General features: G+C 37.5%; 4 protein-coding genes across 6 annotated transcripts; 2 read left to right on the top strand and 2 right to left on the bottom strand.

Annotated features, from left to right (window-relative positions):
* Positions 1–5,523: 5,523 nt before the first annotated feature.
* Positions 5,524–5,868, bottom strand: LOC140835693 (uncharacterized). Its single transcript, XM_073201096.1, has one exon. The coding sequence runs from the start codon at positions 5,866–5,868 to the stop codon at positions 5,524–5,526; it is 345 nt and encodes a 114-aa protein (XP_073057197.1).
* A 50,048-nt stretch (positions 5,869–55,916) lies between these two features.
* On the bottom strand, positions 55,917–103,290 carry LOC140836144 (uncharacterized). 2 transcript variants are annotated; one of them, XM_073201555.1, is made up of 3 exons: positions 101,323–103,290; positions 101,127–101,253; positions 55,917–55,975 (listed from the first exon to the last, which is right to left on the bottom strand). In XM_073201555.1, the coding sequence occupies exons 1-3, from the start codon at positions 103,089–103,091 to the stop codon at positions 55,931–55,933; spliced, it is 1,941 nt and encodes a 646-aa protein (XP_073057656.1). In that variant the 5' UTR covers positions 103,092–103,290; the 3' UTR covers positions 55,917–55,930. The 2 variants fall into 2 exon arrangements, with proteins under 2 accessions (XP_073057656.1, XP_073057655.1); XM_073201554.1 differs by lacking the exon at positions 55,917–55,975 and having other exon boundaries at positions 100,882–101,253.
* Positions 103,291–120,987: 17,697 nt separating this feature from the next.
* Positions 120,988–134,881, top strand: LOC140837233 (2-oxoglutarate and iron-dependent oxygenase domain-containing protein CP2-like). 2 transcript variants are annotated; one of them, XR_012119247.1, is made up of 10 exons: positions 120,988–121,544; positions 122,481–122,528; positions 123,356–123,532; positions 123,635–123,785; positions 123,870–123,956; positions 125,284–125,408; positions 125,982–126,100; positions 132,829–132,940; positions 133,622–133,852; positions 134,539–134,881. XR_012119247.1 is itself a non-coding variant. In XM_073203314.1 (9 exons), the coding sequence occupies exons 1-9, from the start codon at positions 121,170–121,172 to the stop codon at positions 133,658–133,660; spliced, it is 1,233 nt and encodes a 410-aa protein (XP_073059415.1). In that variant the 5' UTR covers positions 120,988–121,169; the 3' UTR covers positions 133,661–134,033. The 2 variants fall into 2 exon arrangements, 1 of the variants encoding a protein (XP_073059415.1); XM_073203314.1 differs by lacking the exon at positions 134,539–134,881 and having other exon boundaries at positions 133,622–134,033.
* A 1,301-nt stretch (positions 134,882–136,182) lies between these two features.
* LOC140835692 (putative nucleobase-ascorbate transporter 10) lies at positions 136,183–139,704 on the top strand. Its single transcript, XM_073201095.1, has 14 exons — positions 136,183–136,294; positions 136,565–136,662; positions 136,784–136,963; positions 137,056–137,156; positions 137,294–137,369; positions 137,564–137,623; positions 137,770–137,945; positions 138,051–138,147; positions 138,310–138,396; positions 138,504–138,562; positions 138,672–138,763; positions 138,844–138,921; positions 139,008–139,168; positions 139,398–139,704. The coding sequence occupies exons 1-14, from the start codon at positions 136,183–136,185 to the stop codon at positions 139,614–139,616; spliced, it is 1,596 nt and encodes a 531-aa protein (XP_073057196.1). The 3' UTR covers positions 139,617–139,704.
* Positions 139,705–144,179: the final 4,475 nt, after the last annotated feature.

Raw genomic sequence — 144,179 nt, 5'->3', positions numbered from 1 at the left:
AGACTATTCCTCTTGTCTTAGTGCAGTGGCAGCGCCGAGGTACTGAAGAAGCTACTTGGGAACTAGAGAGTCGCATGCGGTCAGAGCATCCAGAGTTGTTCTAGTTGTAGTATTTTCAGTAATGATTGTAATTTCAGTTGTACTTTCAGTTGTAATTCATTCTTAAGATTGAATGTATTGTTGTTCAGAATTGTCATTCTTCAGACTCGATTTCGCGGACGAAATCCTTTTTAGGGGGGGAGAATGTAGTATCCCGATGCCTAATTTGAGTTAATTATTGGATTAATTATATTTCGGTGGGATCGGAAGGACCGAACAGAGTTCGGATCGTCCGAAGCGGGTTCGGATCGTCCGAAGAGGGTTCGAATCGTCCGAAGACAGGTGGCTGGACACGTGGAAGACATGCAGAGTTCGGATCGTCCGATCAGAGTTCGGATCATCCGAAGACAGGTGTCTGGACACGTGGAAGACATGCAAGGTTCGGATCGTCCGATCAGAGTTCGGATCGTCCGAAGTGTGCCGGATCGGATCTTCCGAAGTGGATCGGATCTTCCGATCGTTGTCTATAAATAGAGGCGCGAGGTTTCATTTTTTACTCGCCAATTCCGAGTGTTCCAGAGCGTTTTAGTCGTTTCTGATGGGTTTCTAGTCTTTTCCCGAGGTTTGGGCACTAGCGGGGAGCTACTAGTCTTGTAGCGGAGCTGTGCTCTAGTTGGGAGCTAGCGGCATCAGTGGGCTGACTACGGACGCAGACTTGATTCTAGGACTGATTGCTAGGATCTTCTGGTTTGAGGTACGAAAGTACTATCCGAGATAGCAGGATTGAGTATGCTTTACTATGTGTTGCATGTTTATATGTTGCATTATTATCTGTCATATGATGCATGGTTTATTATGCGGCATTTGCATAATCATGTTGAGCCTGACTATTTTTGAGATAGCCTGTTGAGAGGGTGCTCAGCCCTCGTTTGTTGTGGATGGTTGGACCCCGTTGGTCGACGGTGGTCAGGTCACCGGTATATCCACAGGTTTATTTTGGTATGGGAGCCACCTCCTGGTGCGACGGCGCAGAGTGCTACATACCTTGACGTCATTTACCTGAGCAGTATTTCGATATACCCAGATCCTGGTATCCAGTACATTTTGCATACATGCATGTCATAGTCTTGTATACTCATGCTTTCGGTGCTGAGCGTTTTATGCTCACGTCCTCGGTTTATCTCTGTTTTGGACACCCTATTCGATGGGGCAGGTCTCAGGTTGGACGGTCCAGGAGGGAGTGGACAGGGAGCTGGCAGAGGTTGACCTGTAGTTGTTGGTATTTGTTCTTTGTATTTAGTTCGATCTGGTTGTTTAAGTATTTTTGTACTTACAGATTCGATTGGGTTGTATTACTGTTTTTCCGCTGTTTACCTGATTCAGTTTAAATGTTAAATTTTGCATGCTTAAGTTCTGATTAGTAGGTGATTCTGGAACGGGTCACTACAAAAATACTATTTTTTTCTTTCATAAATCGCTTAATATATCAATTTTCGTTACTTGAAATAAGATACCACATAAATCAAAAATCGTCTAAATCGTCCCCGGTCTCTTTTTCCGACCCCGTATCAATATTCGCCTGAAACATAAAACTCAAGAAAACATTTTAACGTACATCAAATAAAATAATTTAAAATAATGCAAATCATAAATCATGCATTATAAAAAAAATTATTTTAAAATTAAATAAATAATTTAACAATTTAATAAATGCATATGTTTACATGTTATTGATTTTGGGCTATACACATTAAAATTTTAGAAATGATTATAATGAGATCAGTTAAAATTGTTTGATGATTGAAACTTTAGTTAAATGACACGACCTTGAGTTAGATGTTTGTAAACACATAAATGATAAAGACAGTTATTTGAACTATGTTGGGCCTATTTTCCTTGACACTATTACCATTTGATAGCCCTTTGAGCCTACACAAATATAATGAGATGCGTAAATTCTTACAGTTGTAATTGAAAAACCCGTTCAAGTATTGAATTAAACCTGATCAGTATGTATGATTTGGTTGGTGAATTGAAACTAGTCTAGAACTTGCTTGATCACTCTTCGAGACGAGATACAGATAATGTGTGACTTAGAAATTGTAAAGTCCAGGAATTTAATTCATGTAACTTGAATGCATGCAATTTAGGATTTTTATTTAATTATGTGTTTAATTATTTTTATGCATTTTATGCATAATTTTGCATGATAGGATTTATTTCATGATATTTTAAAGATTCAGACATTAAAGATTTTTAAGTTGCATTTCGCGCTCGAACGAGGAACGGAGACCGGGGAATTATCAGGAAAACTATTTTATTATATGATTAATTTTTATTAATCAATATAAGATATTTTAAATGTATTTTTCAAGAAATGGGCTTTGTTGGGTAATTTACCCGCCAGAGTATATTTTTCAGCGGTACGCAAATTTTGTCAAAACGAAGGATTTTTTGAGGGTTCGGGTAATATTTTCAAAAACTTTCCAGCATGATATATTTTCTGGGAGTGTGTTTGAACTTAATGTGCCTACTTTTAAGCTTATTGGGCTTGAAACTCCTTTTAAACTTTCTAAATGACAATTTATGGCCTATTACCTAGTAAATAACTATTTAATTATTACCTAAACCCCACTAAACCTAAAATCATTTTCCCCATCAGATGACACCCCTCCTCTCAGCAGCACCCTCTAGGTTTCAGCACCTCCACAGCTGAAAAGCTTCGGCCATCCCATTTTCTTGCAAGAAAAATTCACTCGGCGATTTCCTGACACTCGTTCTTCGACGTTCTTGCGTAGAATTCATCAATACATGCTTTGTATCACTTCTTTACTCATCACACACGATTTATATGCTGGTGAATGTATTTATGCATGAAAATTTTCGATCTTGCTTGTGTTCACATTTTTACGAAAAGTTTGACATGAAATTCGTTCTTTTGTTGCATGATACTCACGTGGTGTTGTTTGAGTGCAAGAGGGCTACCGATTTCTTGCTTGTTGAGGGGTGATAATGCTGTGGTAAGTTGACATGATGGTTGGAGCCTAGGGTGCTCGGTTCATGGTGGAGGCCGTAGGGTGTCACATGAGGGGAGGCTAGAGTTTTGGTTGGTTTCGTGTAAGGTTAGGGCGGGCTCGATCGGGCAGGGGTTGAACCATGCTGAGGCGTGATCCAGAAGGGTCTCGGTGTTCTAACCGAGGCTAGGGGGGTCCACAACCTGCTGGTCTTGCCTTTGGAGCCATCGGTGTAGTGGAGTAAGGGTTGGCCGCGGGTGTGTGCCTTTTGGTGGCTAGCGTGTATAGGGAAGTTACAGGCTGTTTGAGGCTGTGGCCGTGGTTCCAGCAGGTTCAGAGGGTCCTAGGGTGGTCTAGGTGAGGTCGGTTAGGGGCTGTCCCATTGGTTGTAGCCTAGGATCGAAAATGAGGAAGATGCGGCGGTTTCGATTCATGACTTGCAGAATTTTTCCAGCAACTTGCAGGGCTAGTTCGAAGGCCTATTTGGTCTGGTTTTGAGAATTTTAGGACCTTTTAGATGTTTATAAGGTATGATAAAAAGTCGGGAAAAATTTGGTTAAGTTTTGAGTCGATTCGGGTTAAAACCGAGACCCCGGTCCAAGTTTTAAAACGAATCGGTTAAGTTTTGAAATGAGATCGAGTTTACGTCTAAGAAATACATTATATATGTTTTGGGATTTTTTAAGCAGTTGGGTAAGCTTCAGGTCGAAATTTAGAGGTCCAAGGGTAAAACGGTCATTTTGGGTTTCCAGGGGTAAAATGGTCATTTTACATCCGGGGTGAGATTTTAGGTCTGGAAGCGCTCTGAGCACACTTTATCATGTTTTAAATGTTTTTGTATCACGATTACCATTCTTATGAAATTATGATAAATATGTTGTATGCTTGGTTTAAAGAAAAAAATTATGTATATGCATGCTTTTATTTAAGTAGTGAAAATGATGATACGTTTTGAAGGAAGTGAGTTAGTTATGACTAACACAATGATACAATGACATGTAAGGCCGGGGCTCAGTAGACAGGTAATGTTGTCGTTGTTGTCCTCGCCGCCGGGTACCACGGTTACACGTAAATGGATCCATCGACTGATATGATGATACAAAAGTCACAGCTAATGAACGAAATTCAAATTTAGAAAATGAATACGTATATGTTGTTATGATGATATGTGCTAGGAATATTATCATGGTTGACAGGTTTTAAGCTATGCATACGTCTTTTCACGATCATGAAAATGTATGTTGATCATGATATTTTTCACTGCTGTGTGCTACGTATATGTACTTGTTATTTCTGGTACAGATATGTTGAGTCTTTAGACTCATTATGCGTGTGTGATGCAGGTGATCATTTTGATCAGGAGACCAGAGGTGCCGAAGGCTGAGTAGGCAGGCGGGATGTGCGTACACGACCCGAGGACCGACCACACTTTTCCGTACATCACGATTTTTGGAGAGATGAGAGGACATGGATATTTTTATATTCGTTTTGATATACTGCTGATTACTAGTGTTTTTAATTGTTCACGCTTTGATTTCATACTTGGTTGAGTCTCAGCATTTTAACTACAGTATTTAATGTCTTACGATTATGTTTAAAGGGTAATTTCTTTAGTAAGGTTGCATGCATGCAAAACATTTAAGTATTTTTCGAACATGTGAGCTTTTAGAAATATATATATATATATATATATATATATATATATATATATATATATATATATGTTTAAAATGATTTACTCTTATCACCTGCATGTTTGCATGATTTACGCTTTATGAGTATCTATAGTACATGATTAATTGTTTTTACGATTTAAGGATTTAATGTTTTAACAACTAGGTTAATTGCATGATGGGTTACGTTTATAAATTAGATTGTATTCAGATATGCCTCCCAAACGTGCTCCCAGTACAGATAGGCAGGATGAAATTCCTGGAGGAGTCAGAGGACCTCTGTCACGCCCCGTGTCCGAAGCGTCGGTGACATCCGGCATTGTTTAACAATTAAATTGAAAACAATAAAGTCTCGTATCAAATCAAACCAGTCTTTTTTCATAAATAGAGTATTGTCTTGCATTAACCTGTTCTTTCAAATAGATGAGGGTATTGTGATTGTATTTTCTCCTCGAGTTCCCAAGTTGCCTCTCTTTCAGCATGATTTGACCACTGTACCTTGACATAAGGTATTGTCCGATGTCTCAACACTTGTTCTTTCGTGTCCACTATTTGGATAGGGACTTCTTCGTATTTAAGTTCTTCGTTGAGTTTTCCTTAATTCATTAGTGGTGTAACCTTGAGTACATGACTCGGGTCTGGGACATACTTCCTCAGCTGTGAGATGTGGAAGACATTATGTATCCTGGACATATCAGGCGGTAAAGCTAGACGGTAAGCTAAGGTTCCTATCTTCTCCAGTATTTTGAACGGTCCCACATATCTCGGATTCAACTTTCCGGATTTACTGAACCGAACTACTCCTTTATGGGAGAGACCTTAACGTAAGCTTTCTCACCAATTTCCAACTGTAAGGGTCTTCTCTTCAGATCGGCCCAGCTCTTCTGCCTATCTTGGGCTGTCTTGAGTCTCTCCTTGATTATGACTACTTTATCAACGGTTAACTGAATAAGTTCTGGTCCCGTAACAGTTTTTTCTCCGACCTTGTTCCAATATAGAGGCGACCTACACTTCCTTCCATACAATGCCTCATACGGAGCCATCTCGATGCTACTGTGATAGCTGTTGTTATAGGCGAATTCGATCAGGGGTAACTGTTCACTCCAATTTCCAGAGAAATCCAGTGCACATGCCCTCAGCATATCTTCGAGGGTTTGAATTGTCCTTTCGGTTTGGCCATCAGTCTAGGGATGATAGGCCGTGCTGAGAGTAACCTTGGTTCCCATAGCCTTTTGGAAACTTTTCCAAAATCTTGATACAAAATCTTGAATCTCTGTCAGACAGAATACTCGCTGGAACTCAATGTAGCCTCACTATGTTGTCCGCATACAAAGTGGCTAATTTATCCAAATTATAATTCATCCGCACTGGCAAGAAATGGGCAGACTTGGTCAATCTGTCAATGATCACCTAGATCCCATCATGAACCTGTCTTGATCGTGGTAGTCCTACTACGAAATCCATGGAGATGTTATCCCACTTCCACTCCGGTATCTCCAATGGCTGTAAAAGTCCTCCAGGCCTTTGATGTTCCGTCTTGACTTGTTGACAGACTAAACACTTAGCAACAAAGACAGCTACATCTTTTTTCATAACCGTTCCACCAGTAATTATTTTTCAAATCCTGGTACATCTTGGTGCTTCCTGGATATACTGAAAATCTCGATTTATGTGCCTCAGCCATTACTTCTTCTCGAATTCCATCGACGTTTGGCACATACAATAGTCCTTTAATCCAGAGTATTCCATTTTCATCAATTTGAAATTCTGGAGCTTTTCCTTCTTGGATTTGTTCTTTAATTTTAATTTTAAGGATGGAGGTGTCCTGACTCTTCTTCAATTTGATGTCCTCTTGGAGACCTGGTTATACCGATAATGAAGATAAGTTCACCTTCCCAGGGTTCCTTCGGCTCAAAGCATCCGCCACCATATTTGCCTTACCCGGATGATAATTGATTGACAGATCATAGTCCTTGAGAAGTTCCATCCACCGTCTTTGCCTCATATTTAATTCCTTTTGAGTGAAAATATACTTGAGGCTTTGGTGGTCAGTAAAAACTTCGCATTTTACTCCATAAAGGCAGTGCCTCCAGATTTTAAGTGCAAATACTACTGCAGCTAACTCCAAGTCATGAGTGGGTTAATTCTGCTCATATGGTTTTAGTTGCCGTGAGGCTTAAGCAATTACCTGACCCTATTGCATAAGCACACACCCTAATCCTCCCTTTGAAGCATCACTGTATACAATGAAATTCTTACCATCCTCGGGAAGAACAAGTACTGGTGTGGATGCGAGTTTTGACTTCAGGGTTTCAAAGCTTCTTTCACATTCTTCATTCCAAATGAATTTTGAATTTTTCTGAGTAAGTTTGGTGAGTGGAATGGCTATCGAAGAAAATCCTTCCACAAATTTTCTATAGTAGCTTGCTAAACCCAGAAAACTCCTGACTTCAGCCACTGTCTTTGGTTGTGGCCAATCCTTGATTGCCTCTATCTTCTTAGGGTCTACTGACACTCCTAATTCAGAAATTATATGTCCTAAGAACGCCACACTTTTAACCAAAATTCACATTTCTTGAATTTGGCGTATAGTTCTTTTTCTCGAAGTGTCTGCAAAGTTAGACGCAGATGCTCTTTGTGTTCTTCTTCACTTCGTGAGTACATAGGGATATCGTCTATGAAGACAACCACAAACTTGTCGAGATATGGTTTAAATACCCAATTCATCAGGTCCATGAATGCTGCAGGAGCATTTGTAAGGCCAAAAGGCATTACCGTGAATTCGTAATGTCCATATCTTGTCCTAAAAGCAGTTTTAAGGATGTCTTCCGCTTTGACCTTCAATTGATCTAACCAGATCTCAGATCTAGTTTTGAGAAGACCTTGGCTCCCTTTAACTGATCGAAAAGATCATCTATTCTTGGGAGTGGGTACTTATTCTTTATGATGATCTTGTTCAACTCATGGTAGTCAATACATAGCCTCATGCTTCCGTCCTTTTTCTTTACAAAAAGCACTGGGGCTCCCCATGGGGATGCACTGGGGCGAATCTGCTTCTTGTCTAGTAATTCATGTTGTTGCTCCTTTAGCTCCTTTAATTCAGCTGGAGCCATTCGGTATGGTGCCTTTGATATTGGTGCAGCACCAGGGACCAAATTGATTTCAAATTCTACTTCCCTATCTGGTATCTCTCCCGGTAGGGCCTCGGGGAAAACGTCTGGAAATTCTTGAACAATTGGAATATCCTCCATCTTTGGGACTTCTTCTTCTTTGATTTCATTGATCACTGCCAGGTAAATTTCTTCTCCTCCCTTTATAGCTTTCCAGGCTTGTGAAGCCGATAGTAGAGATTTTCTTTCTTTGGATTTTCCGTGATATACGACTTCCCCTTTTGTCGGAGTTTGAAGTCGAATATCTTTCTTTTGACAGTCTACTATGGCATGGTTTTTGGCTAATCAGTCCATTCGAAGGATGATGTCAAACTCAACCATATTGAGTTGAATTAATTCCACTTCAAAAGTTTGATTGCTGATAAAAATTTTACAGTTTCGATACACTTTGTGTGCTTCAATTGTTTTGCTGGCAGGTGTCGCTACTCTTAACGGTTTACTAAGAATATCATGCTCAAGTTTAAGCTTTTTAGCAAATCTTCTAGACACAAATGTATGTGTGGCGCCACAATCAAACAAAGCATATGCAGGCATTTTATTGAGTAAGATGGTACCTGCCACCACTTCGTTGCTGTTATCGGCTTCCTCTTGGGTTATTGCATAAACCCGAGCATTAGTCTTATTTTCATGTTGCTTGCTGGGCCCCGTCCCTTTGTCCTTGTTGTCTGGACAATCTTTAATTCTATGACCCACCTTTCTGCACTTAAAACAAGCGTCTGTCTTCCGATAACATTCTCCAACATGTTTCTGTCGACATGTATCACACCACTTTCCTTCGGTGTTACCAGCACTGCCAGAATTTCCTTTGAAAACCCACCTGAATAATTGGGTTTCTTAAACTTGGGACCATTCTGAGTAGATTGACTGCTCATCGGTCTTTTGTTCTTGTTTTCTTCCTCCCGTCACTTGATATCAGTTTCTGCGCTCATTGCAGCGCCCATCAAATCCGCAAAGCTGTTTGTCTTGAATACTGCCAATGCCGACTGACTCCGACTGTTGAGTCCCTTCTTGAATCGATGCATTTTTAACGTTTCATCTGACATGATCGTTGGGACATAGGTTCCTAGATCATTGAACCGCGAAGTGTATTTCATCACTGACATGTCCGAAACCTGTTTGAAGTTTTTGAATTCACCCAACTTCTGTAGTCGAAATTCAGCGGGATAGTATTGTTTCAAAAATTCTCTCTTAAAAATCTGCCATGTGATCTCTTCCACTTCTGCCAAAGATGGCGACACAGTTTCCCACCATTTCCTAGCTCGGTCTTCCAAAAACGGTGTTACAACCTCCACTCTCAGTTCTTCAGGTATCTCCAGTAAATGTAGTTGTGTTTCGACGTTCTTGAGCCAGTTGTGGCTGACTTCTGGGTCTGGGTTCCCATCGAAAGTTGGAACTCGATTCCTTCTGAGAGATTCGTAATGGTACTTAATCCCACGCAGTTGCGGTTCAGGTGGTGGTTGGATGCGTTAGCCAATGGGTTCACGAATCCTTGTAACGTTGCAGCTACGATAGTAGCTATTGCCATCATATCTTCTTGACTGAGATTCACTCTGGGTGGTGGTGGATTTTCATTTTGGTTGGCACCACGGGGGCTACGGTTGTTTCGGGGTGGTCTGTCTACCATTTCATATAAACATGTATTTTATTAATTTGTTTGCCACAATATTTAATCAAAGGAATAATTTCATAAAATTGTAAAAAAATTTCATACAACCAAATATTTTTCAAAACAAATGATTAATCAAATATTTCTAGAGACAATCGAAGCCTATTCTAGAACTCTCTCTCCCTACTCGTCTATTACTTCTCCGTCCCCTACTGCTTCATTAATTTTTTCCTCCACATGGTTCTCTTCCAGTTGTTCTATGAGTTCTTCCATATTGACCATCTCATTTTGTAGGTGCTCGATGTAATTCTGCAGTTATGTTTTGTGGTGATCAAGGTTGTTTACTTGATCCTGAAGGTGTTGTATCGTTGATTGATTTACTTTTTCATCGATTTCTTGCTCTTCAATCTGCTCTTGAAGACGGCGTTGGGTTTTGAGAAGACTATCATCCCGGATTTGAAGCGTAACAACCCTATCTTGCTCTTTCTTCAACTCTTGTTTGGTGATTTCGTGCTGACGCTCCGACTCTAGGTGATAAGCGACGTAACGTCTAACGTCTTCACGTAGTTTCTTCTCTTCCACTCGGGCCTCACGAAGATCCTCCATCATGCATACGTTATTCCCATCCAACTGGTAGTTATCTCTCTCGAGTTTTTCCTTTTTTTTCTTTCAGTGTTTTAATTTCTGACTCTTTTTCCTGAAGTTGTTTTTGAATTTCATTTATAATGCTTTGGAGATCCATACTGGTTTCCTATAAAGATAAAAAAAACATTTTATAGATAAGATACTCGTCAAATTTTAAATATGCAATAATAGAACGATAATAGAAAGTTTCAAAATAATTTGATACACATAATATTTTCTCAGTCACAAATTTACTACAATCCAGATTCTTTATTATAATGCTAATCTAATCGAACATCTCTCCGATGTCACTGTCACTGGCGCTGTCGTCTTCGGCCACCTCCATTGGTGCTACCTCCTCTTCCTCCATGTTCTCTATCACCAAATGTAGGTAGTTATTCTGATCTTGAAGTCTGTCCATGGTGCCGTGGAGCTTCGAAATGTACCGATCATGCCTGGCGTTGTACTCCTCCTGGCGCTGACGGGCCTGAGCAGCACGTCCTCGCTCTATCTCCACTCTCTCCAATAAATCCCTGCTAAGTGCAACTAAGTGCGTGATGCGAACGGAATCGGTCGGTATCTGCAGCCGCTGGCTCTCCACCAAGTCCAGATGATGAGTCAATCGTTGTACATCAGCCTCAAGTATGTGTCTAACCTCACTAAGCTCTTGTTTCTCCAATCTTTCCTTTGCTAGTTGCGCTTTCAAATTCGCGATCTCCCTTGTCTGATTATCAATCGTTAGCTGACGCATGCGAAGGGCAGCCTGAGCGCGAGTACGTGGAGCAGCCATTTCCTAGGATAAAAATTGAAAGTAAAGCATCAGAATCGTATAAATGATAGAAAGGCACAAATAGTAGAAACAAAGTTCTCGTGGAAAATTTTCGATACTCAGAGTTTGTGGAATGATCGAAGGGATAGATTTTTGAAGTCTATTCGAAATTTAGGAAACAGATGAAAGTTAGACTTCAAGAACGGATGAAAGTTGGACGCAAATTGGGATACACTAGGCTTTTGCCAAAATTTGACTTCGCCAAATTTTGTCTATCAAAATCTCAACGGGATTATGAACCTGGTAGCTCTGATACCACTTAAATGTCACGCCCCGTGTCCGAACCGTCGGTGACATCCGGCATTGTTTAACAATTAAATTGAAAACAATAAAGCCTCGTATCAAATCAAACCAGTCTTTTTCATAAATAGAGTATTGTCTTACAATGACAAAAGATGAAGCTTTTTACATCGGAGTTTGCAGAAACTAAACAAAAGAAAAGGGTACAAATTCTAGATTTCCCGATCTCGAAATCTGATCACCATCCCCAAACGCCTCTTGCTCCTCTTCGTTCACTTGTTCTTTATTTTTATCTGAAATTTGTAAGGGGTGAGTGTTTTGGGAAAACACTCAGCAAGTGGGGGTCAATCGATTCCAAAGATACATATAGAACTTAATTCTTTAAAAACTTTCCTTTATCATGCTTTCAAAATTAATATTCTTAACTTGACAAGACGGAGACGAATCGAGTAAGAGACATAACTTATCAAATGATTCAGAACAAAATAGAAACAATTCAGATCATTTCAGAACAGACAAAACACAGTTACTCATCTCATTTCCATGGTCAAATTGTCCCCAATATGTTAGTCCTCTAAGGGGTGAGGCCAGAACATGGTTTTATACCCACCAATGGGGGCCAGAACAGAACATGGTTTTATACCCATCAATGGGGGCCAGAACAGAACTACACTCGTCCCATTTCAAATTCAAATCATAACAGTGCAACCAAATTCAGAAGTCACAGACAACTTTTCAGATATTCAGATTTCAGAGTTTTCATACAGACATAGCGGAACCAAGAATTTCAAAGCATAGAAGAGAGCACATAATCGATCGAATTTTTAAACCAAGCAAACCAATATTTTCGAAAAAGACATACCAACATGCATGTCACATTATCTATATCAAAGATTAAAAATAGAAAGAAGATACGTAAGACAAAAGCCCACTTACAATTTTTAGATTTTTTTGTACAAAGTTCTCTCTTGAATTTTTGGCAGCACTTCGGCGCAACTCTAACAAACTCTATCTTCAGTTGGGCAGCACTTTGTCACGAGTAGCAACTCTGGACTGCACGAAATCTTTCCTTCCTTTTCTTCCTTTACTTCGGCCGTGCCTTGTGAGGGTGAGGGGAAACCGAAATTTTTGGAGAGTGAGGGGAAAGGGAAAAACCGAAATTTCTCAAGGCTTTTTGGTACTTTTTTCTATCATCCTTGAGTTGGTATTTATAGAAAAAAAGGACCTTCCACCTAGCTCCTCTTGGCCGAAATCTTGCCCTCCAAGAATGGATTAAATGTGATCATGATGTAGGTACAAAGTTTCATGCATGAAAATCCAAAATCCCATGCATGCTTCAAGTTATAGATTAGTCATGAATGTGGCTCAAAATCTCCTGCACTCCTTAAATGTCATCTTGATTTTTTAAAGGGTCATTTCCTGCATCATCAATATGTCCTAGCTCTTAGCTCCTCCCGCAGCTCCTTCATGGGTTAATGCGAAGTCATTTCTTGCACATTTAATTTGTCCAAACTTCTTGGCTCAACTTATAGCTCCCTTTTTTTTGTCTTGTTAGGAAAAACTTGGTTGAGCTGCTTTGAGCTTATAGATCGTGTCCTTGAGCTGGGGTTTTACTCCTTCCGTGACAACACTTCGATGGATGCGGTTACTTGTGGCATGGCCTCCTGCTGAGCTCATTTCTGAGCTTTGAAGTTGCTTTTTCGAGTTAAATTTAATGAAAATCTAAGTTAATAGTCAAGTTATTTAGTTGGAACAAACATTTTTGAGCTTAGTTTGAGTAAAATTTCAAGTTCGTATTACTTACTTGATTTGCTTCGGATCGTAAAATCTCGGGTTCTCACAACCTCCACCACCATCGCCAGATGACCCAGCTAGGGGATAGCGAGGCTTATGGAGTAGGCCCAGCTAGGCCAGCAGGCACCCTGCCAGCAGACTGATGTTTATGAGCAGTTCTGTCGGTTTAACCCGAAAGAGTTCGGGGGTACCACCGATCCATTCATGGCAGAAGGATGTATTAGATATCTGGAATTTCATTTCGAGTACCTACAGATGAGGGATGGCGACCGGGCCAGGTGCACCATTTATATGCTGAGGGATGATGCGTCCCTATGGTGGGAGGGAGTTTCACATGCAGTCGATGTGGATACTCTCACTTGGGCCAGATTTAAAGAGATGTTATTTGGGAAGCACTTTCCAGCTGACGTCAGGGGTCGCCTGACGAGGGAGTTTATGAGTCTCCGCCAGGGGGACTCGTTTGTGACGGAGTTTATCCGCAAGTTTGACAAGGGCTGTCACTTCGTGCCCTTTATTGCCATGGAGGCCGATTAGAAGCAGCGGCAAATTATGGATGGACTGAGACCCACCCTTCGCCGGGATATTATGTTGAGGAGACCGGCGAGCTACGATGAGGCCACTTCTTGTGCCTTCCAAGCGGAACAGGTACTCCGAGACATAGATTTTGAGATGCAGCGGAAGCGACACCAGACTCAGTCCAGTTCCCAACCGTAGAAGAAGCAGTTTTCAGGACCGCCGAGGCAGCAGAGGCCCCAAGGTTAGTTCAAGAAGCCGGGAAAGTAGCGGCCACCGCAGGCACCAAGGGCGCCCAAGCCGGAGCGTGGACCCCCGTGCAAACAGTGCAACAAACTCCATTACGACAAGTGCATGTGGGGGACTTTTAAGTGCTTCATATGCAAGGAAGAGGGCCATAAAGCGGCCGACTGCCCGAGGAATCAGGGTCCCACTATAGGCCGAGCCTATGTGATGCACGCCAAGGAGGCAGAAGCCGAGCCTGACTCTACCTTGATCACTGGTAACTTTTACGCCTAATTCTATGTGTTTACTGCAATGATTGCATGTAATTGTATGATTAGTATGTAAATGAATTTTTGGAATTGATAACATAGAAAGAATTAGGATGCATGTTCTATCTGGATGAGATTAAGAATATTTTTGTTTTATGGAAAGATATTAGGGCTTAATTGTAATAACTGATAATTTGGGGACTGATTTGCTAAAAATTGAGGTTTGTGAGGACTATTTTCGAAACTTTAAAGGGCTAAGTTGCAGTTTTTGATTTTTTTGAGGATTAATTTCGAATTTTTGGGAACGATGTTTTTGGGTAATTCAGTGGTTTTTGAGGATTTTGGGTTAATTGCCGGTAAGAAATTACTTAGGTTTCAACACGATTAGATTTGATGTTATGTTTTGTCCCATGGAGGATATATATTGTAAGTGTAGACACACTTGCATTGCTAGATTCAGGAGCTACACATTCGTTTATATCCGAATCTGATATGATCGGTTAAAGGGGGAAAAGTGTTTAGAATGGTGGGTTGAATAAACACTTACAATTTTCACAAACTTTTCTCGATTTATGAGTCTGTTTAGTGATAAACTGATACTCGAGAATCTTGTAAGTCAATATCAATCAGTTAACAGTAATAGTGCGGAAATAAACTGACTGATAGATAGAATAAAAACTGAAATAAGAAGACACAAGATTTTACGGATGTTCGGAGATTTCAATTACTCCTATGTCACCCCTTCTATCTCGAAGATAGAATATTCACTAAAAGACTTTGATCAATACAAACAATTGTACAGACCTACTTCAGTCTTGGACTTAACAATGCCAAACTGAAACTCTTAGTCACAACACAGTTTATAGTACTCAAATGAACTGAAATAAATTAGCACAACTGATCTTTTCAAGATCGAGTATTACAACAGTAACAGTTTGTGCTAATAAGATCGAAGTATAGCCTTGAATGCTATGAGTGTATATGATTAGCGTGAGCTTTTAAACCCTTAGAATGTGAATAGAAAGCTTGCAAAGATTTCAGCAGAGTAACAACTCAGTTAATAGAATAGTGTTCGGTGTATTCTCATTTGCTCTTCTCTGCTTTTTATAGGCTTATTTTCTAACGGTATCAGTGAATGTGATTTGAGACTTTCTATCCGTTGTTTTCCACGTCATTGTTCATCTGACAGTCGTACACTATAGAATTTCTGAAATGCGGTGTTCTTGCTGTTCTTTGTACAATCTGTCGGTGGTTAAGTTACGTCCTTTTCTCTGATGACGTGTACAACTTAAAGATCAGCTGATAGGCTATATCTGATAAGCTCACTACTGTTTGTAGCAATTGATTAGTTTCCAACTGATCAGTCAGCTGGTTCAGTTGTCTTCGATTGTCTTTTCATTAATGTTCAGTTGTAGGCAACTGATAGTTTGCATATATTAGATCAGTTACTGTCAGTCTTCTTGATCAGTTAGTTCAATCTATTAAATGCTCAGTTTTTCAAGCTTCCGAAATTTAGTTTCCAACAATTTCCTCCTTTTTGGTATTTGACAATACTTTAGAAAATATGAACTGATCAACTGAGCTCATTGTAGATGAAATAACTCTTTCAATATAAAGATTTGTACAAAGAATAAAAGAATAAATAATCCTCTAACTGAATAAAATAATATTCAAAAATCAGACAAATAGTCTTCTATTTCTTCTTGATCAACTTTGAATATTGCTCTGACTGATCTTGTCCTTCCTCTTCCCCCTTTTTGTCAAACCCATCAACCTTTTTAGATAGCACACAGACTTTTGAATAAAGGTTTGAAGCTGCATTCAACAGGATTTCTTGCAGCAGATCCATTCATTTAGATACAATGTTTTCCAAGAAATAAAGGCGTCTTGTAACTAAGGCCTAAGTTTGGAAATGGGCTTCAGCTGACGCTCTGTCTTTGCGAAGTTCTTCCATTTGGAAAAATAAAGAAGTTATGTCCATTTGGATTTGCTGAAATCTTCCCAAAGTATTCTACTTATGGAGTCGAACTTCATCGTGTGCAGATACTGGGTTGACTTGATGTTAGAAATGGAGGTCATGACACCAACAAAGTTGGTCTGAATAGCTTGAATTTCTTCAAACATGGACTCAGTTTCTATGGATATACCAGGAGACATGGCCTCAGAAGCTTCTGGTTCCTCCTCCCGGTTTTTTTGATTAAAAATTACCAAAGCCCTGTCAGTTATTTCAGTTACAAGATTGACCATAGCTAAGGAGAAGATGAGAGATTCGGAACAGCAACTGAGCTTGAAGGCTCTGTAGATGGTTGATCAGCAGAAATAGTAAAAGGTTTTTCAGTTGGTTGTTCAACTGAATCACAAATATGTTCTTCAGTTGCTTGAACAACTGAAACTGTAGTTGGTTTTTCAGCTGACACCTCTTCAGTTGTTGTTTGTTCAGTCATGGCAGATGATTGAACTGCCTCTTCAGTTCCTGTAGTAACTTCCTGTTCAGTCATAGCAGTCGGCTGAACTGGCTCTTCAGTGAGTTGAAAAGTAGCATGTTCGACTGGTTCTTCAGTTGCTGTTTGCTCTCCAACTACTTCAGTTGTAGTCTGCTGAATATCAGAGGCAACTGATTTAATAACTTCATCAGTGTTTGCCAATGATAGTTCATCATCAGTGTAAAGTTGAAGTCCTGCAGTTGAGGATGGAAGAGCAGAAGTTGACGGTTGCACATCCTTTGAGGAAGGAGCAGTTGCTTGCTCAGAAAAATCAGCAACTGGTTCCTAGGATGGCTTTTGCATTGGAACTGATTGTTCAGCTTCATCTTCTGATGAGAGATTGTTGGAATCTGTTGGAATTGTCAGTTCTTGATCCAACTCCCAATGCTTAATCTCCATCTGCAGTGAGATAAGATCTGAGTCCAGCTGATCATGAACTGCTTTATCATTGAAGGCAGTTGGACTGGTAAGAGCATAATTCTGGCGTAGCTAAACACCCATTTGTTTCAACTTCCTTGCTCGTACTTGATCAAAAAAATACTTCTTCCTTTGCAACGCTTGAACCACTGAATCTGCTTTAACCAATTTTAGGACTATGTTTTCCAGGGCAATAAACTTTTTCAAAACTGACTTCTTTTGTAGTTTCCTGGCAAATACTTCAGTCCTGAATCTCACCCATTCATCATAAGCTTTAAGCTTAGACTCAGAAAGTTCATTGACCTCTTTTCAGATGAGGTCGATATGGGTTTGGATGGTGTTTGTGGGTCGGGGCTCTTCTGTCGTTTTCTCTTTGCCCTTTGAGTCAGTCAGGATATGAGGAATATTCAGTCCTGATCTGGTTGCATCGACCATTTCCCTAATCACTACCCCTTTGGGTCTGGCAAATGGCAATGGAGTTGGGCCAGAGATAATGATTAGTGGAGCCTTAACTCCAGCAGGCTTCTTCTTATCACCAGATTCGGTGATAGGCTTCTTGAGAGGAGCAGCAGGTTGAGGTAACTGCTCTTCAGTAAAATATTTAATTGATATTGCCCGCAAAGGAGTAGCCTTGATCTGTTGCTCGGCTCCTAATAGAATCAGTCTATCAGTTGGGATGGTGCCCACTACAATTGCTGGTTTGGTCTTCAGAGTTCTAGGCTTCTTGGCAATCTTGGGAGAAAGAGTCTTTTTAGAATCAGTTTCACTGACAATCAGTTTGTGTTTGATTGTCCTCCTCTGATATGTTTTCTTGGTTTTCTTTGCTGGTTTTGGAGCCTCCTGCATCCCAATCTCCTTCTCACCTTGACAAACTGCTCAAGAGAGATGTCTAGCTTGAGCTTCGGCAGCTGACCACTCTTGGAATTGAAGATTTTTAATTTGGATGATCTCTCAGAGGGGTCACCCACCAAGCCCTTGCTCTTCAGCAGATAGCTGAGGTACACAAAAAATCCCTTCGACTGTTTCGAAGACTGAAACATGTTTTTCATAAGGTTGAAGATGATACCTTTCCAATTCAGTCTTTTTCCAGTCATGATAGCAGTCATGACTTGAAATTTCTCCAAAGTAAGGGCAGCAAAAGATCCTGCTTTGGCTAGAAACCCTTTGGCCACTATATCAGCCAATAACTGGATTTTTGGCTTGAGTTCCTTCTTGGGATCGGAAACATTGATTTTCCGACCATCAGCAAAAAGGAGAGTTTGCGTCTCCTCAACATCAAAAGTTTTTGCCTCAGAAACATTGGCCAAACCATCAGTTGGCAGCTGAAAGAGGTTGCTGAAAGAGTCTTCGTCGATCATCAGCAACTGATTGTTGACGGTGGTAGTGATGTTGCCTTCAACAGAGATAAAGCCGTTGGTATAAAGATCCTGAATCTCTTTTGGATAGATTTCTTGGGAAGAAAGTCCCATAAATTTTTTCAGTCCAGCAGATTCTAATTTGAGAAACACACTTTTGATAGCCTCGTCTTGAACAGACATGACTGAATCAAAGTCAAAAACCATAGCGTTCAACATATATGCTGTAATTTGGTTTGTCATTTCTGAAGAATTGATTATCTGTGAGAAAGAAAGCTTTGTGTATTGATTTGCTTTGGAGATTGAAATGCACGTAAAGAAAGAAAAACTGAAATGAGGAGGGATAAGTACGTTTATATGTGACTGTTCAAATCTTTGGACACGTGTCAGTCCAGTAAAAAATTGAGTAAGAACGTGTGTTCGAGTGATGTAAGCGTGTGTAAGAGTTAAATGGACTACAAGGGACCACGTTTCAAATTACTATTCACTGAAAGACATTAATTAAATGCTTAATTATCAGTCACATCACTTAATTTGGAATATATATCGAATAATCAGTTAACTTATTAGATAAGATCAGTTCGATCAGTAGCTGAGTGATTAGTTGAGAACTGAGTCGGTTCAGTCGAAGATCAACTAACTATTGTCTTATCAGTTAATCATTTAAATTTGTCATTCCCCCTAAATAAATACATACTTTAATCTAAAAAATAAAATGACGGTTTTAATAATGAAGCATAAAAATAAAAGAAATATTATTCACAAAAGATGAATTGTCCGGAATAATGATTGCGTCTCTTCAAATGCCTCACATCTCAACTATAAAGAAGAGTGAAAGAGTTAGACATCAAGTATCAGCATGAAAAGTGAATAGCAATGGACAAAGAAGGGAGTTCCACACAGCCAGACCTCGCGGAGGAATTCATGAAGTCTGTTGTTGCTGATAGGAAGGCTGCGATGGAGGATAGTATCTTTGAAAAGATGCTGAATCTATGGATGCAAATCCAGGAGCTTCAAACCTCCTTTGAGGAAGGAGAGGTTGCTACCCCAAAAAAGGTGGAAACATTGAAAAAGTATAGGCGGCGTCTTCGCGTAGCTGATAATGTGGACATCATTATGGATGAAGGTGTCTACCTTCTGCTCCTTCTCAAGGAGCGGAGGACTCTGAGGAAGATCGCTTCCTCATTCCTAAGGACCTCTACTGGAGGATTAACCATGTGGTTGACTTTCTGGAGGTCCGCAGTTATAAAATAAATCACCCATGTACGCTCCTCCTTTAATAAATAAAATTATTAGTATGTTTAATGTTGTCTTACTCTTACTGCCTTTTTATTTTCTGCATACTAACTGGTGACAAATGAATAAAAAACAAGATAATAAAATAAAGTGAATTATATTAAAACAAGTCGATTAAGCCAAGAATGTTACGAAAGTGAGAAAACTAAGTCTCGGGTAATGGCTTTGTGAAGATATTTGCTTCTTGTTGTTCAGTTAGTATGTATTCCAGTTTGATTGCTTTATTTAGAGCATGATCTCTGATGAAGTGATGCCTGAAATCGATATGCTGGGTCCTTGAGTGAAGAACTGGCTTTCTTAAGAACATGATCTCTGATGAAGTGATGCTTGACATCGATATGCTTGGTCCTTTAGTGAAGAACTGAATTGTATGTTATTGCAATTGTGCTTGCATTATCACAGAATATTGGTGATTCTTTGCAATGATTCCATAATCTTTCAGTTGTTGCTGAATCCAGAGCAGTTGGGCACAAGAGCTTCCAGCAGCAAGATATTCTGCTTCAGTTGTGGAAGTTGCTGTGAGCACCCAGAATTTCCGAAGCAAATCATGTAAGAATTTAGAACTCAAAACTAAGCTCAAAACTTTAATCCTACCTATAAAACTCAAATACGAACTTAAATTTTCAGCTAATATAGCTCGAGGAAGTAGTTCCAAAGCTCAGGGATTAATTCAACGGGAAGCTATTCTATAAGAAACCGCATCAATCAAAGAGTCGTCATCGGAGAGGTAAACCCCAACTCAAGGACTCAATCTTTTAGCTTAATGAAGCTCAACCATGCTTGTCCTAAAGGACCAAAAAAAGAGCTAAAGGAGGAGATAAGGGATTGGACAAATTAATTATGTAAGAAATGACCCTTAGAAAATCTAGATGACACTTGGTGCTTGAGATAGGCTTGACCACAATTAATTATTGCTTGGGTAGCAAGGGGATCGGCCAAGGGGATGGGAAAAGCCTCGTTTTTCTTCTATAAATAGCACATAATCCTCACTCAAGATACACTTCAAAAAAATCCTCAAAACACTTCTCAAAATTTCGGTCCCCATCCCTTCAAAAGAAAGCCTCGGCCGCCACTAGCAAGGAAGGATGAAGAAGATTCGTGTCAGAGTTCCGTACGGTAAATCCCTGTCAACACTGTAGGAAGACTCTGTCCAAATTTCGGTCACCACCTGGTCCGAATTCAACAAGCTTTGTACGTCCAAGTTTGAGTAACTCGAACTACACCTTTGCATTTCGGTAAGTGGGTTTTTGTTACGTATTTGTCTGTAATTTTAAACTTGAATATATATCATGACATGCATGAATGTCTGTTTCCTTTTTCAAAAAAATGAAGTCTGTCATTTAAAATTTCGATCGATGATATGTTCTTCTGGTTTGCGATATTCTTTGATTCCGCTGTGTTTGTCCAAAAATTCTGATAAGTTCTATTCGATAAATTTGAATTCTGTGATACATAGTTACAAATCAATTTGTATATGGCACGATAATTGTAATTCTGTTCTGGCCCCTATCGGTGGGTATAAAATCGTGTTCTGGCCTCATCCCTTTGAGGACTAACATATTGGGTACAATTTGACCATAGAAAATGAGAAGAGTAACAGTGTTTTGTTTGTTCTGATCTGCTTCTGATTTATTCTGAAACATCTGACGGTATTTGTCTAACTTGATTTGGTTCTGATAAGTCAAACTAATAAGTTTTGAAATTTGCTAAAAGGATGAGCTAAAATTATCTCTATATGTATTTATTTGTGGAAATTGATCGGCCCTCACTTGCGGTGTGTTTCCACGCTCACCCCTTACATATCTCATCAGATAAGAATGAGGAGCAAATTGACGAGGGAGAACATGAAGCGTTCTGGGGATGGTGATCGAAAGACAAGTTCAAGAATTGAGATTTTTATTCTTTTCTTATGTTTCGTTTCCGCAAACTCTGATGTAATTTTGATTTTGTTGTCAATGAAAAGACAATATTTTATTTATGAAAAATACTGGTTTATTTGTATTTTCGATACGAGGCTTATTGATTTCAAGTAATTGTTAAACAATACCGGATGCACCGACGCTTCGGTTTCAGGGCGTGACGGTTGCTATGGATGTTTGGTTCTTGTTGAACCATGAAATCAGTCTGTCTCCTAGAAACTGACATGATCCAATGGTGCTTTTACAATCTAGCTTACATCCTTCATAATTTGCTTCTGAATATCCAACTAAATTGAAAGAAAAGTCCTTAGCATACCATAGGCCCACATTTTGTGTGCCTTTAAGATATTTTAAAATGTGTTTGACAGCTTAAAAGTGCGATTGCTTACGATCTGCCTGAAATCTAGCACTCATACAGACATCAAATACTATATTAGGATGACTAGCAGTTAGGTACAATAATGAACCTATTAAACCTATGTAAAGTGTCGTCTCAACTGATATTTCCCCTTGATCATTGTCTAGTTTGATTGATGAACTCATGGGAGTACTTGCAGCTAAACATGTTTCCATGCCAAATTTCTTAAGCAATTCCTTCATATATTTGGTCTGACTGATAAAGATACCAGTCTCCAGTTGCTTTACTTGCAGACCGAGGAAAAATGTCAGTTCACCCATCATAATCATCTCGAATTTTTCTTGATTAACTTGGAAAATTTCTCACATAATTTGGGGTTAGTTGACCCAAAAATAATATCATCAACATATATTTGTACAAGTAAAATGTGATCATTCTTTGAAAATTTGAAGAGTCTTATCAATTGATCCAACAATAAAATCATGATCAGTTAGAAATTTTGAAAGAGTTTTGTACCAAGCTCTTGGAGCTTGTTTAAGACCATATAAGACTTTTTACAAATGATGAACATGATCAAGAAGAGAGTGATTGAAAAAAACCTGGTGGTTGTTCAACATATATTTTTTCCTGTAACTGAACATTCAGAAATGTACTCTTCACGTCCATCCGGTAGACTTTAAAGTTCTTGAATGATGCATAGGCAAGGAACATTCTGATTGCTTCCAGTCTTGCAAGTGGTGCATAAGTTTCATCGTAATCTATCCCGTCTTCTTGCCTATATCCTTGCGCTACAAGTCTCACTTTGTTGCGCACAACTGAACCATCTCCGTTCAGTTTGTTTCTGTATACCCACTTTGTACCTATAATAGTTTTAGAAACTGGTCTTGTAACTAAGTTCCAGACATTGTTATGGATAAAATGATTTAGCTCTTCTTGCATTGCAATTATCCAGTTTGGATCATCAAGAGCTTCATCAGTTTTCTTAGGTTCCAGTTGGGAAACGAAAGCATAATGAAAAAATAAATTAAATATTTGATTCTGAGTTCTTACCGGATAAGATGAATTACCAATCACCAATTCTGCTGGATGTGATTTATTCCATATGTATTCAATATTTGTTGCATTCATCTCAGCAACTACTTTGGTTGGCAACTGAATATTTTCTTCAGTTTTATTTGCTGCTATATCAGTTTTCTTAGGTTCCAGTTGGGAAACGAAAGCATAATGAAAAAATAAATTAAATATTTGATTCTGAGTTCTTACCGGATAAGATGAATTACCAATCACCAATTCTGCTGGATGTGATTTATTCCATATGTATTCAATATTTGTTGCATTCATCTCAGCAACTACTTTGGTTGGCAACTGAATATTTTCTTCAGTTTTATTTGCTGCTATATCAGTTTGTAATTGAATATTATCATTTTGCTCCACCAACTGATTATCAGAGAAAATTTCTTGTTCAACTGATTGATCCAGCACTTCTGGTTCTGGTGTTTGAAGGATATTTTGATTAATGTGATTCTCTTCTTCATTATCATCCTCCAAACTAATATCAGTAAAGCAATCTACTAGCTCAACTAATTATCAGTTAGCACAGATTCATCAAATACAACATGAATAGATTCTTCTACATTCAAAGTGCATTTGTTAAAAACTCTGTAAACTTTACTAACTGAAGAATACCCAAGAAATATTTCCTCTGCAAATTTAGCATCAAAGGTTTTTAAATGATTTTTGCCATTGTCAAAAATAAAACATCTGTAGCCGAATATTTTGAAATAAGAAACCACACTTTTGCGTCCATGCCAGATCTCATACAGTGTTTTCAATTGATTCTTATTAATCATTGATATGTTCTGAGTGTAACATGCAATGTTTACTGCTTCTGCCCAAAACCTTTGAGAAATAACAGAATCAGCAAGCATTGTTCTAGCAGCTTCTTTAAGGTTCCGATTTCTTCTCTCAGCTACACCATTTTGGTGAGGAGTTCTTGCTGCTGAGAGCTCGTGCTTCATCCCAGCATTTTCTAAGAATTGTGAAACATTTTGATTGATGAATTCAATCCCTTGATCAGACCTTATTCGATCAAATCCTAACTGGTTTTTCATTTAATAATCTTTTGAAAATCTTAATCAGTTGTGCATTAGTTTGATATTTAGATTTAAGAAAGATAACCCAAGTAAATCTTGAAAAATCATCCACAATTACTAAGGTGTATTTTATTCACCCTAAACTCATGACTGGTATAAGACCAAAAAGATCCATATGTAGCAGTTCTAAGTATCGGGAAGATGATTTACAACCCTTGTTTTTAAATGAAGATCTTACTTGCTTACCAAACTGACATGCTAAACAAATTTTATCTTTTGAAAAATTTATTTTGGGCAAACCAGTTACAAGATCATGGTTACTCAGATAGACAGTAGATTTGAAGTGTAGGTGGTTCAATCTCTTATGCCATAACCAGTTTTTAGAAGATTTGAAAGCTATAAAACAATTTGGTTCAAAAGGTTGATCGGCCCAACTGACTTTGTAGGTATTCCCACAAAGATTGCCAGTTAGGATGGCCTCATCAGTTGAGTCTCTAAATGAACAAGTATGTCTGTCGAACTGAACTGAGAATTTATTGTCGCATAACTCACTGATGATAATCAAGTTATACTTCAGATTCTCAACTAGTAAAACATCTTTAATAGTAAAGTTACCATAGATAAGCTTACCTTTACCCACAGTTTTACCTTTGGAGTTGTCTCTAAAATTGATGTTTGGACCAGTGTATTTGATTAGTTGGGACTAAAAACTTGCATCCCCTTTCATATGACGCCAGCATCCACTGTCTAGATACCAGGTTGATTCTTTGATTGTACCCATCACCTGCAATCATACACAATATATAATCTTGGTCCCACATCTATTTAGATCCTAACTTGATTAGTCTTTTAGGAACCCAGATTTGGACTAGTCTAACTGATTTCCAGTTGCTGTGTTCCAGATAGTTTTTCTCGGCTTTTGTGTGCTTGGTGTGCAGATGAAACAATTTGAGTTTTAGCCTTTTTCAACTGGTTTTTCAGCTGATATCTTTTCTGAGCTGGATTATTGTTATAGTAATTGGAGTAGTCATAAGAATAGTTCAGGTTTTTATTTCTGAACCTTTTTGGTGACTGACTTTGTGGGTCAGCTGAAATTTTTGCGCTATAACTAATATCATACCTTCTAGCCTTGTTCTTATTTTCAGTAGGTTGTAAATCTGGTTTACTTGGCTCAAGTTGTTCTTGTACCACAACTGATTTTACAAAGTGAATATATTTCCCTTTGCTTATGTTCAGTTTTGGTTGAGCATCACTGGGGGAAGTTTCATCTTAGTTGTTGAACCCTAAACCAGTTTTATCAGTAATTGATTTTTGCTTATCTTGTATTTCAGCTAATGCAACAAATGATTTATTTCATGCTTTAATAAGCTCAGTTTGCTTTAAATTCTCAAGCAACAACTGTTGAATCATTGATTGATTCTTTCTTCTTTCAGCATTGAGTTCAACAATATCCCGTTTAAGACTCTTGAGTTCATCTTGTTATTTTCGAATTTTTAAACCGCAAGAGATAGCTTATTCTCTTTTGTTTGCTCATTGCCTTCGTAGAGCTGAATCAGTTTCTCCCAGATTTCCTTGGTAGTTTTGCACATTTTTATTTTGCTAAAAGTGACTTTATCCAGCGTCTTGTATAAGATGTCTTTAGCCACATTGTCCAAGTTGGTTTTCTCTTGTCTTCAGCTGTCCACTCAACTATGGGATTTTCAATACGGTTTGGTGCATTGTCAGTTATAGCAATAGCGGTATAAGCTTTCAATATTTTCATGGGTCCGTTTGTAATAACGTACCACATGTCATCGTCTTCTGCAGCCAGAGGAGCCTGCATTCTGATTTTCCAATCATCGAAATCCTCTCTGGAGAATATTGGAATGTTGTTGAATGAAGACATGATAATCAGTTTGTATAGAAATATTCAGAAATAAGATTCAACTGCTCTGATACCACTTGACCTTATTGGTTAAAGGTGGAAAAATGTTTAGAAGGGGGGTTTGAATAAACACTTACAATTTTCACGAACTTTTCTCGATTTATGAGTCAGTTTAGTGATAAACCGATATTCAGGAATCTTGTAAGTCAATATCAATCAGTTAATAGTAATAGTGCGGAAATAAACTGACTGATAGATAGAATAAAAACTGAAATAAGAAGACATGAGATTTTACGATGTTTGGAGATTTCAATCACTCCTACGTCACCCCTTCTATCTCAAAGATAAGATATTCACTAAAAGACTCTGATCAATACAAAAAATAGTACAGACCCACTTCTGTCTTGGACTTAACAATGTCAAACTGAAACTCTTAGTCACAACACAGTTTATAGTACTCAAATGAACTGAAATAAATTAGCACAACTGATCTTTTAAAGATCGAGTATTACAACAATAACAGTTTGTGCTAATAAGATCGAAGTATAGCCTTGAATGCTATGAGTGTATATGATAAGCATGACCTTTGAAACCCTTAGAATGTGAATAGAAAGCTTGCAAAGATTTCAGCAGAGTAACAACTCAGTTATTAGAATAGTGTTCGGTGTATTCTCATCTGCTCTTTATGCCTTTTATAGGCTTCGTTTCTATTGGTAATAGTGAATGTGATTTGAGTCTTTCTATCCATTTTTTGCCACGTCATCGTTCATCTGACAGTCGTACACTGTAGCATTTCTGAATGCTGTGTTCCTGCTATTCTTTGTACAATCTGTCGGTGGTTATACTACTTTCTTTTCACTGATGACGTGTACAGCTAAAAGATCAGCTGATAGGCTATAGCTGATAAGCTCACAACTTTTTTTAGCAACTGATTAGTTTCCATAAGGGGATTAGATGTTCACCTCCCACATAATGAAGAGATTGGAGCTTTGGTTACATAAGTGTGCAGTATAGGCAGATTTGATAGTACTACCATTACCGGAGTTGGACATCATTTTGGGTATGGACTGGATATCTTTTCATGGTGCAGTCATAAATTTTCGACAAAGGTCAGTGTCTGTCAGACCTCCCAGTGGGAAGCCGTTTGTTTTCGAGGCAGCTACACATCTGCAAAAGCCGCATGTCATTTCCTGCTTGTGTACGAGGAAGCTTATGAGGAGAGGCTGACAGGCGTTTTTGGCCAGCATTGTGTCAGTGTCTGAGCTAGTCGAGCAAAGGCTAGAGGACGTTGATGTGGTCAGGGAATTCTCCAGTGTTTTCCCTGACGATGTTTCAGGCATTCCACCAGACAGAGAGGTGGATTTCTCTATTGAGCTCATGCCAGGTACAGTGCCGATATCTAAGGTACCCTATCGTCTAGCACCTACCAAGATGAAATAACTTAAAGATCAGATACATGATTTGCTAGATAAGGGATTCATTCACCCTAGCTTCTCTCCATGGGGAGCGCTAGTATTTTGTCAACAAAAAGGATGGAAGCATGCGACTGTGTATTGACTACAGAGAGCTGAACACAGTCACAGTCAAGAACAAGTATCTTCTGCCCAGGATCAAAGACTTGTTTGATCAGCTTCAGGGAGAATCTGTGTTTTCAAAGATAGACCTTCGATCCAGATACAACCAGCTGAAAGTGAGGGAGTCTGATGTGCATAAGACAACCTTCCGAACGCGATACAGACACTATGAGTTTATGGTGATGCCCTTCGGCCTCACGAACGCGCCAGCGATCTTCATGGATATGATGAATCATGTGTTTCAGCCATACTTGGATCAGTTTGTCATAGTTTTCATTGACGATATCCTGATCTATTCGAGGAGCAGAGAGGAGCACAGTCAGCACCTGAGAACAGTACTGCAGACTCTACAGAACAGACGACTGTATGCCAAGTTCAGTAAGTATGAGTTCTTGCTTGACAGGGTGACATTCTTGGGCCACATTGTATCTCAGGATGGCACAGAGGTAGACCCCAGCAAAGTAGAGGCAGTCAGAGATTGGCCAGTTCCTAAGAGCGTGACAGAGATCAGTAGTTTCTTGGGATTGGCAGGTTACTATAGGAAGTTCATTCAGGGCTTCTCTTCTATTGCGGTGCCTATGACCACCCTGACAAAGAAGAACGCCAAGTTTATCTCGGGACCTGAGTGTCAGGAGAGCTTTGATAGACTGAAGCTAGCGTTGACCACTGCACCTGTACTAGCTATGCCATCAGGGTAGAGAAAGTTTGTGGTTTATACAGATGCATTGAAGATTGGTTTGGGCGTAGTTCTGATTCAACAGGACAGAGTGATAGCCTACGCGTCCAGACAGCTAAAGGTCCTGTTGGGACATCGTATTCTCGCACCCAAGACACAGCGGAAGTTTAAAAATTTTTTTGTTGGGCGTCGTGTGTTTAGAACCATTCATAGGGTGTTTAGAATTATATATCTTTGCGTTCTTAGCGCTTGGAATCCAAACTATTCCGATTTTTACACGGTTAGTCCTTCTTGTAAATCCCTACGAACGGCTCTCTTCTTTGATCATCTAATAAGGTCCATGATCATCTAATCAGGTCCACGATCGAAGACTTTGTTCCTCGCTTGGATTGCACTAGAAATCGCAAGCGATTTGTGCGTTGAGACTACAATCTCCGAATTCTCAAAAACCGGAGACGGAGCGACGCGACATTGGAAGACACAAAAGTGGCCAAAAATTTTCCTTCAATTTTCAAGAGATGGCCAAGAGTTCCCTTGATTCAAAATCGTGGTTTTTGGCTAATTAATTCTTAATCAATCATTAAGAAATATTATAGATTCTTAATCCATAATTAAGCAAATCTAATTTTCTTTTATTGCCAAAACTTCTTCCAATTTTCCTCTTGTGGTGGCCGTGTGTTTCAATAAACTAAAGGAAGGAATATTGGTGATATTATGTGTGCAAAATTAGGTTTTTTAATTATGAGTCCTTGTTGTGTATTTATAGAGTGAGACTCCTAATCTAATAAGAGTCCCTCTCTCACAAGAACTCTAATAATTTCATTATATTTAAACTCCCATATATTTAATATATAATTTATTTATTAACTTTTAATAATATATGATATAATAATATTATATACACATTTTTTATATCACCATATAAAATATCTATATGTATATGTATATTCAATTAAATAACAATTATTTAATTTATAAAATAACTCCTTGGTTAATTTAATTATTGACTCCTCTAAAATATTTATGGGAATTTGTGCATATTAGTAGTCACCATTATTAGTACAATCATGTAATTAGTAAATTCCAAATTCACTAAAAAAAATGATTCCGAACTTATATAACCCCGATTGACGATCCGAGAGCGCCAATGTACTAAGGATAAAAATCTTGTTCATATAATGAAAATAAAAAATTTCGAAGATCAAAATTTTCACTTACCGTATTGGGCAGCTTCTAGTTTTAGTGAACTCCTTCACAAAACAGGCAGTTCCACTCTCCTTTCTTATTTAGCAATCATGCTAACTTTCATTTCTTTCATCTTTTGGAACCAGCTCATAAACTCCTTTATAAGCTTCCTGTTTGATCTCTATCAAACTATAGTCGCGAAATTCCAACTCCTTGAAATTTGAATATCTCAATGGGAACACAGAATCCGATACTTGTGTGACCTTCAATGGTTCAAGGATACAGCAAGCCGTGGGTTCACATTTGGATGTGATTCATAATAACATTTATTCTCATTCTGGCTTACACTAGTTAGCCCCATTATTTTCATCAACACATTGATCAAGAATGTCAGAACTCATTTCTGATTACACCCATCAGATCATGGTAATAGCGTCTAGTAGCATCGCCTCATGATTCCTTAGGTATCACTGATAGTGCCTGCAAGAACCTTTAGTCATGGTTAGCGTACAGTACAGTCCCTTCAACATATATATCCCGATCGAATCTGCAACCATTGGTATATCGAGAGTTGCATATGAATTCGATAACGATGCGATTTATCTTTGAGTACTAATAGTGGCATTGTATGTGCAACAAGGAAAAACACCTTTCCCTAAAGCACATTTCTTGCTCTGGCCAGAGACTCCTTGCACTATTAACTCATCATATCAGATATGATATCTTCACCCGTAGGCGAATGATGAATCTCCGACTACAATGCATTTGCTCCTACGTATTTCGAAACTACACCCAACCTCTCCACCTGATGACCCTTGATGAAGTCGATAAACAGACCAAAGTGCATGCTAGTACATATAGCCCCTACATTGTCCCGGGTCAAAGGACTAATGGTTTACAACCATAACTGCGGACTATTCCACTCGATAAGTGGGAACCACTTGTATAGTCTAAGGGATGATTGTTCTGTGCATCATCATATGATCACCCATCTGTGTGAATGGACATCTCCATGCCCTTTTCAATGAAACATGATGTTTACATCACAGATGCTAGTCTTGAGCTCGAGCGACCTTTATCCTCGTTTTAGGTGGCTGAATCGACTAGGAACTTGTTTAGAATATACGGTACACTTCTTAATGAGTTTCATGATCTTACGTTGTGATGCAGACCACATGGTACCTATTGTATATTCAAGGACTTTATCTATGTAGTTTGCATGGGTATAAAGATAAATTATAATGTCATAATCGAATAAAATCGTAAAACATTATTAAAATAAAGATTGTTTTACATTAGAGTCAATAAATTCCCTAGCCACATGTTGGCTTTCAGGGCGCCTACTCTAAAAGGTCCATGAGAAGAACTATCCGACTCATGACCTCGAGCTAGCAGCAGTGGTATTTGCCCTGAAGATCTGGATACACTGTCTGTATGGGGAGAAGTACATGATTTTTACTGATCACAAGAGCTTGAAGTACTTCTTCACAAAGAACGAGCTGAATATGCGACAGAGGAGATGGCTTAAGCTGGTGAAGGCCTATAATTGTGACATTAGCTACCATCGGGTAAGGCTAATGTGGTTGCGGACGCTTTGAGCAGGAAGCACGCAATGATTGCTCATTTCTCAATGCAGAGACCGCTACAGGCTGAGATTCAGAGATTTGAGCTTTCAGTTTATGCCAGGGGAAAGGCCCCGAATCTTGCTACTCTGACAGTACAGCCGAATCTGAGAGACAGAATTTGAGCAGGACAGACTTCTGACGAGCAGCTACATAAGTGGAGACAGAGGGACGAGGCTAAGGGCCAGAGACTGTATACAGTTGTGGACGGCATAGTAAGATATAGGGACCGTCTATGTGTTCCTGACAGTGATTCCCTTCGAGCAGACATCTTGAGCGAGTCCCACAGCACCCCGTACTCTATCCATCTAGGAATTACGAAGATGTATAAGGATCTACAGACTCTTTATTGGTGGTCGGGAATGAAGCGAGATATTCTGCAATTCGTCTTTGAGTGTTTGACTTGTCAGCCGGTCAAGGTAGAGAATCAGAGACCTGCAGAGAAGCAGAGACCACTCCCTATTCCCGAGTGGAAATGGGAGAATACCACTATGGATTTTGTGACAGGGCTACCGAGGGCTACTAGAGGATTTAATATCATCTAGGTGATTGTTGATCAGCTCACTAAATCAGCTCATTTCTTATTGATCAGTAAAACATTCACCATGACTCAATACGCAGAGTTGTACGTCAGAGAGATAGTCAGACTGCATGGGATTCAAGTGTCCATCATGTCAAACAGGGATCCGAGATTCACGTATGCATTCTGGAAGAGTCTCCATCAGGCGTTGGGTACAAAGCTACTGTTCAATACTGCTTTTCATCCTCACACAGACGAACCATCAGAGAGGGTAATTCAGGTTCTGAAGGACCTACTCCGAGCTTGTATGATCCACTTCCAGGGCAGCTGGGAGCCGAAGTTACCTCTCGTGGAGTTCACATACAACAAAATTTATCAGGCATCGATCGGTATGTCTCCATACGAGGTACTTTACGGGAGGACGTGTAGGTCGCCAGTTTTTTGGGATGAGGTAGAAGAGCGAGCAGAATTGGGTCCGGACACTGTCAGACAGACGTCAAAGTTAGTGTGCAGGATTCGAGACAGGATGAAGACTACACAGAGCCGTCAGAAGAGTGATGCAGATCAGAGGTGGCGAGATCTTGAGTTCGGAGTAGGGGATCATGTTTTTGTGAAGATCGCACCAATGAAGGGTGTGATGAGGTTCGGGAAGAAGGGCAAGCTCAGCCCTAGATTCATCGTACCCTTTGAGATCCTAGAGAGAGTGGGGACACTTGCTTAATGTGTTCCACGTCTCCATGCTGCGGAAGTACATGTCAAATACTTCGCATGTGCTGAACTATGAGCCACTTCAGCTGACACCGCACCTGTCTTTTGAGGAGAGACCCACTCAAATGTTGGACAGACAGGAGAAGAGGCTCCAGAATAAGGTGATCCAAATAGTCAAGGTCAAGTGGGTGAATCATTCCAAGGAAGAGGCTACTTGGGAGACCGAGACCGAAATGAGGAGTCGCTATCCGGAGTTATTCGGTATGTTCTAAATTTCGAGGACGAAATTTTATTTAAGGGAGGAGAGAGTTGTAATGTAACGTACCGTACTTTTAAAATATTTAAAATTTGGGGAAAATAAAAATTTCCTTATTTCGATCATCTATAAACTGTTCATCCAAAATATTTGCAATAAAAAAGATCACAAATAAAGTTTGCCTACGAAAAAAACTTGTTTAAACATCGAAAACTATAACGTGAAATCAGATTATTAAAATTGTAATGCATAAAATCTTAAAACATGGGCGGTCCTCGGGTTTATCCTCCTGCACAGTCCAAGCCGGCTCATTGGTGAAAGGATCGGTTAATAAGATGATAAGTGCTTAGAAAGGGGTTGAATAAACACTTATGATTTTTTAAATTCTTTCCAAATAATGGGTGCAATTTCGTTACAAACTTAAACTCGGTATCTCATCAGTCGATAACAATCAGTTCAACTGAAATACAGTTGCGGAAGTGAACTGATTGAAAAATAGAATAACTCAAAGTAACTGAATATGAAAAACAAGCGATATGTTTTTGGATGTTCGGAGAATAGAATAACTCCTAGGTCACCCCTTCTATCACAAGGATAGGATTTTTATTAAAAGACTTTGATCAAATACAAACGTTGTACTGACCCACTTCAGTTTGGACTTAACACTGCCAAACTGAAACTCTTATTTAACAACACTTTTACAGTATAACACAACTGAATGACTCTTAACGAAGATCTCAAAATGCTAACAAGCTCGTAAGGTAGCCTTAATTGCTACTGATAAATCTGATAAGAGTGAGCTTTGAAATCTGAATGTGAGTTGTGATTTTAGCAGAGTAATAGCAAGCTTGAATAGAATAGTAGTTCGGGTGATTGTTAAGAGTTGTTTCTCAGCTGCTCTCATTACTTATTTATAGGCTTCCCTCTCAACGGTAATATTAAATATCATTTGAATCTTTACATCTGTTGATTGCCACGTCTATATCTTCTGACATTCGTACACTGCAATCTCTGAAATGCGGCGTCCCACTACTATTTGCAGTCTGTTGTAATATTTGTCGGTCTTCGTTGTCAACTGATGATATGTACATTTGAGGGATCAACTGAAAGATACATTGCTGGAAATTTCATAACTGATTTGTTTCAACTGATCAGTTCCCAAACTGATCAGTCAGTTATAATGTTGCTTCAGCTGATGGCGTGTATAATTTATAGCTGGTAGCTATTAATCTTCATCTAGTGGCAAATAGATCAGTTAGCTCGTTGCTTCATTTCCTTTGATCAGTTATACAAATAAGTTTCAAAGCTTATTTTGTCAAATCACTGAAATTTAGTTTCCAAAAATTTCCGCTTTTTTGGTGATTGACAAAACATAGATAGTAATAAGCCGATTTGTAGATAAAATAATTTCTAATGTACAGATTCGTACAAAGAAAACAAATAATCCTCAAGTAATAAGTGATGAAAGAATGTCTCTTCTCTTCAGGTAATAACTGATAAAAGAATGTCTCTTCTCTTCAGTTGTATCCTCTCTTATTCTTTCATTGACCTAGCTGCTTCCCCCTTTTTGTCAAGCACATCGACCTTGAGAGAAAGAATCCTAACATCAGCTGCAATGTCTTTGACAGCAGTCAATACTGTAGTCTGCAGCAAATTGATCTTCTTAGACACAGATAGTTACATGGAATCAACTCTCTTGCTGATTGAGTCTTGAGTAATAGAAAGACTTTCAGCTATGCCTCTGTTCTTTTTGAATTCGTCCATGGCGAAGGTGATGGAAGTCACAGCTGTTTGAATGGATTTCAGTTTGTCTGAATTAAATTCACCGGAGGAGTTCAACTGCAGGGAATGGGAAAACTGAGTGTGTTGAATCAGCTTTATTTCTTGTATTATTTTGGACATGTTGAGTTGAATGCCCTGAATTTATTCAAGAACCAAATCCATGTCTGAAGGTGGAGGAGGTGATACGGGTCCAGATGGCCCTGATTCCTGTGTTAGCTCTGGCACATCTTCCATATTTACTTCTTGTTGGACTGGAGGGGAAGAAGACATAATAGGATCAGTAGATGGGTTGCCCGGCTGATTCAGTTGTGTATCTGCTGTAGTTTCAGTTGGCGGGTCAGGGACTGATGGTTCTGACTGTTGGTCAACTGAGTCTTTCTGCGGTTCTTCAACATGCAACTGAGCTTCCTCAGTGACAACATTGATTTCAGTTGGCTCGACGTTTGATTGAATGGGTACATCAGTTTGAGCCTCTTGTTCAGCAGAGACTGGGAGAGGAGATTCAGTAACTACTTGATCAGTTGGGATGTCAACTGATTCTGTTGAAGGCGCATTTGCTTGAAATTCTTCTACCACTGACTGAATGATTTCATCAATATTAGCAAGTGTCAAGTCAGCTTCTGAGTATATTTGATGATCAGCAGCAGTAGATTGAGGCACATCCTGAGATGGCTCTTCAGTCGTAGCAACAACTTGTTTAGGGGATGGCTCTCTGGGTTGAGAAGGTGAATCATCTTTTTCGTCTTCTGAAATGCCTTCATAATTGACCAGTTCCTGATCCATCTCCCAAAATTTTATTTGAGATTGCAGCAACATAAGATCAGTTTCTAGCTGCGTGAGCACAGCTCGATCATTGTAGAAAGTTGGACTTGTGGGAATATAGTTAGCTTTCAATTTCCCGATCAGTTGGCCCAATTTCTTGGCTCTGATTTGATCAAAGAAATAATTCTTCCGCCCTAATGCCTCAACTATCGTAGCAGCCTTGACCATTCTTAGAACGGTTGCCTCCATTTTGATATGTGTGTTCAGCTTTGACTTCTTCTTCAGCTGCTTGGCAAAAATGTGTTCTAAACCTCGTCCAAGTTTCAAAAATTTTCATCTTTGAGACAGCAAAGGCATTGACCTGTTCCCATATGAGGTCAATATAAGTTTGAATGGCATTTAAGGGCCTTGGTTCTTGGATCATCTTGCCCTTTCCTTTCTCATCAGTGAGAATATGTGGAATACTCAGTGCAGAGTGAGTAACGTCCACTTTTTCCTGAATGACAATTCCCTTAGGTCGAGCAGGAGCGAGGATCGAAGGTCGATCGATTTGGATTAAAGGGGCTGCAGCTTTTGCTGATTTGTTCTTCTCATCAGCTGGAATTGCTTTCAAAGGAACAGCCTGAATGGGCTGTTGAGCATCCGAGGGCTTTAGTCTTTCAGCGGGGATAGAAATCAACGAAGCCACGGGCTTTGTTTTCTGAGTTCTTGTTTCTTGGTGATCAACTGAAGCGGTGTTGCCTCAGAATCTGTTCCACTGACGATCAGTTTCCTCTTGGTAGATTTCAAATGAGCTAGAGACTTAGCCTTTTTTACTGATTTGGGAGCAGCCTGCTGAATTCCAATCTCCTTTTTGATCTTCTAAAACTGCTCGGGAGAGATGTCCAGTTTGGTCTTCGGTGGCTGAACATTTTTAGCATTGAAAACCTTGAACTTAGATGTTCTTTCAGAATAATCAGCCACCATCCCTTTGAATTTCAGCAAGTAGCTCAGTGGAACAACAAATCCCTTGGATTGCTTGGTGGATTGGATCATATTCTTTAAAATATTGAAAATATGACGCTTTCAGTTGAGTCTTCGTTCAGCCATGATGACAGAGATGGCTTGAAATTTTTCCAACGTAATGGCAGCAAAGGATCCTGCCTTCGCCAAAACCCTTTGGCCACAATATCGGCCAGCAACTGAACTTCATGCTTTAGTTCTTTCTTTGGATCGGAAACCTTGATTTTCCGTCCATCAGCGGAGAGAAGGGTTTGCATCTCTTCAATGTCAGATGCTTTCACCTCAGCAAAATGTGCCATACCATCAGAAGCCAACAAGAATAACTCCCAAAGGAATCTTCAGAAATGGTCAACAACTGCCATTGATAGTAGAAACGATGTTTCCATTAGAGGTGATTTTTCCAGTGGAGTAAAATTCTTGAAGTTACTTTAGGTATATCTCTTGAGACGATTGCCCCAAAAATGTCCTTAGTCCAGCTGATTCGAGCTTTAAAAAAACGTTTTTGATATCGGCTTCTCCAACTGTTAGGACTAATCCAAAATTGATTTCCATAGCATTCAACATATGTGCGGGAGTTTGATTTGCCATTTGTAGTGAATGAATTCCTGCGAGAAAAAGGGCTTGATTTTGCTTTTGCTCTGAAAATTTGTTGTAAGCGTAAGAAAGAACTGAAATGGAGCGGGTAAAGTACTAATGTACGTGACTGGTTGAATTATTGGACACGTGTCAGTCCACGAAATTTTGAATTCAAAAATGTGTATACGTGTGCTGCAAGCGTGTTAAGAATACGTGGATTAAAGGGGTCTACGTTTCAACCTGTCATTTGATGAAAGATAGCATTTAATGCTTGATAATCAATCACGTCTCTTGATTTGGAATATAGCAATGGTTAACTTGTTAACTTACGTGAGAAGATTAGTGAAATCATCAGCTGAACGATCAGTTGTAAAACTTTCTCATTTCAGTTTGAAGATTTACTAACTGCTGTCTTCTCAGTTAACTTGTTAAACCAATATTTCCCCTTAATAAATGCATAAAACAAAATTTACGAGAACTTTAAATGAGACGAATTAAATAAAATCTTATGCTTAGAAGATTAATTGTCTTCCATAATGACTTGTCCTTTCATCTTCCTTGACTCTGGACTATAAATAAGAGTAGCTTAGTTATGCTTAAACATATCAGCAAGTAATATTCAGTAGATAAAGAAAATGGCATACGCAAGTAGTTCAAAGGCTCCGAATATGGCAGACGATTTCATGCGCACAGCTCTGGAGAAGGGTAAGGTAGAGATGGAAGATTAAGTCTTTCATCAAATCCTTTGCTACTGGGAGGAGCTGCAGGGACTCCATTTTCTTTGAGAGAATGAGATGGCTACCACCCCCATCCAGCTGGAAAAACTGGATAAGTACCGGGAGCGTTTGCACGTTGCTTATATGGAGAGTATTTTCGAACCAGACCATATCTACGAGCTGATGCTTTATAAGGAAAGGAGAATCCTAGAGCTTATAGCTGAGTCTGACAGCTTTCTCAAGACTTCCACTGGTGATATAAGATAATGGATGGCTAAGTGGAGAGCTTTTGTTCAGGAAGAATTGTACGATGTAATTCGCAACAATTTCTCTAAGTAAATAAAAAAATATTTTTCAGTTTATCTTTGTCTTTCTTTTCCCGCATTTGCTAATTCTCATTGATTAAATCACTAACTGAACAAAATAACTGAAGAGAAATTAACCGACGTGTGATTAACTGACATTAGTTGAGATTCAAATAGATGAAAGACTCGCTGAATGGTCAGTTCATGAAAATAGAATTGACACATTAACAGTTAATATAACAGAAGCAAAGCTGATTAGGATAAATCAATTAATCCAAGTATATTGCGAAAATGAGAAAACTTAGTCTCGGGCAGTGGTTTGGTGAAGATATCAGCTGCTTGTTGTTCAATTGTGATGAATTCCAGTCTGATGTCCTTCTTCAAGGCATGATCTCTAAGGAAGTGATCCCTGATATCTATATGCTTGGTCCTGGAGTGAAGAACTGGATTGTAGGTAATAGCAATAATACTTGTATTATCACAAAATATGGGTGATTCTTTAGCATCAACTCCATAATCTCTCAATTGTTGCTGAACCCAGAGCAGTTGAGCACAGCAGCTTCCAGCAGCAAGGTATTCTGCTTCATTTGTGGAAGTTGCTATGGATGTTTGCTTCTTGATGAACCAAGAGATCAGTCTGTTTCCTAGAAACTGACATGATTCACTTGTACTTTTACGATCAAGCCTACATCCTGCATAATATGCATCTGAATATCCAACTAAATTGAAGTATGAGTCTTTAGAATACCATAACCCAACATTTTGTGTGCCCTTAAGATATTTCAAAATACGCTTGGCAGCTGAAAAATGTGATTGCATAGGATTGGCCTGAAATCTAGCACACATACAGACATCAAATACAATATCAGGACGACTAGCTATAGGTACAGTAATGAATCTATTAAACCTATGTAAAGTGTCGTCTCAACTGATATTCCCCCTTGATCAGTGTCTAATTTTACTGACGAGCTCATGGGAGTACTTGCAGCTGAACACGATTCCATGCCAAATTTCTTCAGCAATTCCTTTGTGTATTTAGTTTGACTGATGGAAGTGCCTGTCTCCAATTGCTTCACTTGTAATCCAAGAAAGAATGTCAGTTCACCCATCATGCTCATTTCAAATTTCTCCTACATCATCTTAGCAAATTTCTCGCATAATTTGGGGTTAGTTGACCCAAATATGATGTCATCAACATAAATTTGAACAAGTAAGATGTGATCATTCTTTGAAAATTTGAACAATGTCTTATCAACTGATCCAACAAAAAAATCGTGATCAGTTAAGAATTTTGAACGAGTCTCATACCAAGCTCTTGGAGCTTGTTTTAAGACCATACAAGGCTTTGTTCAAATAGTAGACATGATCAGGGAAGTGATGACTGACAAAACCTGGAGGTTTTTCAACGCAAACTTCCTCTTGCAATTGGCCATTTAAGAATGCGCTTTTTACATCCATCTGGTAGACTTTGAAATTTTTGAATGAGGCGTAGGCAAGGAATATTCTGATAGCTTCCAATCTTGAGACTGGTTCATATGTCTCATCGTAATCAATTCCTTCTTCTTGCCTATATTTTTGTGCTACCAGTCTCGCCTTGTTCCGCACAAGTGAACCATCTTCGTTCAGTTTGTTCCTGTACACCCATTTTGTACCTATAAAAATTTTTGAAACTTGTCTTGGAGCTAGGTTCCAGAAATTGTTATGGGTAAACTGATTTAGCTTTTCTTGCCATTGCATTTGTCAAGTTTGGATCAGCAAGTGCTTTATCAGTTTTCTTCTATTCCAATTGCGATACAAAAGCTGAATGAATGAATAGATTAAGCATTTGGTTTCTTGTTCTTACCGGATCAGATGGGTTACCTATCACCAGTTCTGGAGGATGTGATTTCTTCCATCTGAGTTCGGCATTTGTTGCTTCTCTATCAGCAATTTCTTCAGTAGGTGGCTGAATATTTTCAGTTTCAGTTGGAGCTATTTCGGTTGGTAACTGAATATCATTTCTTTGCTCTTCCAACTGATTTTCAGGAACTACTTCATGTTCAATTGATTGATCTACAATTTCAGGTTCTGGTGTTTGAAGGATGTTGCGATTGATATGATTTTTTTTTTTTCATGATCATCCTCCAAACTGATATCTGCAAATCTATCAACTAGCTCAACTGGATCAGTTGGCTTATCAGTTAGAACAGTTTAATAAAAAACAACATGTATAGACTCTTCGACATTTAGAGTGCTCCTGTTAAAGACTCTATATGCTTTGCTAACTGAAGAATATCCTAAAAATATCCCCTCTGCAGATTTAGCATCAAAGGCTTTTAAATACTTTTTGCCATTGTCAAGAGTAAAACATCTGCAGCCGAATATTTTGAAGTAAGAAACCATACTTTTTCATCCATGCCAGATCTCATACTATATTTTCAAATGATTCTTATTAATCATTGATATGTTCTGAGTATAGCACGCAGTGTTTACTGCCTCTGCCCAAAACCTTTGAGAAATACCAGAATCAGCAATCATTGTTCTAGCAGTCTCTTTAAGTGTTCGATTTCTCCTCTCAGCTACAACATTTTGCAGAGGAGTTCTAGCTGCTGAGAGCTCATGCTTAATTCCAGCATTTTCTAAAAAATTTGAAAGAATTTGATTGATAAATTCAGTTCCTCGATCGGATCTGATTCTATCAATTCCAACTGATTTCTCATTTAATATTCTTTTGAAAAGCTTGATCAGTTGAGCAGCAGTTTGGTCTTTTGATTTGAAAAAAATAACCCAAGTAAACTTGAAAAATTATCTACAACCACCAAGGTGTATTTCATTCCTCCTAAGCTCATGACTGGTATTGGACCAAATAGATCCATATGCAACAGTTAGAAGCATCGGGAAGAAGATTTACTGCCCTTGTTTTTAAAAGAAGATTTAACTTGTTTACCAAACTGACATGCTGGGTAAATTTTATCTTTGGTAAAATCCATTTTGGGCAAACCAGTGAAAAGATCGTGATTACTCAGATATGCAATAGATTTGAAGTTCATGTGGTTTAATCTCTTATGCCATAACCAGTTTTTAGAAGATTTTGAAGCTATAAAACATACTGGTGCATAAGGTTGATCATTCCAACTGACTTTGTAAGTGTTTCCACACCGTTTTCCAGTTAGTATGACCTCATCAGTTGCATCTTTGACTGAACAAGAATGTTTGTCAAACTGAACTGAAAATCCATTATCGCATAACTGACTAATGCTAATCAAATTATACTTGAGATTCTCAAATAATAGAACATCATTGATGATAAAGTTACCATGAATAAGCTTACCCTTACCCACAGTTTTACTTCTGGAATTATCTCCAAAATTGATGTTTGGACCATTGAATTTGATCAGTTGAGATAGCAAGTTTGTATCTCCTGTCAAGTGTCGTGAGCATCCACTATCCAAGTACCAGATAGATTCTTTGCCTTTACCTGTTACCTGCAATCACACAAAATATAACATTGGTACCCTTTTCTATTTGGGTCCAAAATTGATTAGTCCTTTAGGAATCCTGACTTGGATCAGTCTAACTGACTGTCCAGTTGCCATATTCCAGATGGTCTTTCTCGATCTGTGTGTGCTCGGCGTGTGATGCGCAGGTGAGACAACATGTTATTTGGCTCTGTTCAACTTATTGTTCAGCCGATATCTTTTCTGAACCGGCTTGTTGTTATAGTAATTGGAATAGCCATTTGAATGATTACTGATGAATCTTTTTGACTTCTGACTGTGTAAGTCAATTGAAACTTTTGGAGTATAACCAATACCATGTCTTTTAGCCTTATTAGTTCTTTCAGTAGGCTGTTCAATCAGTTTACTTGGCTCAATTTGTTCTTGTACCGCAACTGATTTGACAAAGTGAATGTATTTCCCTTTATCCGTATTCAGTTTCGATCGAGTATCATTTCAAGATATTTCATCTTGGTTACTGAACCCTAAACCAGTTTTATCAGTAACTGATTTTTGTGAGTTCTGTATATAAGTTAATGCAACAGATGATTTGTTCCAAGCCTGAATAAGCTCAGTTTGCTTTGAATTGTCAAGCATCAACTTTTGAATCATTGATTGATTCCTGCTTCTTTCAGCGTTGAGCTCAGCAATTTCCCTTTTAAGACTCAACACATCAACTGATACATCAGTTGTAGTTTTATTGTCCATAGGATCATTTTGCTTTGCTACAGCTTTTTCAAATGATAAGGCAAGCTTATGATACTCACTAACCATGTCATGCAAGTTAAAATAAGTTCTTCTTTGGTGAAATCAGTTGAACTAAAGTCAAATACCTGTTGACTGCTTGAATTCAGTTCTTTATCACCAGCCATTAAACATTTCACTTCTTCTTCACTATCACTGGAACTGCACGAGGTCTCTGGCTCTGACTCTTCACTGTCAGTTTCAGCCCATTTTGATTTTCTCTCTTCAGCTAAGAGCACCTCATGCTTCTTCCGGAAGGACTTCTTATCATCTCTGGGTCTCCTCTTGTGCTCATAAGACTTCTTCTTTCTTTCAGTTGAGCCTTGAATGTCCTTCTTGGGTTTGGTACAGTCAGCAATGAAGTGACCGAAATTTCCACAGTTGTAGCAAGCGTTTGATTCCTCCTTGAAGTTGCTTCTCTGATAGTGATTCTGGAAGTTTCCCTGATTTTTCCTCATAAATCTTCCGAACGTTTTGATGAACAATGAAATGCCATCATTGCTCAATTGATCAACAACTTAATCTACTGAACCAGATGGTTCTGTTCTAACAGCAGCTAAGGCAGTTGTCACTGCTGGAGTAGAGGGTTCTTCTTCTCCAGTTTGTAACTCGAACTCATATGCCTTTAGATCAGCAAATAGATTATGAAGCTCAACTTTGTTCAGATCTTTAGATTCCCTCATTTCCATGGTCTTTACGTCCCACTCCTTGGGAAGACCTCTGATTATCTTTGAGGCAACTTCTTTGTTTGTATACACTTTTCCAAGGCGTTTAATTCATTGTTGATGCAGCTGGTTCTTTCATCATATTCATGCATCGTTTCACCAGCTCTCATTTTGATATCGTCAAACTTCTGAACAACAACAGAAAGTTTGTTTTCTTTGGTCTGTTCATTCCCTTCGCAAAGCTGGATTAGCTTCTCCCAAATCTCTTTGGCTGTCTTGCACATTTTGATTTTACTGAGCGTTACTTTGCCTAGTGTTTTGTATAGTATGTCTTTTGCTATGTTGTCCAGATTTTCTTTTCGTTTGTCCTCAGTAGTCCACTCATCTCTGGGCTTTTCAATTCTGTGAGGTGCCCCATATGTGATTGCGAATGCTGTTTTGGCTTTCAGAATCTTCATTGGTTCGTCAGTGATGACGTACCACATATCATCGTCTTGTGCAGCTAAGTTAGCCTGCATCCTGATTTTCCAATCATCAAAGTCCTCTCTGGAGAACATAGGGATCTTGTTGAAAGAAGAAATGATTGATAATTTGAGTAAAGATATTCTTAGACAAGATACAACCGCTCTGATACCACTTGAAAGGATCGGTTAGTAAGATGATAAGTGTTTAGAAGGGGGGTTGAATAAACACTTACTGATTTTTTAAATTCTTTCCGAATAATGGGTGCAGTTTCATTACAAACTGACACTCGGTATCTCGTCATTCGATAACAATCAGTTCAACTGAAATACAGTTGCGGAAGTGAACTGACTGAAAGAGAGAATAACTCAAAGTAACTAAATATGAAAAACACGCGATATGTTTCTGGATATTCGGAGAATAGAATAACTCCTACGTCACCCCTTCTATCACAAGGATAGGATTTTTACTAAAATACTTTGATCAAATACAAACGTTGTACTGACCCACTTCAGTTTGGACTTAACACTGCCAAACTGAAACTCTTAGTTAACAACACTTTTACAGTATAACACAACTGAATGAATCTTAACGAAGATCTCAAAATGCTAACAAGCTCGTAAGGTAGCCTTAATTGCTACTGATAAATCTGATAAGAGTGAGCTTTGAAATCTGAATGTGAGTTGTGATTTTAGCAGAGTAACAGCAAGCTTAAATAAAATAGTAGTTCGCGTGATTGTTAAGAGTTGTTTCTCAGCTGCTCTCTTTACTTATTTATAGGCTTCCCTCTCAAAGGTAATATTAAATATCATTTGAATATTTATATCCGTTGATTGCCACGTCTATATTTTCTGACATTCGTACACTGCAATCTCTGAAATGCGGCGTCCCACTACTAGTTGCAGTCTATTGTACTATTTGTCGATTGTCGTTGTCAACTGATGACATGTACAGTTGAGGGATCAGCTGAAAGATACATTGCTGGAAAGTTCATAACTGATTTTTTTCAGCTGGTCAGTTCCTGTTGGAAACAAAATTATGGCGTTTTACAAATTGCCAACGGATTATGCGAACCAACTGTATCTAGTAAACTGAACTCAGCAACTGAATATAGCAAACTGATCTACGCAACTGAAACGCACCTCAGTTATTCTCCTCACTAGCTAATTACCCAGCAGCTGATTAATTCAGCTGAACACGTCATTATCAACCGACAGATAGTACCACTACAGTCTGCAACTATTAGTGGGACGCCGCATTTCAGAGGTAACAGAGTACGGTTGTCAGAAGAATAACGACGTGGCATATCAACGGATATAATATTCAAACAACAGTTAATGTTACTGTTGAAATGGATGCTTATAAATAGTTGAAGAGAGCAGCTGAGAATCAACTCAACCAACATCATAATTCGAATCTCTTTGAAGCTTGCTGTTACACTGCAATATTCTTTACTTGCATTCAAATATCGAAAGCTCTCGCTTACTTGTTATATCAGTAGCATTTAGGCTATACATTTGAGCTTCCTAGCACTTTGTAATATCTGTTAATTCTTTAAGTTGTGCTAAGATCAGTCAAGGACTGTAAAAGCGTTTTGTAACTAAGAGTTTCAGCTTTGGCCGTGATAAGTCCGAACTGAAGTGGGTCAGTACAAGTCTTGTATTTGATCAAAGTCTTTTAGTGGATATCCTATCTTCGTGATAGAAGGGGTGACGTAGGAGTTATTCAAGTCTCCGAACATCCAGAAACAATTGTGTTCTTTTACTTCAGTCATTATATTTCAGTTAGATATTCTATCTTTCAGTCAGTTCATATTCTGCAACTGTTTTCTTCAATTTAACTAATTGTCATTGACTGATTTGATACCTAGAGTCAGTTTGTAACAGAACTGAATCCAAATCTTCGAAGAGAATATAAGATTCGTGAAGTGTTTATTCAACCCCCCCTTCTAAACACTTTTTATCCGTATAACCGATCCTTTCAAGTGGTATCAGAGCGGTTGTATCTCGTCTCCGAATATCTTACTCAAACTATTCAGTATGTCTTCTTTTAACAAGATCCCGATGTTTTCCAGAGAGGACTTTGCTAACTGGAAAATAAGAATGCATGCTCACTTAGCTGCACAAGATGATGATATGTGGTACGTCATAACTGACGGACCCATGAAGATTTTGAAAGCCAACACAGCTGTTGCCATTACTGATGGGGCACCTCATCGTATAGAAAAGCCCAGAAAAGAAATGACGACAGAGGATAAAAGAAAAGCAAATTTGGATAATATGGCAAAGCACATACTATATAAGACGCTGGATAAAGTAACCTTCAGCAAAATCAAAATGTGCAAGACAGCCAAAGAGATTTGGGAGAAGCTGATCCAGCTTTGCGAAGGGAACGAACAAATCAAAGAAAACAAACTTTCTGTTACTGTTCAGAAGTTTGACAATATCAAAATGAGAGTTGGTGAAACGAGGTATGAATATGATGAAAGATCCAGCTGCATCATAAATGAATTAAATGCACTTGGAAAAGTGTATACAAACAAAGAAGTTGCATTGAAAACAATATCTGAACAAAGTTGAGCTTCATGATCTATTTGCTGATTTGAAAGCTTACGAGTTTGAGCTGCAAACTCGAGAAGGAGAATCTTCTACTCCAGCTGCCACGACTGCCTTAGCTGCTGTTAAACAGAACAAACTGGTTCAGTTGAAAAGCTGCTGATCAACTAAGCAATGATGCCATGTCATTGTTCATCAAAAAGTTCGGAAGATTTATGAGGAAAAATCAGGGAAATTTTTAGAATAAATATCAAAGAAGAAATTCCAAGGAAGAATCAAATGCTTGCTACAACTGTGGCAAACCATGTCACTACATTGCTGACTGTACCAAACCAAAGAAAGACAGTCAAGGCTCGACTGAAAGAAGAAAGAAACCATATGAGCACAAAAAAAGATCCAAGGATGATAAGAAGTTCTCTAGGAAGAAGCATGAAGTGCTCTTGGCTGAAGAGAGCAAATCAAAATGGGGAGAAACTGACAGCAAGGGGTCAGAACCAGAAACTTCATGCAGTTCCAGTGACAGTGAAGATGAAGTGAAATGTTTGATGGCTGGTGATACAGAACTGGAGTCCAGCAGTCAACAGGTATTTGACTTTAGCTCAACTAATTTTACCAGAGAAGAACTTATTTCAACTCTGCATGATATGGTTAGTGAGTATCATAAGCTTGCCTTATCATTTGAAAAGGCTAGAGCAAAGCAAACTGATCCTATAGAAAATAAGACTAAAATTGATGAATCAGTTGATATGTTGAGTCTGAAAAAGGAGATTGTTGAACTCAATACTGAAAGAATCAAGGATCAATTAATGATTCAAAAGTTAATGCTTGAAAATTCAAAGCAAACTGAGCTTATTCAGGCTTGGAACAAGTCATCTGTTGCATTGACTGATATACAGAACTCACAGAAATCAGTTACTGATAAATATGGTTTAGGGTTCAGTAACCAAGATGAAATGTCTCCCAAAGATACTCGACCAAAACTGAATATGGATAATGGGAAATACATTCACTTTGTCAAATCAGTTATGGTACAAGAACAACTGGAACCAAGTAAAATGGTTGAACAGCCAACTGAAAGTATGAACAAGGGCAAAAGATGTGGTATTGGTTATAGCCCAAAAGTGGTAACTGATTCACGTAGTCAGCCACCAAAAATTTTAGCAAAAATTACAAATGGCTACTCCAATTACTATAACAGGAAGCCAGTTCAGAAAAGATACTGGCTGAACAATCAGCTGAAAAAGGACAAATCACTTGTTGTATCTTCTGCACACTATACGCCAAGCACACATAGATCGGGAAAGACTATCTGGAATACAACAACTGGATAGTCAGTTAGACTGATCCAAGTCTGGATTCCTAAATGACTAATCAATTTTGGACCCAAATAGAAAAGGGTACCAGAATCTTATCTTGTGTGTGATTGCAGGTAACCGGTACAAGCATTGAATCAATATGGTACTTGGATAGTGGATGCTCACGACACATGACAGGAGAGTCAAACTTGTTATATCAACTGGTTAAGTACACTGGACCAAACATCAGTTTTGGAGATAATTCCAAAGATAAACTATGGGTAAGGGTAAGCTTATCCATGGTAACTTTATCATTAATGATGTTTTATTAGTTGAGAATCTGAAGTATAATCTGATTAGCATCAGTCAATTATGCGATAATGGATTCTCAGTTCAGTTTGACAAACATTCTTGTTCAGTCAGATGCTCAACTATTGAGGTCATCCTAACTGGCAAACGGTGTGGAAATACTTACAAAGTCAGTTGGAATGATCAACCTTATGCACCAGTATGTTTAGTTGCTTCAAAATTTTCTCAAAATTGGTTGTGGCATAAGAGATTAAACCTCCTGAATTTCAAATCTATAGCATATCTGAGTAACCACGATCTTGTCACTGGTTTGCCCAAAATTGGTTTTATCAAAGACAAAATTTGTCCAGCATATCAGTTTGGTAAACAAGTAAAATCCTCTTTTAAAAACAAGGGCCGTAAATCCTCTTCCCGATGCTTAGAGCTGTTGCACATGGATCTATTTGGTCCAATACCGGTCATGAGCTTAGGGGAAATGAAATACACCTTGGTTGTTGTAGACGATTTTTCAAGATTTACTTGGGTTATTTTTCTCAAAACAAAAGACCAAACTGCTGCACAACTGATCAATCTTTTCAAAAGATTATTAAATGAAAAATCAGTTGGTATTGATAGAATCAGATCCGATCGAGGAACTGAATTCATCAATCAAATTCTTTCAAATTTTTTAGAAAATACTGAAATTAAGCATGAGCTCTCAGCAGCTAGAACTCCTCAGCAAAATGGTGTAGCTGAGAGGAGAAATCGAACTCTTAAAGAAGCTGCTAGAACAATGCTTGCTGATTCTGGTATCTCTCAAAGATTTTGGGCAGAGGCAGTAAACACTGCGTGTTATATTCAGAACAGATCAATGATTAATAAGAATCATATGATTTCATTCTTGACAATGGCAAAAATTATTTAAAAACTTTTGATGCAAAATCTGCCGAGGGAATATTTCTGGGATATTCTTCGGTGAGCAAAGCTTATAGAGTTTTTAATAAAAACTCTTTGAATGTTGAAGAATCTATTCATGTTGTTTTTGAAGAAACTGTACTAACTGATAAGCCAACTGATCCAGTTGAGCTAGTGGATAGATTTACAAATATCAGTTTGGAGGATGATGATGAAGAAGACAATCATATCGATCAAAACAACCTCCAAACACCTGAACCAGAAGTATTAGATCAACCAGCTGAACCAGAAGCTGTTTCTAATGATCAGTTGATAGAGCAAACAAATGATATTCAATCACCAACTGAAACCGCTCCAACTAACACTGAAAACATTCAGTTGCCCAGAGAAGCAGTTGCTGACTTAGAAGCAATAAACGCTGAACTCAGATGGAAGAAATCACATCCTCCAGAATTGGTGATAGGTAATCCATCTGATCCGGTGAGAACGAGAAATCAGATGCTCAATCTATTTATTCGCTCAGCTTTTGTATCACAAATGGAACCAAAGAAAGCTGATGAAGCTCTTGTTGATCCAAACTGGATAAATGCAATGCAAGAAGAGCTAAATCAGTTTATCCATAACAATGTCTGAAACCTAGTTCCAAGACCTGTTTCAAAAACTGTTATAGGTACAATATGGGTTTTCAGGAACAAACTAAACGAAGATGGTTCAGTTGTGCGCAACAAAGCAAGGGTAGTAGCACAAGGTTATAGGTAAGAAGAAGGAATTGACTACGATGAGACATATGCACCAGTTGCAAGACTGGAGGCAATCAGAATATTCCTTGCCTATGCTTCATTCAAAAACTTCAAAGTCTACCAGATGGATGTAAAGAGTGCATTTCCAAATGGCAAGTTGCAGGAAGAAGTCTATGTTGAACAACCTCCAGGTTTTATCAATCATCACCTTCCTGATCATGTCTACCATTTGAACAAAGCCTTATATGGTCTTAAACAAGCTCCAAGAGCTTGGTATGACACTCTTTCAAAATTTCTAACTGATCACGATTTTTCTGTTGGATCAGTTGACAAGACTTTGTTCAAATTCTCCAAGAATGATCATATTCTACTCGTTCAAATTTATGTTGATGACATCATTTTTGGGTCAACTAACCCCAAAATATGCGAGAAATTTGCTAAGTTGATGCAGGAGAAATTTGAAATGAGCATGATGGGTGAACTGACATTCTTTCTTGGATTACAAGTGAAGCAACTGGATTCGGGTACTTTCATTAGTCAAACTAAATACACAAAGGAATTACTGAAGAAGTTTGGCATGGAATCATGTTCAGCTGCAAATACTCCCATGAGTTCATCAGTAAAACTGGACACAGATCAAGGGGGAATATCAGTTGAGACGACGCTTTACAGAGGTTTAATAGGTTCATTATTGTACTTAACTGCTATTCGTCCAGATATTGTATTTGCTGTTTGCATGTGTGCTAGATTTCAGGCAAATCCTATGCAATCACATTTTACAGCTGCCAAGCGTATTCTAAAATATCTAAAAGGCACACAAAATGTTGGGTTATGGTATTCTAAATATTCATCTTTCAATTTAGTTGGATATTCAGATGCATATTATGCAGGATGTAAGCTTGATCGTAAAAGTACAAGTGGATCATGTCAGTTTCTAGGAGACAGACTGATCTCTTGGTTCAGCAAGAAGCAAACATCCATAGCAACTTCCACAACTGAGGCAGAATACCTTGCTGCTGAAAGCTGCTGTGCTCAACTGCTCTGGGTTCAGCAACAACTAAGAGATTATGGAATTGACGCAAAAGAATCACCCATATTTTGTGATAATACAAGCACGATTGCTATTACCTACAATCCAGTTCTTCACTCCAGGACCAAGCACCTAGATGTCAGGCATCACTTCATCAGAGATCATGCTTTGAAGAAGGACATCAGACTGGAATATGTTTCAACTAATCAGCAAGCAGCTGATATCTTCACCAAACCATTGGCTGAGACTAAGTTTTCTCATTTTCATAATATACTTGGATTTATTGATTTATCATAATTTTTATCAGTTAATTTTTATCGATTAATCCTTATCAATAATCTTGCTTATGAATCATTTGTCAGTTGATGAAATTGAAAACAAATACAGGAAAATAAAAGACAGAGATAAATTGAAATGACATTTTATTCATCTGAAGAAATCATCATGGATTACAGTGTACAATTCTTCCTGAACAAAAGCTCTCCACTTGCTCATCCATTGAGTTATATCTCCAGTGGAAGTCTTATGGAAGCTGTCAGACTCAGCCATAAGCTCTAGGATTCTCTTCTCCTTATAGAGCATCAGCTGATAATCTCTGTCATACTCGAATATATTCACCGTGTGTGCCACGTGCAAGCGCTCCCGGTATTTCTCTAGTTTCTCCACCAAGACGGGAGTGGTAGCCATCTCATTCTCCCAAAGTAACTGTAGTTCTTGTAAATCCTCCCAATATACAAGGATTTGATGAAAAACTTCATTTTCTATTGTCTCTTTCCTTTTCTCCAGTGCAGTTCGCATTAATTCTTCAGCCAAATCCGGAGGCTTTGAACTGCTTGCATCTGCCATTTTAGCTGTTGAATTTCTTTTTGCTGATATATTTGCAACTAACTGTTCTACTCTTATTTATAGACCAGGACAAGGAAGATGAAAGGACAATGTCATCAGCAAACGAGTTGAAAATCTGGAGAATCTTGTAACAAGAAAAATAGACTCGTTGCTAACCACTATGCTCTCTGTCGTTTATAACATATCCACTTCTGTCAATATCTTATCAACCAATGTTCGGCAATTATCTATTAAGATGGCTTTATTTGAAAAAAAGGGGAAGTGATTAAAGAGCTGCTAGATCAACAAAAGAAGAGCAGTCTTTAAGTCATTGTTTGTTACTCAATTCTATATCAAAACTTTTATGTTATCTACGATGAGTTCAGTTGTTCAATTATTTTGTGCTTAGTTTTGTCAAACACCTTAAAAGGGGAAATTTTTGGAAAAAAAATTACGGCGTTTGACAAATTGCCAACTGATTATGCGAACCAACTGTATCTAGTAAACTGAACTCAGCAACTGAATATAGCAAACTGATCTACGCAACTGAAACACACATCAGTTATTCTCCTCACCAGTTAATTACCCAGCAGCTGATTAATTCAGCTGAACACGTCATTATCAACCGACAGATAGTACCACTACGTCTGCAACTATTAGTGGGACGTCGCATTTCAGAGGTCACAGTGTATGGTTGTCAAAAGAATAACGACGTGGCATATCAACGGATATAATATTCAAACAGGAGTTAATGTTACCTTGAAATGGATGCTTATAAATAGTTGAAGAGAGCAGCTGAGAATCAATTCAACCAACAACATAATTCGAATCTCTTTGAAGCTTGTTGTTACGCTGCAACATTCTTTACTTGCATTTAAATATCGAAAGCTCTCGCTTACTTGTTATATCAGTAGCATTCAGGCTATGCATTTGAGCTTACTAGCACTTTGTAATATCTGCTAATTCTTTAAGTTGTGCTAAGATCAGTCAAGGACTGTAAAAGCGTTTTGTAACTAAGAGTTTCAGCTTTGGCAGTGATAAGTCCAACCTGAAGTGGGTCAGTACAAGTCTTGTATTTTATCAAAGTCTTTTAGTGGATATCCTATCTTCGTGATAGAAGGGATGACGTAAGAGTTATTCAAGTCTCCGAACATCCAGAAACAATTGTGTTCTTTTACTTCAGTTATTATAATTCAGTTAGATATTCTATCTTTCAGTTAGTTCATATTCCGCAACTGTTTTCTTAAGTTTAACTGATTGTCATTGACTGACGTGATACCTAGAGTCAGTTTGTAACAGAACTGAATCCAAATCTTCGAAGAGAATATAAGATTCGTGAAGTGTTTATTCAACCTCCCTTCTAAACACTTTTTATCCGTATAACCGATCCTTTCAGTTCCCAAACAGATCAGTCAGTTATAATGTTGCTTCAGCTGATGAAGTGTATAATTTATAGTTGGTACGCATTAATCTTCAGCTAGTGGCAAATAGATCAGTTAGCTCGTTGCTTCGTTTCATTTGATCAGTTATACAAATATGTTTCGAAGCTTATTTTGTCAAATCACTGAAATTTAGTTTCCAACAATTGGTCTCCAACCCTCGTCTCCTCAAAGTCATCATCATCTGCATCGATCAAGTCTAGTGAGTCTAAATACTCAACATGTACAAACTGGAGATAGAAAGTACTACATAAAAAACCACATGTATCTTGAAAGTAGGGCTTACATACTTGAAACTTGAACGTAGTAGCATAAATGTAGACGTGTCATCATCATAAAACTTTTCTTAAACATACTTGGATCATACATATTTGAGCATACATAACATCATTTTGCGTAGAAATATGTTTCAAAGCAATTGACCCATAAATAAATGTGCCCAAACGACAACGCAACATAACCGGTAAAGACGACATTTTCACACCAAAACGCATCCTACTCTTTCTAACGCAATCAAGTGCCTATCGACGAGAACCGACACACCAAAAACCATCCCATCATCATAATCAACATACTTAAACGCAGAATCTTATTGTCAAATCGAAGGTATCAAAAATTTCTACGATTTATATGTTGAAAATATATCCAGACAATCGACCAAAAAATCGCAGTATTTAAAATGACAGCAAATTTCGAGTTTTGAGATCCAAAAATCATTTCAAAAGCGATCCAACAATTTTCGCTCAAACTTTTGCATAACATACATATGTTTTTCATACAATAAACAACATAATTATTACTATGACAAGATCGAGGTGAAAACGAAAGAATATACATGCATTTTAATATTTAAAATACCAAAAAGACGATATCGAAGCGGGAATTATGCGAGGGTTGATCCGCGACGAACATGGCACGATTTTCTTGTTACAAAATGGACGAGAATTGCTGGAAGAATTGGAGAGGGAGGGGCGGCTGCTCTTGCTTTCAAGAACCCTAAGTTTTATTTTTTTAAAAAAATGAAATGAAGGGTAGTGAAATGTGTGTATGTTAAACGTAAATGTGTGTGTGTGTGTAAATGTGGGTGTGTGCGTCAGTTTTGAAGTAAATAGGGAATAAAGATTTCTTAATTAGAATAATTACAAGCTAATTAAGATATCAACTCAATTAACAAGTTAATCAAAATGGAAAACTAACACCCACTTTACTAAAATCTTCTAATTAAAATAAAATGCACAATTGTTAATCTTTAAAAGTTTTCAAATCATAAAATCACTAAATAAATAAATTAGGCTTTAAAATGATAAAAACTTAATAAATCATTTAAAATGTCTCAATCCTAACGTAAAATAAAATACCACATTTTAAAATTGTCAAAATCGTCGTCGTCTCTTTTCCTCGATCCCGCATCAAATAATCGCCTGAAACATAAAACTCGAAAAATATTTTAACGTACATCACATAAACATAAATAATTCAAAATAATGCAAAGAAATAAATCATGCATTACTAAAAATCATTTTAAACTTAAATAAATAATTTAGCAATTTAAATGAATTCATGGGTTTTACGTGTAATGATTTTGGGCTCTACAGTTCCTTCCCCACTTAAATAAATTTCGTCCTCGAAATCAAGTCTTAAAACCGACACCAAGACTAGGAATTTTTGACTAGTCCATAACGATCAAAGTCGAATTGTTTCAGCAGTAACATATTGTTATCTATCGAGCCATGAAAAAAATTCGCCTTCTACTTCTAATAGGCCATGAACTAGATCACAAATTTTCTATATTATAGATTCAAAATATCGAGAATGTGAAATATTCTAAATAAAAATGCAATGTACTCTACGGAAAATTAGCTCCGGGTAGCGGTTCCTCATACCTGCTTCGGTCTCCTAAGTGGCCTCTTCCACTACTTGGTTCAGCCACCAGACTTTGACCAACTTGGTCACTTTGTTCTGAAGTCTCCTTTCATGTCGGTCTAGGATTTGGACAGTTCTTTCCTCATTCGATAGCTCTGGAGACAACTGCAATGGCTCAAAGCTCAAAACATGCGAAGGATTGGCTAGGTACTTCCTCAGCATCGAGACGTGGAACACATTGTGTACACCGGCCAAATTCGACGTTAGGGCTACACGATAAGATAGTGTCCTAAATCTGTCAAGAGTCTCGAACGGTCCAATAAATCTTGGACTGAGCTTGCCTCTCTTCCCAAACCTCATAACAACCTTCATGGGAGCTATCTTTACAAAGACGTGATCACCTACAATAATCTCGAGATCTCTGCTCCTCTTGTCATCATAACTCTTCTGGTAACTCTGGGCGGTCTCCATCCTGTCTCGGATCTTGACCACCACATCTGCACTCTGCTGGAAAATCTCTGGACCGAGTTTTGATCTGTCACCAACTTTACCCAATTAATCGGCGATATGCACTTCCTTCCATACAGTGCCTCGTAGGGAGCCATACCTATAGATGACTGAAAGCTGTTGTTGTAGGTAAACTCCACTAGAGGTAGCTTCGATTCCCAATTTCCATGGAAATTGATCACACAGGCTCTCAAAAAATCCTCCAAAATCTGAATCACTCGCTCATACTGGCCATCTGTCTGAGGATGAAATGTTGTACTGAATAGCAACTTCGTCCCCATGACTGCATGTAAACTCTTCCAAAAGGACGTTGTGAACCTTGGGTCCCTATCGGACACAATTGAAACTGGGATCCCGTGCAATCGAACTACCTCCCTGATATAGAGCTCTGCATACTGCGTCATGGAGAAAGTCATCTTCACCGGTAAGAAATGTGCCGACTTAGTAAGTCCATCCACTATAACCCAAATGACATTGGATCCTTTGACTGACCTCGGCAAACCAACAACGAAGTCCACGGTGATATTCTCTCACTTCCACTCGGGGATAGAGAGTGGCTTAAGCATCCCTGCTGGCCTCTGATGCTCTGCCTTCACCTGCTGAAAATTGAGACATTCAGACAAAAATCGCAGATGTATCTCTTCATACTGGCCACCAATACAGAATCAGTAAATCCTTGTTCATCTTCGTACCTCCTGGATGAATGGAATACGGAGATTCATGTGCTTCTTTCAGAATATCCTCTCTGATCGAATCAAAAATAGGTACCCACATCCTTCCTTTGTACCTCACAATACCATCCGACACTGTGTAGAGTATACTGCCCTTGGCTTCATCTTTCAGTCTCCATTTCTGCAACTGCTCATCTGAAGGCTGGCCTCTACGGATTTGGTCAGACAAAGAAGATTGGACTGTCAGATTAGACATCTTAGGAGCTCTGCCCTTAGGATAAACTTCTAACCCAAATCTCTGAATCTATGACTGAAGAGATCTCTGTACTGACAGTTGTGCTATGACTGCAACTTTTCTGCTCAAAGCATCTGCCACAACATTAGCTTTCCCTGGATGGTAGTTAATTTCAAAATTGTAGTCTTTCAATAACTCTAACCACCTTCTTTGTCTCATTTTCAGTTCTTTCTGCGTGAAGAAATACTTGAGACTCTTGTGATCAGTAAATATCTGATATTTCTCACCGTACAAATAATGTCTCCATATCTTCAACGCAACAGCTAACTCAAGATCATGAGTCGGATAATTCTTCTCATTAACTTTAAACTGTCTGGAGGCATAAGCTATAACCCGACCATGTTGCATCAACACTGCGCCAAGACCGAGCTTAGATGCATCGGTGTATCATAACGTCTACTCGTTTTAAAATTCTACTCGACATTTTTTTTATAAAGATTACATTTTCGAAATAAAATTTAAACATTTCGCATGCATGAGCTGTACAGAAAGATATAACATTTAAAAATGATCTTAAATATTTGACAGTAAAAATAGTGCAGTTTAAAATAACCAACTCATCCCAAAATCATACGTAAACATGAATCAATCAAAATCTTAAAAATCGTCAACGTATGAATCATCTCCACTCAATCCCATAAATTATAATGCGTAAAATATGCGGTCTTCGGGTCGTGTCACCCCACCAGGTCTGCCTACTCAGAGTTCGGCACCTCCAATCTCCTCATCATGAAACTCACCTGCATCACACATGCCTAGTGAGTCTAAAGACTCAACACACCTGCACCGTTAATAGCAAACACATATACATAGCACACAGCAGTGAAAAATACCATGCTCAACTTACCTTTCATGAACTTTAAAAATGTAACGTAAACGTGTCGTGTAAAATCATGACGTGTAAAAACAGCTCATCGTTAATCATCATTCATCATTAATTATTCGTGATTCATCGTTTATCTTTCATCATTTATCATTGGTGAATTCAGTTCATTAGAGGTGACTATCTTACATCATTTACGATGGATCCATCATACATAGAACCGCAGTACCCGGCGACAGTCGGATATCAGTGACAGGATTACCCATCCACTGTGCCTAGGCCTCATCATCAGCATTTACATATACGTCTTAAACATTTACATATACTTAAATAGCCACAACTAATTCTCATCATTCAAAACATACCATTTTCATCACTTATAAAAATCATGAATAAATACAATTTTTCTTAAATCCAAGCATGTGACGTATATCTTCATAAAATCTTAAAATCGTGATCATGATGCATAAATATTTAAAATATAGTAAATTTGTTCTCAGGACGCTGCCAAGACCAACATCTCACCCCAGGTGCAAAATGACCAATTTGCCCGTGAAAACCCTAAAATTTCTATTTTGCCCCTAGACGTAAAATTTTACGTTTTTGACATTTTCTTAATTCCATTGACTCTAACATGTCCCAAATAATTATTTAAACCTACATGAATTTTTCCATATATTTTTATTTGGCTTAAATCGATGACTTTTAAATTAATTTTTAACTATAACATATTAATGCGTTTTAATCCCGAATTACACCAAACATTAGCATAAAATTCCCAAATTAAAAACTTATACTTCTAATAATTATTTGAGCTTTAATATACTCTCATAATTTTATTAAGCTTAAATCTAGGCGTTTCAAATAATTCTTTAATTAACGTTTCGTGCGACGATTAAATCACGAATAAATCCAAAACTCATTATTTTGACCCGAAGCTTACCAAACTCCTTAAAATGTCCCAAAACATACTTAAAAGTATTCTTAGACGTAAACTCGAGCCCAATATAGAACTTAACCAATTTATTTTAAAACTTACACCGGAGTCCCGGTTTTAATCCTAATCGAACCGAAACTTAACCAAAACTTTCCCAACTTTTTACCACACTTAATGAACATCTAAAAGGTCCTAAATATCTCAAAAATAGGCCTTTAAGTTATCTGTCAGACCCTGAACAGCTGCTGAAAAAATCTGCTACTTCCTTTCTCCAACCTGCAAAGAACCACTCGCATCCTAGCGCTCCTTGGCTCGCACCAGCCACGAACCCACATACTAGGGACAAAGAATAGACCCTAAGGATGTACTGAACCCACGCAACCAGCGCCATGCATGAAGCACAGCTCGCCCGATCGCTACTCTCACCAAAACACACAATTCAAACCCAACTCGCCCAACTCTCTCTTGCGGCTTCTAGGACAGGACCAGCAGCATTCGTGCCTTTCCAGACCATGGTTCAGACCCACCAGATTCTATCCAAGGTCTAGAGTCGCTTGCACCACCAGCCCTCGCCTACACCCCGATCTAACCAAAGAAAACGAGGAACCCCTAGCCCTCTACCCTCTCGGCCTTCACTCTAACCCCACCAAACCTTAAACCAGCTTCACAACCTCACTCTGCTCTCCTGAACGTTCCCTTAACATCAACAAAACAGCAGTCCCTTTCCACAATTCCAGAAAACGTGAGTGGATGCAAAGCAAATATACATTTCATGCTCAACCGAAGCATACCCTTAAAAACGATGCATGAACTGAAAACAACATGAATGGCACACATATCAGCTTGTATTATGGCATATAAGATGCATAAATAATGTACATGGCATGCCTGATGAGTTTGAAGATCAAGAACGATGTGAGGGAACACGAGAGAAGTTTTTCTTTGCAAGCTTAAGTGAAACCGAGGCCACAGCTGGAGAAATAATGTCGAAAATGAGAGAGAAATGTGGTGGGTAGGGGAGTATCGGTATATGGGAGGAATGGTATTAATTTCAGTGGAGCCTAGGAAATATTAGTTAATTAATTTATAATATAATGGGTCCTAAATGATATTTTAAAATTTTAAAAAGATTTTTAAGCCCAATAAACTTAAAACTAGGCCCATTAAATCCAAGCATACCCCTGAAAAATATTTCGTGTTCGAAAGTTTTTGAAAATATTAGCCGAATTCTCAAAACGTTCGTCGATAAAATTTGCGTATCGGTTAAAATAAAATCATGCGGCTCAAAATACCCAATAAAATCCCATTTCTTGCAAAATACCTTTAAAACACCTTATATTAATTAATAAAAATTAATCATGTAATAAAATAATTTTTCCTGAAAATTCTTCGGTCTCCGTTCCTCGTTCGAGCGCAAAGTGAAACTTATATATCTTTAATGAATGAATTAAATTCTACCATGCATGAATTATGCATAAAAAGCATAAAAATATTTAAACACAAATTAGCGAAATAAAAATGCATTTAAAACTTTAAAACAATTTAATAAAATACCAAAGAAATTTAATAACTTGCATACATGTGGTTTACGTGACCCTTTAAATTTTCGGGATGTTACATGTATAGCACAAAATTTCCTTGTCCTGTTGGCATGGCTAACACTGGTGCTAAAATAAGAGTTTGCTTCAAAGTATCAAAGCTCTTCTGACATTCATCACTCCATACGAATTTAGCATTCTTTTTAGTCAATGAAGTGAGTGGCATTGCTATCGAAGAAAATCCCTGGATAAATTTCATGTTGTAGCCTGCTAAGCCTAGGAAACTGCGGATCTCTGACTCATTCTTCAGCTCAACCCATTCCTTAACTGCTCCTACCTTAGCTTGATCCACCTCAAAACCACTGCTAGATATTATATGACCCAAAAACGCTATCTTCTCCAACCAGAATTCACACTTACTGAATTTTGCAAACAACTTGCGACTCTGCAAGACCTGCAAAATTGTACCCAAGTGTTGACTATGTTTGTCATGGCTCTTCGAGTAGATGATAATGTCGTCAATGAAAACTATGACGAACTGGTCTAAGTAGGGCTGAAATACTCGATTCATGAGGTGCATAAATATCGTTGGAGCAGTCGTCAGTCCAAATGGCATTACTAAGAACTCGTAGTGCCTATACCTAGTTCTAAAGGTTGTCTTATGAACATCTGCATCTTTTACCTTCATCTGATGATATCTAGATCGTAGATCTATCTTAGAGCACATTGTAGCTCCCTGTAACTGATCGAACAAGTCCTCGATCCTTGGAAGTGGGTATTTATTCTTGATCGTTACCTTGTTTAGTTCTCGGTAATCGATACACAATCTCATGATCCCATCTTTCTTCTTTACAAAGAGCACTGGTGCGTCCTATGGTGAAAAACTAGGGCGGATAAATTCTATATTTAGGAGCTCCTGAATCTGTTGTTTGAGCTCTAACATCTCAGCTGGAGCTAAAAGGTATGGTTCCTTTGAGATCGGCACAGTGCCTGGCACAAGGTCAATGGAAAACTCCACCTCTCTCTCTGGTGGAAGGTCTGAGACGTCATCTGGAAAGACGTCAGGAAAATCTCTGACTACTGGTACACCCGATATAGATGGAGTGGGCACATTAGGTGCGGAAATAATGCTGACCAAGAAAGCCTGCCATCCCTTATGAATAAGTCTATATTCCTGCATACAAGAGATGATGTGTCCCACATCGGTTAGCAAGAGTTGTCTTGGGAAAAATATATATGAATTCACAATCCTCCTCTCATGAGCTAACTTTTGAGATGGAGTTAGGTGGATTCATATCATATGGTATCAGAGCCATACTCTTGACTGGTCGTGTGGGTGCATGTTCCTGGAAGTGCCCCGGAGTGCGGGTTAACGAAGGAGTTGGCACGAGGGACGTACAGTCTAAAGGGGTCGGGAATGCCTGGAAGTGCCCTGGAGTGCGGGTTAACGAAAGAGTTGGCACGAGGACGTACAGTCTAAAGGGGTCGAGAATTCCTGGAAGTGCCCTGGAGTGCGGGTTAACGAAGGAGTTGGCACGAGGACGTGCAGTCTAAAGGGGTCGGGAATGATGTGTCACACATCGGTTAGCAAGAGTTGTCTTGGGCAAAATATATATGAATTCACAATCCTCCTCTCATGAGCTAGCTTTTGAGATGGATTTAGGTGGATTCATATCAAGAGATCATGCGAGGGAAACTATTCCATCTATCTGACTCAAAGAGAAACTGCTCCATGCCCAAAGGTCTTACCAACACTGACCTTCTATGAAATTCAACGAGAACTCTGTTCTTCGTCAACCAGTCCATTCCCAAGATAATATCAAATTATGGCATTGGCAACACGATTAGATTGGCATACACTAGGTGTACTTGAAGTTCGAGATCCATGTCTCTGACCACGCTAGTAGCTGATAACTCTTCCCCTGATGTGACTGTCACTGAATAGAGACTTGACGTCCAGGTGATTGGCGAATGTCTCTGAAATAAAAGAGTGAGTGGCCCCTGAATCTATCAAGGCCTTCGTGGCTACTCTCTTTATGAAAATATTTTCAGTAAACAGGGTCATGTCTGGGTTCGTCTCCTCTGCCTGCATGACGAACACTCTCCCCTGGGTCGGTTGCCTCCACTGTGGGCAGTCCTTCAGCATATGATCGCTGGCTCCGCATTTGAAGCATTTGCCTGATCCCATTAAACACTGTCCCGGATGCTGACGGTGGCACTTAGGTCACACTGGGTACTCACTGGGCTTCTGTGGAGCCTTCAGTTGAGGAATAGGACCCTTGACTTTTGGTGGTCCTTGAAATGGCTTCTTTCCCTGCTGAAATAATTTGCGAGGTTCAGTAAGTGCGAGTTTTGTTTGGAGAAGGTAGCGTTTTTGGGTCATATTATATCTAGCAATGGGATTGAGGTGGATCCAGCCAAGGTGGCAGCATTTAAAGATTGGGTTGAACCGGCAAACACATATACATAGCACACAGCAGTGAAAAATACCATACTCAACATACCTTTCATGAACTTTAAAAATGTAACGTAAACGTGTCGTGTAAAATCATGACGTATAAAAACAGCTCATCGTTAATCATCATTCATCATTAATTATTCGTGATTCATCGTTTATCATTCATCATTTATCATTGGTGAATTCAGTTCATTAGAGGTGACTATCTTACATCATTTACGATGGATCCATCATACATAGAACCGCAGTACCCGGCGGCAGTCGGATATCAGTGACAGGATTACCCATCCACTATGCCTAGGCCTCATCATCAGCATTTACATATACGTCTTAAACATTTACATATACTTAAATAGCCACAACTAATTCTCATCATTCAAAACATATAATTTTCATCACTTATAAAAATCATGAATAAATACAATTTTTCTTAAATCCAAGCATGTGACGTATATCTTCATAAAATCTTAAAATCGTGATCATGATGCATAAATATTTAAAATATAGTAAATTTGTTCTCGGCACGCTGCCAGGACCAACATCTCACCCTAGGTGCAAAATGACCAATTTGCCCTTGAAAACCCTTAAATTTCTATTTTGCCCCTAGACGTAAAATTTTACGTTTTTGACATTTTCTTAATTCCATTGACTCTAACATGTCCCAAATAATTATTTAAACCTACATGAATTTTTCCATATATTTTTATTTGGCTTAAATCGATGACTTTTAAATTAATTTTTAACTATAACATATTAATGCGTTTTAATCCCGAATTACACCAAACATTAGCATAAAATTCCCAAATTAAAACTTATACTTCTAATAATTATTTGAGCTTTAATATACTCTCATAATTTTATTAAGCTTAAAAATAGGCGTTTCAAATAATTCTTTAATTAACGTTTCGTGCGACGATTAAATCACGAATAAATCAAAACTCATTATTTTGACCCGAAGCTTACCAAACTCCTTAAAATGTCCCAAAACATACTTAAAAGTATTCTTAGACGTAAACTCGAGCCCAATATAGAACTTAACCAATTCATTTTAAAACTTAGACCGGAGTCCCGGTTTTAATCCTAATCGAACCGAAACTTAACCAAAACTTTCCCAACTTTTTACCACACTTAATGAACATCTAAAAGGTCCTAAATATCTCAAAAATAGGCCTTTAAGATATCTGTCAGACCCCTGAACAGCTGCCGAAAAAATATGCTACTTCCTTTCTCCAACCTGCAAAGAACAACTCGCATCCTAGCGCTCCTTGGCTCGCACCAGCTTGCACCAACCACGAACCCACATACTAGGGACAAAGAATAGACCCTAAGGATGTACTGAACCCACGCAACCAGCGCCATGCATGAAGCACAGCTCGCCCGATCGCTACTCTCACCAAAACACACAATTCAAACCCAACTCGCCCAAATCTCTCTTGCGGCTTCTAGGACAGGACCAGCAGCATTCGTGCCTTTCCAGACCATGGTTCAGACCCACCAGAGTCTGTCCAAGGTCTAGAGTCGCTTGCACCACCAGCCCTCGCCTACACCCCGATCTAACCAAAGAAAACGAGGAACCCCTAGCCCTCTACCCTCTCGGCCTTCACTCTAACCCCACCAAACCTTAAACCAGCTTCACAACCTCACTCTGCTCTCCTGAACGTTCCCTTAACATCAACAAAACAGCAGTCCCTTTCCACAATTCCAGAAAACGTGAGTGGATGCAAAGCAAATATACATTTCATGCTCAACCGAAGCATACCCTTAAAAACGATGCATGAACTGAAAACAACATGAATGTCACACATATCAGCATGTATTATGGCATATAAGATGCATAAATAATGTACATGGCGTGCCTGATGAGTTTGAAGATCAAGAACGATGTGAGGGAACCCGGGAGAAGTTTTTTTTTTTGCAAGCTTAAGTGAAACCGAGGCCACAGCTGGAGAAATAATGTCGAAAATGAGAGAGAAATGTGGTGGGTAGAGGAGTATCGGTAGATGGGAGGAATGGTATTAATTTCAGTGGAGCCTAGGAAATATTAGTTAATTAATTTATAATATAATGGGTCCTAAATGATATTTTAAAATTTTAAAAAGATTTTTAAGCCCAATAAACTTAAAACTAGGCCCATTAAATCCAAACATACTCCTGAAAAATATTTCGTGTTCGAAAGTTTTTGAAAATATTAGCCGAATTCTCAAAACGTTCGTCGATAAAATTTGCGTACCGGTTAAAATAAAATCATGCGGATCAAAATACCCAATAAAATCCCATTTCTTGCAAAATACCTTTAAAACACCTTATATTAATTAATAAAAATTAATCATGTAATAAAATAATTTTTCCTGAAAATTCTTCGGTCTCCGTTCCTCGTTCGAGCTCGAAGTGAAACTTATATATCTTTAATGAATGAATTATATTCTACCATGCATGAATTATGCATAAAAAGCATAAAAATATTTAAACACAAATTAACGAAATAAAAATGCATTTAAAACTTTAAAACAATTTAATAAAATACCAAAGAAATTTAATAACTTGCATACATGTGGTTTACGTGACCCTTTAAATTTTCGGGATGTTACACGTATAGCACAAAATTTCCTTGTCCTGTTGGCATGGCTAACACTGGCGCTGAAATAAGAGTTTGCTTCAAAGTATCAAAGCTCTTCTGACATTCATCACTCCATACGAATTTAGCATTCTTTTTAGTCAATGAAGTGAGTGGCATTGCTATCGAAGAAAATACCTGGATAAATTTCATGTAGTAGCCTGCTAAGCCTAGGAAACTGCGGATCTCTGACTCATTCTTCAGCTCAACCCATTCCTTAACTGCTCCTACCTTAGCTTGATCCACCTCAAAACCACTGCTAGATATTATATGACCCAAAAACGCTATCTTCTCCAACGAGAATTCACACTTACTGAAGTTTGCAAACAACTTGCGACTCTGCAAGACCTGCAAAATTGTACCCAAGTGTTGACTATGTTTGTCATGGCTCTTCGAGTAGATGATAATGTCGTCAATGAAAACTATGACGAACTGGTCTAGGTAGGGCTGAAATACTCGATTCATGAGGTGCATAAATATCGTTGGAGCAGTCGTCAGTCCAAATGGCATTACTAAGAACTCGTAGTGCCTATACCTGGTTCTAAAGGCTGTCTTATGAACATCTGCATCTTTTACCTTCATCTGATGATACCTAGATCGTAGATCTATCTTAGAGCACATTGTAGCTCCCTGTAACTGATCGAACAAGTCTTCGATCCTTGGAAGTGGGTATTTATTCTTGATCGTTACCTTGTTTAGTTCTCGGTAATCGATACAAAATCTCATGATCCCATCTTTCTTCTTTACAAAGAGCACTGGTGCGTCCCATGGTGAGAAACTAGGGCGGATAAATTCTTTATTTAGGAGCTCCTGAATCTGTTGTTTGAGCTCTAACATCTCAGCTGGAGCTAAAAGGTATGGTGCCTTTGAGATCGGCACAGTGCCTGGCACAAGGTCAATGGAAAACTCCACCTCTCTCTCTGGTGGAAGGTCTGAGACGTCATCTGGAAAGACGTCAGGAAAATCTCTGACTACTGGTACACCCGATATAGATGGAGTGGGCACATTAGGTGCGGAAATAATGCTGACCAAGAAAGCCTGCCATCCCTTATGAATAAGTCTATATGCCTGCATACAAGAGATGATGTGTCCCACATCGGTTAGCAAGAGTTGTCTTGGGAAAAATATATATGAATTCACAATCCTCCTCTCATGAGCTAGCTTTTGAGATGGAGTTAGGTGGATTCATATCATATGGTATCAGAGCCATACTCTTGACTGGTCGTGTGGGTGCATGTTCCTGGAAGTGCCCCGGAGTGCGGGTTAACGAAGGAGTTGGCACGAGGGCGTACAGTCTAAAGGGGTCGGGAATGCATGGAAGTGCCCTGGAGTGCGGGTTAACGAAAGAGTTGGCACGAGGACGTACAGTCTAAAGGGGTCGAGAATTCCTGGAAGTGCCCTGGAGTGCGGGTTAACGAAGGAGTTGGCACGAGGACGTGCAGTCTAAAGGGGTCGGGAATGATGTGTCACACATCGGTTAGCAAGAGTTGTCTTGGGCAAAATATATATGAATTCACAATCCTCCTCTCATGAGCTAGCTTTTGAGATGGAGTTAGGTGGATTCATATCAAGAGATCATGCGAGGGAAACTCTTCCTTCTATCTGACTCAAAGAGAAACTGCTCCATGCCCAAAGGTCTTACCAACACTGACCTTCTATGAAATTCAACGAGAACTCTGTTCTTCGTCAACCAGTCCATTCCCAAGATAATATCAAATTATGGCATTGGCAACACGATTAGATTGGCAACACTAGGTGTACTTGCAGTTCGAGATCCATGTCTCTGACCACGCTAGTAGCTGATAACTCTTCCCCTGATGTGACTGTCACTGAATAGAGACTTGACGTCCAGGTGATTGGCGAACGTCTCTGAAATAAAACAGTGAGTGGCCCCTGAATCTATCAAGGCCTTCGTGGCTACTCTCTTTATGAAAATATTTTCAGTCAACAGGGTCATGTCTGGGTTTGTCTCCTCTGCCTGCATGACGAACACTCTCCCCTGGGTCGGTTGCCTCCACTGTGGGCAGTCCTTCAGCATATGATCGCTGGCTCCGCATTTGAAGCATTTTCCTGATCCCATTAAACACTGTCCCGGATGCTGACGGTGGCACTTCGGTCACACTGGGTACTCACCGGGCTTCTGTGGAGCCTTCAGTTGAGGAATAGGACCCTTGACTTTTGGTGGTCCTTGAAATGGCTTCTTTCCTTGCTGAAATAATTTGCGAGGTTCAGTAAGTGCGAGTTTTGTTTGGAGAAGGTAGCGTTTTTGGGTCATATTATATCTAGCAATGGGATTGAGGTGGATCCAGCCAAGGTGGCAGCATTTAAAGATTGGGTTGAACCGATGAATGCATTAGAGATCCGCAGTTTTCTGGGTTTAGCCGGTTACTACCGTAAGTTTATTCAGGGGTTTTCGTCCATAGCAGTGCCACTCACTTCACTAACCAAGAAGAATGCTAAGTTCGTGTGGAGTGGTGAGTGCCAGAAGAGCTTCGATACTTTGAAGCAAGCTCTTATTTCAGCGCCTGTGTTAGCCATGCCGACAGGGCAAGGTGATTTTGTGCTATACACTGATGCATCTAAGCTCGGGTTAGGTGCAGTGTTGATGCAGTAGGGTCGGGTTATAGCTTATGCTTCCAGGCAGTTGAAGGTGCACGAGAAGAATTACCCGACGCATGACTTAGAATTAGCCGCCATTTTCTTTGCATTGAAGATTTGGAGACATTTCTTGTACGGCGAGAAATGTCAGATATTTACCGATCACAAGAGTCTCAAGTATTTCTTCACGCAGAAGGAACTGAACATGAGATAGAGACGGTGGTTAGAGTTGGTGAAAGACTACGACTTAGAGATTAGCTACCATCCGGGAAAGGCTAATGTTGTCGCAGATGCCTTGAGCAGGAAGTGGCAGTTGTAGCACAGTTGTCAGTACAGAGACCTCTTCAGTCTGAGATTCAGAGGTTTGATTTATAAGTTTATCGCAAGGGTAGAGCACCAAGTCTGTCTAATCTGACAGTCTAATCTTCCTTGCTAGACCGTATTCGAGCAGGCCAGCCTTCGGATGAGCAGTTACAGAAATGGAGACTGAAGGATGAAGCCGAAGGTAGTGTACTCTACACAGTGTCAGATGCTTTGGTGAGATACAGAGGTAGAATGTGGGTGCCTAGTGTTGATTCGATCAGAGATGATATTCTGACAGAGGCACATGCATCTCCGTATTCCATTCACCCAGGAGGTACCAAGATGTACAAAGACCTGCAGATTTTGTATTGGTGGCCACGCATGAAGCTAGACATCCGCAAATTTGTGTCTGAATGCCTCACTTGTCAGCAGGTGAAGGCAGAGCATCAGAGGGCCATCAGGAATACTTAAGCCACTCCCCATCCTAGAATAGAAATGAGAGAATATCGCCATGGACTTTGTAGTTGAGTTACCGAGGTCAGTCGGAGGATTTAATTCTATTTGGGTTATAGTGGATCGACTAACTAAGTCGGCACACTTCTTGCCAGTGAAGACGACTTTCTCCGTGACGCAGTATGCGGAGCTCTATATCAAGGAGATAGTACGGTTGCATGTAATCCCAGTTTCTATTGTGTCCCACAGGGACCCAAGGTTTACATCGTCCTTTTGGAAGAGCTTACATGCAGCCATGGGGACGAAGTTTCTTTTCTGTACAGCTTTTCACCCGCAGACAGATGGCTAGTCTGAGCGAGTGATTCAGGTTTTGGAGGATTTATTACGAGCCTGTATGATCGATTTCCAAGGGACTTGGGAATCGAAGATACCACTAGTGGAGTTTACCTACAACAACAGTTTCCAAGCATCTATAGGTATGGCTCCCTACGAGGCATTATATGGAAGGAAGTGCAGATTGCCGATTCATTGGGATGAAGTCGGTGAAAGAGCAGAACTTGGTCCGGAGATAGTTCAGCAGACTGCAAATGTGGTGGTCAAGATTCGAGACAGAATAAAGACCGCCCAGAGTCTCCAAAAGAGCTATGCTGATAAGAGGACAAGAGATCTCGAGTTTGCCGTAAGTGATCACGTTTTTATAAAGATAGCGCCCATGAATGGTGTTATGAGATTTGGGAAAAGAGGCAAGCTGAGTCTGAGGTTTATTAGACCTTTCGAGATTCTTGACAGAGTTGAGACACTAACTTATCGTGTTGCCCTTCCGTCGAATCTGGCCGGGGTACACAATGTGTTCCACGTCTCGATGCTGAGGATGTATCTAGCTAACCCTTCGCATGCTCTGAGTTATGATCCGTTGAAACTTGCTCCAGATCTGTCATATGAGGAAAGAGCCGTCCAAATCCTAGACAGACAGGAGCAGAGACTTCGGAACAAGGTGACTAAGCTAGTCAAAGTCCGGTGGCTAAACCAATCAGTGGAAGAGGCCACTTGGGAGTCAAAGGCAGATATGAGACTTCGCTACCCAGAGTTGTTTGGTAAGATTTAATTTCGATGACGAAATTTTTTTAAGTGGGGGAGAAACTGTAGTGCCCAAATTCAGTACACGTATAACCTGTGCATTTATTTAATTATTAAGTCATTTATTTAAGTTTAAATGAACATTAGCCATGCACGACTTATTTAAATGCATTATTTTAAAATTATTAATGTTTATGTAATGCACGTTAAAATGCTTTTCGAGTTCCATGTTTCAGGCGATTATTCGAGGCGAGATCGAGAAAAGGAGACCGGTGATGATTTTGGCACTTTTAAATGTGGTATTTTATTTTAAGTTGGGGTTGGGACATAATAATTATTTAGGTTATCATTTTAAAAGCCTTATTTATGTATTTAGTGATTCAAGACTTTAAAACTCTTAAATTTAACATTTTTGGTATTTTATTGTGCTAATTAGAAAATTTTATAAAATTGGTGTGGATGCTTTTTAATAGGAATTTTGTTAAAACTAACGGAAGGTTGACATTTTAATTAGTGGCTAATTATCATTAAGCAAAATTTTTGCTTTAATTATTATCAAACACACGCACACACACATTTTACACACACTATAAAACGTGAAACACACACAACACACACTACACCACTCATCTTCCGATTTTTATTTGAAAGAAAACTAGGGTTCTTACTCCTAGAAGCAGCCGCCCCACTTCCCCATTAAATTCCCAACAATTTCGTGTGTTTTCGTCAAATATTTTAGCGCCACGTTCGTCCCGGATCAATCGTCACGCCATCTCCGCTTCGGTATCGTCGTTACGGTATTTTTTAATTATCAAAGGCACACTAGTAGAAAAATCGGATTTTACTTCGCCAGGCGTTACTTCGGCAATAATAAATTACGAAGTAATACATTACCAATAACTTCAGTAATAACACAAGCGAAGTAAAATAATATTTTACTTCGTATGTTTAAAAACACGGGCTTCACTAGTAAAAAAATCGGAAATTTTACTTCGGCATCTCAATTTTGATGAAGTAAAAAATAATGAAAACATTTGATACTGAAGTAAAAAATGAATCGATAAGTTTAATTAATTTAATATCGAATTTTAGCGACGGTTGACGACAAAACCGTCGCTATATTACAAATCGGCGACGGTTTAATTCAACCCGTCGCTATATTTAGCGACAATTAAAGAAAAATTGTCGCATGTTTTAAACTAGCGGCTGTTTTCATAAAACCGTCGCTATATTTAGCGACGGTTTAAATTACACTGTCGCTAAAATTAGCGAAATGGAAGAGTAAACCGTCGTCGATTTGAAATTTTGCAACGGTTTAAATCAAACTGTCGCAATTTTCAAAATATTTTCACCCGCCCATATTTCCCTCCATTTGCTTCCACCACTCTCTATAAATACATGCAATTTCTCTCCAATTTCTTCAACTTCACTTCACAACAATTAAATTTTTTCTCACTTACATGATTTTACAACTTCACAACACTTAAAATTTTTATTTCTTACACGATTTTACCACTTCACAATGCTTAAAATTTTTATGTCTTACACGATTGAAACAATTCATAACACAGATTTATTAAATTATTAATTTTTTATTATTTTACCTAACATATTAGCGACGGAATTCATGTTAAATACCGTCGCTAATTAGCGACTGTTTATTTATGATTTCCGTCGCTAAGTAGCGACGGTTTGTAACATGAATTCTGTCGCGAAATTTAGCGACGGCTATCTATAAACCGTCGCTATATTTAATAGTCGGTTATTATACGAAGTAAAAAGTACATCTATTACTTCACGTCCATATACTTCGGCAATTAACTACCTTATTACTTCATATAATACGCGAAGTAAAAAGCGATTTTTCACATAGTGGCACGTATAATCTGTTATTTCTGCATCGATCTTGTCATATTGTGTTGGGTTATTTTTATGCATAAAAATCCATGTATGACGTTCTTTGTTTGAGCGGAAAATGGTTTGGATTAGTTTTGAAATAATTTTTAGATCTGAAAACTCTTTTTTACTGTCTTTTTAAATACTGCGACTTTTCAGTCGTGATTTTGAGAAAACTTGCAACACCAACATTGTAGAGCGTTTCGATACCTTCTATTTGACAGTAAATTCGAAATATTTGGATAAACATTGAGTGAGTTATGGTGTTTTTCGTGGGACTGCTCAAACTGCGTTTTTCAGAAAATTATGTATTGATGTGTTCTTGAAGTTTTATTGTTGCAGGCTTCGTTGAGGATCGACAGGTGATCGTTGCTGCATCTAGGTATGCTTAGTATGATGTTGGGATGTTATTTGATATGTCATTTAGTGTCGGTAGGCACTCGAACGCATTAGAAGTCGTGAGAAACGAGTTGGGGTCAATTGCCACGTTTTTTAATTGTATATGTTGTAGGGTGGACGTCGTTGCTTTGGGTGTTTGTACGCATTTGTTTCGACGTTATGGCATGCTAAGATGTGTCTCATGGTGTCGGTTCATGGTCCGTACAATCGAGTCTAGGATGATAAGCATTGCATGTACTGAAATTCGTGAGTTTTCGTCCAACGATGGTACACGGACCCTTACACGGGATCAGTGCCTTCATTTTCTTCTTCGTGTCATCCCTGCGAGCCCACACGGACCCTCACACGGACTAGGGCCTGGGGTCCGTGCCTTTTCTTTTTCTCGGTGTCAAATTTGCGCACAAACACGGACCCCCACACGGACTAGGGCATGGGGTCCGTGCCTCCCCTTTTCTTCACGACACATTTCACCGCACGGACACGGACCCGGAGCCGAACCTGGACATGGGGTCCGTGTGTTTGTATTTTGGGAAAAACTTAATGTTTGCTTTGGGGTTTCATGTGATGGTTCAGTACATTGATTTAAAATGAGGTCAATTCCCGAGTATTTTAGAAAGTCTTAAGTTATTTATGGAGTTTGATGGTGAGCATGTGCACCTACGTCTAAGCAATGCAAGTTAATTATTTAAATTCATTTAGTATGTACAGCAGCGGCCCCAATCGAAGTCCAACGAATTCCTCAACGTCAAGTAAGTATGTTGACGTGCAAGAAAATATTTTAAAGTTTTTGAGGTATGCTAAATGTCTTGTGACCAATTTATGTATGGGGTTGGAAAGCGTTAAATCATGAACGGGGACTAATCAGCCCATTAAATTATGAACGGGGATCTCATGTATGTGGCAGTGGATACGTCTCTGTCATCCCAGTACTGTGGTTTAGTCTGATCAGGCGATTATGTTATGGGCCACTTGCATTGAAACATATCCCTACGCAAAATGATGAAGCTATGTATGTTCAAGTATGTTCACATGTTTAAAAAAAGTTTATGTTGATGGCACGTCTAAGTATGTAAGCATGTCAGGTTTTGATATGCAAGTCAAGTTTTAAGTATGTATGTCATATTTTAAAGTTGCATGTGATCTTATTATGTAGTACTTGTTACTTCCAGTTTATACGTATTGAGTTTTTAGACTCACTAGACTTGATCGATACAGGTGAGGATGTTTATGAGGAGACTGAAGGTAGGGACCGAGGAGCAGGCTTGGACTGAGCGGGAGGCTAAACCCGAGGACCGTCATGTTTTAAGTTTTATGAAAATATTTAAGACTTTTGTCAAACTTTGAACTTCAAACCTTTGTTGCAACAACTTGTGAGACGTACATTTTATTTATTTTATCGAATTTTGAATGTTCACGTTTATTTAAGAAATTTTTTAATTTTTCCGCAAATTTCAAGTAGTAAAAAGTACGGTACATTACAAATCAATTAAAGAATTTTTTATTTAAAAAAATTATGAAATGCATTAAGTACTGAAATATAATTAATTAACCTAGAATTTAAGCTGGAAGTTAAAAAATTCCAAGTAATTTTTTTAGTAGTAATATGCATGAAAATCCACCTTTTAAATTTAATTCTAAAATGAGAATTTAACATATTAATAGTCCATCTTTCTCATTCACAAATTAATCAACAAAGTATCTTATATTCAAGTAATATAAGATGCCTCCACGCATGATTCCTCATTTCTTAACATTAAATTAAAATAATTAAACATTAATTATTATATTACATGTCATAAAGTCAAATGTTTGTAATTCACATTAATAGTCCACCAATATTTCTGTTTCACAATAGCTATAATATTATTATTTAATGATTGGTTTAATTTTTAAAATATAGATAATAATTTTTAGAAATTTTTCAACTCTTTTATATGTTTCAATCTTTTAAAGTATATCACAAATACATTAAACTAATATAAATAAAATGTTTACGAACTTTTGAATTTTTTACATATTTAAACATATATTTTTATTATTAAAAAACTGTATTAGTGGTATATGTTGGACTTATTTTGGGCTTGTATATTGGGCTTGTTCATTTGAATGGAAAATTGGACAAGCAAGGCCTAGGTAGATGGTAAGTGAGAAATGTACTACATTAGAAAATGAACATAGCATTGGTGAACTTATATTGATTTACACTTTATGAAGGTATAAGAAAGATTGGTCAAAAGGCTCTCTCTCACGCACGTCGGCGCGAGGGTTGCAAATCATGGGCCCGATTTGTAATGGAAAAAAGCTTGACTTGTGTGTAAGTGTACAAGCGTGACCTTATTTTCCGAAAATTATTTTATAGATGACCTTCCATCTACCTGACTCTTCGTATGGACTGACATTTGGTGCTCCAGTTGGACTGACCTTTGGCCTTTCGGAAGGCCAGAAGAGACTGTCCATATGGAACATGGGTGTCTATATATAGAGAGGCAGCCTCAAGTCCTTCAGCCCACCCTAACACGCTCTCCTGCATTCTAAAACATTCGAAACTTTCTTTGTAGTCTCGATGCTGCTGCTTCCTCCGACTGTTGTTCCTCTGCCCTCGTGATAAAGTTCAGGTACCATTTCAGTTCGTCGTAGTAGTGCCTCGTGTTAGGTTACTGCTGGTTGTTCTGTTGTATCCTGAGAAACAGATGTTCAAGTTCATCTTCGAAGCACATACCGGAGGGGACGAATCTGCTTTAAGGACACTGTATTTCATACAGGCATCGGTTTGGTTTATTTAAAGCATTGTACTACTGTTTTGTTCACCATATTGGTTTGCTGGTTTTCAGCATATCTTTCTATCCTATTTCTTCCATATATTTTGTATAACAGTGTAATGATAAGGAAACAAGTCATGAAATTTTTATAAATTTTTATTCTTCTACATTAGGTAAACCCTCGAAGTACCGTGTCCAAAAAAAATTTAGTATGGTCTTAAATGAGGTATAATTTGGACTATCAATGAGAGGGAAAATCACTATTTAGGTAACTTACGTCGCAAATGAGAGATGCTCGAGGTGAACAAATAGCTACCAAAAAATCGGGAGAAAGATAAAGTTTGATTGAAATATTTGAAGTCATGTATTGTAGAGTACAACCTATCTTTTAGCTATGGCTACACCCCGAGTCTTAGTATCTATTTGCAAACTTTAGGCTCACGAATAGCACTTACTTCTTTATGACTTCCAATTATTTTTTCCACAAATAGCGATCGATCAACTCCAAAATCAGTAACTGTTGCAAATTTAAGTTATAAAACCTCACAAATAAATAAATAAAATCTGATTTTATTTTATGTTTGTAACCGCATCAAATCATTCTCAATCAATTTTTTAACATCGAGTGTAAACGAACTAAATAAGAAGAAAATTCGAGGTCTGAATCAGTTATATTTGAAATCGATTTCAATACAAAGCTCAAATAATTTAAATTTTTTTCTCAAATTCAATTCGAATTAGAGGTTAAACTCGAGTTCGGCTCGAAAGATGGAAATAATGATGTGAATGAATGTAAATGTAAAGAGAGAACCTGGTATTTTTAGTAGGAGAAGTAATGATGACTTCGTTCTCCGTGCTACCTACTAGTTATAGTAGGACGACTGAGCACACCGTATATTCTGACATGTCAAATCTCATACTGGTCACATCCAGCCCATCTGATTTCATCAACCCATCGGCCTGGTGTCAGAGATGGGATAGTTGCCCACATCCTATTTTACTATTATACTCGAGTGCGATGCTCATATCGAGGTAGTCCGGGTAGAAAGTTCCCGGAAGCTTGAACGAGAGCCCGGGTGTCCGGTGGCCCGGGGAGTAGACATCCCGGGCATTCACCCGCCCGGCTTCTGATGAACCCTTCCTGCCGACTTGTCTTGATTCTGGCCATCCATCCAGTATCCTTGGTTGTCCATGCCCCGGCCACAAGAATCGTCCATGACTCGGGCACAACTCGGGCTATCCCGAGAGTATCATCACTCTCTCCTTAAATAGTCGGGCTAGAGTCATACTCGATGTCCCGATTAGTCTTGTGTGCCCGATCATGGAAAATATTTAGTTTGTCTGTAAAAGCATCGGGGGCTTCATATATCCAAGAGATGGGATGAGGTGCCGGGAACTTACGTCTCCCGGGCTAGAGATAAAATGGCGGGGCCTTACGTCTTCCGGACTTACTGGATGACCAAGGTACGGAGCCACGAGCCAGGGTATGGATCCCTGGACTTAATAGATAACCAGGGTGCGGAGCCCTGGCCTTCATGAATGGTCGAAGTACGGAGCCCCGAGCTAGTATACGAATCCCTGAACTTTGTAGATAACTGGGGTATGGGTCCCCAGGCCAGGGTACGGGTCCTTGAACTTGATAGATAAAGAGGGTGCGGAGCTCTGACCTTCATAAATGGTCGAGGTACGGAGCCACGAGCTAGGGTACGGATCCTTGAACTTGATAGATAACTAGGATGCGGAGCCCTGGTGTGGGGGCCCGTGCTCCTGATTAATATTTAATTACCAAACAACAGGATTTATTAATGTAAACAGCGAAAGCGATTAAAAATTTTTCATTTTGGGCCTACAGAAATTTCGGCATGACCTATTCGTAAATAGGACATCCCAAAAAATCAAAACATCACAAATAAAATTTATATACTCGAAATAAAGTCACAACATCAATTCATAACCTATAGCCGCACTGGCCGGGACTAAACACATGCAGAGCCGGCAAGGCTCGATCACACAACTATCAATTCAAAACATTGTAAAAATAACAGTACAGCTACACAGGGCATTCCCTGGCAAAAGTATGACTTAATGACATAATATCTGGGAACTCGCAACAACAATCCAACTACTGGGCACCGCTACCTGACGCTCCACCAGACGCGTCAAATCCTCCTGGATAATCTGCTATAGCATCAAAAACAACCACAGCATAAATAGAAAAGAGGGTTCAGGCCCCAGTACGACGAACCAGTAAAATTATGACAGTTATAACTGACGTGAAATAAAATCAAGTAAAATTCAATGCAATGTGTGTCGGTAACAATGAAATAACGGATACCAAAACGGAGTCCAAATTAAACGCATCAGCAACAAGAACAGTGGCCACCCGTGCCAGGAATGCAGCAACGTAATATCATGTCACCGCTCATCCATGCACGTAGCATCGAGGGTCCGGTAGCGACCCGGTCAGTCCTCGAGCAGTCATCAGGAGAGTGCTAATCCTATCACTCGTTCCATCGATAAGATGTCAGGAGTGATCTATCCTATCACTCGCATCCATAGATGACGCAACAGATCAGCAATGATAGCAATCAACGGAGTCAAAGCTCGAAATGCTATGTATCAACTCAAATAAATGCATGAATGCAATCACGTATTCACAGAGGCACATAAAGCACGCCACAACTCATTACAAAATACTTAACGTTATTCCACATCACTATAGACTTCATAATAAAACGGTTCATACGTACCTCAACTGATAACTAATTTACCACCCAAATATATTAAGGATTTCTCGCAGAATCCAATCCTGTGGTAAATAATACATTTCATATCAAGTCCCATTTATTTTTCTATTATTTGACAATTTAGCCTAAAATTCCCAAAAATCCATAATTTAGGCTTTAATATTTCTAAATTCATATACAACAATTCTATAGCATCGAAACACCTGATTATTGAACACTAAAATTCGAAAATCCAATTACATAACTCTGAATTTTCGAAATTAATCCAATTAAATTCCGAAACTCTGGTAGATACCTCTAATCGGCTCAAATCTTGTACCTACAATCAATAATACAACATATATTAATTGTTGGAACTCAAATGAATTAAAATACCCAAAATTCGAAACCCTAAAATCATAATTATACCTCAAGCACTTCAAATTCCGAGTACAACTATAAAATCAGTTGTCCAAGCTCGAAATAACAAGAAATCGAGGCGAAGAACAAAATTCGAACGAGCCAAGGTTCACGGGTTCGAACGGGATCACGATAAAACCTTGCAAAATGGGTATCACTGGGTAGCCCTTGTCGAGAGGATTCCGAATATGTATTTACTTAAATTTTTCGGCGACCGGAGCGGCTAGAATCAAAGGTCAAAGCTTCGAAATTGACAAAAACAAAGAAAGATGGAGCTTTCGGTGCTGGAGAGGAAAACGGGGAGAGAGAAAGAGCTTATCCTTTTTCTTTTATTATTATTATTTTATTTATATTTAACTTAATATTTAAATGGGCTGGGCTTGGGTATTCTTGGGCTGGGCTCTCACACCTGGCCTTCATAAATGGTCGAGGTACGGAGCCCCGAGCCAGGGTACGGATCCTTGGACTTAATAGATAACCAGGGTGCGGAGCTCTGGCCTTCATAAATGGTCGAGGTACGGAGCCCCGAGCCAGGGTACGGATCCCTGGACTTTATAGATAACCAGGGTGCGGAGCCCTAGCCTTCATAAATGGTCGAGGTACGGAGCCTCGAGCTAGGGTACGGATCCCTGGACTTTGTATATAACCAGGGTACGGAGCCCTGGCCTTCGTGAATGCTCAAGGTACGGAGGCCTGAGCTAGGGTACGGATCCCTGGACTTTGTAGATAACCAGGGTGCGGAGCCCTGGCCTTCATGAATTGTCGAGGTACGGATTTATTCAGGATTTAATCGCCGCACAAAACGTTAATTAACGAATTAATTGAAAAGCCTAGTTTTAAGCTTTATTAAATTATGAAATATTATATTTAAGCTTAAATAATTATTAAAAGTCTAAGTTTTGATTTTGGGAATTTTATATTAAGGTTTGATTTAATTCGGGATTAAAACACAATAATACGTCTTATTTTAAGATTAATTTAAAAGTCATCGATTTAAGCTAAATAAAAATATGAGAAAATTCATTTAAGCTTAAATAATTATTTGGGACATTTTAGAGCCAATGTAATTAAGAAAAATAAAAAAACGTGAAATTTTACGTCTAGGGGTAAAACAGTCTTTTTATACCTAAAAATTAGTAAACGTCGTGACAGTGCTCTAAATGTTGTTTTATATGCTAATATGATTATTTTCAATGATTATGGATGTTTATATGTTAATATGTCAATTTTAAATGTTTATGGATTTTTAAGATGTTAATATGTTTAATGTTTTATGATTTAATATGCTAAAACGTTTATTTTAAATGTTTATTTTAAACGTTTATGATGTGAAAATGTTTATTTTAAAAATGTTCATGGATGTTTATGATTTTTAATATGTTGAGTTATGATTTTTAAATGTCTATGATTTTTATGATTTAAATATGGATATTTAAAAAACATGTTGCATGGTTGTTTTTAAAGAAAAACGATTAAGCAGACGTTTCACAGATTGTCTAAAGTAAGTAGGCTAAGCAACCTTACTAAAATTAGGATATCTCAAGGGTAACAGGTTCAATGTGATCTGTACTGCAACATATATATCATGATATTAAAACATGCATCGGATAATGGCAAGTAAATATGCAAGCAAAATAGGAATAAATACTCAGCTGGTCATCTCAGTCAATAATTACATACCTCTAAAAATAATATGTAAAGCCTGCGTTATTGAGCCCTATACATTGCAACCAAACTGGATATTAGTGCAATGCCAGATTCATAACTTCTAAACCATGTTGTTGTTGTATTTGCTATCCACAAATATACGGTGTCAAGTTTTAATACTCGATGGAGCATGGATGTCGATCCCACAGGGAGTGCAGTTTAATTATAAATTAATTACCACAATTAAAATAATCAGACTTTATTTAGAAAATTCACTATACTGTTTTTTTGTTAATTATAAACTAAAACTAATGAAAGCGCACAAATTTTTAAAAACAATGAGAATAAGAACCTAGAGATACGATTTCACTTGGTCTTTATTATATTAAATTATTATTGATATCAATATTTATTATTTCAACTCATTTACTACCCAATAATTCTCGACTATTTCTACACCCTTTTCCAAGTAGTGCATAGAAGTCACTTATCTAAAGTCAATTTCAATATCCCTATCAAAAATCAAATAGCAAATAATTTCAATGGCACAATAATTCTTTTAATAAATTCGTTGGAGTTATTGGCCTTCCGAACCTTATAAACATCAATGATATATTTTACTACGGTCATATTCAAAACCCCTCTCTTAAGTGATAGATCTCAAATAAATATGACGATTCAATTATTGATCAAGTAATTGGAGCAAGAAAATCTGGAAAGTATAAATAAGCAAGAATAAATTTGCATATATAAGTCAACAATTTATAAATAATCTATGGTGTCCTCTAGATTAAAGAAATTAATTCATATCGGAAAAACAATAAAACAAATTCATGTTTTTCTACATTGTCAAAATAATTAAGAGATTGTACTGAGAGAAGAAAATAATACTTGAACCTATACATGCGACTCCATCCCCAGATGATGCGGTTTTCATCTTCGAGTTTCTTCCGTTCCTCATTCTCGCTCTCTGGATTTTTTGTGTTGATGTGGCTCCTTTTTTCCCTTGCATCTCTCTGTCATGTTCTAGGTTTTCTTCATTTTAATACACGCGTGGAAGCTAGAAGTGTGTTTCTATACGCCTCTTGCGTGCGGGTGCGCTAGATCTGGGGCGGCCTTGCGCATGCTTCTGGAGTTGTGTCCACCTTCGCCGCGCGCAACCTTCTACCTTTGTGATGCCACTCTGCACGCGCGGCTACGTGCAGTCCGGCGCTACTGCGGGCACGCCTCTGTTCGTGCAGTGCCTTCCATTCTTTTGGTATGATCGAGCTGCATGTACACCATTTTGTCCCTTCCTTTAGTGACACACTGTAGTGACCCGTTCCAGAATCACCTACTAATCAAAAACTAAGCATGCAATTAACCTAATCAAATATAATCAGAGATAACAGCGGAATTAGTCAACAAAATAATGGTTATACAACCCAATCGAAGTCTAGAATAACTCAACTAAAATATCCAATACAACCATATCGAATCAAAAAATATACCGATAAACTAAACCAACCAGCTACTCAACGTCCTCCTCCTGCTCCTCCTGAGCTGTCTAACCTGAGGTCTGCCCCGAGGGAATGGGGTGTCCAAGAATAAACAAAACCGAGGACGTGAGCGATAAGAACGCCCAGTACAAAAGTATGAGTATACAGACCTATATGAAATGCACATGCTATGGTATGATACCAGGGTAGTCAAGAAACAGGAATCACAAAAGGATCTCAACAATGCTCAGTCTAGAGGCGCCAAGTGGATAGTGCCGCGCGGTCCAACCTCTGGGTCACTGCATCCACTACAAGACAGACGTGGACCTAAAATGTCCCGGACCACCGAAGCCCTCCCGACCCGTCGGCCACTGTGTACTCTCGGTGTCCATGCGTCCACAAGACAGGGCTGAGCGGCCCCAAGATATATAGCTTATCTCGAAAGAGATACAGCTCAACAGTAAAGGCTATCTCGAAGAAGATACGGCTCAACATGAAATGCAACGTGCAGTAATAAACGTGACATGATAGCATGCATCATATGACATATATCAATGCACCACATAATCATGCAACACATATAAGAATGTATACTCAACCAGGATATCTCGGATAGTACTTTCGTACCTCTATCACAGCAAGCCTAGCCTTACGCAACACCGCTAATCAGGTCTAGAACAAGCCTACGCATCAAAAGCACCCAATGAACAATACTACCATGCTAGACTAGCAAAACCAGCACTCCCTAGTACTACCAAAGGTTTAGGGTTTACCTTCGTCCGTTGCTAGCCCGCTGATGCCGCTAGCTCCCGACTAGAGCACAGCTCTGCTACAAGACCAGCAGCTCCCCGCTAGTGCCCAAATCTCGGAACAAGACTAGAACCTGTCAGAAACGACTGAAATGCTATGGAAATCTCTGAATTGGCGAGTCAAAATGAGGAAATCCGACCACTATTTATAGGCCATGTTCGGATCCTCCGAACACCACTTCGGAACGTCCGAACGCTACGTGTCCATTGGCTCTTGACAGCTCATGATCGGATCCTCCGATCATACACTTCGGACCGTCCGAACATGCACGTGTCCAGCTGCTCTTGACACCTCATGATCGGATCCACCGAACTCACTTCGGAACGTCCGAACTCCCACGTGTCGATCAACTCTTGACACCTAATGATCGGATCCACCGAACTCACTTCGGACCTTACGAACTCTTCGGTGCTTCCGAACCATCTTCGGTCCGTCCGATCATGACTCGGTCAAAATTACACATTAAACCTTCTTAATCACCAATACTCCGTTAATTACCCAATTTGGAATTCGGGCATCCACCGAACTCACTTCGGAACGTCCGAACTCCCACGTGTCGATCAACTCTTGACACCTAATGATCGGATCCACCGAACTCACTTCGGACCTTACGAACTCTTCGGTGCTTCCGAACCATCTTCGGTCCGTCCGATCATGACTCGGTCAAAATTACACATTAAACCTTCTTAATCACCAATACTCCGTTAATTACCCAATTTGGAATTCGGGCTACTACATTCTCCCCCCCTTAAAAAGATTTCGTCCTCGAAATCAAGCTTAGAGGATGAACAAAACGAAACAACTCTCCATGCGCCCTAACCAAATCCTCAGCATCATCGGGAGTCTCACCACCAACTAAAGGCTTAGGCCCCATCTGAATAAAACGATGCAAATCAAAACGCCTAGGACCATCCCGACGATGACGATGCTCACGATGACGTCTACTATCGTCCTGATCACCTCATCGACCTACACTCCCCTGACTACTCTCGTCACCAAAGTGGTCAGCCATTGCTACAACAATAGAATGGGGAACTAGTAAATTGGTCAACGGAAATCCCAAAACAGAAATCTATATCCCAAAATCGCATGCATGCTCTGATACCATAAATGTAGTGACCCGTTCCAGAATCACCTACTAATCAAAAACTAAGCATGCAATTAACCTAATCAAATATAATCAGAGATAACAGCGGAATTAGTCAACAAAATAATGGTTATACAACCCAATCGAAGTCTAGAATAACTCAACTAAAATATCCAATACAACCATATCGAATCAAAAAAATATACCGATAAACTAAACCAACCAGCTACTCAACGTCCTCCTCCTGCTCCTCCTGAGCTGTCCAACCTGAGGTCTGCCCCGAGGGAATGGGGTGTCCAAGAATAAACAAAACCGAGGACGTGAGCGATAAGAACGCCCAGTACAAAAGTATGAGTATACAGACCTATATGAAATGCACATGCTATGGTATGATACCAGGGTAGTCAAGAAACAGGAATCACAAAAGGATCTCAACAATGCTCAGTCTAGAGGCGCCAAGTGGATAGTGCCGCGCGGTCCAACCTCTGGGTCACTGCATCCACTACAAGACAGACGTGGACCTAAAATGTCCCGGACCACCGAAGCCCTCCCGACCCGTCGGCCACTGTGTACTCTCGGTGTCCATGCGTCCACAAGACAGGGCTGAGCGGCCCCAAGATATATAGCTTATCTCGAAAGAGATACAGCTCAACAGTAAAGGCTATCTCGAAGAAGATACGGCTCAACATGAAATGCAACGTGCAGTAATAAACGTGACATGATAGCATGCATCATATGACATATATCAATGCACCACATAATCATGCAACACATATAAGAATGTATACTCAACCAGGATATCTCGGATAGTACTTTCGTACCTCTATCACAGCAAGCCTAGCCTTACGCAACACCGCTAATCAGGTCTAGAACAAGCCTACGCATCAAAAGCACCCAATGAACAATACTACCATGCTAGACTAGCAAAACCAGCACTCCCTAGTACTACCAAAGGTTTAGGGTTTACCTTCGTCCGTTGCTAGCCCGCTGATGCCGCTAGCTCCCGACTAGAGCACAGCTCTGCTACAAGACCAGCAGCTCCCCGCTAGTGCCCAAATCTCGGAACAAGACTAGAACCTGTCAGAAACGACTGAAATGCTATGGAAATCTCTGAATTGGCGAGTCAAAATGAGGAAATCCGACCACTATTTATAGGCCATGTTCGGATCCTCCGAACACCACTTCGGAACGTCCGAACGCTACGTGTCCATTGGCTCTTGACAGCTCATGATCGGATCCTCCGATCATACACTTCGGACCGTCCGAACATGCACGTGTCCAGCTGCTCTTGACACCTCATGATCGGATCCACCGAACTCACTTCGGAACGTCCGAACTCCCACGTGTCGATCAACTCTTGACACCTAATGATCGGATCCACCGAACTCACTTCGGACCTTACGAACTCTTCGGTGCTTCCGAACCATCTTCGGTCCGTCCGATCATGACTCGGTCAAAATTACACATTAAACCTTCTTAATCACCAATACTCCGTTAATTACCCAATTTGGAATTCGGGCATCCACCGAACTCACTTCGGAACGTCCGAACTCCCACGTGTCGATCAACTCTTGACACCTAATGATCGGATCCACCGAACTCACTTCGGACCTTACGAACTCTTCGGTGCTTCCGAACCATCTTCGGTCCGTCCGATCATGACTCGGTCAAAATTACACATTAAACCTTCTTAATCACCAATACTCCGTTAATTACCCAATTTGGAATTCGGGCTACTACACACACAACCCAAAAACGTATAATTTTGTTCGAAACTAACACAATTCATGCCTATTAATTGGGTAATATACGTGAAAAAATATGCCCTTATCAAATTCCCTAACACTTAAAGTTTGATAGTCCCCAGCAAAAAATAAACATTTGAATTCAATACTATCCTAAAAAATGAAAAAAAAAAATGCGACTCAACTTGTGGAATGAAGTAATCCTATTGGCCTCAAAATTTCCTTCAGATGCATCCGCTCGAGTTTTAACAATTCACGGGTGTGTGTGAATCACCAATCTCATACCAACACAGTGATAGATTCACGCCACTCGTATTACCTCATATATTAACATAATTTTCAACTCGAGTTTCACTGTCAATCATTTCATAAACATTAACTCACACAGATCACCAAGGATTTTCGGGTTAAACATTGTTTCAAAAGATATTAAGGAGAATCATACCAAAATGTAACTTGATTTCATGAGATTTTTATGTGTAAATGGTAGAATTTCGTACTTGTTGGCAGTGCTTTTGAGGTGTCCATAATCTAACAACCCTTCTCCACTAGTATATTGGATATGCGTGACTCAGTTAATAAGTCTTTTCGGCTTGTATCATTAGGCTATGGCTCATGGCTTCAATAAAAGCATGGACATCAAAGATGAGACGAAAAAAACACATTACAACTTTTCAACACGCTCATCCCTCTTTCATATTCCACATTTACTTGAATTCTTCATCATCATCATTAATCTAAAGTATATATATTTCTTTTCTTTATCACTTACACACCATACACATATATTCCTCCTCATTATTCATCTTCACTTTTTTTTATAACTCCTCCAATAATCTTTGTTTCTTTAACACATGGGAGTTTTTGGGTTTAAACAGTGCTAATGAGATTTTTTTTTCTTAGATTCAGGTAGGAACTAGTGTATAGACTAAGGACTTTGGTAGTTAGTGTGGGAGTAATAAATAATATACAAATGGTGTTGTTGTGTGCCTTGGCACACGCCATTCGTCTTTTTAATCTGCTCAAGATGGGACATTAGAGATTAATATAATATATTGGTAGGCTCGAAAAACTCAAAAGATCCAAAAATCGCCTAAATCATCCCGAAGTCACACAATATCCGTATTTCGCCTCGAAGAGTGTTAGACCAAGTTTTAGACTACTTCATTCGCTAATCAACTTGTACAAACCGACCAAGTGCATCAAAATAATGACAATTTTAGAACAAAATTCAATTACATGTCTCTTTTTTGTTAGGTTTAAAAGGCTTCAAATGATATGATATAACAATCAATGCAGGCCCAAAGAAGCTCAATGAACGCCTAGATCACTTCTGTGCTTGTAGCATTTATTCCAATATTAGATAGAAATCGCATAAAGTTTCAAATTTATGTAATCTATTCAGTATTACAAAACATGCAATAAATGTTATCTCCTTGCGAGGTGTATCAATGATCATGGCAAAAGCACTTAACTGGCTGTGAACCCTCATGCAGTTTTATACATGCATCATGTCTACCGATTTTTGGTCAATTCTCATCATTGGTCAACAGACTATTATTCCATACTGGACACTAGCACATTTAAATTATTATTATTATATATATATATATATATAAAGAACTATAAGAACCATAGATAAGAAGTACATAAGAACTATAGCTTTACTACCACCAACTTACAGTTTACATTGTCTTCAATGTATAAATCAAAAGAACATGACAACACATATCTCATGCACGAGTGTTAGAACTAGTTGCCCCAATCGTCTTCCGCGTCATCTTCAACTTCCTCGTTCATTGGCTGTGGTGGTGGGATGTCTGGTAGTGGGTATTGTGGTGGCCAAGCTGGTGGTGGTGGAAAGGATGCATCCTCAGGCCCAATTGGTGGAAAATGTTGGGCTAGCATCGACATAAAGTCCATCATATAAGGCATGAAAGCATTTATAATGTGTCGGTGCTCTTCCAGCTCTTGGAGTTGAGTTCGCATATCTTGTTCCATTCTAAATACTCTGTCTCGCAAACTTGCTTTGTTGATGGGTGGTGGTGGCGGTACTTGGCGGTCTCTGGCTCGCTGTTTATAGGCAGCCCTGGGAGCCTGTCTTTTGATTTCTCTTACCCCACGCCCGGGGTTTCCAGTGAAAATTGTGATCGGTGCCTTGGCTTTCAGCATCTCATCATCTGCTACCCATGTCACACCAGCACGATGACATAAATCAGTGACAATATGCGGACAAGGAAGACTGGCAGTCATAAGTCCCGCACCTGCATGCATGATGGACCCATAAATTATCTTTCGTAGGTCCAATGTCTTTCCTGTCATGATGGTATAGACCAATGTCACCTTATCCTTTGTGATTTTGGTTTGATGAGATGATGGCATGATTCTTCCTAGGATAAAAGAAGCCCAACTTTTTGGGTCACGAAGCAGTTCGGATTTCTTTAAAGTGATCGGGGTGCCTTGACTTAATCTCCATTCTGCACCATCAATGCACAAGTCCTAGATCATAATACCATAATCTACTGTGATGGCCATGTATGTTGTGTACTCGTCGTTATCAAACCCAGGTAGATTATAGACCGAATTGATGGTATCCAAGTCAAAATCCACCAATTTTCCTCACACCAATACCTTATAGTCCTCGTGTCTTACTCGTAAGTTTGCGTAATATTCCCGGACTATTGAGATGACAGCGTCTGGCAGTGATTGGGCGAGATTCAACCACCCCTTTTGCATGATTTTTTCCACTATCACATAGTCAGGAGTGGATAAATCTATCCCACTTTCCCTTATAATTGACCGAGAAAGAGTATTTTCGTAGATGCGAAGTGCTTCCTCATTCCAAAATTTATTAGGATCATAAGAGCAAGAAAAGGAAGCTAAGTCCTTTGATTTTTTTCTTGATGGCATGATGTTCAATAATATTCCACCACACTTGGTTCGAAATCAGGTCTAGAGCAATAATCCTCCCAAATCACATAATTACTTGAAATTAATGCAAACAATAGCAAATGTAAGATTTTGTAATCTTGGAAGAAGAAGCTGACCGAAAAGAGCGCAGGAGAAGAGGATCGTCGAAGCTACGTTGAAGGTTATTGAGAGAGATGGGCACGACGATGGCAGCGGTGATGAACCTCGACGGTGGCTCTTTGTCGAGTAGGAGAGGAAGGAGAGTGTTTGTGGAGGGGATTCTTTTCCAAGATATGTGCAGATCTGGGTTATAAAGAGGGGGTGCGCACGTGCCTGCGCATGATCTGGCGCGGCCGCATGTGCGCCTCTGGCCTTCATTGATGATTGGGCGCTCGCTAGCGTGCGTGATCAGGAGCGGCCATGCGCGTGCCTCTGTTTTTGTCCGCTGATCCTGCACGTGCGGCTGTGTGGGTATTGGTGCCGGTGCACGCGATCCTCTGCATATACATTTAAAAAAAACAAGAAGAAGAAATAAAGGGATGGGTAACTTACCATTCAGTGCTTAATTTATAGTCGTCTGCCTGGCTCTGCTCTTCTTCTAGGTAGACTCGGCAAGTGGGACGTTGTCCATGTTCCGCCCCTCGCGTCCAAAATAATGTTTCACTCGCTAGCCATTTACCTTAAACGTTCTGCCATCATTAAATTTGAGCTCGATTGCTCCATATGGTTGCACTGCCTCTACTGTAAACGGTCCTGACCATCTCAATTTCAACTTACCTAGGAACAATCTGAGATGAGAATTAAAAAGTAACACCTATTGACCCGGTTCAAATTCCCTTTGCACAATGATTTTATCATGCCACTTCTTGGTCCACTCTTCGTATATCTTGGCATTCTCATATGTTTCATTGCGAAATTCATCTATCTCATTTGTTTTTGTTAGCCCTTTAGGTACGCTAACTTTCCAACTGATCCTGGAGTTGTCTCTTGCTCTTAGAGCGTTTTCTGACTTGACTAGCCTAAAGAAGTTGGCCAGAAATGCCTTAAAAATCTACATATGAAATGAGAGGAAACAGTAAAGAATTTTGAATGAACTTCTCGTCTATTTACAGACTGAAATACGTGGAGTTCATTAGGTTTGAACTTATGCTCGAAAGGTTCGAATCAGCTTATCTGCTACGTGTTGATTTTTCATTGGCCAGGCTGAATCTCTTCATATGCGGTAGTTCAGAAGTTCCGAAATGGGTTTGAAAGCTCTGATCACATTTCTCTGTGTCATGCTCTTACTGCATTATCTGGATAGGGATATCGGAAGTTATGTTATAGGATCAGAATTTCTGAATTGGGTCCGAAAACAGGTTTGGAGGCTCCGTATTTTTAAAGTGTCGGGTTATTACATTCTTCCCCCCTCCCACAGAAGATTTTGTCCTTGAAATCTCATTTTTTTTGGGTAAATCCAAAAAATGTTGTACAATTAAGAACAAATGAGGTGCTCCTCCCGCATGCGGCTTTCTAAATTCGAAAATGAAATGTCTACTGCTCGTTTTTCTTAAAAAGTACTAAAAAATGTTTTTTTTTCCTCTTCTATTCTATCCATTCGGCCGAATCCATACTTATATATAAACATATTTAAAAATACTTCTGCATCATTTAAAATAAATCAACCAACTATTATTTAAAAATCCAAAAGAAAGTAATTCAAAACATAAAATCGTAAATCATTTACCAAACCTAACTTTAACTTCCTTTCCAAAAAGCTCTTAAAATCATCATAAGTCATAAAATCTTAAAAATAACTCAAATCATTTAGCATAAGTCATAAACGTAAGTTAATTGCGGAAAACTAGCGCTGGTCCTCGGGTTGTGTGCACCTTTAGTCCAGTAAGATCAATCATCAAGTCCCTCATTAACATCAACATCACGCTCACCTGCATCGATCACTCCTAGTGAGTCTATTGACTCAGCAAACCTTAACCATGATAACAAGTAATACATATACAATCACATGCAAGTGAAAATACTTTTACTTAAAATAACTTTTCATGAACATGCATAATCTAAACATTTTTCCTTTCATCGTATACATTTTCCTTTTATCATATATGTATACATTTTCCTTTTATTGAATTCGAATCGTTAACTGTGAATTTCGTATCAGCTGAAGGTCGATGGATCCATCTACGTGTAACCACAGTACTGGGCGACGGGGATATCAGCAACACTCTCACCTGTCATTTGAGCCTTAGCTTTACATATCATCATATCATGTCGATGAAAATACGATCGTTGGGCTCGTTCTGGGGATTTTTCCCATAAACAAGCTCCCTCTGGGGCTTTTTCCCTCATTATATCTCCAATCATATCATCGTATCATCATATTAGTCATAATCACTTCACCTCTCCCAACGTTTCATATTTTCATCTGTTGGAAACTGAATTTCGGAAGTTTGACAAACTGAACGCTTAATAGATTGAACAAAATGATCAAGAAGACTGATAGAAACTGATCTAAAATATGCAAACTATCGGTTGTCCTTAACTGAAGATTAGTACGCAGATTTTCAAAGGCAATTGGACTAGCTAACTGAACTAGGCAGACAACTGACTGATCAGTTGGAACTGATCAGTTACTACAATCAGTTGTGAGCTTATCAGCTACATCCTATCAGCTGATCTTTCAACAGTATACGTCATTAGTTAAGGAAAAGGACGTTCAACAGACAACTATACAAAAGCTGACTGCAAAAAGTAGTGGGATCGCCTCATTTCAGAAAAGTTGCAGTATGCGATTTCCAGAAGAATGTTGACGTGGCAAACAACGGATAGTAAGTTTCAAATCGCTTTCAATATTACCTTTGGAGGCAAAGTATATAAATGGCAGAGAAGAGCAGCTGAGAATAATAATTTTGAATCAACCCGATCGATATGCTATTCTATCAACTAAGTTGTTACTCTGCTGAAATCTTTGCAAATTTCAAAGCTCACGCCTATTGTATACATTCATAGCATTCAAGGCTATGCTTCGAGCTTACAAGCACAGACTGTTATTATCATTATACTTGATCTTGAAGAGATCAGTTGTGCTAAATTATTTCAGTTCAATTGAGCACTGTAAACTGGTTAATAACTAAGAATTTCAGTTTGGCATTGTTTAATCCAAAACTGAAGTAGGTCTGTACAAATCTTTATATCGATAAAAGTCTTTTAGTGAATATCCTATCTTTGTGATAGAATAGGTGACATAGGAGTGTTTGAAATCTCCAAACATCCATAAAATCTTGTGTCTTCTTATTTCAGTTTTATTCTTTCTATTAGTCAGTTTATTTCCGCATTTGTATGTTAACTAATTGTTATCGACTTACAAGATTCTCGAGTATCATTTTATCACTAAACTGACTCATAAAAAGAGAAAAGGTTGTGAAAATTGCAATTGCTTATTAAACCCCACTCCCCCGCCCCACCTCTAAACACTCTTTCACCTTTACCCGATCTCATCAAGTGATATCAGAGCAGTTGAATCTTGTTCCTGAATATTCCAATATACAAACTTATTACTATGTCTTCATTCAAAAAAATTCCAATGTTCTCCAGAGAGGATTTTGATGATTGGAAAATCAGAATGCAGGATCATCTATCTGCACAAGACGATGACATGTGGTACGTTATTACATATGGACCCATGAAAATATTAAAGGCAAACAATGATGTTGCCATAACTTATGGGGCACCACACCGCATTGTAAAATCCTGAGATGAATGGACAGCTGAAGACAAGATAAAATCCAATTTGGACAACATGGATAAAGACATTTTTTTGTACAAAACGCTGGATAAAGTCACTATCAGCAAAATAAAAATGTTCAAAACTGCTAAGGAAATATGGGAGAAACTGATTCAGCTCTGCGAAGGCAATGAGCAAACCAAGGAGAATAAAATATCTGTTGCTGTTCAAAAATTAGACAATATCAAGATGAATATTGGAGAATCCATGCACTATTATGATGAAAGAATCAGTAGCATATTAAATGAATTGAATGCACTATGAAAGGTGTATTCAAATAAAGAAGTAGCACTGAAAGTAGTCAGAGGTCTTCCCAAGGAATGGGATGTTAAGACCATGGCAATGCGAGAATCAAAGGACCTGAACAAGGTCGAACTTCATGATTTATTTGCAGATTTAAAAGCATACAAGTTTGAGTTGCAAACCAGAGAAGGGAAACCTTTTACACCAGCTCCTACAACTGCCCTAACTGCTGTCAAACTGGAACCAACTGGTTCAATTGAAAGATCTGTTGATCAGTTAAGCAGTGACGCAATGTCATTGTTTGTCAAAAAATTTGGAAGATTTATGAGACGAAATCAAGGAAACTTTCGAAGACAATATCAGATAATTAACTCCAAGGAAGAACCTCATGCTTGCTACAACCGTGGCGAAGTTGGTCACTTTATTGCTGATTGTCCTAAGCCAAAGAAGTATAGTCGAGGCTCAACTGGAAAGGGAAAAAAAATCTTACGATCATTAGAGAAGAACTAAGGATGATAAGAAATCATACAGAAAGAAACATGAGGTGCTTCTAGCAGAGGAAAGCAAGTTTAAATGGGCAGGATCTGACAGTGATGATTCAGAATCGGAGAGATTGAGCTTCTCCAGTGATGATTATGAGGAGGTCAAGTGTCTCATGGCTGATGACACAGAATTGGAGTCGGCCAGTCAAAAGGTCTTCGACTTTAGTTCAACTGACTTCACACGAGATGAACTTATTTCTACGCTTCATGACATGGTAAATGAGTATCACAAGCTTGCCTTATCTTTTGATAAGGCCATATCAAAGCAAACTGATCCCAAAGACGATAAAATTGAAACTGATGAATCAGTTTATCTGTTGAGTCTTAAACGGGAGATTGCTGAGCTGAATGCTGAAAGAAGCAAGAATCAATCTATGATTCAGCAGTTGATGCTTGAGAATTCAAAGAAAACTGAGCTTATTAAGGCATGGAATAAATCATCTGTTGCACTAGCTGAAATACAAGATAAGCAAAAATCAGTTACTGATAAAACTGGTTTAGGGTTTAGCAACCAAGATGAAACTTTCACCAGTGATACTCAGCCAAAACTGAACATGGGCAAAGGAAATATATTCACTTTGTAAAATCAATTATGGTACAATAACAATCTGAGCCAAGTAAACCAGTTGTACAACCTATTGAAAATAAGAACAAGGCTAGAAGGTATGGTATTGGTTATAGCCCAAAATTTCAACTGACCCACAAAGTCAGTCACCAAAAAGGTTCACCAATAAATACATGAACTATTCAAATGACTACTCCAATTACAATAACAGTAAGCCAGTTCAGAAAAGATATCGGCTGAACAACCAATTGAATAAGGCTAAAGCTTATATTGCTTCATCTGCACACTACACATCAAGCACACATGAGCCAAGAAAAACTATTTGGAACACAACAACTGGAAAGTCAGTTAGACTGGTACAAATCTGGGTTCCTAAAGGACTAATCAGTTTATGACCCAAATAGATGTGGGTACCAAGATTATATATTGTGTGTGATTGCAGGTGACTCGTACAAACAAAGAATCAACCTGGTATCTGGACAGTGGATGCTCACGTCATATGACAGGGGATGCAAATTTGCTATCCCAATTGAACAAATACACTAGTCCAAAACATCAGTTTTGGAAACAACTCCAAAGGTAAAATTGTGGGTAGGGGTAATCTTATCCATGATAATTTTACTATAAAAAATGTTTTACTAGTTGAGAATTTGAAATATAACTTGATTAGCATCAGTCAGTTATGCGACAATAAATTCTCAGTTCATTTTGACAAATGCTCAGTTAGAGACTCAACTGATGAGGTCATCCCAATTGGCAATCGTTGTGGGAACACCTATAAAGTCAGTTGGACTGATCAACCTTATGCACCAGTTTGTTTTATAACTTCCAAATCTTCTAAAAACTAGTTTTGCATAAGAGGTTGAACCACCTAAACTTTAAATCTATTGCCTATCTGAGTAACCATGATCTTGTAACTAGTTTTCCCAAAATAGATTTTTCAAAAGATAAAATTTGTTCAGCAAGTCAGTTTGGAAAAGCAAGTAAGATCTTCATTTAAAAACAAGGGTTGTAAATCATCTTCCTGATGCTTAGAACTGCTACATATAGATCTTTTTGATCCTATACCGGTCATGAGCTTAGGGAGAATAAAATACACCTTAGTAGTCGTGGATGATTTTTCAAGATTTACTTGGATGATCTTTCTTAAATCCAAATACCAAACTGATGCATAACTGATTAAGCTTTTCAAAAGATTATTAAATGAAAAATCAGTTAGGATTTGATCGAATAAGGTCCGATCAAGGGTATTTATCAGTTAGGATTGATCGAATTGAATTCATCAATCAAAATCTTTCAAAAAATTTAGAAAATACTGGGATCAAGCATGAGCTCTCAGCAGCAAGAATTCCTCAGCAAAATGGTTTAGCTGGGTGAAGAAATCGAACCCTTAAAGAAGCTGCTAGAACAATGCTTGCTGATTCTGGTATTTCTCAGAGGTTTTGGGCAGAAGCTTACAGAGTTTTTAACAAATGCACTTTGAATGAAGAAGAGTCTATTCATGTTATATTTGATGAATCTGTGTTAACTGATAAGCCAACTGATCCAGTTGAGCTAGTTGATCGCTTTACAGATATTAGTATGGAGGATGATAATGAAGAAGAGAATCACATTAATCGAAATATCATTCAAACACCAGAACCAGAAGTGTTGGATGAATTAGTTGAACAAGAAATTGTTACTGACAATCAGTTGGTGGAGCAAAATGATAATACTCAGTTACCAACTGATACAGCAGCAACTGAAACTAAAGAAAATATTTGTTTGTCAACCGAAGCAGTTGCTGAGTTGGATGCAACAAATGCTGAGTACAGATGGAAGAAATCACATCCACGAGAATTGGTAATATGTAATCCATCTGATCCGATAAGAACTCATAATCAAATGTTTAATTTATTTATTCATTCAGATTTTGTTTCCCAACTGGAACCTAAGAAAACTAATGAAGCTCTTGCTGATCCTAACTGAATAAATGTCATGCAAGAAGAACTAAATCAGTTTACCCATAACAATGCATGAAACTTAGTTCCAAGACCATTTTCTAAAACCATTATTGGTATGAAGTGGGTATACACAAACAAACTGAACGAAGATGAAATGAGAAATTTTTAGGGTACATGTTTATCTGTCATTATGTTTTGTGATTAGATGCTTTAAAATTTCTATGCGTATTACGACATGAAATGATAAATTATATGATTTTCATGCATGCTGGCTTTGTGGTGGAGTTGGACATGATTAAGAATTTGGCTATTGGGCATTAGGAAATGGTTGAAAATTATTTGACTATATTGATTTTTGGTTAGTAAGTACTGATGTTCTACTTTTTGGGTCACAAGTTAGTAATGAAGATTATGAAAGCTTTGGGGACTTGTAGATTTTCTAAGAAATTATTGATGGTTCGTAGCTACACTGGTTGAGTTAATTTTTGAGGATTCTATGTAAGGAATAATGATTCGAAGACTACGACGAACTTTAGAAGTATAAAAAAACGTAGACTTTATTTAGGATGCATACACTACACTACGTAGTTGGATTTAAGGATTGAATTGCAGGAATTGAGAATTTTAAGGGCCTAATTGTAATAACCAATAATTCGAGGACCTAAGTGCCAAAAAAAATTCTAAGGGACTATTTTCGAATTTTCCAAATTTTTGGGATTAAATTCTGAGTTTCGAGATGTTGGAACATTTCATGTTCGCAATCTTGATTTTGATGTTAATAAAACTTATTTATTTGTTTCTAATGAGTTTACCGAAGTGCGCAGAAATTGAAACTGATCAGGCTTCGTACTGATCAGTTACCAAGCATAAACTGAAGCTATCAAGACGCAAACTGAAAGTGCCAACTGATTGATCGAACTGAACCAGTTCAACTGAAGTATCAAGAACAGTTCAAATGATTCTCTAGTTGATAAGTGGTTCAGCAGAAGACCTTCAGAAGCCCTGCTAGCTGATGAAGTATTCAACTGATGAAGAGCCAAACTGACCAGTTCAACTGAATCAGTGAAATCAGTTCAGCTGACGAGTCAACTGATTTCACCTCACCAGTTCAACTGACCTGTTCAAAACATCAGTTATGAGCGAACCAGTTTGCAGATACAACAAGCTTAATCCAGCTGTGCACAAAGGTACAAAAGCTATTGTACAATCAAGGTACAATAAGAGACGTTGCAGCAGCGGTTAAAGTCAATTGTTCTAGATATCTATTTTGGGGAACACATTCAAACTGTAACAGATTCTTTCACTGAGTCTCACTGTACATTCAGCCAAACGCCTATAAATCGAAGTCAAAGCTCAGTAAAGATGATGTTGAGAGTTGATGAGTGAAAAGATAAAATACAGAGAGGGCACGCACCATGCTTATCAGCTTTGAAGAAGCAATTTTCCCAGAGGGAACACTCAGTCATATCAGCTTAGTTTAGAAGCTTATTTCCCTCAATGTGTAAGAACACCTTTCGTGGTGCTTTCAGATATCAGTTCTCGCACACGCACACACACCACTCAAATACAGTCCTGCACAATGACAATAAACTTGTGTATGTAGTCTTTCTCACATTGACGTTAAAGAAGTGTTGACTGGAAGATGATGCCTTCAGTCTAGACTTGGAGTTCAGTTATATAGTGGGTATGTCCTAAGCTGGGTAGGTTATTACACTTGTTGTAATTAATCAAAGTCTTCTAGTGGATCCTACCCGAGGAGGTAGAAGGGGTGACGTAGGAGCAGTTGAAGTCTCCGATCATCCATAAACATATCTTGTGTACTCTAGCTGTTAACCCCTAGCTTTAAACTGATTTGATCAGTTCGAGTATCTATCAGTTCAGTTCTCACCATAACTGAACTGATACATGCGAGAACCGATCCCCCTTATCTTGAGTTAATTAGTTACACAAGATTAAAAGCTTTAACCGATTAGTTTTCTTAACGAATGATTACTTCGAGTATTTTCCGCTTGATTTAATTCTAAAATCGATCTAATTCATCGGTGTAAACATTCTTAGAACACGAGCTATTGCAGCTCATCACGCTTTTAGAGGATTTTCCTGATCCAACACGAGAATTTTAAGGTTTAATGGGGCTGAAATAAAAAATGTTATGGGACAAAAATTAAATTTTCAAAAAGTTAGAGAGAAAAAATGTAATTTTCGAGAAATATGAGGGCCAAAATTGTAAATTTAGGAAATTTTTGAGGATTAAGTTCGAAACTTTCAAGGAACACTTGGGTTAAATCTTTTCGAGATTATGGGAATTGATTTTGGGTTTAATAAGCTTAAAGTTATTGAACTTTATGATATGGGAAACCTATAAAATGGAATTAGGAGCTTCAAGAACTTATGGGTAATGGTGGAATTTTTGATATTAAGGACAGATGGATAATTTTCGAGGAAATTAGGAATTTATTTTTCAATTATTAAGGAATTTGGAGACTAGTTCAGCCATAAGTGAGAATTGAATAGTTTAAGTGATAGTAATTTTTGATGATTTAAACTTGAAAGGATATTTAGAACTTGAAATATGAGTTATAATGTTATAAAGAATGATAATCAAGGATATTGTAGGATGAATCAATCTTGAACTTAAAAATTTAAGCGTTAGTGGAATAATGTTGTGGCAAATTAAGAATTTAGAGTGATAATAATTTAAGTTAAAGTTGACAAATTGGTTAAGTTATAGGATTAGACATTAAATTGACATATTTTTGGGAACATAAGTTTGATGTATCATAAGTTTTAGTCATGATCTTAACAGTTAAGATAATGCCTTTGTTAGAGTTAAATTTTTCTAGAAATCTAAGTATGATTGATGGTTAGGTTACTCGATAGACGTATGTAAGTAGTGAGTTAGACACCATGTCTTAAGAAATTTTTGAAAGTCATTAAGAAACTTTGGAATAAGTGAATATGTGTGTTGGAATTATATTATCTAAGACTACTTGAGTTGTGTAAGTTTGAATTTCAACTTTATGAAATAGGTGTTCATACGCAAAATTTTGGGTGAAATAAAAACAAAAAAGAATTAATTGTTCATCATAGGTTACCAAGAGACGAATATTAAGATTTTTATCGAGTAAGAAATATAAAATCTTGATACGGGGATTCTAGAACTTTATGGGTTATAAGTGAAGTTGATTTATTAGAGTTCATCTAAAGCTACCATGTGATAACTTATTAAGTTTTATACACTAGAATTAATTAAGTATTAATGATATATAAGAATGTGACATTTGTTTCAATGATGAGAGTCCAAGGGTCTTAAGCCTCAAATTTATTGTAATTGGGAAGATAATAGTTTAAGCATGCAATTGAGGCTAGAATGGCTTTATTATATAGGTAAAAAATCGATATTGTATACTTGGGTTTTATGGATTAACGTTGCTCGAAATTTAAGATTTGCAACAATTTGATATTTGGGATGTACTTGTAATTAGTTAAGTTACGTTAATTTGGTGCCATAAGATAAAGATTCGATTCAAAGATCTTAGGCTAATATTAATATGTAGTTGAGATAAGGTTTAACTTTTAAGTGTAGTAACGAGGATAAAAGTCGATCAATAAATTTTGGTGCTAAGGTTTCTTAAGTTGAACTATATAAATGCTAATGTGATAAGTCGATGAACATTATGGATATTGCATAAGAAAAATAAAGTGCGATAAGTTGGGACATCCCTTGCTAGTATAAGGAATTGGTAGAAAGTTCAAATTCAAGGTCTTAGTAGAATAGAAATTGGTCGTCATAAGTCCAAGTTGCATTTCGCATACTAGGATTTTGGTAGGCAAATTTAATTAGGATTGAGGAGACGTAAGGATAACTTAACACTTATTTTATTAGAGTAGCGCAGCGGAAGCGAGGATTATTTGAGATATTAGAATTAAGAGTCTAATTTTTTTGTTTATCGAGGATAAGCGAATTTCGGGGACGAAATTCAATTTAAGGGGGTTGATTGTAATGTCTCAAAAATTTAAAGGTCCACGTAAACCACATGCATACAAGTTAAATTTCTTTGGTATTTTATTAAATTGTTTTAAAGCATTAAATGCATTTTTATTTCATTAATTTGTGTTTTAATTCATGGTTTATTCAAAGTTCATGCATAATGGCTTTTAAGATGCATTCGCGCTCGAGCGAGGAAAGAAGACCAGAGACATTCAGGAAAAATATTTTATGGAAAGATTGATTTTAATTGATTACTATGAGGTGTTTTAAGTATGATTTTTGAAAATAGGTCTTGGTTGGGTATTTTTACCCGCCAGGTTATATTTTTAACCAGTATGCAAAATTTAGCGAGTCGGAGAACTTTTTGGGGGCTCGGGCAATATTTTCAAAAACGTACCTAAACGAAATATTTTTCTGGAACATTTTTGGTCTTGATGAGTTTATTTTAGTGCTTAATGGGCTCAAAACCCTTTTAATCCATTTAACTTTCAATTAAGGCCCATTAGTGACTTAATTAGCACCTAAACTAAACCCTAAACCTACCTAACTATGAGTTGGCCGCCCCCTTAATTTTTCCAACAGCAAACTCACATATTTTATAGCAGCACCTTCATTTCCTCTCAAACTTTCAAGAAAAGTTCCCTCCTTGCTCCTCCAGCTCTTCCTCGACACGTGTTTTTCCAGTTTTCAAGCATATAAACCTCAAGGCACGCCATGTATCTCTTTTTATCATCGTTTAAACGAATTATATGCTGATATATATGTACTTGCTTGAGGAATCCCTTAATCTATCATGTGATTTCATTTGTGCAAAGTTTTGACATGAAAAGTGCTTCTTTTTGTTACAAACTCACGTTTCTTGATTTGATGTAAGGGGGCTGTCGAGTTTTGTTGTCAAGGGGCTGTTCACGTTGAAAATGATGGTGTCATAAGGCTGAAGTCAAAGCTTTGTGGGTTTTAGGAGAGGGCCGACCGATATCTTGAGTCTTCAGGTGAAATTTATGTGTCACAAAACCCGTCACTCTCTGTTATTTCGAATTCTGGGACTTATAATTTGGTTTTCTGGAAATCTGTTCAACATATGATTTGTAGCACTCTCTGTTATCTTTGATTCTATATAAAATATGTAATTTTTTTATACGAAACGAGAGAAATATGATTTTTTATTGTAAAACCCCACAAGCTGCGAATTTTCTGTGTCACAAAACCCGTCACTCTCTGTTATTTCAACTTCTGCGACTTATAGGTTGGTTTTCTTGAAATGTGTTCAACATATGATTTGTATCGCTCTCTGTTATCTTCGATTCGATAGCAAATTCGTAATTTTTTGATAAGAAACTAGGGAGATATGATTTTTATCATAAAACCGCACAAGCTGTGAAATTTCTATGTCACAAAACCCGTCATCCTCTATTATTTTATATTCTGCGACTTATAAGTTGGTTTTCTTGAAATGTATTCAATATATGATTTGTAACACTCTCTGTTATCTTCGATTTGATAGCTAATTCGTAATTTGCTGATAAGCAACGTGGGAGATTTGTAAAACCACACAAGCTATGAAATTTCTGTATCACAAAACATGTCACTCTCTGTTATTTCAAATTCCGCGACTTGTTTTATGGAAATTTGTTCAACATATGATTTGTAACACTCTCTGTTACCTTCGATACGATAGCAAATTCGTAATTTTCTGATAAGAAATGAGGGAGATATGATTTTTATCGTAAAGTCGCTCAAGCTGTGAAAATTTGTGTGCATATGCTGGAGAATTCCAGCAACCTTTGGGCCTTGTTTCTAGGTCCTAAATGTTCTAAAATAATTGGGTTAGAGGCTGGTCATGGAGGTTTGACTCATGGTTCGAGTTAGGAAAAATTTGGTTAAGTTTCGTTTCAATTCAAGTTAAAAACCAGGACTCCGGTCCAATTTTTAAAACGAATCGATTAAGTTTTGAAATGTGCTCGAGTTTATGTCTAAGAAATACTTTTAATTATGTTTTGTGATGTTTTAAGGAGTTTGGTAAGCTTCGGGTCGAAATTTAGAGGTCCAGGGGTAAAATGGTCATTTTGGGTTTCCAATGGCAAAATGATCATTTTGTACTCAGGGTGAGATTTTAGTCCTGGCAGCGCCCCAAGCACAAATTTATCATGCTTTTAAATGTTTATGCATCATGATTATAATTTTTATGAAATTATGGAAAATACGTTGCATGCTTGGTTTCAAGGAAAATTTATGTATTTTGCAAGATTTTGCTAAGTGATGATGTTTTGAAGGATGAGAGTTGGTTGGGACTGACGATGTATTTGTATACGATGATATGAGATATTATGAGCTAAGGCCAAGGCTCAGTGGACGGGTAATGTTGTCGCTGATTTTCTCGCCACTGGGTACCACGGTTATACGTAGATGAATCCATTGAATAGAGCTGATACGAAAGTCACAACTAATAAACTAAATTCAATTAAAGAAAATGTATAAGTATTTGATGATATGATGAGTTGTTTTGACACATATTAAAGATCATGAAATGTATGTTGAGTACAGTACTTTTCACTGTTGCATGTTGTAACGCCCCAAAAATTTAAGGGTCCACGCGAACCACATGCATGCAATTATTTAATTCATTGTGTATATTAATTAAATGTTTTAATTGCATGGATTAATTATGTTGTGCATATTTGCATGTTTAAAATATATTTCTACATTGTTGCATTAAAATATATTTTTAAAAGGTTATTCGAGTTGCGATCGACGAACGGAGACCGATGGCTGAAAAATAGAAAATGATTTTTATTTAATAGTTATTTTTAATTATTTAAAATATGGTCGATGCTTTTTAGTATTTTTGAAAATAAGGGGGTTTGAGGTGATTTTATACGCCGGGACGTAAATTTTATCAGTGTTGGTTTTTCAACAAAAATACGAACTTTTTGGCAACCCGGCTAATAAATTTACAAATTTATTTAACCAAAAACCTTGTTAATATTTTATTAAATCCAAATTAAGACTAATGGGCTTAGTTTAGTGGCTTAATATACCTAAGCCTAATTAGTAATTTAATTAGCTATTTAAAATATATAAAACACCCCAAAACCCTACCAAGTTCACGCCTCTCACTCTTTAAAAATTCAGAAACTCCCTCCCCTAATCTAAACAGCACACACGACATCACACTTAGCCTATTCAAGGAATTTTCGAAAGGTGCAAGGTAGAAGCAAGCCAAGGTTCCGTTCCGTTCTTTGTCGTCAACGTATATTCGTGCGTAAATTACGCAAAAGCACGCCATAAATCTCCTTTTCTCGTCTATCACATCATATTATTTATTTTTGTTGAAATTGCATGAAAATAAGTTGCACCTTTGAAGATTTTCGTATATGCACCTTATATGATTTTTAAAACATGTATTTTGATCCAAAAACCATGATTACATGTACCTAAGGGGTTGCCATGGATAGGGTATTAATAGGGAATGATTTATAGCCAAAACATGATAAATAATTGAGAAAACCAGGCTAGAAACTGTGGGCAAAATTTCAGAAGGAAGGGCCGAGAGTTGTGAGAGCTTATGTGCTTGAAGGTGATCTTATGGTACGGTTGCTTTGCATGGGCCGTGGGGGCTCGTCCAGGGCTGGTTCAGGGTCAGTAGGGGTCGTGTTCAAGGGCTGGGTAGAGTCCTAGGGCGGCTGGACTCAGCTGCGGGTAAGAAGGAAGGAGAGACACTTGATGCGTGGCTTGAAGAAGAGGGGCGCGACTGGTTTTGAGTGATCAGGCTGGTGCGGGGGCCTGGGCGTTGTTCAGGAAGGGCTAGAGGGTGGTCTAGAGATGGCTAGGGTGTGGAGGACTCGTTGGTGTCTTGGGCAAAGAGTCCCATGAGCAGGGGCGGAGCCAGGATTCAAAATTACCTGGGGCTGACTCCGTCCCATGCTGCATTTCATAAAATAAATAATTAACTAAAAAATTCAAATAAAAATATGTAAACATTGAATTAATGAAAACATAGAACAAGAGTATTTAATATTTAATACCTTCAAAAACATGGAGCTAAAACGCTACTGAAGTTGTGCTCTTCGATTCTTCTTAGAATAAAACTCATTAATTATTAAATCGTTATCAATTTTTTCAACCAAATCTCGTTCGATGTAGATTACCATAGAATCTCCGAAAAACTCTGCTTCCATCTTGTTACGAAGAGCTGTTTTAACAAGTTTCATTGCTGAAAATGCTCGTTCCGTTGTTGATGTAGAAACAGGGAGAGTTAAAACAAGACGAATCAACCTGTCAGTTAAATAAATATATCAGATTCGATAAATAAGTAAACGACGTAGATAAAAATATATAAATCACCTGTGAATCAAATCGTAGATTCCTGACTTATTTGTCTCAACTAATCTTCGACATAATTCAGAAATAGTTGATAAATTCTGAAATCTTTCATGGCCAGCAACATCAAGTTTATAGTGATCCAATTGCATTCTCAAGTGATGCAAATCTTGTGAATCGAAATCAAGATAATAGAATTTCTCAGCAAGTCGATAGATATGATCAACATTAAAAAGCTTAAAGTTTTCTTTAGGTTCCAAAGCACAACTAAGTTTAAGAAGTTCAACTGCCTCATCCTTGAATCTATTATTAAGCTCTTCAACTTGAAAATCTATTGCAGCTGTAAATACATCAAATCGATAGTGGTGCTCAACTGTGATTGAATCAATATGTTGACAAGAACGGCCTGTACCAGATTTATAACGAGCTTCCATGTGAGGCATCTCAATGTCATACTTGACACAAACTTCTTTTACATGACTAAGTAGGAGATCAAATCCTTCTTCTCTCAAAGTATGAAGCAAAGTTTTAGTCATTGAAACATAATCCATTGCACTTAAAATATCTAGAGATTTCTCTTGCAATGCTCGACAAAGAAAATTTGTTATCCCCATTATCTTATGCATCAAGTGTAATATGAATATGAAATCAAAAGACTTCATCGCAATCAATGCACCACTAGCTTCACCACGAATGGAATTAGAAGCTCCATCATTCACCATATTTTCTAACATGGTAGTCACAGAGCTATACATATCAATCATGCTACAAAGTGAGTCGAAATTAGAACTCCAACGAGTCTTTCCAGGGCGTAATAAATTTCCAATTTGATTACATCCTCTACCTGTATCACGTTCACCAGTAGCTACCATATGCGCAACCTCAATTCTTTGAGCAGAATGTAACTCACCGTGCCGTTTAGGAGATGCATTGATGAGATTACAAATGGAATTCAATTTTGAAAAGAATAACCAAATGGATACCTCTTTTTCAGCAGCTGCAGTTAATGCTAGTTGAAGTCGATGAGCAAAACAATGTACATAATATGCACACGAGCAATCTTTCAAGAAAAGAGCCTGCAATCCATTCCAAGAACCGCGCATATTGCTAGCACCATCATATCCCTGTCCACGCATGTTGTGGATATGCAAGTCATAACGACCAAGTGCATCAGATATTTCTTTCTTAAGTGTTGCAGCAGTTGTATCTGTCACGTGTACAATGGCAAAAAACCGCTCACGTAAAAAGCCTTCAGTATCCACAAATCTTAATACAATAGCCATCTGCTCCTTGTTAGATGCATCTCTCGCTTCATCAACTAAAATGCAGAATTTTGCATCTCCAATTTCTTTACGGATCTTGGCTCTCACTTGGTTGGAAATGATATTCAAGACATCTTTCTGAATATCTGGTGAAGTATACTTTGCATTCTTAGGAGCTTTCTCTAAGACGATGTCCCCAATACTTTTATTCATTTTTCCTATAAAATTTATCATCTCGATAAAATTTCCACGATTATTAGAAGATGGAGATTCATCATGCCCTCTAAATGCGCATGCTTGCAAAGTGAGCCATCGAACGCTTTCAATAGTTGCTGTTAGCCGCAATCTGTTCTTCTGCTTTTCTTCTGAAGATTGTGCATTTATCATTTTGTCAATATGACGAGGTATATTCATCAAATTATCAAGATATTCCACAGCATTGTTATGTGGTGAAGTACTGCATCCTATATGCATAAAAAATGCACATCTATCGCCATCATTAACTCGCTTCCAATATTTGAATCCATCCATTGTAAATGCAGGATTACGAGGATGCTTATGTTCAAACAAGAAGCACGGAAAACAAAATGCAGCATCTTTCGAAGGAGAGTACTCTAACCAAGTAAATTTTTTAAACCAGTGACTTTGGAATCGTCGATTTTGACTTCAAAATTTGGTTGGTGGATACTCTTTCTTAATTGGTTGATATGGCTCCATCTTGATATAAGCTCGTCTAATTTCATCCATTTGATTAAAAGGATATTTCCATATCGGAGTACGTAATGCCGGATCAGGTTCAAGAGAACTCACATCAACATCAATTCTAGGAGATTTGTTAAGCTGTTGATCACTGGGATTTGAGACATCAATATTGGATGGAGAATGGTCTTGACTTACCGATGTCTGCTCTTTTTGTTTAAAAAATGAGTCGATGGTTTTCCTTTTCTTCATTCTTGAGTTTCTTTTCTCCTTGGTGCCGTCTACACCATAATAAAAATGAACTCAGAAAACATTAACTTCACAAGTTGCCACTGAATTGTGATATTTTAACTTCACAAGTTGCCACAGAAAACAATAACTTCACAACTAAGTATACATGTACTCCAAAAGTAAAAACCATGTGGGAATCTGGGTAGAGAAGCTTCTTCATAAAAATTATATATTTTTTAATTTTTTTTCAAAATGACATGTATTATTATTATTATTATTATTTTTATAACAAGTAGTAGTATATTAAATCGGCCCTGTGTCCGAGAGAATTGTGTATGCTAAAATTGTAATATTGAGAATTACATTGTTTCAAATAAGCAAGGACTAAACTCATTTTTAACTATATAATCACATAAAGGGATGCAAATGGAACCATTTGTGTCAACAGCAAGAACAAAAGGGTACCTCAATATTACAATCTAAGCTTTTTATTCCCTTCATAATCACTACAAACAGGGAGAGATTACTCTTGACTACAAAAAACATCCATCCAGTAGATTAAATATTTTCAAAACTCCCACCTCACAATCAGATTTAAAAAAACAGGAAATTTGGATTTGAGAATTGATAAATACCTTTCTTGTGTTGGTTGGCCCTTGAGAATCGAGAGTGGAACCTGAGACTGGATTATTAGACCACTGGGCTCTGGAGCTTGGAGGCGTGAGTGAATAGGAGAACCGAGAATGGGATTTGGGAATTGAGGGGTTAGGAGTCTTAGGACGTAAGGTTAGATATATTTTTTTATTTTGTATATTATTATTATTATTATTAGTAATATTAATAATATTATTTTATTTTGTATATTATTATTATTATTATTATTATTATTATTAGTAATATTATTATTATTATTCCAACCATTTACCATGTTTGTTCTTTTTTTTTTTTGATAACTATGTAGCAAAAAATGAAAAATAAATAAAAATTAATGGGGCTAATAAATTTTTTTTTAAAATAAAACATAATTATTTTCAAAAAAAAAAATTTAGGTGGGGCTGGAGCCCAACCCAGCCCCACATATACCTCCGCCCCTGCCCATGAGAGAGGGAGACTCCTACGTGCAGATGGAGACTCGCGTGAGCTGTTAGAAGGGACGACAGGAAAAGGGGCTTGCTGCAGGGGCTGGGTGGCTCAGGGTAGGTTCATCAGGGTCCTAGGGTCATGGAAAGGGGTCGGGCTAGGCGCTGGAGTGGGGTGATCCGTTGCTGGCTCGAGCAGAAGTTGGAATCGTGAGTGGCAAAGGTGACGCGCGCAGCTTGTTCTTGTTCAGATAGGTTGCTGCTTGGGTCCAGGGCTTGGGCTAGGCTTGGGTAGGGTCTGGGCGTGGTCCAGGGGTGGTCAGGGTCGGCTGGGCTCGGGGGTGGTTCGGCTGGAGGTGACCTAAGCTAGCTAGGATTCCTAGTGCAACTAGAACACCTCACACACACATGTGCAGATTTTGGGTCAAGTTCCAGGAGGGTTTTGAACGGGCCAGGGCTGGTGTTTCGGGCTGGGCTTGCACAGTATAAGGGTCCCTAGATGGGTTGGCTAGGTTTTGGTTCAAGGTGGCTCGGGCGTGGCTCGGGTAAATTGGGAGATGGCTCGGTGTGTTCGTCGAAGAGTCAAAAACGAGAATTTAAGAAGGAAAAATTGATCCAAGGGTCCACGGGGGTGGCTCATGACTTAGAAGGGTAGAATAAATCTTAAAAATGCTATATTTAAAATTTGGGATCAAAATAACGAGTTTTGGATTTATTCGGAATGTAATCGCCGCACAAAACGCTAAATAACTAGTTAATTGAAACGCCTAGTTTTAAGATTAATAAAATTATGAAAATTAGGTTTAAGATTAAATAATTATTATAAGTCTAAGTTTTTAATTTGAGAATTTTATATTAAGGTTTGGTTTAATTCGGGATTAAAACGCAGTAATACGACACATTTAAAGATTAAATTAAAAGTCATTGAATTAAGCTAAATAAAAATATGAGAAAATTCATGTAGGCTTAAATTATTATTTGGGACATGTTAGAGTCAATGAAATTAAGGAAAAGTCAAATTTGAGCAATCTTACGTTCAGGGGTAAAACGGTCTTTTTACACCTAGAAATTAGTAAAGGTCATGACAGTGCCCTAAATGCTGTTTTTATGAAATTACGATTATTTTTAAATGTTTATGAATTGTTCATGATTAAAATATGATTTTTGAATGTCTAAATGATTTTATGATTTAAGAAGACATTTAAAATACATGTTGCATGCTTGGTTTCAAAAATGAAAAATGTAAATATTACTCATGATTTTTCTAAGTGATGTGAATTTAAAATGTTGAAGGATGTGAAGTGATTGTGACTAATTCGTTAATGTTGGCGACGTCGTGAGGGTTTTGGTCTCATTGGAAGCCCGACGATCGTGTTTCCATTATTGCGAATATGTGGTAATGGTTATGTGGTAACGGTAAGAATGGGAATGTCGTGAGGAGAAAAGGCACCAGAGGGAACCCATTTATGGGAAAAGGCCCCCGAGGGAACCCTGACGAGCATATTTCTATTCGATCAAGATAGGTCAGGGCTCAGTCTACCGTGAGAGTGTTGCTGGTGTCCCCCGCCGCCCAGTACTGAGGTTTCACGTAGATGGATCCATCGTCATGTCATGTCATGTCAGGAAAGTCACAATTAACGATCTGAATTCAACAAAAGAAAAAAAGGAAATGTTCATGATTATGTTTAAGGTTTTATGTCATGTCTTGTTGAGGAAAAATGAAATTCATGTTTGCATGTCATGAAAATGTTTATGTTTAAAGTTTTATGTATCATGAAAATGTTTACGAAAATGTTTATGCTTATGTATCTTCATGAAAACGATATTTTAAGTACAAGTATTTTTCACCGTTATATGTTGATTGTATTACGTATTACTCGTTATAAAGATTATGGTGTGTTGAGTCTTTAGACTCACTAGGTGTGATGGATGCAGGTTATCATGATAATGTTAATGGAAGTCTTGATGGTTGATCCGACTGGACTGAATGTGTACATGACCCGAGGACCGATGCTAGTTTCCGCATATATGTTATGATTTATGTTAAAAGATTTTATGACTTTTATCATGATTATGAGTTATTTTTGAGAGGTTATAGTATGGGCAATACTTTTCAAATGTTATTTTTAGATTTAGAAAAATGTTAGTTGGTTGTTTATTTTAAAATGATGTCAAAAATATTTTATGAAATTTTATGGTTCGGCCGAATGCTATGTGAGGTTTTTTTTTAAAAAAAAAATTCTATTACTTTTAAAGTAATAAAAATGGCAGGACGTTTCACATGTTATGTAAATGTATTTTGTAGAATCCTTTAAATCAGACTACGTATAAGCCATGCATAATTTCTAGTATTTAAATTAAAAATGATTTCTTTATTTTTTTTAATGCATTTTAAAGTTATTTAGTCTTGATTATTTATTTTAAATCGAATGAGTATAGTTTTATCTTTTCAGTTAAATAAACGATATCGGACTGGAGTTGGAGTAATGAGATAAATTGTAATAATGAGAAAATATTCCTAGAATTTATTTAAGATAAAGAATAAGTCATTTTAATGTAAAAGAATGTTTAAGGAATTATTTAATTAATTGGAGTTAAGTAGTAAATAAGTTCATTTATGTCCAATAATTTAATTAAAAGCCTAAATTAAAATATGAATTGAGATAAGTTAATCTAGACTTATTTTATTTAATAAATTATAACTTAACATGTTAGTAATTTACTTTAAGGAATTGGCCATGCCTGCAAGATAATTACTAAACTAATTAATTACTTAATTCAATAAAATACTTAATGGGTAGATAAAACTTTAATAATTTATAATACAATATTCAAGCAATATTCCAACCCATTTTGATAAGCAAAAGTCGGCCACCTCATAGAAGATTTGATAATTATTTGGCAACTCACTATTTTGATTTTTTTCTTATTCTTTTCTTGGTAGATAATTCCCTTACTTTTTAATCACCAAAGAATTTTTAATTAAGCAATATTTCACCTCATATCTAGAATAGAATTCGGCCATCTCACATCTCCAAGTATCCCTCAAATCCTTTGATATCAAATCATTATTTATCTCACAAACTCTAGGATAGAAAAGTTTGTATCTTGCCATTCAAACTCCCATTTAATTTATAACCTTCCCATTCATTCCTAGACATTTCCCTCACCCCATATTCTCGAAAACTCTAAACATTTTAGCAAAAAAAATCGTGAGGTGCTTGAGAGAAAAACAAGTAAGAAAAGAGGACTCCGTCTCCGCCGCGTCGTCGTATTGATTTGTTTTCGTTTCAAACAAATCCAAGGCATGTTTATATTATTCCTTGCTCTTCAATCAAGTCGCATACATATTTTTAAACCATATTTGTTCTTAGATTTTGAAGCAAAACCGAAATCATGTCAAGAAATTTTCAAAAATATGGTGCAGAATTTTTCGGTTTCCACCTATGCTCTCACGGTTTTGATGTTTTTGTGGTTTCAGGGTTGGCTCGATTTCCAGGGGCTCAAGGCTGCTTATAGACAGGATATAGGGTGTGCTAGGAAGGTGTTAATCCATTGGTTAAAGCCCTTCCCCCCCCCCCCCCCCCCCCCAGCAACACGAATGGACAACAACTCGTCTATGGTGCATTTTGGTGTCTCAAAATTCTGGTTTTCGGATTGTACAGGGAGGTTCGAATCTTGGTTGGCTTTTGGGCCTGTAACCATGGTTGGAACCCTTCCTTGACATGCCTAGGACATGACCAAGATGCCCTTTCATGGCTTGGTTCACGTTCCCATCGGTTTTAAAAATAAAACAAGAACAGCGCCCCATCGGTATTCATTTTCTGGTTTTGGTTGTGTGTGTTGAGTTTCGAATTTATGGTGTCAAGTGGGTTGTGGTTGGCTTCTAGCTGTTAGCCATGACTCATGCAACACCTTAGCATGTCTAGCATGGACCATGGTTAACCTCATAGCCATTGGATCCTTCAGTTGACAGCTAAACAAGCAACACCTCCACGCGTGCCATGTGTGTGTTCTCGGGTAAAGCTTGTATTGTCGTAGGTGTTGGCTGTAATTGTGTTTGGCCTAGGGCACTTAGCCATGGTTCAAACCATACCTTACGATGTTGGTAAGAGGCTCTGGTTGGTGGTTCAAGCCCCAATGGCCATTAGCCTTGCAAACGACGCAAGGAAGCGCAACAGCTGCTGCTGTAATTTTCTAGACAGCAACTTTGCCTTTGGTTCAGGGGTGTGTTTCGAGTTCTTGCTTGACTTTTAGCCTATGGCCTTGGATTGGACAGTACCTTATTGAGTTAGGAAGGTCATGTTTTTAGCCGTTTGTGATTTGGTTAAGTTTAGAGGTCGTACGAGAATTTATTGTGCAATGTGCCAAAGTGACTCTCGAAAGAGCGTTTCATGATTTTGGCCTCCATGCATAATTTTCGTGCATTACAGCCCTTGGTAATTTTTTTCCATGTATTTTAGGTGTATTTTAATCATGACTAAATGATGGTTCGATGTTGGTTCGGGTTGGTACGGAGTCATGGTTAAATATTAAGTTTGTTGGACGTAATAGTCTCGTTTTTAGTTCGATTTTTGAAGCGTTGGTCAAGATAAGTTATTTGCATGGTCAATTCAAGTTATTTGCATGCTTTTCATGTTAGAATTAGATCGCAGCGAGCCTGGGAACGATCCTGTAGAACCCGTAACTAGACTACGTATAAGTCATGCATAATTCTAGTACTTTAAATTAAAATGATTTTATTGCTTGTGTATTTAAATGCTTTCTTGAGATTTAATTATTTTATGTAGTGGTTTAATTGCTGTCTTTTCAGATATTTAAGTGAGGCCGGACTGGAGATGGAGTATTGAGATAAGCTAATAAAGACTCATTTAAAGAGTGATAACTTAGCATGTTCATTTCATTAAATTATGTTTAATTATTTTATGTATTTTATGCATAATTCATGCATGATAGGATTTGCTTCATGAAATTTTAAAAGTTCGTGCATTAAGATTTTTAAGTTGCATTTCACGTTCGATCGAGAAACGGAGACCGGAGAATTTTCAGAAAAATTATTTTATTTCATGATTTATTTTTATAAATTAAGTTAAAGTATTTTTAAGTGTATTTTACAAAAATAGGAATTTTTGGGTGTTTTTACCCGTAAGATTTTATTTTTTATCGGTACGCAAATTTTATCGAATCGGAGGACTTTTTAATGGTTCGGCTAATATTTTAAAAATCCTTTCAACTCGATATATTTTTCGGGAGCGTTTTTGGATTTAATGGGCCCACTTTTAAGCTTATTGAGCTTAATACTCTTTTAAACTTTTAATTAAACAATTGAAAGCGCATTAACCAATTGTTTACTATTTATTAAGCTCCTAAGCACCATTAACCCTAAACCTAATCCCACAAAGCAGCCGACACCCCCCTCCCACAGCTGCTCTCTCTCGGTTTCAGAGCCTCCATAGCAGCAAGCCTCGGTTTTCACTTAATTTTTGGCAAAGAAAACTTCTCCCGGGTCTCCCTCCCCGTTCTGGTTTACAAACTCACCAGGCACGCTTGTTATTTCTTTTTCTGCATCATACAAGTTAATATATATACTGTTGATGGTGTGCTTGCATGAAAACTCTCAATCCAATCATGAGCATGAAGGGTGACTGATTTTACATGGGTTTTGTTTGCATTCTTTATTTGTTGTTCATGATTTTCTGAGTTACGTGCAAGGGGCCGCTGTTCTTGATTGTTCAAGGGCTGCTCGTGGCGTCCAGGTACTGTCATGGGGTTAGGCGAGTTGCTGCCCTTTAAGCATGAGTTGCGATCTGCTTGGTGGGGTGGGGAGCCGAAAGTTTAGGGTTAGAGTTGGGGTGAGTTCTGTTGAGCAGAGACTGAACCACTCCAAGGTTCGATCCAAGAGAGTCCAACCGAGATAGGTGAGGTCCACCACCAGCTGGTTTTGTCCTTAGAACCACTTAGAGTCGAGGTTAGTCACGGATGAAGGAGTGTAGTGTTCTTCGGTCCTTTGCAAGTCACAGCATACATGGGGTCTGTGTCTTGGTGTTGTTAGATGTTTTAGAGTCCGAACGAGATCCTTAGTATGTTGGCTCATGGATGGAAAATCGGTTAAGCAGCAAGCCGTGGGTTTTTGGAAGAATATGGTGAATGAGGTGGGGTATAGAGATAGGACCGAATAGGTTGGCCAAAATCTAAAATTTTCAGCAGTGCAATTAAGGGTCCAATGATGTTATTTTGGGACTTTTAAATGTTGGAAAAATAGTGTAAAAAGTTGAGGATATTTGGATTAAATTTCGAGTAGGGAACGTGAGTTTGAGTTAAATGAGCGCATGAAGTGGCGAGATGGGAGAGGGCCGAGAAGTTAATGCTTTCCGTAAAATTTCAGCCGAAAGCTTTAAGTCCCATACTGTTATTTTAGGATTTCCTAATGTTTGTAAGTTATGGTAGAAATTTGGGAAGAATTTAGTAGAGTTTCGAGTCGATTCGGGTTAAAACCGGGACCTCGGTCCAAGTTTTAAAATGAATCGATTAAGTTTATTTTTTTTTGGGCTCGAGTTTACGTCTAAGAAAGCTTTTAAAATGGTTTGGGACATTTTAAGGAGTTTGGTAAGCTTCGGGTCGATTTTAGAGGTCCAGGGTTAAAATGATAATTTTTGGGTTTCTAGGGGCAAAATGGTCATTTTGCACCTGGGGTGAGATTTTAGTCCTAGCAGCGTCCTGAGCACGAATCATAATATTTTTAAATGTTCATGCATCACGTTTACGATTTTTACGCTATTATAATAATTATGGTGCATGCTTAATTTAAAGGAATTAAGTGAGGAAGAGAGGAGCACTCCGTCTCCGCCGCGCCGCGTCGTTACTTTGTTTGTTTTCTGTCAAAACAAACCAAGGCATGTTTATATCTTCTTTCACTCTTCAATCAAGTCATATAGATATTTTTAAATATCGCAAGTACATGATTTTAATGCAAGAAGATCGAAATTGTTCCTATTTAATTATGTTGGCTAATTATATTACGTGCATAGAAAATATTCATTTTTGAGATTTATGCGATATTGCTTGTGGTCATCTCACTATCATGGGAGCATTATTTTACCCGGTCGCCAGTTACCGGTCATGGGAGCATTATTTTATCCGGTCGCCAGTTACCGGTCATGGGAGCATTATTTTACTCGGTCGTCAGTTACCGGTCATGGGAGCATTGTATTATCCGGTCGCCAGTTACCGGTCAGTTCAGTTCAGTTCAGTGCAGGGGCCACTTGCGTAGACCATAATCTCAACAGAAAATTTATGACATGCTATTTCAGTACAGGGCTCCAAGGAGCAAACATTTTCACTATGATTTTCAGTTCAGTTATGCACGTATTATAATTGCTCATGACAAGTTATTTTCACATTATGCATCATGACATGATATTTTTATCCCATGCAAATTTTATTATATTATTTACTCGTTATTTACGATATATGCATGTTGAGTCTTTAGACTCACTAGACTTGATTGTTGTAGGTACTGATGATGTCGGGGCCAGAGGCGGGGACCAGTGAGCTGGCTTGGGTCGGCAGTAGTGGAACCCGAGGACCTCATTTCAGCATTTATTATTTTTAATTCAAATCAAGTTTTTATGTTGCTGAATTATTTTTAAGTCATTATTTTGCAAACATTAGATTTCTTCCGCTGCTATTTTGAATATCAAACATTTTTATCAGTTTAACTCATGATTGAGACATTTTAATTATTTAAAAAGAAAATTTTAAATTTTTCCGCAAATTTTCAAGCACAAATTTTCGGGCCGTTATAGGTAACTCATATGAAAATAACTCAGGAACTTTAAAAGTTTATTACGCATTTATTAAACATGATTATTTTAAATATGTCATGAATATGTCATTGTTCCTTAACACTCATGTGGTTATTTCAGCTTATGGATTATTTTTCATCGGGGGTTTATATGGTAGAGTATGTATGAGCGCCATTGAGTCCAGAGGTGTGATGTATCGTCATGACCACCAGATATTGTGGTAGGCTGATCCACCATTCAGTCATGTTATGGGTCACTTTGCGTAGAACATATTCTCAACATAAAAATTATGATATGCTATTTTATGACAGGGCTCTATCGAGCAAACATTTCCCTTACGAATTTTCAGTTATGCACGTATTTATAATTATTCATGACACGATTTTCACGTTACGCTTTATGATATGAAATCTTTACACGGCATGAAACTTTATGATATATATTTTACTTGTTATTCACGATATATGCATGCTGAGTCTTTAGACTCACTAAACTTGATTGTTGTAGGTACGGATGAGGCAGGGGCCGAGGGCAAGGACCAGTGAGCTAGCTTGGCTGTGCAGTAGTAGGAACTCGATGACCTCATTTCCAGCACTTACTATTTTTATTCCAATCTCAGTTTTTATTTTGTTTAATTATTTTAAATTGTTATTTTAAAAACATTATTTACTTCCGCTGCTATTTTAAACTTCGAATCTTTTTATCAGTATATTTTATGAATGAGGCATTTTATTTATTTAAAGAGAAAATTTTAAATTATTTCGCAAATTTATGTATACGAAATACGGGCCTCTACATATTTGCTATTAACGTTATAAGCATGTTGAGTCTTTAGAGTTACTAGGTGTGAATGATGCATGTGAGCACATTAATGAGGAGGTTGGAGGTGCCGAGGACTGAGTAGGCGGAGTTGGCTGTGCGCACACGAACCCGAAGACCTTGTATTTTTCTGCAAATATATGATTTTATGGGAAAATGTTTAAGCAACCTTTTAAATGATTGACGTTGTTATTGTGTCGAGGGTTTTGATATATTTTAATATGCTTGTTGTTTAATTCTCTAAAATAGCAAATGTTTAGGTGGGTTGTTCTTTTCATAATTTTAAATGTAGTTATTTTATTCGGCAGTGGGATGATTTTATAGAATACATGATTCAATTTTTTTGGAATTTGTAGGCATTTTTTCGGCCATTGCATTTAAAAAAAAAATGTTTCAGCAATTTTTTAAAAAAAAAATATATTTCAAAAATAATATAAAATATTTATCCTAAATAATTTTTTTAATATATAAAACTATCATCAATCGACAAAAAAATTAGCATTAGCATCATATCGAAAAAACATAATTCGACAAAAAAATTAGAATTAGCATCATATCCAAAAAAACATAATTCAACAAAACAAATTAGAAATATATGTTATTGCTAATTTAATCATATTTTAAATATCATCATCCAAGAAGCAAACAAGATATTTTCAAAACTAAAAGCAAATTTCATTAATGCCGTCCAAAATGACGAGGAGGAAGCCCAAATCGAAGAATATATACTTATGATTTGTTTTAAAAAAATATAAATATTTCGAATCACTCAACCAAATCACATTCCACTAGTTTTGGTGCAATGGCAGCATCGGGTATGGAGCTTTTTGTGTTTGGGATGGAGGTAAGTCTCATAAAATACTATCCATATATCTCTTTTTATGGATTTACCCTAATTATTCACACATTTTGTGAATCAACCCCCTGTTCACAAGAATGTCAGAACTCAAGTCCAATTATATATATCAGATCATGGTAAAATCTTCTAGTAGCATCACCTCATGATCTCTTATATCACTGATAATACCTGTAAGACCCAATAGATTATGATTAGTGTGTAGCACTAGGGGTGTCAATCGGGTGGGTTGGGTCGGGTTGCGGGTCAACCCGCGAAATTTTTTTTTTTTTTTTTTCAACCCGAACCCAACCCGAACCCGAAGCAACCCAAAAACCCACAACCCGAACACGAACCCGTCTAACCCAACTCAACCCGTCTAACCCGTCTAACCCGATTTTTTTTATTTTTTTAAAAAAAATTAATGAAAAAAAATCGAAAAAATAAAAAATAATAATAAATATAGAAAAAAATATAATCGTTTAGCTGCCTATATAGCGACGGTTTTTATTTAAACCGTCGCAATTGAAACCGTCGCCGATTTATATGAGCGACGGTTTTAGTAAACCGTCGCTAATAGTTTAGGGTTTAGGGTATTAGCGACGATTTTAGCAAACAGTCGCTAATAGTTTAGGGTTTAGGGTTTAGGGTTCGGGGTTCTAGCAAACTGTCTATAAATTGTCGCGTTTAGAGTCGTTTTTAACATTTGCACTTAGTCATCCTGAGTGTTTATTAAATTGATATATCCGTTATCCTTACAATAAAAAAAAATGTCAGAACAAACCATATTTAGACGAAATTACAAACAATTTGTGGTTCCTAATAAAAAGTACAAAATTGTTGATGTCAATCGAAAAAAGAGTCTTGAATACTACGAACCATTTGTATTTCCTACGCAAGTCTCGCAAGTTGTGTATTTGACTTATCCAACAACAAAGAGAGCAGAATCAGATTGGATGCATGTGAGTACTCTACGTAGGCGAGCTTATGTCACTGATGTTGAGCCAAATACTGAGCATAATCAAATTGATGCGAACGATGCATTTCAAAATCATGGGAGCTATACGTTCACACACATCAACATGTAGATGGATCTTTCGTTGACACGCGATCCCGCCTGCTCCACGTAAGTTTATTAAATTTCGTTATTTTCATCAACGCTACATTAAAAAAATTCAATTTGATTCATTTTAAATCAACATCACAGGAGGAGATGGAGCGTTACATGGCTGATTCATTTTGTATGAAACACTTGTATTATTATTTACAGATTAATAATATGATTACATTTCTCAAATTTTGTTAATTTTTTTTGGATTATACAGCACAATATATTTGTATTTCAGATTTAAATAATTATAACATTTAAAAAAAAAATATTTGCGACAATTTTGTTGAAACCGTCGCAAAATTAGCGACATTTTATACAAACCGTCGCTAAGTAGCAACAGGTATTAACAAAAACGATCGGCGACGGTTTTGTTAATACGCGTCGCTATTAGCGACGGTTGTACTCAAAATCCGTCGCTATTATACTCTGGGTCTAGAAAATAGTTATATAAATTGTAAAATTTTTTTAAAAAAAAACATGATGGGTTGGGTGGGTCGGGTGGGTCGGGTCATTGGGTGACCTGATATTTTTTTCAGGTCAACCCGGGGCAACCCGAACCCACCCGAGAAATTTTTTTTTTTCGGGTTTGCATTCGGGTCGACCCGTTTCGACCCGAACCCGAAAACCCCCAACCCAAACCCGATATTTTTCGTGTCGTCCCGTGTCGGGTTAGCGTGTCGGGTTCATTTTTGACACCCCTATGTAGCACGGTCCCATCAACACATATGTCATGATTGTGTAACGCTCCGAAAATTTAAAGATTCACGCGAACCACATGCATATAAATTATTAAATTCCTTTGTATTTTAATTAATTGTTTTAATTGTATGAATTAATTATGTTGTGCATTTTGACATGTTTAAAATATATTTTTCTACTTGGTTCCATTAAAAGGTATTTTTAAAAGGTTATTCGAGTTGCGATCGAGGAACGGAGACCGATGGTTGAAAAATATAAAATGATTTTTATTAAATAGTTGTTTTTAATTATTTAAAAATATGGGTGATGTTTTTTCTTATTTTTGAAAATAAGGGGTTTTGAGATGATTTTATACGCCGAGACGTAAATTTTATCGGTGTTGGATTTTCCACAAAAATGCGGACATTTTAGCAACACGACTAATAAATTCACAAAAGTTATTAAACAAAAACTATTATAATATTTTAATTAATTCCTAATCAAACACTAATGGGCCTAATTGCATTCTTAATGCCCTAAGCTTGTTTAAGGGATTAATTAAGTATTAAAATATACAAAACCCTATTCTAGCATCAAATTATCGGCCACACTTTGAGAGAAAAAAAATTCTGAAAACCTCCACTATCTCACGGCACCCCACACTCAACTTCACGGCACACTTGCACAGCTTTTTGAAGGGATTTTCGAAGGTATTAGCAAGAGCAAGCCAAAGGGTCCCTCCGTTCTTCGTCGTCAACGATTATTCGAGCGTAAATTATGCAAAGATACGCCATATTTCCTTCTTTCAAACATCTATCACATCATAATATTTATTTGATAAGGATTTGAAAGAAAACATGATACAAACACTCTATTTTCGTAATTATGTGCATCCAAGTTCTAACTTGTGGTTGTTTGATTCCAAAAGCATGTTTATAATGATTTAAAGGGGCTGCCATGTCTAGGACACATCCAGGCATTGATTTACACGAGTTTAAGGGGTCTTAGAACTACACAACATGCCACAAACAATACTAGAAACAATTCGGGACCGAAATCGGAACGTATTGATCATGGGGCTCGGTTTAAGGGATTATCGATGCATGGCCTAGCTTGGGTCACAGCTGGGTCTCGGTTAGGGCTGGGAAGGAGTCCTAGCCATGCTAGGACTCGTGGCCAAGGCTGGGGAAGGAGTCCTAGCTTGTTAGGACTCCCACCCGAGAGTTAGGGAGAGTGGCGCAGGTTGTTGCTGTGGTGCAGCGAAGAGAGGGGCTCGACCAGAAGGTTTTTGGGCGAGTTGGTTAGGTCCTTAGGGTCCTAGGAGGGTGCTTGAGGGGATGGTTCAGGGGTTGGCTTGAGGGTTAGGGGCCTAGCAACAGAAAACGTGAGAGAGGCCATGAGGGCAGCTTGTGCGAGCAGGTGTGTGCTTCTGGTTTAGTGGCTTCGCTGCTGGGTTTATGGTGTGGGTTGGTCTGGGCTAGGTCTGGGCGTGGTCCAGGAAGGGTTAGGTGCATGAGGGGTCGGGTGGTGCACAGCTAGTGGACTCCTAGATCAATTAAGAGACTTGGGGAAGAGGAAGGAGTCACACACACAAAGGGCAGAATTTGGGTTGGATTCCAGCAAGCTTTTGGTCGGGTCCGGGCTTGTTTTTTTGGGCTGGGCTTACACAGTAGGGTCCCTAGATGGGTTGACTAGGTTTTGGCTCAAGGTGGCTCGGGCGTGGCTCGAGTAAATTAGAAGTTGGCTCGGTGCGTTTGGTAGGGTGTCATATTTCGAAATTAAAGTACTAAAAATGAATCCAAGGGTCCACGGGGGTGAATAATGACTTGGAAGGGTATAATAATTATTAAAAATGTTATGTTTAAAATTTGGGATCAAAATAACGAGTTTTGGATTTATTCGGAATTTAATCGCAGCACGAAACGCTAATTAACGAGTTAATTGAAACGCCTAGTTTTAAGCTTTATAAAATTATTAAAAATTAGGTTTAAGCTTAAATAATTATTATAAGTCTAAGTTTTTAATTTGAAAATTAAGGTTTGGTTTAATTCGGGATTAAAACCATTAATACGTCACATCTAAAGATTAATTTAAAAGTCCTCGATTTAGGCGAAATAAAATTACGAAAAAATTCATGTAAGCTTAAATAATTATTTGGGACATGTTAGAGTCATGAAACCAAGGAAAAAGTCGAAAACGTAAAATGTCGAGTCCAGGGGTAAAACGGTCTTTTTACACCGGGAAATTAGTAAAGGTCATGGCAGTGCCCGAAATGCTGTTTTTATGGAAATATGATTATTTTTAAATGTTTATAAATTTCTCATGATTTAATTATGCTTTTTAAATGTCTAAGGGGTTTTACGATTTTAAGAAGACATTTAAAATACATGTTGCATGCTTGGTTTCAAAATGAAAATGTAAATATTATTCACGATTTTTATAAAGTGATGTGAATGAAAAATGTTGAAGGAAGTGAAGTGATTGTGACTAATTCGTTAATAATGGAGACGTCGTGAGGGTTATGGTCCAAGTGGGAGCCCGACGATCGTGTTTCCATTATTGCGAATATGAGGTTATGAGGTTGAGGTAAGATGGGAATGTCGTGAAGGGTGAAGGCCCCAGAGGGAGCTCATTTATGGGAAAAGGCCTCAGAGGGAGCCCCGACGATCGTATTTCTATTCGATCATGTTAGGCCAAGGCTCAGTTGACCGGTGAGAGTGTCGCTGAAGTCCCCGCCGCCCAGTACTGTGGTTTTATGTAGATGGATCCATCTTCATGTCATGTCATGTCAGGAAAGTCACAAATAACGATCTGAATTCAACAAAGGAAAAAGGAAAAATGTTTATGATCATGAAAAAATGTTTATGTCATGTTGAGGAAAAAAGGAAAAAGGTTAAGGTTTATGAAATGAATCATGAAAATATTTATGAAAAGGTTTAAGTTTAAGTTTATGCATCTTCATGAAAACAATATTTTAAGTACAAGTATTTTTCACCGTTATATGTTGATTGTATTACGTATTACTCGTTATAAAGATTATGGTGTGTTGAGTCTTTAGACTCACTATGTGTGATGGATGCAGGTTATTATGATAATGCTAATGGAGGTCTTGATGGTTGATCCGACTGGACTGAAGGTGCACATGACCCGATGACCGACGCTAGTTTCCGCATATATGTTATGATATATGTTAAAAGATTTTATGACTTTTATCATGATTATGTGTGGTTTTTGAGAGGTTATAGTATGAGCTATACTTTTCAAATGTTAATTTTAGATTTAGAAAAATGTTAGTTGGTTGTTTATTTTAAAATGATGTCAAAAAATATTTTATGAAATTTTATGGTTCGGCCGAATGCTATGTGAGGTTTTAAAAAAAAAATTTCTAGTACTTTTAAAGTAATAAAAAAGGCAGACGTTTCAGATTGAATCTGCAACCATTGGTATATCGAGAGTTGCAAATAAATTCGATAACAATGAGATGTATCTTTGAGTAATCATCGTGGCATTGTACGTGCAACAAGAGAACCAATTTTCCCTAAATCACATTTCTTACTCTCGTCAGATATTCCTTGCATCATTAAATTATCAGATTACATAGAATATTCATACCCATAGGTGAGAGGTGAATCCCCGAATACAATGCATCATATCCTACGTATGTCGGAACCACATCCAATCTCGCCACTTAAAGACCTTTTGAAGTCTGTAAACGAGTCAAAATGTAGTGCTAGTACGTAGAGCCTCTATGTTATCCCGAGTGAAAGGACTAATGATGTATAACCATAAACGTAAGTTAATCCACTCGATAAGTGATAACCACTTCAAAAGTCCAACGGAGAGTTGTTCAAATCATCATATGATCACCCATCATTATGTTTGGACATCTTTAAGCCAGTACCAATGAATCGTGGCGTTAACATAATAGAAGATAGTTTCGAGCTCGAGCGACTTTTATACTTATTTTAGACGGATGAATTGATTATGAACAAGTTAAGAATATACATTACGCATCTAATGAATTTCATGATCAACATTACTTGTGACCTCATGGTACTATAGTATGTTCAAGGACTTTATCTATGAAATTTGCGTGAGTATACAAATAAAATAAATGTCATAATTGAATAAAATCGTAAAATATTATTATTATAAAGATTGTTTTTACATAAGAGTCAATAAATCTAAACCACAAGTTGATTTGTTGGGCACTTACTCTAACACAAATATCCAAATTCAAAGCTTGCACAAATTTCTTTGCGTTTCTTACCTCATCTTCAATGTTGAACCAAATATTGAAACTCTAACTCTTCTTATTCCGTTGTCATGGGACCTTGGACTAGATCCATATATTCTCATTCTCAAGTGTTAATTATCACTTAACTTATAAAATTACTCTCAAATTCTTGTATGTAAATTTGGCCCAAGTTCTAAGGTGCTATAAATCCTTATCCACTTATGATCACGACCCTCCACCAACTAGAAGCCGCACATTTGAACTGTTAGGTTGCAAAGTTCACTTATTTTCCTGCATATTTTGTATGCTAAAACAGTCTTTATCCAATCCACTTAATTTATGTGTACTATATACAAAAATATTAAAAAAAAAATAGTGTTTTATAATACTTTTGGTGACTGTTCTAAAAATCGATATAAACATCGCACCAAAAAAGCACCGGTCGGTCAGTCTAGCGGCTAGGCATAATTAGGCTGACTCAGTGGCCACCTATATAACCGAAAATTAATATATTTGGGATTTTTCCTAGAATTTTGTTGGGTTGAATTCAAGTTAAAAATCTAATTATAAAATTGAAAAGTTATTTTGTATAAGTCCAAATCAAAGTTTAACAAGAAATGTAATTTTTTGAGTTGTATTAATACACCAAACTACATTTTAATATGCTGATACCGTAAATCCGTCTAGCAAGTGTCTAGTCTCTTCCTAAACGATCTACGTTGGTCAATAAAATCTATTATGATACACTCATTATTTTCGGAAGACATAACGAGTTGTAGAAAAGTTTAAATATGAAGTTGGAACCAAACTATAACACATCTTAATTCATTCCAATATATTTTAACGTAAAATCTCTCATTAAATTATTTTACGGATTTATTTTATGAAAACATTATTTTGAATATTAGATATCAAAGTTCTACAAATATACCGGTAGGTGCGGTTACCCGAGTCACCTTTCCTTCACGTTTACTGTGGACACCCCTACACAAACTCTGAAAACCCTAATTCCCCATTTCTTCAATTCAACGACAAAATGCTGCTTTATAATTTTATCCTTTTTTAATTTTATTTTATACCGATTAACCATTAATTTCTGTATAATAACGTTTCCCATGTCTCTGGACGGGGCAGCCGCGCCGGCGTCCCAGGAACGTGGGGCTGATGCGAACCCACTACCGCCAGAAAATCCCTCCGGTGGGTCCCAAGTGTCGCATTCCAACGGAAACAACGGCAGCGTCAACGGGATTAGTCAGCCGGACGCGCTAGCGGTGGTGCCACTGTATGCGACGCATAGGCTGAGGTTGAACCCTTATTCTGATCACAAGCCCGAGAATTATGAGGATTTAGACCTGGATTTTAGCCCGTTGGTTTTCACCTCGTTGGAGAGGTACCTCCCGCCGAATCTCATCCTCCAGACGCGGGATGTGAAGGTTTCGTACATGCGAGATATACTCGTACGTTACTACCCTGAAAACGAGCGCGTTAGGGTAAACACGATTACCTATACATTGTTTGCGTTTTTGCACTTGGATGAGATGACTTTGTGTTGTATTTATTATTGTGGAGGAAAAAACCTTTTTTGTTAGTAAAGATCGTTTCAAGTTGTATGATAGGAGAAAGGTCCGTAAAATACATGCACTTCTTTCCCTGGGTTAGGTAACCTATTCGAGTTTTTCTACTCCGATAATGTAAAATCGATGCATGTAATAATTACTCATTTTGCACTATTTTGGGACGAATATGTGATTTTCCTATACAAATGTAAACTACTGTTTCTGATACAGTAGCTGAAACTATTGCCATGTGTCTCATGATTTACCATTGTTGTATATGCTCATGATTCGCACATTTGGTGACTCGGTGATTGCAATTGCTCAGGATAGCCACAACATCTAGTTTAGCAGGAGATTTTAGATTGGTTCACTCATGTGTGTGTAGAAGGACTTGAATATGTACTTACGGATTGGTAGTGGGTTGCGTTCAATGTTGAATAAGGTAGATAAGTTAATGAATGGGAAATGATGCCAGGGTAGTTTTTAATGCTAATTTGGATATGGGGGATCTTATCTAAAGGATTAAGTGCTTGGGCATCTTGTGGACCAAACCTTAATTTTTGCACGCGGAAGTGTTGAATTGTACACGTTTCACTTGCATGAAACTGTGGGTATATATTTCCGTGGAGTAAAATCGTGTCAATGAGCATTTCAGGGTTTGGGTTTCTGATTTTATCCTTCCGTTAGCTTCATGAAAAGCTTAGCTCGAGTTCCCATCTGTCCTTTACCACGCGAATTTATGCAGTTTAATGTATTGCATGCTTGGCATTCTGCTTTATTGGAACTCTCTCTCTCTCTCTCTCTCTCTGTGTAATTTATCTCTACATGTTAAATGCTGATTGAGAATCCATGACTGTTGTGTTTGAACAGCTTCAGAAGCACAGAGAGTACAGGCAGAAGATTATATCCAACTATCAGGTTTGGCGTGCATGATACTTGTAATTGCTGCTGAGTGTGTAATTAGTATTATCAAGGGTTATCTTAACATTTATAAAGATGTTTTTGTAGTTGGTATTTCATATTTTGTCGAACATTTTCAATGCTACCAACCATTGTATTAGAAAAAATAAAAAATGACGTTGAACCCTTTTGTGTGACAGTAGGTATCAATGAAAAGTTTATCAATCTCTTGTCCTCCAATATTTTCATATCAATTTTTCTATTTTTTAGGACATTGATGAATTTCTGATAAACGATACCTGAGTAAGTTTTGCCTCCACCATGGGCTGGGAACATTCATGCTTTTGGGTTGGAGACTGGAGGATATATTTCCTTCACTAGATTGTTAGGCAATGAATTTAAGAGAAGGGTACAAACCATAATAATCAGTCTTCTGGATCGGAGAACCTCCAAATATTGTCACCAACTCCACAATTTCTCGTACAGTCAACATAGGATCACAATATTGTTCAGTTCTTGAGAAGTTGATGCTATGGTGGTCCACTTTGCACGATCTTTAATATTTGTCGTATGTAGATTAATCTATCCTATAACGTGAACGAGAGTCACATTTGGCTTATTTGTATATATTGGTATTTAGGGCCACTTTAGATGAATAAATACTAGCTTGAAAGAGTGCTTTATGGCAGAAAAGATCTCGGTTTCTAGTTAGTCAATAAAAATAATTGTTATCGCTGTATTCATCAAAATCCGGATCCTCAACTTCTCTCCTTCCCCTTTTCCCCGATATCATGATATACAAATAAATTCACGAACATTTATTCTAATTGGCTTGGTCTTATCAGCGTCTGCACAGGGAACTTTATACCATGCATGCTGCAGACTTCTTTGTTCCTTCATTTCTCAAGGCAATTAACGAGAACACTGAGACAGGGTTCAGAAATATTATGTCTGAGCCCTCTCCTGGAGTTTTCACCTTTGAAATGGTGCAACCAAGATTGTGTGAAATGTTACTGGCAGAGGTAAATTTTTTTTTTTCAGTCATCTTTCAAGTTTCAACTTTCTAATTAAGTTTTCCTAGTAGTTTTGGTTTTATGTTATCTTATCAGGTTCTGATTGCTTAGGTCGAAAATTTTGAAAAGTGGGTCCACGAGACTAAATTCAGGATAATGAGACCTAATACAATGAATAAGTATGGTGTTGTTCTTGATGATTTTGGTATGGAAACCATTCTTGATAAGGTCATGGAAGATTTCATACGCCCAATATCAAAAGGTGACCATTCTTCTTCCTGTATTAATGATTTTGTCTGAATTTATATGATTTCAGTATTAATCAGATCTGATGAATATTTTGTAGTTTTCTTTCCTGAGGTTGGTGGATCAACGCTTGATGCCCATCATGGTTTTGTTGTTCAATATGGGATGGATAGAGATGTGGATTTGGGTGCGTGATTTCTGTCCCAGTGGTTTTTTCTTAAACTCTGGATCATTCTATATTTTGAAAGATTATGAACATTGTAATGCAGTTCTTTGGACAATGCTATATCATCTCATCCTATTTTGGTTACAGGTTGCTAGAATTGCTTTTAAGCATTGGTATACTTGGTTGTCTACCGCCGGACAACTTGAATTAAGTAATCTATCTTGTAATTTTGTGCTCCAACAATTTATGGAAAAAGCTATTGTCGATAAAATACTGCTAATGTCAGAGGCAAACTGTAATCTTATTTAGTTTGGTGAGTGTATTCTCCTTACGTCCTAATGGACTCTGAATAGGACATCATGTATGGTTTACTGTCTTAGAGACAATGTAGAGAATTGAAAACAATATTGATTTTTAAAACTTTAGGTCCTTGATGGTGAAAGTTTTTGGTCTGAGATATTCGATACAGCTCTTTAACCAGGTTCATTTGGGTGTTCTTTATTATATTATGATTCAAGTAGGAATATTTATATTTATTAACTTACAAGTTCTGTTTGGACAAGTGCTATAAAAACCTTTTTACTGTTTTATAAGTGAAAAAAACTTAAGTATGTGTTTGAACAAGATTTTTAAAAAGTTTATGAAAATGTTTTTCTAAAAATTGTTCTCAGAGTATAGTTTTTAAAGAATAATTGAGAGATGTTTTTTGAATTATAGAAAAAGTTGTTCAAATTGTTTAACTGGAAAAACATTTTTATAGAATAATTGTCTAAACACGTTTTTATTCTTAAAACAATTTTTAATTTTTTTGTAAAAAACACTTTTATTAATACGTTTTATAAGAATTTGTCCAAATGAAGCCATATAAGTTCTTTCCAAATGAAGCCATACATTTTTCATCTTTTATTCTCATAGCATGTTTTAATGTCTGCTGTAATAAAAAAACGTTCATGTGAGTGTTGCCTTGTTATTTATGTATTTATTATTTATTTTTGCCTTTGATGGAGCTGTTAATAACTGTTTTTTTCGATTGCAATATTCTGGAATAGATAATGCAGATAATCTTGTATGTTCTCGTGGTTATCTTTCCTAAACTTGGATGCCAATACTTTCAGTTATTCTATCTTGTACGTACATTGTTCAATTGTTCATTGCTAGGAATTTGGTTAATCATCTTGTTAATACTGAAGTGTGCTTATGTAATTTGGTATCATACTTATGTTTCTTTAAGACCCCCTCTATTGTGAGTATAGAAAGGTTTCTGGGCAGTCTCATTTTAGTTTGACACTGATGGCCAGTTGTGGGTAACTTCTCGCTAAAAGTTGTTCTCTTGGAACCATCTTCATAGGTTTTCATGTGGATGATGCAGAAGTCACCTTGAATGTCTGCTTAGGTAAACAATTTTCTGGTGGTGAACTCTATTTTCGTGGAGTGCGATGTGAAAATCATGTAAATACAGAAATACAGTCGGAGGTGAGTCTTTTCATATTTGTCCCCCCTTATAATAGGTCTCTCTAGAAAATAGTTAATTTCATTTGATGGAATTAGCATCGACACTATTTTCTCAATTATTATTGAGTGTTACCAAATGTTTGATGATCATGGGCCATATCAATAATATGGCAGGCATCGTGTTTTTTGTTGGGGCTTCAAAATAGTGACCCATTTCCAAGTAAAACCATGATTAAAATAAATAGTTTGCATCACCTATGCTTATTCTTTGTATCTGTTTGTTTGATTGCTTGTTGGTAATTAAATTGTGGAAAATGGTTGGCTGTTCTATATTATTTGTCTTGTTCTACAAGAGTTCAAAACCATTTTGTACTTGCAGTAAATTGGACTGGTACTCGCCTTCGAGTTACCTTTTGACCTTTTAAGTTGCTGAGGAGAATAGCAACATTTTTGAATTCTATTAGCCCTTGGTTCTGGATTATTAACTCTCTGAATCCGTGTTGTCTCTCAAACTTTTGAGGCAGAAATTTTGCTAATATAATAGAATTGTAATTATGTTTGATGGTTTTTTTGGCTTTTGTGACAATTGTCCAGGAAATATTCGACTATGTGCATGTTCCGGGCCGTGCAGTTCTTCATCGTGGCCGTCATCGGCATGGTGCTAGGGCTACCACATCAGGGAACAGGACTAACTTGTTGTTATGGTGCAGAAGGTAAAAAACACTGCCTCTTTGTTGTTGGCAAAAAAGAAGAGTCACAGTGGGTGAAAAGCCCATAATTAAAAGAGAATAGATGACACACACACACACACACACACACGAGAAGAGGAGGGGAGAGTATATATGGAAATGAATATTGCTGGAGGAGAGTTAGTTATTTACTTTTTCTTAAGTGTCAGTACTAGCGAAAGCTAGAGTTGTGCAGAGACATTTCTCTAGAGTTCATTTTATTTCATCAGAATACATTCTGTTCATATTCCGTTCCAATATCTTTGTGCATTTCTTATTGTGGTTGCAACATTTGGTCCGACCCGCCGGATCTTCGACGGAGAAGAAAGCGGCGATGGAAACCACGCGTTCAGAGACCAGGATTGAAGCAAGAGTGTAGGTGATGGAGAAAATGATGTTGTTGATGCAGGAAGTAGTGAGTGAGATACCAAACCTCATGACAATGGTGGAGCAGATGGACAAAGCGAACGGGAAGGAGGTGTCGGAGCGACATGTGGGTGATCAGCCACAACAAATACAGGGAAATGGGGATCTTCCTTATCAGGAAAATCTTTCTGATGGGAGGGGGTCTGTGAAGGGAGACATGGACAGATTTGAGATGAATGAAAGTGAAACAGGTGATGCGGAGAGTTGAGTTACCTGGGTTTGATCCTTTGGGTTGGTTGGGGAAGGTGGAGCAATATTCGAGTTGCAAGGCACTGCTCCGGTAACTGCCTAAAAATTGGGCACATGTGTATGAAAGGGCTGGCAGTACACTGGTTCCGATGTATGAACTCGCAGTTCCTGAACATGATTTGGACCGGTTTGCAGAGGAGCTTATCCGGAGATATAGTGGATGGAAAGCCGTGAACCCATTTGAGCTTTGGCATTGTTGAAGCAGGAGAATCAGAGGGTGGAATCCTATATTGAAAAGTTTGAGTTCTCATGGCACAAATCGGAAAATTACCTGAGCGACAAAGATTAGGGTATTTTCTCAGTGGGTTGAGAGATGATGTGAAGAGAAGGCTGATAACAATATGGATTTTATTTGGATACCCTATTCCATCATGGGAATAACTTTACTAGGGGTGTCAAAATGCCACACGACCCGTCAACCCGACACGACCCAACACAAAAAAAATCAGGTTCGGGTTTTTCGGGTTGGGTTCGGGTTGGGTGGATTCGGGTTAGTGCCATGTTAGGCGGGTTTCGGGTTGGGTCGTGGGTTGACCCGCGAACTTTTTTTTTTTTGAAAATATTACCTATATTTTTATATATTGTATGTTTGAACAAAATTTATTGTATATTTATATGATAAATTTTCATCATTTAATATTTATTTTGCATATTTTTATTTTTTTAACACTTTTTTATTTGATTTAGTAAATATACTTTTAATTTTCTACGATTAAACATTCAAATTTAAATCGAAAATTTTGTTATTATGTGTTTAAATCAAAATATTATTATTATTTTTTATTTTTTTGAATTTTTTTCCTAAATTTTTTTAAAAAAATTAATAAAATTCGGGTTAGGTGGGTTAAACGGGTTGAGTCAGGTTATACGGGTTCGTGTTCGGGTTGGGGGTTTTCGGGTTGCTTCGGGTTCGGGTTGAAAAAATAATAAAAAAAATTCGCGGGTTGACCCGAAACCCGACCCAACCCACCCGATTGACACCCCTAAACTTTACAATGGGCTCTAAATTTGAAAAGAGGGGTGGGTACTCACAGGAATAACCGATCCAGCCCATTACCAGGAATATGTCATGGACTGACGCTTTGGGTGAAAATTCGTTGCGTCGAACCCAGAGCCAAAGTACCGTCCAAAATTTCCGATCGGTTTCTTCAGGGGGGCGGTGATCAAGCGAGGGGAGTAGCAAACCGCGTTCCTGGTCAGAGAGCTAGGGATGGAAAAACCATTTCCCTTCAAGAGTGTTTAGCCGTAAAGAAAAAGGGCTTTGTTTCAAGTGTGGGGAGCCCTTTCACAAGTGCACTTATAAGTCTATGAAAGTGATTATTATTGCAGATGAGGGAAGGATTTGGAAGAGACAGTGAGACAAAGTGGAAAAACAACAAGTGGAGTTAGAGGATATTCTTGTGGAGTATGGCAGCTTATTTGAACCCCCACAGGCTCTGCCACCACAAAGAATACAAGATCATTCTATCAAAATTACAGAAGGGAGTGGGCCAGTGCAAGTAAGACCATACAGGTATGCACATCTTCAAAAGGATGAGATAGAAAGATTGGTGGCTGAAATGTTTCAAGCGGGAGTTATACAGCCTAGTTGCAGCCTTTACTCTAGCCCTGTCATTTTGGTTGAAGAAAAAGATGGAAATTGGTGTTTTCGTGTAGATTACCGGGCTTTAAATGAAATAACTATTGCAGACAAGTATCCGATACCCGTGATCGAGGAGTTACTGGATGAATTAATTGGGGGCTGTGTGGTTTACCAAACTGGATTTAAAGTCTGCATCATCAAATTAGAATGAAGCAAGAAGACGATCAAAAGACAGCATTCGGGACTCATGAGGAACTAGTATATATATAAACTTGAGCATCTCCATACTAACTAACTTTGTGTCATCAAAGTTTATTTATAGTAATATTCTTCTTAATATTTGTTAGTCAACTTGCAAGTGTAATGACCGCCACGTTTCAATCCACCATGAACGAGGTATTAAAGCCTTATTTGAAAAAATTTGTGCATGAAGTAAGACATCTAGTGTTCTATCGTAGAGCTAGTGATAAGGAAGCAATAGAGACTGAAGAGGATGAAACCAGAGAAGACAGTTGGACTGGATGAGATACCAATTGAAGTATGGAATTGTCCATGGGAAGTTGGGATCGAATAGTTGACTAGGCTCGTTAATATGATTCTAGATACTTGGAAAATGCCAATATGTTGGAGCATAGTATTGTAGTACCGATTTATTTATAAGAATAAATGAGATATACATGACTCTCTCAAACTATAGAGAGATTAAACTTATGAGCCATACGATGAAGCTATGGAAACGAGTGATAGAGCGGAGACTTGTGAGTATCACTACTGTATCAGATAACGATTTGGTTTTATGCCGGGTAGATCTACAATGAAAGCTATTTTCTTGATTAGACAAATGATTGAGAAATATCGAGAACATTAGAAGAGCCTGCATATGATATTTATCAACTTAGAGAAAGACTATGATAGAGTGCCTAGAGAATTAATCAGCTGGATACTTAGAAGGAAGCATGTGCCTCAATGCTACATCAAGATCATTAAAGATATGTATGAAGGTGCCGTAATGTTAGGTCTGTTGGAGGGATGTCATGTGAATTTCTTGTGGCAGTAGGACTTCATCAATTATCGGTTTTAAGCCCCTACTTTTTTGCTTTAGTTATGGACGAGCTGAGGGACATAATTAGGATGAGGTACCTTGATTAATGTTGTTTGTAGATGATCTTGTCCTCATAGATGAAACTAAAGGTGTAAATAAAAAATTAGATAGATGGCGTAAAGCTTTTGAGAGTAAATGTTTTAGAATTGGTCTTTCGAAAGAGGAATATTTAGCTTGTAACTTTGGTCCTGAATCTTGACGAATTGGCCCAATTGAGATGGAAGGTTGAGAAGGCCCAAAGCGTGAAGCTTTTCGCCATTTAGGTTCTATTATCCAAAAAACTTGGGACATTAGAAATGATGTAGACATAAGATTACAGCAGAATGGATGAAATAGAGGATGACATCACGAGTATACGATTATGGAGAGACGTCTAACATGGTTTGGTCATGTGAAGAGGAGACCAAATACGATCTCAAGCCGACATATCTTAGGTTGGCAGGAATATGGAAGGAGTAGAATGAGGGGTAAGTTATTGAAATTTGGTTAAAGGTGGTTAAGGAGGATATTTTAGATCTTGATTTAAAAGATGACGTGGGAAAATCGAATAGTTTGAAGAACTAATATGCATGTTGTCGATCCTGTAATTAGCGGGAGTGTGTTATGATGATGATGATTCTGTTATTTAGCAAGTTGTGGGCAGAACACTTGGGACATCTGCGGACAGTTATGGGTGTTTTGTTGAAGCACCAACTGTTGCTGAACAAAAAAGAATGCTACTTTGGGCTTAAGGAGGTGGAGTATGTAGGGCACATTATCTCGGGTGAGGGGCTAACAGTGGACCCTAAGAAGATTGAGGGAGTAAGAGCTTGGCCGGTGCCTACCCAAATTAAGGAAGGGATGGGATTTTTGGGGTTAAACAGATATCATTATAAATTTATTCGTGATAATGCAAAATACTCAAGCCCCTGCCTGATTTATTGCTGTAAAAACAGTTTCATTGAAGTCAAGGGGCGCAATGAGCGTTTGAGGGGTTAAAAAGGGTGGTGAGTTCGGCTCCAATTTTGATAACGTCATATTTCTCTAAAGAATTTGTTATTGATTGTGATGCATCAGATAGGGCGCTTGGGGCAGTTTTAGCTCAAGAACGGCCTATAGCTTTCTTTAGAAAGCAATTAGCCGACAGATCATTATCCAAATCCACATATGAGAAGAAATTGATGGCCTTGGTATTTGAGATCCAACATTGGAGACCGTAGTTGTTGGGAATGAAATTCACTGTCATGACGGACCACAAAGCACTAAAAAGTTTGTTACAACTTATTTAGACTCTGGACCAACAATATTGGTTGCCCAAATTGATGGGGTACGAATTCGAGATTAAATACAAATCTGGAAGTAGTAATGGAGCGGCTGATGCTCTTTCAAGAATGATAGAGGAAGTGGATCTCAAAAGTATGTCAATACCGGTGTGGTTAGAAGCTGAAGAATTAAGGGAAGCAGTGGGGAATGATCCTAAGTTACAAATTTTAATTAATAAAGTCAGGGTATAGAGGGTAGTGGGGTGTATTCATTGGTCAATGGGTTCTTGTTGCACAAGGGGAAGATATTGATTCCCAAGGGTTCTGAATGGATTAAAAAATTATGGAAGAATCACACGCTACACCAATGGGGGGTCATTCGGGGACTTGAGGACAATTAGTAGAAATTCCAGCTGTTTTGTTTGGCAAGGATGAGGAAGGATGTGGCATGATATGTTGCGGAGTGTGCAATGTGTCAAAGGCAAAAATATGAGGCAACTAAACCATCAGGATTGTTACAGCCTACCTGTTTCCAGTGCAATTTGGGAAGATATATCGATGGACTTTGTTGTTGGCTTACCTAAATCGAGGGGGGTTTGAGGTGATCGTGGTTGTGGTAGATCGGTTATCAAAATATGTGTATCTTGTGATGCTTAAACATCCATTTACAGCAAAAGTGGTAGCAGAGTTGTTCACAATTCTGCTAAAAAATCTCTATGGAAGCAAACCACCGAAAATACACAATTTTGGGCCCATCAACTCTGCTCAAAAATCTACCACCACCGCGATCTACCACAACAACTCTGCTCAAAAATCTCTATGGAAGCAAACCACCGAAAATTACACAATTTTGGGCCCATCAAACAGCAGTGGCAGCGGTATCTCAAGAGCTTTAAGACATGGATGAACTACTGAGGCAACTTAAGTATAAACTACACAGATAACAACAGAGGATGACTAAACAAGCAAATGCGCAATGGAAAGATGTTTCTTTTCGAGAGGATGACATGGTGTTTCTGAAGTTAAGACCTCATAAACAACAATCGGTCTGTCGAAGGGTTTATCAGACGCTGACTCCTAAATATTACGGACCTTTTCGGGTGCTGCGAAAATGGCAATGTTTCTTACAAGCTGCAGTTACCTGCTGGGTCCAGAATTCATCCAGTGTTCTATGTTCCCTGTCTAAAAAAGGCGGTGGGAAGTGCAGTGTCTGTGCAACCTTTATCAAAAGTACTGTAGAATTTTGAGCCAGAGCAAGCTGTGGCTCGAAGACTGAAGCAGATAGGTGGAGAAAAAGTGCAACAAGTGCTGATCCGGTGGAAGGACAGGCCTATAGAAGAAGCTACTTGTGAAGAGGTCACTGCCCTTGCTTCGCGATTTCCCACATCCAGCCTCAAGAACAAGACTGCTTCTAGTGAAGGGGGTATTGTTGTGGGCCAAAACGAAGAGAGTCACATGGTGGGTGAAAAGCCCATAATTAAATTTGTTTGTTCTAGAAGAAAATAGATGGCACACACACATGAGAAGGGGAGAGGAGAGAATATATATGGAAAAGAATATTGCTGGTGGAGAGTTGGATATTTACATTTCTTGAGTGTCAAGTACTAGCAAGAGCTAAGGTTGTACAGAGACATTTCTCTGGGAGTTCCTGGGAGTTCTTTTTATTTCATCAGAATACATTCGGTTTATATTCCATTCCAATACCTTTGTGCATTTCTTATTGTGGTTGCAACACTCTTCCCCTAGTAAAACATATGGCTTTTCCGGAAGGAATTATTGAGGATTTGTGTTGTCAGTGTGATTGGGTGAAAGATGTAATGATGATAATTAGAAGAGTTTATTAACGCAGTCAAGTTCTGGTACGAGTATATGGTATGTCCTCCTAAGATATAAATTTGGACGAGGTTATAGTCATTTATTTGAGCTATAGTGATTCTACTGATTTATTCCTTCCATTATAACTTCTCTTTATTTCTAATTATTTCTTTCAAGTTTAAATACCCAGACATTTTTGAAGTTGGTGATCTCAAAATTATTGTCTTTTCTTAGAGATCTTGCATAAGATCTCAAATTCACAATTTATATTCTGAATTTTATTGCCTTCTTCCTGCAGTTCTGTATTTAGAGAGTTGAGGAAGTATCAGAAAGATTTCTCCAACTGGTGTTCGGAGTGTGAACGTGAGAAGAAAGAAAGGCAACGCCAGTCCGTATCTGCTATCAAACTGGTATGCCAAAATTTTAAGGGTGAACTCTTTGGAAGGCAGTAATTCCTCTGCCTGCCTTGAACTAGATAATCTTCAGAGCTTACCCGCACTGAAACAATCGACAATCATAACCATTACATTACTTCCATCATATGTGTATATTTATCAATGACCTAAATAATCAGGTATTTTTCAGTTAATAATACATAGTTTGTTACCAACTTAGGCTGTTAGGCCAAACATTATTATGCTCACACGGTTATTGAAAAAAAATAGGCCTTATTATTCACATGTTCCCATTCCCTTTGGATATTTTGCTTGTGTTTAATCTTTCCCGATTCGAAATCAGAATCAGATTGGTTTAGCAATAGTGTTCGGACAAAATCCCCTTTTTTTTGACGTGGTTTACTTGTATAATGTTCAGTTAGTTGCTAGACGTCAGTATGGCTAGGTGATTGAAATGCTATTAGGAGAAAATTGGATATTTGTTTGCTCGAGAAAATGAAGAAAACATGAAATAGCAACTGCCCATATTTCTCAATTTACTGAGAGAGGAAATTCCTTAGCTCTCCAACCATGTACGCCTACCCGTGTAATTGAAAAAGTGTTCCTATATATGCTGCATCCTGCCTGCTCGCTCGTGTCATCCTCATAAATAATTGATTGGAATTGGCGAAGTTAAATGTTTCTTTGGCTTCTCAGGAATTGCTGAGGAGAGAGGCAGGGGAAACTGCTACTTGAGCTCTTCGACGCATCTTCGCTTTCTAACTTACTGTATTATATTGCTCAAGATATTCGGACAGGACAAACGGACTTGCTATTAACATTTAAAGGGGGCGACTGATGTGTGTTCTTTGTAATTTGAGCATAGCTGTACATGAAAACCAGTAGGTTATGAAGAATTCTGGCATGGATTCATGTGTTGATCCTAGAGTAAGATATCATATTTGACTATTCTTTATAAACTCTTAATTGTTCTACAGTTTTTGAGCTTCTTTTTTAAAATTTACTATTTTTATTAGGGGAATGATATTTGGTTCTCCAAATTCCCTAACAGCGGATTTCATGGAATTTGGTGAGATCTGGAGTTATAAATCTCATTTTTAGTGTGTTGTGGGATAGAATTTCAAAACGGATTGATATTTGCTGTGATTTGATATAATTAAATAAAATTTTGACAAAAATGGTAAGATTTCACAAGATTTTATAGGATTTAGATTATATGAATAGGCTAATATATTTTTAAAAAACTAATATTTTTAATATATTTTATGTATCATTGAAAAAATTATTTTGAAATAATTTAAAATATTTAAATATTTCAAAAATTAGATAATTTTTTCTTTTGTTATGATTTTCGATTATTTTTAATATTAAAAACTTAACTCATCGTAAATTTTTTTCACATATTATTAGAGATTTTGGAATTTTAAGTTCATGGATTTCAGTTTGAAACTTCATTTTTAATTCACCGCAAAAGTTGATCATGATCACGTGTGTGATTGGTAATGTAGTATTTTTAGAGGTAAGTCTAGTTTTTAAAAATAGGATCTCACTTGACCAACTACAAATGAAATTTCAAATCTCATTCCATTAATTCTCTTTCATTGATTTTGTAGGTCTCGTGAAGATTCTACTGGTACCATCATCATTGAGGAAACGTTGAATTAATTGACGACCGGCGGAAGGAGACCGGAGCCTTATTTGGCGCGAGATAAAGCGTAGATTAAATTGTGGAGGAAGTTGGGGATCATATTTATCGATTTCTCCTTGGAATTGAATTGAGCAGAGGCGTGACGTGCTGTTTTTGTTTTCAGTTGATTGATTGTTCTTTACATTTGTTGCTTTTGTTGGGAGTTATTGTCAACTGTGATTGGCATAAAAAAAGAGGGTGTTTTGACTTGTTTGTGCTGTTTCACTCACTGTTTTGTTGTAAATAGATAGATATTCGAAGAGGGTGGTTAATGGGTAGCCGACCGTTTGCCTTTTAGTCTTGGTCAACCCAAAGAGAGCCCTCTCCCATTTTCATGGCGAGTGATTTGCCTGCTGCAGCTAGTATTGGAGTCGCCGGTGGTCCTTGTGAATTTGATGCTATCAAGTCCCGGGATCTCACTTTTTACTAGTAAATTGATCTTTTGCATTCTTGTGAATCAAGGCATTCGTTTGGTGCTTTGTTTACCTCGAGTTTTATAATAATAATTAGAGTTTAAAATAATAATGTTATCTTTATTTTTCGGTTAATTGTCCCTTATTATAGATCCCGCATGCCTCAAGTGTATCATGATTTCATTTGTTGGCTGTGAATTTTTCTTGTTAAAATGGGATTGGCGAAATTTTTCTTGAGAGAGGGGAGGAGGATTGTAGTGCAAAAATAATCTTATTTCATATAGTCTTTAATAAAATATTTATAAACTTAAATTCATGATCACATTAAGAATCACATTCTAATCAAAATTCATAATTGTAATCCTTTTTGGATTCCTAGTTTATTAATTCATTAAAATTCTCATGTTGTATGTATATCACAAACACACACACACATATATATATATATCATGCATTATCAGGAGTTAACTTTCCTATGATATATATACAACATGAGAATTTAATGAATTAATAAACTCGGAATCCAAAAAGAATTACGATTATGAATTCTAATTAGAGTGTGATTCTTAATATGATCAGGAATCTAAGTTTATAAATATTTCATTAAAGGTTATTTGAAATATTTATATTTACGATAACTAAATAGAATCCTTACTATTTTACCGGAGTTCTGACAAAAAAAAAAAAACACCTAAGGCTGTATATCAATGACTAAATAGAATCCTTTGATTTGTTTGAAAGGGATCCATTAAATCTGAGCGGTGACATTTGTATTGCACATTGATCTTTTCTGATGTTATATTTCAATTATATCATCAGTAACACTTGGCATTAAAACCATCAATAATTTTGGATTAATTCTAATTAATATTTAACATCAATATATTCAAAACCCAAATTTACTTTCGAAATTTTGAGACCTTATGTTTTTAAATTGTAGCAATTAAATTTTTTTATGTATCTTGCTCTGATATTGTAACGGTATCGGGTAAGAAATCTTCAACAGAATAATTATTGATATACTAAATTAATACATTATAAGATACAATAATTACAAGATTGTGTTGGCGATTCTTTAAAAACAAAAAAAATATTCAGCAAATTCAGAGTTATAAACTCTTGCAGATCAAGTAAATCAGATGTAATTCATCTTTAAAATGTCTAGTAATGCTGATAATCCCAACAATACGGAGCCACAGCCTCAAGCTCATCCAGTTCTTGAACAGCTAACAGGTGTCCAATATTGCATCAACAGTTCACCACCACTGCGTAAGTTCTAGCTAGCAGCACCCTCCATTTTTACATAGCATATATATAAGCACAAGAATCTGTTGTAATTTTCCAAGTCATGTTTTTTATATGGACAAAAGCAAATTTAATTTATTGCGGTCACCAGTCCTTGATCATGCAAATGGAAATAATAAAGTGGGAGTTTGATCCCATTTTTTGTGAAATTAAACCATGTATCTTTAATGTGTAACTGGAACTAAAAGAGTTTGATGGAGGGTTCTTGATTCATTTTTTACATGCTCGATGCAGTGGAAGCTGTACTTCTGGGATTTCAACACTATGTTCTTGCTCTTGGCTCGACTGTCTTAATTCCAAGTTTGCTAGTTCCCCAAATGGGAGGGACTGATGTAAGGCTAGCTCTGATTTTCCGATCTTTATCTCGCGCATTACTCGTTGGTTCATATCATATTGACAGAACATTTGTATGTATAAAATACATTCAACCACCTTGATTTTATTTCGTTGCAGGGTGACAAGGCCAAGGTAGTACAAACCTTACTTTTTGTTTCAGGAATTAATACACTCCTGCAATCATTTTTGGGTACAAGACTGCCTTCGGTAATAGGCGGTTCCTACGCATTCTTAATTCCTATGACTTCAATCATTCAATCCAGGCGATATAGAATGATAAAGAACTTTCCCCGGGAGGTGAAGAACTATATATTTACATTAGCTACTTCCTTACTAATAATTTATTAATTTTGTACGTGTTTTTAATATGTAGAATTGTTTTATATCAGAGATTTCTGCACACAATGAGAGAAATACAAGGCGCCCTGATAGTTACTTCAAGTGTTCAAATAATCATTGGTTTTAGTGGTTTATGGAGAAATATCGTGAGGTCGGTTTGTTGTCGAGAAGATTTTGTTTCAAATGATGGATTTTAATTTCTTTTTATGAATTTGAGCAGTAAATGGTTGAATCTTACTTTCATTAGTTATGAATTACCTATTGATTATGTTCCTATCATTGTAATAGGTTTTTTACTCCACTCTCCATGGTTCCACTAGTTTCTTTCACAGGACTTGGGCTCTACTATCTCGGATTCCCATTGGTAAGATATATAAATGGTGTTGCCTTATGATACACCTACTGAAACACGTACAATTTATATAGCATATGTTATTGGATGATTTCATCTTATACTATATGAAGCAACAATTATATATAAAATGTAAAAATAAACTACAAGTTCTTTAATGGATGTGACTTTTTACACCATTGTTCGATTTCATACCTATCTTGTAGATTGCTAAATGTGTTGCGGTTGGATTACCAGAGTTGGTTTTCATTGTTATTATCTCTCAGGTAATTGATTTTTAGTAAGCTTTTTTTTTTTGTATTTTTAGATGGAATTCCAGGCTTTAAAGTGTTGGTTTTACGGCCAGTGAATAGTGAGAAGCATGCTGAATCCTTGTGACTTGTTTTTGATGAATTTTGTCACCAATCTGCAGTATCTTCCAAGATTTGTGAAATCTAATCGACCAATATGTGATCGGTTCGCGTTGTTGTTCTCTATTGCATTGGTGTGGGTTTATGCAGAAATCCTTACTTTGAGTGGGGCTTTCAATAAATCCAAGTATTTTAATTGTCGTACAGATGGCTCTGGACTTATTAGTGCAGCTCCGTGGTATATCTTTGCTATGATAAATTATCTTTAATTTCCCAGCATCTCTTCTGAAAATGTTATCAGAAACTCAATTTTACAGTTTTCTTTTGCGGCAACTTGTTGCAGGATATACATTCCATATCCATTCCAATGGGGTCCTCCAATTTTTACTGCTGAACAAACTTTCGTAACCATGTTTGCTTCTTTAATTGCTTCTATGGAGGTTAATTCTACCCCTTAAATTTTTAAACTATATTGACAAACTGTTTTTATTTTAAACTATATTGACAAACTGTTTTTGAGAACTTCACTGTGAACATTCTGTCAAATGAAACCAACTCTTCGATCGTTCTTTTAAGTTGTTCTCTTTGTTTTTTTGGGGCAGTCCACCGGTTCGTTTGTTGCTGCTGCAAGATATGGAAGTGCGACACCAGTGCCACCTTCGGTTATTGGCCGTGGTGTCGGCTGGCTGGTAAGAATAAGTAACTTGTATTGTCATATTAGGACAGTATGACCACATTCTTTTTCCTTGTTTTAGTTTGCTGTGATGATACTCATAAAGATGTGTGATGGTTTCAGGGGATTGGCACCCTTCTTAATGCCCTTTTTGGCAGTGTCACTGGTTCCACAGCACTAGTGTAAGACAGTCCTAAACGGTACTAAGTATAAGTTGGGAAATAATATATTAACAATTTCGTTATGTAATGTTTCTTCACGCACAAACGATTGTGTGATCTTCATATGCAGAGAAAATGCTGGTCTTTTGGCCCTAACGAAATCAGGGAGTCGAAGTGTAGTTCAAATATCGGCAGTATTTATGATTCTTTTCTCTGTTTTAGGTATATTTCTCTTTTAAAATTGCAATCAAATTCGAAATCGTGAAGTGAATTAGTCCTGAGCTTATGGGGTAACATAACAGGAAAAGTTGGAGCAGTTTTTGCTTCAATACCTTCACCAATAATGGCAGCAGCATACTGCATCTTTTTTGGTTATGTTTGTGAGTATATCTCTCATTTTACTAATGTAATTTCCCAACATATTGTTGCCATCAAAAGTTTATGAATATTCATTGTTTTAATACAGCGTCTGCAGGCCTTGCATACCTCCAATTCTGCAACCTCAACAGTTTCAGAACCAAGTTTGTGCTAGGATTCTCCTTCATAGTAGGACTTTCTCTGCCACAAATCTTTAAAGAAAATGAACTACCTTCAAGCAGCAGACTGATCTACACTAACACCAGATGGGTATGTTGATTCACGATGTTAGACGATAACTATCACCCTAACTAGGATAGTCCCTCGAAATCCATAAAAACCCGAAAAATCTTAACCACGTGGATTGTTCCCTAGGATACTAACCATCCTCCATCCAGAAAATAAAATCTTCTACTTTTACAATATTAATTCCCTCTACACACATTTTATAGTTGCATATACTTGAAAACAAATGATTTATTTAGTTCTCATATTGCAGTTCAACGATATAATGTCCGTGGTATTCATGTCACATGCGACTGTTGCTGCTGTTGTTGCGCTCGTATTGGACTGTACACTCACTCACCAAAGCAATGAAGCTCGCAAAGACAATGGATCACATTGGTGGGAGAAATTTATGGTTTACAACAAAGATGTTAGAAGCGACGAATTCTATAGTCTGCCGGGAAACCTAAATAAATATTTCCCATCCTTCTAAGCCCTGAGATCGAGCTATTTAAACTTGACTTGATTGTGAATACCATGAATGCTTTCATTCATTGGAATCTCTTCCTAAACGAGACAAATGACCGCAACCCATATGAATCACAAAACAAGTCGGATGTCTTCTAAGATGGAGAAATAATTATTAAAGTCGAGTTCTTTTCTTGCAACATCCCCCTTCCCCATAAATATCATTATTATTTTTTATATAAAACATATTATAATAAATTAGTTATCTAAAAACATAATAAATTAGAATTTCAAACATTAATTTTAAATAAAAATTACTTTAATCTCATTATATTTCATACCAAAATTTATTTTTATAAATATAACACTATATTTTAGATTTAGAAAAATTTAATTTATGTGTGCATATTGTGTGTGAAGGTTTACTAGTATTATATTAAGCAAGAGAATATTGTTGCAACACCCCGACCTCGAAAAAATGAAATAAGTATAAAGGTGTATGTATTTGTGTGTATAGAAAAGTTCATCCATATTCATGAACACATCAAATGACCAAGACAATTAGAATAACAATCACCACCACAAAATAAATAAATAAATATAATAAATAAATATACATAAAAATTTACAATTAATATATATATATATAGACTTATACATAGGAAAACTCCTATTGGTAGTAGCTAACCAATGAGAAATTAGCAAAAAACAAATAAAATCAATTATTCTAAATATGTGTGAAAATGTGAAACCTCGATTTTTTTTGGGATATAAGAATTTTGATGATAAGCCTAATTTTGGGATAAATAAACCAAGATCTAAGAAATTAAATAAAAAAATTTTCTGGATATAAGCAGATAAAGTTTTTTGATATAAATTCAAAGTTGGAAAGATTATACCAGATAAATATATAAGATTTGATATGATATTGATACTTGGATAAAAATCAAGCAAGAGGATAATATGATCCCTAAATTTGAAAATCTTGGAATATTTAATTAGGATTTTCGAAATTATGAAGATAGGAAAATGTCTACACAAAAAAAATTGTAGGCATGGGAAAATTTATAAGTTCGGTTACCAGGATTTTAAGGAAAATCAAGAATATTATTTTTGGGGTAACTTACAACAATATTCGAAATTTCTAAAGGAGATTTTTGGGATTTAAGAGCAAGGATTTAATTGTACTGGAAAATAAAAGATCTACCGAATATGGGGAATTTTACAAGCTTGGACAGGAGAATATTTTGAAAATGTATCCAAGGAATGGATATATAGATTTCGAAATTATCCATTATCATGGATAAAAAAATGATAATTATCCTAGATTTAAAGTTTGATTCAAAAGTTTAAACGCGAGGAAAATACATGATCATGATTGCAGCCAACTCCTACAAATAGAAGAGTCATGCCATTCTAAATTCACATCCACTTTTTCGAAATTTTCTTTCTAGTTCTCCCTAGGAATTTTCGAGACTTTGCTCTCTTAGTGTGCCGAGTATCGAAGCTCTACAACAGTTCAGATCCAGGCTCAGTTTCGAAATCCTACCATCACCAAATCTCGTTTTTCGAATTATTCAAGGTAAGGGAATTTTTGTTATACTATATTTTGCACACTTGTCTTTCGTAAGTGTGCTTTTGTTATGCATATATTATTTCGTAATTGGGTTTTGCTATATTATTATTTGTGTACGAAGCTCCCCTCAGTTTTCTTTTTAAAAGTTCGTTCGAGCATAATTTCCGAACTATGACCTTTATACAGTGGGATGGTAATCGTTGTACGATATCACTCAATAAAAGATTAACATATTGGACATGACCTCACTCACCCCTTAGAGGATTAATATATAGGAGAATGATATCAGGAAACCATGAAAATGAGATGACTTTCAGTACTAAACAAGAACGTTATACAAATATGATATGTTATTATTACGAATAAGCCCAAAACCAATTTCGAAAAAAATTTCATTTAGGTACTTTATGAAAATATTGCTCAAACCCTCAAAAAGTCCCAACTTGCCAAATTTTGTGTACCGGTTAAAAATATGACCCGGTGAGTCAAAATACACCACCAAGGCCCATTTTCAAAAATTTCACTTAATTACACCATATATTAAATAATTTAAATTAGTTATATAATAAAAATATTTTTTCTCAGTTATCCCCGGTTTTCGTTCCTCATTCGAGCGCAAAAAACGACTAAAAGCCCTTAAGTATGAAACTTTAATAAACCAAAAAATAAAACACATGTTCATGCAATAATCATTCAATAAAATAATTAAACACATATTTTGTAAAACCTAATATTGCATGCAGTCAGGTTACGTAATTCGAATTTTCTATACCTTTCATTTAATATTTGCTTAGTCATGGCTAGCGCTGCTATAGGTTGTTTAACTTCGGTTTTTGTTTTAAATGACTCTATTTAGAGTATATTTTTTATATAAATTACTGCTAGAGTTTTTCGGATGTCATATTTGTGGGAAGGTCATGCCAAAAAATTTAGGCCTTGGGTACATTTTAAAGTATTTTAAACTCTTTTTCCGCTGCAGCTTTAAATCAAATAATTATTGTTTGATAATTAATTGTCATTAGAGTAAATTGGTCTCACATAAAATGAGTGTAGTGGTGCATAGAGTCGAATCAACGAGGAACCGTGATTTATTTCTTTCATGGAAATACAATAAAAAGATGGATATTTTCGGATAAGAGCTAACTAAATATTAAAACTAAAATTAGTTAGCATGGAAAAATAATGAATTGAAAGAGAATTAAACCAAAATGAATATACTAAAAGAAGAAATTATATCTTACCAATTTCTGATTCAAGTGAGTTCTACTATTCAATTGTATAATTTGTCATTAGCTAACAAATTATTTATTCACGCAGTTCCAAGTAATTAACCTTAGAATTATAGAGATATTTACTAAAATTCTTGTATTATTCCAATTTAATTGATAAAATCTAGCATCCAGTCAAAACTTATCAGTATATATTAACTGGGCACGATAGCATTCCATACAAATTAACGATGTCATTTTCGTTCTGTGAAAACAGTTATTCCTAAAATCTAACAACTGAGATAGTTGCAATTTATAAATTTAGTTTTGTCGATTTATTTATACTAAATATGTTATGATAACACAACACACATAATCTATTGTTACGCATGTACCAATCGTTCATGACAATTATGGATCACTAAATTCATGGATAGCAGCAGAAAATTATCTATCGAATTAAATTGTCAGATTAATCAACATACAACTTTCATATAAATAAATCATATATCAACAAATACTTGAACAAAACAAGAATATTAAATTAAAGAGAAAAAAAGCCTCACAATGCTAAAATTAAATAGTAAAAATATCTCTTGAATCAGAAATAAAAATTTAGCCAGAGTTCTTTAGAAGAGATAAAAAATTTCTACTCCTTGTGATTCACGTTGAAGAGAGCGAGGGGGGAGAGAGAATTCTATCTATTTTGCGTGCCTCCTTTTCTTCACCTATGGACTGATAATTGGGCAAAAGGGAAAAGCTCGTTAACCAAATAAAACCAAATATATAAAATATATCAAAAAATATATATATAGAGTTTTTAAGAAATAAAACTACATCTAGTATTATTTCTTCCAAAAAAAAAACTTCTCTCTACAAGAATTATTTTTAAGTCAAATACCATAATTATGACTCTAAATTTGGCATAATATTCACAAATTTCAAGATTCACTCATTGAATTTCTGTCAGGTTTAGTATCACATACAACAGAAGAGCAGTATCACGCCTTGTTCCTGGACTTCTTATGCTTTTGTCTTTTTTCACAGCTTTATCTTGACAACTTCAAATATGATAATAATAACTTCTTTAACTTAAATTTTCTATAAGACCATAAAATATTTTCATACAAAATAACATCAAAGTGCATCAATTAAGAATTTTAGAAGTAAAAATAATGGGAAATATAATAACAAAAATATAAACTATTATAATTCTATCATTTTTGTTATGGGGCACGTGACAGAAACACTTTGACTCGTCTGCCGAAAAGCACGGCTACTGCAGGGAAGATCTAGTTGATGTGGCCACTGTTTGTAAACTCTCATCTATCGACGGAAGCATTGATGCTGCTAGTCGCTAGATACAGGTTTGAAAGTGCAACTAATTTCTATGTTTCTTCGGTATAATTAGTGTGCACTTTAAAATAGCCCATGTTATCAAATTTCTCCAAATTTGGTGCAAATTGTCTTATTTGACTATATAATGTGTTGATGGGGGTGAAACGTCTTGTATTTTTTAAATTTTAAAATCATACTATTTTTTTTTCATAAACATTATTTCAAAAATTAATATTCAAATCACTTAACATTTTCATAAATCAAAATAATTTAACATTCAAACTCTCAAGCGCATAAAAATTGCTAAATCGTCAGTTAACCAAAAATCCTATGTCGACCTTTAACAAGATCAACTAACATCAAAATAAAGCATAAAAATCTCTAATAAATCATTGACGAAATCTTTTAAAACTTTGACTATCAAGCTAAGGTGGAAAATAAATGTTCATCAATAGTGTACTGTCCG

This window comes from Primulina eburnea, chromosome 7, assembly GCF_022965805.1.
Source record: "Primulina eburnea isolate SZY01 chromosome 7, ASM2296580v1, whole genome shotgun sequence".
In the NCBI taxonomy this organism is placed as follows: Eukaryota; Viridiplantae; Streptophyta; class Magnoliopsida; order Lamiales; family Gesneriaceae; genus Primulina; species Primulina eburnea.
This window is presented reverse-complemented; position numbering and strand designations above follow the sequence as displayed.

Bases quoted from the DNA above. Each gene is read 5' to 3' on its own strand.
- LOC140837233 (XM_073203314.1), top strand. From the start codon at position 121,170: ATGTCTCTGGACGGGGCAGCCGCGCCGGCGTCCCAGGAACGTGGGGCT. The intron at 123,786-123,869 runs GTGACCATTCTT...AATATTTTGTAG, and splicing joins CATACGCCCAATATCAAAAG to TTTTCTTTCCTGAGGTTGGT. The intron at 123,957-125,283 runs GTGCGTGATTTC...CCATCTTCATAG, and splicing joins GGATAGAGATGTGGATTTGG to GTTTTCATGTGGATGATGCA.
- LOC140836144 (XM_073201554.1), bottom strand. From the start codon at position 103,091: ATGGATGGATTCAAATATTGGAAGCGAGTTAATGATGGCGATAGATGT. The intron at 101,254-101,322 runs GTGATTTATATA...TTTAACTGACAG, and splicing joins ATCTACGATTTGATTCACAG to GTTGATTCGTCTTGTTTTAA.
- LOC140835692 (XM_073201095.1), top strand. From the start codon at position 136,183: ATGTCTAGTAATGCTGATAATCCCAACAATACGGAGCCACAGCCTCAA. The intron at 138,397-138,503 runs GTAAGAATAAGT...TGATGGTTTCAG, and splicing joins GCCGTGGTGTCGGCTGGCTG to GGGATTGGCACCCTTCTTAA. The intron at 139,169-139,397 runs GTATGTTGATTC...CTCATATTGCAG, and splicing joins TCTACACTAACACCAGATGG to TTCAACGATATAATGTCCGT.
- LOC140835693 (XM_073201096.1), bottom strand. From the start codon at position 5,868: ATGCTGAGGGCATGTGCACTGGATTTCTCTGGAAATTGGAGTGAACAG.